At 35.5% G+C, this 141,873-nt stretch overlaps 15 protein-coding genes, 1 long non-coding RNA gene and 1 pseudogene across 22 annotated transcripts in view; 10 read left to right on the forward strand and 7 right to left on the reverse strand.

The window, feature by feature from the left end:
• Window positions 1-7,088: 7,088 nt before the first annotated feature.
• LOC130724013 (phytoene synthase 2, chloroplastic-like) lies at window positions 7,089-10,141 on the forward strand. Its single transcript, XM_057575171.1, has 5 exons — window positions 7,089-7,700; window positions 8,064-8,114; window positions 8,238-8,410; window positions 9,071-9,306; window positions 9,631-10,141. Exons 1-5 carry the CDS (start codon window positions 7,349-7,351, stop codon window positions 9,998-10,000), a joined length of 1,182 nt encoding a protein of 393 aa, XP_057431154.1. The 5' UTR covers window positions 7,089-7,348; the 3' UTR covers window positions 10,001-10,141.
• Window positions 10,142-20,152: 10,011 nt separating this feature from the next.
• LOC130723976 (molybdopterin synthase catalytic subunit-like) lies at window positions 20,153-24,750 on the forward strand. 3 transcript variants are annotated; one of them, XM_057575127.1, is made up of 6 exons: window positions 20,153-20,293; window positions 20,424-20,525; window positions 20,867-20,981; window positions 21,470-21,668; window positions 22,982-23,134; window positions 23,880-24,750. In XM_057575127.1, exon 6 carries the CDS (start codon window positions 23,983-23,985, stop codon window positions 24,553-24,555), a length of 573 nt encoding a protein of 190 aa, XP_057431110.1. In that variant the 5' UTR covers window positions 20,153-20,293; window positions 20,424-20,525; window positions 20,867-20,981; window positions 21,470-21,668; window positions 22,982-23,134; window positions 23,880-23,982; the 3' UTR covers window positions 24,556-24,750. The 3 variants fall into 3 exon arrangements, with proteins under 3 accessions (XP_057431110.1, XP_057431109.1, XP_057431111.1); XM_057575126.1 differs by having other exon boundaries at window positions 20,169-20,525; XM_057575128.1 differs by lacking the exons at window positions 20,153-20,293; window positions 20,424-20,525; window positions 20,867-20,981; window positions 21,470-21,668 and adding exons at window positions 21,695-22,263; window positions 22,364-22,484.
• A 1,389-nt stretch (window positions 24,751-26,139) lies between these two features.
• Window positions 26,140-27,597, forward strand: LOC130726406 (uncharacterized). Its single transcript, XM_057577664.1, has 4 exons — window positions 26,140-26,428; window positions 26,624-26,694; window positions 26,790-26,876; window positions 27,062-27,597. Exons 1-4 carry the CDS (start codon window positions 26,305-26,307, stop codon window positions 27,320-27,322), a joined length of 543 nt encoding a protein of 180 aa, XP_057433647.1. The 5' UTR covers window positions 26,140-26,304; the 3' UTR covers window positions 27,323-27,597.
• Window positions 27,598-30,590: 2,993 nt separating this feature from the next.
• On the forward strand, window positions 30,591-37,278 carry LOC130723967 (hydroxymethylglutaryl-CoA lyase, mitochondrial). Its single transcript, XM_057575116.1, has 9 exons — window positions 30,591-30,766; window positions 32,323-32,517; window positions 32,682-32,889; window positions 33,083-33,262; window positions 33,693-33,773; window positions 33,845-34,008; window positions 35,522-35,658; window positions 36,440-36,555; window positions 36,783-37,278. Exons 2-9 carry the CDS (start codon window positions 32,348-32,350, stop codon window positions 37,029-37,031), a joined length of 1,305 nt encoding a protein of 434 aa, XP_057431099.1. The 5' UTR covers window positions 30,591-30,766; window positions 32,323-32,347; the 3' UTR covers window positions 37,032-37,278.
• Window positions 37,279-52,184: 14,906 nt separating this feature from the next.
• On the forward strand, window positions 52,185-56,339 carry LOC130726349 (uncharacterized). 2 transcript variants are annotated; one of them, XM_057577603.1, is made up of 8 exons: window positions 52,192-52,420; window positions 52,503-52,570; window positions 53,748-53,867; window positions 54,744-54,817; window positions 54,907-54,967; window positions 55,044-55,145; window positions 55,619-55,730; window positions 55,924-56,339. In XM_057577603.1, exons 1-8 carry the CDS (start codon window positions 52,320-52,322, stop codon window positions 56,042-56,044), a joined length of 759 nt encoding a protein of 252 aa, XP_057433586.1. In that variant the 5' UTR covers window positions 52,192-52,319; the 3' UTR covers window positions 56,045-56,339. The 2 variants fall into 2 exon arrangements, with proteins under 2 accessions (XP_057433587.1, XP_057433586.1); XM_057577604.1 differs by lacking the exons at window positions 55,619-55,730; window positions 55,924-56,339 and adding an exon at window positions 55,383-55,612 and having other exon boundaries at window positions 52,185-52,420.
• A 1,677-nt stretch (window positions 56,340-58,016) lies between these two features.
• On the forward strand, window positions 58,017-64,226 carry LOC130726594 (Holliday junction resolvase MOC1, chloroplastic). Its single transcript, XM_057577897.1, has 6 exons — window positions 58,017-58,415; window positions 59,048-59,153; window positions 60,098-60,150; window positions 60,928-61,059; window positions 62,183-62,255; window positions 63,423-64,226. Exons 1-6 carry the CDS (start codon window positions 58,053-58,055, stop codon window positions 63,500-63,502), a joined length of 807 nt encoding a protein of 268 aa, XP_057433880.1. The 5' UTR covers window positions 58,017-58,052; the 3' UTR covers window positions 63,503-64,226.
• A 2,243-nt stretch (window positions 64,227-66,469) lies between these two features.
• On the forward strand, window positions 66,470-69,164 carry LOC130726385 (uncharacterized). 3 transcript variants are annotated; one of them, XM_057577645.1, is made up of 6 exons: window positions 66,470-66,814; window positions 67,368-67,635; window positions 67,772-68,021; window positions 68,232-68,285; window positions 68,380-68,461; window positions 68,626-69,164. In XM_057577645.1, the coding sequence occupies exons 3-6, from the start codon at window positions 67,951-67,953 to the stop codon at window positions 68,836-68,838; spliced, it is 420 nt and encodes a 139-aa protein (XP_057433628.1). In that variant the 5' UTR covers window positions 66,470-66,814; window positions 67,368-67,635; window positions 67,772-67,950; the 3' UTR covers window positions 68,839-69,164. The 3 variants fall into 3 exon arrangements, 2 of the variants coding, with proteins under 2 accessions (XP_057433628.1, XP_057433629.1); XM_057577646.1 differs by having other exon boundaries at window positions 66,477-66,814; window positions 68,820-69,164; XR_009014805.1 differs by lacking the exon at window positions 66,470-66,814 and adding an exon at window positions 66,857-67,252 and having other exon boundaries at window positions 68,820-69,164.
• Window positions 69,165-69,959: 795 nt separating this feature from the next.
• Window positions 69,960-70,484, reverse strand: LOC130725429 (receptor-like protein 43). Its single transcript, XM_057576657.1, has one exon. The coding sequence runs from the start codon at window positions 70,482-70,484 to the stop codon at window positions 69,960-69,962; it is 525 nt and encodes a 174-aa protein (XP_057432640.1).
• A 5,064-nt stretch (window positions 70,485-75,548) lies between these two features.
• On the forward strand, window positions 75,549-76,998 carry LOC130721968 (uncharacterized). Its single transcript, XR_009013733.1, has 2 exons — window positions 75,549-76,641; window positions 76,737-76,998. It is a non-coding gene; the product is annotated as an uncharacterized LOC130721968 (long non-coding RNA).
• Window positions 76,999-94,107: 17,109 nt separating this feature from the next.
• Window positions 94,108-98,749, reverse strand: LOC130723635 (F-box protein At2g26850-like). The gene is made up of 5 exons (XM_057574741.1): window positions 97,043-98,749; window positions 96,814-96,893; window positions 96,332-96,510; window positions 95,886-95,960; window positions 94,108-94,523 (listed from the first exon to the last, which is right to left on the reverse strand). Exons 1-5 carry the CDS (start codon window positions 97,712-97,714, stop codon window positions 94,336-94,338), a joined length of 1,194 nt encoding a protein of 397 aa, XP_057430724.1. The 5' UTR covers window positions 97,715-98,749; the 3' UTR covers window positions 94,108-94,335.
• Window positions 98,750-105,450: 6,701 nt separating this feature from the next.
• On the reverse strand, window positions 105,451-108,782 carry LOC130726115 (putative disease resistance RPP13-like protein 1). The gene is made up of 2 exons (XM_057577346.1): window positions 106,534-108,782; window positions 105,451-106,144 (listed from the first exon to the last, which is right to left on the reverse strand). Exon 1 carries the CDS (start codon window positions 108,457-108,459, stop codon window positions 106,561-106,563), a length of 1,899 nt encoding a protein of 632 aa, XP_057433329.1. The 5' UTR covers window positions 108,460-108,782; the 3' UTR covers window positions 105,451-106,144; window positions 106,534-106,560.
• On the reverse strand, window positions 108,782-110,754 carry LOC130726116 (putative disease resistance RPP13-like protein 1; annotated as a pseudogene). The gene has a single exon (XR_009014714.1). The product of XR_009014714.1 is annotated as a putative disease resistance RPP13-like protein 1 (transcript).
• A 3,401-nt stretch (window positions 110,755-114,155) lies between these two features.
• On the reverse strand, window positions 114,156-115,885 carry LOC130723583 (heat stress transcription factor B-4b-like). Its single transcript, XM_057574690.1, has 2 exons — window positions 115,574-115,885; window positions 114,156-115,052 (listed from the first exon to the last, which is right to left on the reverse strand). The coding sequence occupies exons 1-2, from the start codon at window positions 115,826-115,828 to the stop codon at window positions 114,492-114,494; spliced, it is 816 nt and encodes a 271-aa protein (XP_057430673.1). The 5' UTR covers window positions 115,829-115,885; the 3' UTR covers window positions 114,156-114,491.
• A 4,946-nt stretch (window positions 115,886-120,831) lies between these two features.
• On the reverse strand, window positions 120,832-125,576 carry LOC130724118 (uncharacterized). The gene is made up of 3 exons (XM_057575290.1): window positions 125,304-125,576; window positions 124,132-124,404; window positions 120,832-121,106 (listed from the first exon to the last, which is right to left on the reverse strand). Exons 1-3 carry the CDS (start codon window positions 125,313-125,315, stop codon window positions 121,059-121,061), a joined length of 333 nt encoding a protein of 110 aa, XP_057431273.1. The 5' UTR covers window positions 125,316-125,576; the 3' UTR covers window positions 120,832-121,058.
• A 2,940-nt stretch (window positions 125,577-128,516) lies between these two features.
• Window positions 128,517-134,987, forward strand: LOC130725430 (uncharacterized). The gene is made up of 11 exons (XM_057576659.1): window positions 128,517-128,633; window positions 128,729-129,265; window positions 129,456-130,646; window positions 130,762-131,086; window positions 131,203-131,458; window positions 131,550-131,766; window positions 131,875-132,227; window positions 132,325-132,834; window positions 133,032-134,115; window positions 134,204-134,557; window positions 134,922-134,987. The coding sequence occupies exons 1-11, from the start codon at window positions 128,517-128,519 to the stop codon at window positions 134,985-134,987; spliced, it is 5,010 nt and encodes a 1,669-aa protein (XP_057432642.1).
• A 1,247-nt stretch (window positions 134,988-136,234) lies between these two features.
• On the forward strand, window positions 136,235-138,805 carry LOC130725870 (flavonoid 3',5'-hydroxylase 1-like). The gene is made up of 3 exons (XM_057577060.1): window positions 136,235-136,317; window positions 136,624-137,452; window positions 137,874-138,805. The coding sequence occupies exons 1-3, from the start codon at window positions 136,235-136,237 to the stop codon at window positions 138,534-138,536; spliced, it is 1,575 nt and encodes a 524-aa protein (XP_057433043.1). The 3' UTR covers window positions 138,537-138,805.
• A 472-nt stretch (window positions 138,806-139,277) lies between these two features.
• LOC130725869 (calcium-dependent protein kinase 17-like) overlaps window positions 139,278-141,873 on the reverse strand; it is a 3,747-nt gene continuing 1,151 nt past the window's right edge. Inside the window, exons 2-8 of the mRNA XM_057577059.1 lie at window positions 141,270-141,413; window positions 140,961-141,113; window positions 140,755-140,870; window positions 140,481-140,648; window positions 140,271-140,398; window positions 140,041-140,140; window positions 139,278-139,792 (exon numbers count right to left, since the gene is read on the reverse strand). Coding sequence (XP_057433042.1) covers window positions 139,694-139,792; window positions 140,041-140,140; window positions 140,271-140,398; window positions 140,481-140,648; window positions 140,755-140,870; window positions 140,961-141,113; window positions 141,270-141,413 — 908 coding nt within the window. The 3' untranslated portion in view covers window positions 139,278-139,693. The remainder of the gene's footprint in view (window positions 139,793-140,040; window positions 140,141-140,270; window positions 140,399-140,480; window positions 140,649-140,754; window positions 140,871-140,960; window positions 141,114-141,269; window positions 141,414-141,873) is intronic.

A 141,873-nucleotide genomic window follows, 5' to 3' on the forward strand; every position in this document is an offset into this window, starting at 1 on the left:
AACCATTGCATGAACTTCCTTGATGAACACATGTGATATTTTGAAGCTATTTGCCATGATGATAATTCTGGACTTTTGGAGGGTTGAAATCCAGTGTTGGTATGACTTTTGGGTGATAATAGCAACAGTGAAGAAATCTATGCAGCCAAGAAAGGTAAATAGTTAACATATTGATGGTTTTTCTTTTAGCATTATCATTTTAAGTTTATTATTCTTAACTGATGACTGAGGATCATAAGGTTCTGGTTATGCAAGGATGTTGATGCTAGCTTGTTGTTGCTGTTGTTGATTTGAGAAAGTGTTGATCTACTTTCTTGGGAAGTCACAAGGTAGTTTCCTAATATTGGTGCAGCTTCTTTTTTGTCCTTTAATGATCACTGAATCTGTTTTTAATATAACAAACAAAGATGTATGCTCATTTTCATCTCTCTTGTGTAGATGAATGAACAAGAATGTTGTCATGTGAAGGTTTTGGGCTACTTCCTATTTTATGTTTTGTTGTCATGTGAAGGTAGAAAAATTGAAATTATTTAGTTATGGTACTGAAGGAATTTAATAAGGATATCGTACTCATATTTGTTTACCTTGTGTGTAGATGAAACTAGGAAAGGTGATGATATATGACAATGGCTGTTTAAAAACTTGAAGAGGAGATGATGCAATGGTGTTTATATTTGACAGTGGCTTATAGCCCTTTTATTGTTTAGTTATCTTAATGTACTATTTGAACTCAATCATGTAATATTTCTAACTTGTTGCACTCTGTTGCATACTTGCATTCAACACTTTTATGGTACTTCAAGAGTAAATGCAATGATGCATTATTCATGTTTATTTGTGGTTGCACAAGTCTTTGAATTTTTTAATTACAGATGAATGTGGTTTTATATGATTAAAATCGTGAAAATCATGTAGAAATATTATTTGATTTTTTTTATGAGCAGAAATATCATTTGATAATTTGGGTCTTTCAAGTATTTTTTTGTTTTCAAAAATGACTGAATGTTTGTTTACATAAAAAAACAGCCAGGCCCAAAAAAAATATAAAAAAATAGTCAGGCCAAAAAAAAAACATGCAGACCACTTCCTTAGCCCAACCCGCTCCAATAGCCCAACCCGCTCCAACCCACCCGCTGACCCGTTCTAACCGTGTTAACCCAACCCGAGTTACCCGAAATAGCAATAGGGCGGAAATGGGCCCAAATAATGTCTTCTCGGTTTCAGTCATTTTGGGCTAATTGGACCCGTAACCGACCGAACCCGACCCGTGCTCAGCCTTAATTAGAGTCGTAACCATCGGCTCTGATACAAGTTGTTATAGTGTAAGAGGGTATACTTAAAGGTTATAGCATGAGAATGACATAGTTATATATGGATATATTTTTATAACACAATTGGATGATGAGTAAAGCAAATTAGTAAATGACAACACATCTTTCACCAAAAACCTCAAGGAAATGTGTGTGTGCGCGAGTCATTTCACTTATAAAATATTGAACACTCTCATTTTTATCCACCGAGAGACTTATTTATTTATTTATTTATTTATTTATTATTCACACTTGAAGAGTTCTCAACATGACGACCCTAGTTAAAGGTCATGGTGCGACTATATGATGTGACAACTCATTATATTAGAAAGAAATGCGGTGTGCGCCCCATTGATGTTGACGTACAAGTGTGAATGAAAGAAGTCTCATATGGAATGAAAGAAGTCTCATATTGATGTAATCATAAGAGTTGAGCAGTTTATAAGTGGAATGACCACTTAGATATGAGCTCTCATCCCCACATGTCATGCTTGTATGCACTAACAATGTTATTAGACTCGATGATGAAACTTAATGTTAGAAACTGGGTATGATAATCCTGGAAAACTTGAAAGAATCGTGTTCGTAAACTTTCCGAACAAAGAATTTCGACCCTATTCTTGCCTGGGTTCACGAAATCCTTGTTGGGATAATTCTTCAAGAACAATCTGCTTCAGGCAAATGAGAACAGACTAGGAATGTAGAGAGATTTCGGTTTTTGTTTTTCTGTATTCTGAAACTGAGGCCAGATGACTCCTTATAAGGAGTTTGTTTTAGAAACCGTTTTTTGGTTAATAAAACAGAATGACTTTTCGAAAAATTTCGAACGGGGCGCTGCCCCGCACCCCGCCCGCTGACCTGGGGGTCCCGCTCCTTGGAACCCCGCAATCTAATCGCGGTCAATTATGCGTTGGCTCAACAAGCGTGCACTCCGCACTACCCTAACTCGTTTCCGAGCTTAACGCATAATCGCATCGGCCTACAATAAATCACATTACTACTAAAATCCATTGATGATACTAAAATCACCAACAAATCCCCCCCATTTTAGTGTAATCCTTGATCTACTCAGTATATATATAATAATATATACAAATGTATAACACACAGATATAACAATCAAACAAATGCATAAATGAAAATGTCTTGCGATTGAATTTTCATCTTAGTACAAATACACATTCCAAATACTCGAGAATCGGGGTGTCATAACGATTGAACTCGTCAACCCATTTGAATATCTGAAGATATCGTACACATATGTTTCTACAACACTCTACTATTCATACTTGACACTTTACAAGCCATGTGTCCTTATCCATTAATAAGCATATAGGAAGCCAAGTCCAAGATTCTTGAAGCGGCAAAACTTCATGCTCACATAGGTGATCCTTTTAATCTTGCACCTGCATTTGCAATTTTTCAAAGAACCATTAAGAAGATATACTTCAACCTAGCCATCACTTGCAGGTCCGAGCACATACCTTGGGAAGATAAACACAAATGCTCCAATCTCTAACTATGATCTTTCCACATTGAATTCTGCTTCTAACGTTGTATTAGAAGGGAATTGGGTATACCATAGCTAGTAGATTTAGATGGACTTTAATCCCATCCCAATTACCGACTTCTTCACTAAGTCTCTAGCTAACCCCTTCGTCAAGTGATCAGCTAAGTTTTGTTGCGACCGAACAAACTCAATGGATATCACCCCATTCATGATTAAATCCCTAATCATACTATGTCTAACACCCAAGTGTCTAGACTTTCCATTGTATATTTGACTATAAGCTTTAGCCAATGTGGCAGCACTATCACAACGGATAGAAATTGGTGATATCGGTTTAGGCCATATTGGAATCTCATATACCAAGTTTCTTAGCCATTCCGCTTCTTTACCAGCAGCAGCTAATGCTACAAACTAAGATTCCATTGTAGAACTAGTTATACATGTTTGCTTTTTGGAAGCCCATGAGATGGCACCTCCCCCAAGCAAAAACACCCATCCACTTGTAGAGGATGAATCTTCAACATTATTTATCCAACTAGCATCCGAATAACCCTCTAACACCGAAGGAAATCCCACATATGACAATCCATAATTCATAGTACCCTTCAAGTACTTGAATACCCTAGTTATCGCATGCCAATGATGTCTACTAGGATTACTAGTAAATCCGCTCAACTTTCCAACTGCATAAGCAATATCCGGTCTAGTGCTAATCATAGCATACATCAAAGAGCCTATAGCTCTTGAATATTCGAGCTGATCCACAGGTTTACCTGTATTTGGCATAAGTTTTTCACTCGGATCCATGGGAGTACTAACCGGAGAAGAAATTTCATGATTAAACTTCTTGAGTATTTTCTCAATGTAATGAGATTGCGTAATTACAATCCCCTTATTCTCCCGTTTAATCTTAATACCAAGAATAACGTCCGCTTCTCCCATATCCTTCATGGAGAACTTTGATGACAAAAATTCTTCGTCTTATCAACTTGATTTTGGTCGGTGCCAAAGATCAACATGTCATCAACATATAGACAAATGATAACTCCTTTACCAGATGTATCAAATTTGCTATATACACATTTGTCAGCTTGGTTCAGAATGAAACCACTAGACAAAACAACCTCATCAAACTTTTGATGCCACTGCTTCGGAGCTTGTTTCAGCCCATACAACGACTTAACTAGCTTACACACCTTATGCTCATTACCAGGCATTACAAATCCTTCAGGTTGCTTCATATACACTTCTTCTTCCAAATCACCATTCAAGAATGCAGTTTTGACATTCATTTGATGAATCACTAGATTGTGAATAGTCGCTAAAGCAATCAACAATCTAATAGTGGTGATACGAGCAACTGGAGCATAGGTATCAAAGTAATCAATTCCTTCCTTTTGTCTAAAGCCTTGGATAACCAATCTAGCTTTAAACTTATCAATTGTACCATCGACTTTCATCTTCCTTTTGAAGATCCATTTGCAACCCAATGGTTTGCAACCTGGTGGTAAATCAGATAATACCTAAGTATTATTTTCCATGATAGAACCAATCTCTTCATCAATTGCTTCTTTCCAAAAAGCAGAATCTCGAGATTTCACAGCTTCATCATACATTCTTGGATCCTCCTCTATACTATAGCAATAATAGTATTGATTATCAATCTGATCCTTTGATCCTTCAACTAGATATAATTGAAAATCAGACCCATAAGATTTAGGTTTTCTAGCTCTTTTGATTTTACGAGGTTCGAATGTCTCACTTGGTACATCATTTGAATGATCATCCTTTAGATATTCATCCGAATTTGGTATAGAGTGCTTTGGTCTAGGTATAGAAGAGAAACAATTCTCATCAAATATGGCATCTCTCGATTTTATAACTGTGTTAATAGCAAATCGAGTCATTAGGTTCTATAACATAAAACCTATAAGCCTTGGAATGCTCAGCATATCCAACAAAGATGCAAGCTACACCCTTTTCACCCAAAGTTTTCCTTTTAGGGTCCGGGAGTCTAACCACGACCCTGCAACCCCAAACACGTAGAAATGTTAAATTGGGTCGTTTCTTATACCAAAGTTCATATGGGGTAGTCTTGTTCCTTTTAGTAGGAACCCTATTTAACAAATAGCAAGCCGTTAACATGGCTTCTCCCCAAAACCCTTCACTCAAACTAGAGTAAGATAACATGGCATTCACCATTTCTTTAAGAACTCTATTTTTCCTTTCACCCACACCATTTTGTTGAGGTGTATAAGGTGCCGTAGTCTCATGAATGATTCCTACGGATTGGAAAAATACAGGATCATAATATTCACCACCTCTATCCGTACGTAATGTTTTCAACTCATTCTGTTGCAATTCAACTTCAGTTTTATAAATTCTGAATTTATCTAAGGCTTCGTCCTTAGCATGCAACAAATAAACATAGTAGAATCTGGATGCATCATCTATGAAAGTGACAAGATACTTTTTATGCCCTAATGATGGAGTAGCATGCAAATCACATAGATCACTATGTATCAATTCAAGTATGACAGATTTCCTTGTTATACTTTTAAAAGGTTGCCTAGTGATCTTTGTTAACATGCAAGTTTTACACTTTTCTACATTTCCATCAAAAACATGAATTAAATCATCTTTAGCCATTTCAAGCATTCTTTTATAATGTACATGTCCTAGACGAGCATGCCATAAAGATGATTTAATAACATTCGAATTGGACATACATACAGAACCAGAATCATTAGGAACTCCATTCAAATTCATCATGAACATACCATTATTATAATATCCAAATCCTACAAACACACCAGACTTCGATAAAACATATTTATCGGATTCATACACTTGCTTGTATCCAAGCTTATTCAATACAGGACCAGAAATTAAGTTCTTACGTAGTTTAGGAACATATAAAACATTAAACAAAGTAATAGTCTTTCCAGAACTGAATTCTAACACCACGCTTCCTTTGCCTTCAACAGGATCAAAGTGATGATCTCCCATGTAGAGTACAGATCCATCTTCCACTGGAACAAAAGTCTTGAACCAGAAACGATCCTTGCAAACATGTGTTGTGGCGCCAGAATCAATCCACCACGCGATAGCATCATCCTGCACATAAAATGCTTCAGAAATTAGTGAAACCGAATGTTTAATAAAACTATTCAAATCACAAATTGATTTTTGACCTTGGTTTTGGGATTGGTCCTTAGACCCTTTTCTCGAACCACTTGCATTCGCGTTGTCGTGCTTTTTGCCTGAACGACAATCCCTCTTGAAGTGGCCTGTTTTTCCACACTTCCAACATTCCACGTAAAGCCAATCGTGCGAAGACCCTAGTTAAAGGTCATAGTGCGACCATGATATGACAACTCATTGTATTAGAAAGAAATGCGATGTGTGACTCGTTAATGTTGAGTTACAATAACGATAATGATATCAAGAATGTGAATGATGTATTCCGCTTGAGGGGGTAAATATAAATAAATAAATAAATAACATGCATGTGGAGTGACGGTTTTCTTATAGTACTACTTCAGAAAGTTCAATGTTATTTTTTTTTATAGATTATCAAAATAGTATGTGAGTGGTTTAGGAAGTATGGTGTTTCTTTGACTAATTAGTTTTAACCTTGAGTTGTTACTTCAAGCTAAACTTCAAGGGTTAACCAAACAAAGAAACCTTCAAAAGGTTTATCACAAAAGTATTTATCCATACGTTAATTTGAAATAAACTGAAAATATGTTATAATCAAGTTTAAACTTCTATTCATAAATTAATTTGAACACCTTATGAAAAAAACTTAAAATAGCTTACAAGTAGACTATAAACTAAATAAACAAGCTTTTCCAAACATTTATATAAGTGGTTATCAAATAAGCTAGTACAAAAGACATCAAACTATAATTTAACCTTGATGATTCCACAGTACATAAATCGAATCAACATTTAACTGTCCATATTTACATACATAGTAACTCTACACATAAATTTAGATGTGTGGAGATGGCAAGTACACATATCAAACTTTACAACTCTACATTGACTGCAAGTAGTGATCAGTTAACAAGTCATTCTCAAACACATTCAACCAAATGCTAGTGTACACATTACAAACAAACCAAAAGATTGGACCACAAGCACACACCCCTCAGAAAAGTAAGAGAGAGAGAAAAAGAGAGTTGCAATAAAGACAAGCAACTTGTGTCAAGTTCAGGATTGCTAGACCACACTGTCCATACATTTAATGTGTTAGCTAAGGTTACAGCTGAGCATATTCCTCAAGTAGATATGAGCCTTTTACATGTGTGATAACCCTTCCAATCACATTCCTCTCTATATCCTCACCTCACACTGAGAAAGCCTTAAGACTAGTAATTAGTTGCCTCTCAAAAAGCATCAGTTTTTCTCAACTCAATTTCTCACTTTTCTTTCTTCCTTAGTGGTCTGCACTCTCCACTTTTTGAGCCATTCAAAATCAAAGCTTCCCCAGAAGCAAGGAGGAAGGTGTTCTGTGCCTGAGATGTCTGGTGTTCTTCTTTGGGTGAATTGTGGAACCAAAGGGAACTCCATCTCCTTGCTAGGCCTTGGAGGCAGAGGAAGCAGAAGCCAGAGGAGGTATAGACTGTGCAGTGGCATCAGCTTTGCAAGCTTCTCCAGTGCAGTTGCAGAGCCTTCAAGATCCTCAGAGGAGAGGGTCTATGAAGTGGTGCTGAAGCAAGCAGCACTGGTCAAGGAGCAGAAAAGAGATACAAAGAGAAAATTGAATTTGGATAAGCCCATTGAAGATGATTTCACCAATAAGGATCTGTTGAGTGGTGCTTATGATAGGTGTGGTGAAGTTTGTGCTGAGTATGCCAAGACATTTTATCTGGGTACACACTCTTTTTCTCTTCTCTTTTCACTGTCTCTTGTTCCAACTTCCAATGATTTTAAGTGCATTTTTAAGTTCATTATTATATCAGTTCCATATTAGTTAATTGCTTTAAACTAATACCTTCACACTTTTCAGTTCTCTTCCTTTTTGGTTGGTTCTAGAGGAATATTTAATTAAGATAATAGAGGGATCTCTTTTTACTCACCTTTGCTCATTGCATCATGCCTAAATAATGTGTTCATTTTGTTGCAAAATGTTACTTCAGTTGTTTAATAATTGACTTTTTTGGAGACTATCCTTTATTGGTTTCTTAGCATATGTTGTTGTTAATTTGATTGGTTCCTTCAATTGTGAATCTCAGGGACACAATTGATGACAGAAGAGCGCAGAAAAGCCATCTGGGCCATTTATGGTATGTGCAATTAGTATTAATATATGACCCTCAAATGGCCTTCCATAACAGCTCCTCTAATGAGGGTTGTGGTGTTTTTTTCTTATTTTGTTTTTGAAACTGATTACTCTTTGTGCATTGCAGTGTGGTGCAGAAGAACAGATGAGTTGGTGGATGGCCCTAACTCTCCACACATCACCCCCAAGGCCTTGGACAGGTGGGAGCAAAGATTAAGTGATGTTTTTGAAGGCCGTCCTTATGACATGTATGATGCTGCCCTTTCAGATACAGTTACAAAGTACCCCGTTGATATACAGGTAAACCTCATGCTCTTAACTGGAGTCTGAAACTAAACCTTCTAGCATTCCTTGTTTGATATAATAAGGTGATGGTGCTCAAAGCCACACACATGTGAGGACATTGTCTTAAAACATGAGCTCTTGAGATAAAAAACCTTGAATGGAATTCATACGGAGAAGTCTTAAATTGACTAGAGACAAGACATTTACATCAATCCGTACCTCTAAGCTTGCTTTTGGGTAGAGCTAACCCAAACTCGAATCGTAATATACTAATATTGTATTAGAGTCTATCATATATCTGTTTATTGGTCCACATATAAATGGGTCAACCAGAGATATCCAATCCTGCAAACTTCACACTTCATACGTCCAAGCGTGTGAGGGGTTTGTGTGGAGAGGTTCCAGATTAATTATAGATAAGGTCAAATAAGTCCTTATTAAGGGTAGAGTAATCCTCACCTTTTAACTTCGTTTTTCGGGTACAGCTAGGTCTACCCGAGGAATTCAGATGTTGTAATGACTGTGTTGCCCAACAAGACCAGTGTTTGAACTATGAGACAGTGAAATTAGTGTACTTAATATTCAACTATATAAAAATTATTTAGCGACAATAGAGGGTTCACATTTTTTATGTGCTAAACTGATCCTATTTTACATTGAACTGTCTGTGAATAGCCTTTCAAGGACATGATCGAAGGGATGAGGTTGGACCTGAGAAAGTCAAGATACAATAACTTTGATGAACTCTACCTTTACTGCTACTATGTTGCCGGGACTGTGGGCCTTATGAGTGTTCCAGTAATGGGGATAGCACCAGAATCAAAGGCTTCCGCAGAGAGTGTCTACAATGCTGCATTGGCACTTGGCATTGCAAATCAACTCACCAACATTCTCAGAGACGTTGGAGAAGAGTAAGTTTCCTTAAATACAACAACAGTGCCATTTTAGCAAAGTTACAAGTACACCTTGTAATATATATAAATTTGACTCTTAAACTTCACACTTAAACCCAATTCCAAAAAAAGAACTAAAAAACTGATGGAAATTATATTAAACTTGACTTAGGATAGCATTGAATTTCAATTGCCTATATAATTTGAGACAGAATCAGGAGGAAATTATATTAAACTTCTCATGAGATTGTTATAGTAGCCTTGTAAAACTATGACTTGTATGAAAAACATTTCATCAAGATTATGCTTCATCTAATTACTTCTTCTTGTTGAACATTATAGTGCTAGAAGAGGAAGGGTATATCTTCCACAAGATGAATTGGCAAAAGCTGGCCTATCAGATGAAGACATTTTCAGTGGGAGAGTTACCGACAAGTGGCGAAATTTCATGAAGGGCCAAATAAGGAGAGCAAGGATGTTTTTTGATGAGGCGGAGAAGGGAGTTTCAGAGCTCAGCTCAGCTAGCAGGTGGCCAGTGTGGGCATCTCTTTTGTTGTATAGGCAGATATTAGATTCTATTGAAGCTAATGACTACAATAACTTCACCAAAAGGGCTTATGTAGGAAAAGCTAAGAAGCTCTTATCACTACCTGCTGCTTATGGAAGAGCAATTCTAGGCCCACAAATGTTGACCAAAATGGTTGCAAGGTGAATATGATATTGTGCCCATAAGAATCAAACAGGCTTGGTTTGAGCTTGTAAGTTCTGTTCAGCAGAATGTATTAATGTGTATATTTTGTAGTCTAATTGTATACATCTCAAGTGAGCAATATTGAAGAGAAATTATTGATTATTAGTTGGCAAGTAAATATTGATCCTGTTCTTCCCATTGCTCTCGCTTCTTGTAGGATACACATGCAACATATAGTAATTAAATGTTGCCCACATTGCAATTCTATAACTAGTTACTAGATTGTGTTGGGGATCTGGGGAGCGTGACACCAGAAAGCAGGGCACATGTGATAGTCAGTCCACTGGGTCAGCTCGCCCAACTACAAAAAGGCCCAAGAGAGAGAGAAAAAAAAAAAAACTCATTTGGATGCAAAACTTGTTCCAATTTCACCGACGGTTTGGGTCGTTACTAAAATGGCAGAATTTGAAAATGAACAAGTTACTGCCCTTTTACCCGGCCGTCGGTAAAAAAAAATTTGCCCAAAGATTGGAACGTCCGTAAAAGATTATAGGTAAATCATTTTTTTATAGACAAATGTTAGTTGTTATAAATGTTAGTAAATTAATCCCTCATTCGGGTTCGAACTCGGGACCTGTCACCCTTCATTCTACCTCACCCTTATGCTCACATTTTCACTTCAGTCAAGTGGCCTAGTCTACATTGCGACAACAAACAATTTATCAAGTGTTTTCCGTTTGGTTTCTCGTGAGCGCCCATCTTTTTGGTCCACATTTGAACTTGTCCATATATATGGCAGATTACAAAGAGTCATCAATTGATTGTGCAAATAAACTGCCTTGGTGAACTGAATGGACAAATCCATTGCTAATTCTCAAGAAACGATAGAAGGAATTGGGAGAGGCTGCCGTAAATCCCTAATTTTCTCCATGTTATGGACTACTTTCTCACCTTTCAATAACTCAACCTAATATAGGGGCATAATGGTCATCTAAATCTGAATAATGACTATTTCTAATTTCTATTCTGAAATTGTAAACTAAATAATGTAATAGTTGAAAAAAAAATTCAAACAATATATCTATGTTAAAAATAATATAATATTTTGAAAATAAATACAACATCAATTGCTAGATCAACTAACAATGTAACATAGTATAGGCACTTTGTTGCTCAAGCTTCATATGCTTCTCCTGTGAAATTTTTCAGACCGAGTTTGCATGGCCAGTGTTCTGGGTTCTTCTTCAACCATTGTTGCGTCCTATGCATTCAGGAATGAACCTCAACTTTGCAGTAAATTCTCAGGAAATGCGCACTCCACCGTGTGGCTTTCTTTCATTCTCTTCTTTACGTGTTTTTTTATTTCTTTCTGTAGTCGTAGGTAGATAATGTGAAGCTTAGCTTTAACTGAATTGAAATGGTTGCCTATACTGTGTTACTTGATCTAGCAATTGATCCTCCCATGTTTTTTTTTTATAGGAAAAGCATAATATATTGAATAGAAGTACAAGGGGTACTTCAAACCCAATACAAAAGAGAGAGAGGAAAAGAGATAAGCAACAGAAATATGATGTTCAAGATCACAGCCCATCTAAAAATAATCTAAGAGCCCCACCCACACCTTGAAGGGAGATTATAGATAGTATGTCTCATTAAAACCTTATCAGGATAAAACCCCCTTGGGAAAACCTGATAAGGAAAAAGAGTACAAATTAACTATAATCAAGGAAACCCTCCAAAGACAACAAACAAAAGGAGCAAGAAAGAAGATAAACCCAGACTACAAATCCAATCCAAAGCTGCCCAAAAAATGCCAGCAACCAAACGCCTCCATCAAACAAATAAATATAGGTACTATCAACTGCTACCTTGCCACCAAACCCGCTCATCAGATATCATCAAGGCAAGATAGTGGGTTGTTTGTCCATTCATATTGACCATGAAGAAAATTCATAGTTTTGTACCTCATCCACTCCCAAGCTCTCATCCTTGCCACCTCAAAAACAGACCCTGGAACGAAAGCACCATCATTAAAATTTTTTTCATTCCTGCCCTTCCAGACATGCCATATCACTGCCAACCACACAGTAAAAAGACCAGCTTTTTTCGACGAGGGCCACAGCTCCGAGAACTGCATAAAGTGATCTTTTACTGTCGCAGGAGATACGAAGCACACTCCAAGCCAATCCAGAACCCTCGACCAAACTTGTTGGACGCAAGTGCAAGACAAAAATAAGTGGGTTACAGTTTCTTCATGGTCACCACACAAGGAGCAAAGAGGATCAGAAATTGGTATGTTTCTTCGCAACAAGTTATCCCGAGTTGGAAGCCGATTTAACAAAATCCCCCATCCCACTGATAGAATATTAGAAGGCGCGCCAATCCTCCACAACAGCTTAAAACAAGGCTCTTCCCGTTCCACATCAGAAACAAAAAGAGAATCAAAAGCAGATTTTACAGTATATATCCCGTCCCTTTCTCTAACCCACCACCAAGCATCTTTCCTTCCTCTAATTAGCCTATAAGACGAGATAATTCTCATCATTGTATCAAGATCAGAAGCATTTTGACCTGCCACCATTTCAGTCCAAATAAAATCCCACATCCATTTGTCATCAACCCATTTTCCCACATTCAGAAGAGACATACCTTTTTGTTCAGAAATATGAAAAAGATTAGGAAAATGATCTTTAAAATTGCCCATGCCATGCCAATTATCTTCCCAGAATTGAGTCTTGTCTCCCTCGCCTAGTCTCCAACTCAACCCATTCACGAACCACAAACCAGCAGGTTCAACAACACAAGACTTCAATAAGTCCTTCCACCACGCAGATGCCCTTGAATTATGGCCCTTCCCATATTTTGCAAGCAAAACTCTGCACCACAGTTGATCATGCTCATGAAGCAACCTCCAGCGCCACTTGCCAAGTAATGCAACATTGAAGCAATCCAAGTCACGCACGCCTAGTCCTCCTTCAATTTTTGGTCTACATATATTTGCCCAACTAACCCAAGAAATCTTCTTTTCCATCTCAGCTCCACCCCAAAGAAATTTCATCATGATTTGATTACATTTCTTAAGGACTCCTTTAGGCAACCTGAAAAAAGAAATATAATACAAGGGCAGAGCTGTTAGCACACTTTTAATCAAGCACAACCTTCCTCCAAAGGAAAGTTGCTTTCCCTTCCAAAAAGACAAGCGCTTCCTCAACTTTGCTAAGACAGGTTCCCAGGTTGACATCCGACGAGGGCTTCCCCCTATTGGCAGCCCAAGGTACACAAAGGGGAGAGTCATTACACGACAGTGAAGCAAGGCCGCATAGCGATCAGTAGCATCCTCCTGTAAACAGACACCAGCCAGCTTACTTTTGTGAAAATTTACCTTCATGCCAGAAGTCAGCTCGAAGCATCTCAACACACATTTTAAAACAAGCACATTTTGGACACACGCTTTGCCAATGAATAGCGCATCATCCGCAAACTGCAATAATGACAATTCCACTAGCTCCTCCTTACCAACCCTGAAAGGCAAAAAATTATTTGACGCTATTGCCTGTCTTAGGATTCCATTCAGACCTTCTGCCACAACTAGAAATAGAAAAGGGGCAAGTGGGTCACCCTGGCGCACCCCTTTCTCCATTTTGAATTCAGAAGTTGGACTTCCATTCACAAGAACAAAAATAAAAGAAGAGTCCAGACAACCCACAACCCAACTCACCCACTTCTCACAGAAATTAAGCCTCCTCAACATATAGATCAGAAAGTTCCACCTGATGGAATCAAAAGCTTTCTCAAAATCCACCTTAAAAATTATTCTTGGAGCTTTTTTGAGCTTAGCTTCATGAACTACTTCATTTGCAATCAGAACGTTGTCCAGCATACTCCTCCCGCCCAAGAAAGCAAATTGATTGTCAGCTATCACCTTAGGGAGAACCTGCTTTATCCTTGCTGCCAGAATTTTAGTGACCACCTTATACAGACATCCAACCAAGGATATGGGCCTAAAGTCATTAAGGCTTTGGGGAGAATCTAATTTAGGAATCAATGCTATAAAAGAGGAATTTGTGCCCCTAGGCCACATACCTGATTCATGGAATTCATCCAGCATCTTCTTCAAATCATCTTTTAGCAGAGACCAATACTCCTTAATAAATTTGAAGTTGTACCCATCTGGCCCAGGACTTTTGTTTCCATCACACTCCCAAACGGCCTCTTTGATCTCCACCATCTCAAATTTAGCTGTCAGATAATTATTATCCCTTTCTGAGATACTATTAAAAGGAACCCCATCAAGATTGGGGCAAGCCACATCTGCCTCCTTGAACCTCGATTCAAAAAACCTCTTAATCTCAGCCTTAACCACGCCAGGATCTTCCTCCCACCTCCCATTAATATTCAGCCCCTTCAAGGAATTCGTCCTACGCCTCCAATTAACCATACCATGAAAAAAGCTTGTGTTTGCATCGCCTTCCCTAAGCCACTTCACCCGCGATTTTTGACATAAAAGTGATTCATGAAGATTTCCAACTCGCCACAGTTCCTCTAGTAAAACAGTCCTTTCCAATAATTCAGCATCTGACAACTGTTGACTTTCTGCTTTTTGATCCAGCAAATTGATTCTCGTGGTCACCTCTTTCTTTTTTACAATCAGATCTCCAAACACCTCTAAATTCCATTTTTTCAACAGGACTTTTAATTTTTTCAACTTCTCCTTGAGGATAACAGCACTCACACCATGAGCCACCAAGCCACCCCAACTATCTTCCACAAATTTTCGGAACCTAACATCCTTATGCCAACAATTTAATACCCGGAATGGTTTGGGTCCCCATTCCTGATTGACATCCTTCAAAAGAACAGGACAGTGATCCGAAAAATCACGATCCAGAACCTGCTGTACACTATGAGGCCACTGCTCCAACCAATCCAAGGAAACTAAAAAACGATCAAGCCTACTCATGGAAGAGCCATTCGGTCTGTACCATGTAAATTTTTTCCCCACCAAAGGCACATCTACCAGCTCCATTGAATTAATAAATTCATTGAATAACACAGAGTCTCTTCTAAGCTGAGAGGACTCTGCCATCACCCCTCTCCGCTCACTGGTCTGCCTAACAGCACTAAAATCCCCCAAAACGCACCATCGACTCACTGCACTTCTTCGCCTCCAGTCCTCTAGCTCTTCCCACAACTGTTTTTTCTCATCAAAACTGCAGGGAGCGTACACATTTACGATCATACAACCCTCCTCATGATCTTCCCACTTTCCAATTAAGCTGATCCACCTTGCGTTGCATAAGTAATTTTCAACAGAAAAGCAAGCCTTCCTCCAAATACACAACAACCCTCCTCCTCTGTTAACGGCAGGAGAGAAAACCCACCCAACTTCCTCCTTTCCCCATAACTCATGGCAGTCAGTAAGATTAACAGTAGATGCCTTGGTTTCTTGGAAGCAAACCAAATCAACCTTCTCCCTCTGTATAACAGTTCGAATCGATCTCTGTTTTGCAGCACTCCCAAGCCCTCTTAAATTGTAACTTAGAATCTTCATAAGGACACCAAATTGAAATCCCCACCACTCTGCATAGCATCTCTTCTAGCCCCGGCTTCATCCCTTGCCTCCATAGCTATCAAACGACTTATGATCTCCTCTTCATCTCCTTCAAATCGGAGACCCAACACCTTTCCAAGCTCCCACATCACCCTAGCCTCTCTATCCCTGTGCCTTAACCAGAAAGTACTGGTGCTACTTCTAGACTCAGACACAAGAGCAGAGTTGCTAAGTGAACACATCGAGCTGCTAGCTTCAAGCCTAGGCTCTGGGTTGTTAAGGCAGAGTCTAGATCCCACTGACCTGATGCCGTGCAAAATTGAAGGCACAGATGAAGCTCTTGACATACTCTCTCCATGTGCTTCCCTTGTGAAGTCGCGATCACCGATTGAGCCTTCCACCGCAGTGCAATTTCTGCTTTCAACTTCTTGATCTGCCAACGATGTGTTTTCCATCGCATCTTTGGTTCCATCGCTCCTTGGAAACCCATTAAACACCTTAGAGTTGCCTTTATCTAATGGAGCGACACCAAGGGGAGAAAGATCAGATGATAACTCGGATTGTGGCAAGCCCAAGGGATTAAATAAAGTCGGGCCCGACCCAAATACCAGAACATTTCCAACCGGCCCATTCTGAGGAAGCATATTTTCAATTGTTCTAGCTGGGCCCACCTCTTGACCATTAAGTAAATCAAGATCCACTTCAGCATTACCGTTACTGCTGGCCACCTTCTCACTGTTACTATCTAATCCATTTTGAATATTTATGCAATGATTATTTGTTCTTCCCACCACACCCATTAACTGCTCATTAAACTCTACGTGTTTTCCCAACTCCTGATGAAAATTTGGCGGTTGAATTATTGGGTCATCAATGTTCTCATCCACATACCCGAGATCATTACCCACTTCCCCAAATTGGTCACCACCGCCACCTCCCCCTCCATCGGTGCTTGCCGGCGGCGAACCAATTCGAAATTCGTCCCAGCCCGAGTCGCCTGACTCCTCTGAGGAACTATCACAGCTCCTGCTACATCCTTGACATGCTCCAACACACGCTAATTCCTCCATAAGTCTAATATTAAACGTAATTCCATTTATCTCCATCCTGTAATGCAGGAAGACTGGCTCCATACTTGCAGTTCGCATGCAAAGCCTTGCACCATCAACCTTGGTAAAACTAGTAGTTTCTCCTGCCACTGCAATGAGCTCCCCCACCTCCTTCGTCACCTCCTGGAAAAAAAGAGTGTTCCAAAGATGCAACGGAATCCCCTCACACCGAAGCCAAATGATTCTTCGCTCAGGCACCAAATTTGGGCTCCAAGGTTGGATTGATTCAAAAGTCTCACTCAACCAACCCTCGGCCTTCTTCAAAATTTCAATCACCTTCGCCCCCTCTTCCCCCGTTAAGAGCATTAAGTCATCCCCCATATATCTGGCTCTCACACAATGTAAACCTTCAAGTATAAACATTTCCTGGATTGAATTTACCGCAGCAACATTCTTCAGCTTCCCAACAACACTGTTTACCAGCCATGAGTCCACCTGTTCCTCAATCTGAACAATACGCGGCTTCTCTCCTTGGCACTCAACAGTCTTAGGAGATCTGTCTTGCTTAGGTTGGGCAGGAACAGAATGCACCCCCTCAAGTGCCTCTCGGTATGACTTATTTCCTGACCCTCCTGGAGGACCAGTCTGTCTGTCCATTGGCCGGGATGTTGCAAAGTGCTGAGACCGCCTCCCCATGCCTGAGCTCACACGCTGCTGCTGACTGATATCTCTCACCTCTTGGGTTTTCGCCTCCTTGCTAAACCTTGGTAAATTGACATGGATCTTAGTACTACCTATAATGATATTATCGAGTCTCCTTTCCATCAATTTGGTGTCAGCCACATCCCAGAATCGCACAAAACCAAAGCGTTTACCAGCTTTATTTCGTTTCTCTGGTATAACCACCTCCTTGACCCGCCCATAATTCCTAAAGGCTCCCCACATTGCTGCCGCATCAAAGTTATTTGGGAAATGAGAAAAGAAATATGTGGTGACACTCTTACTCCTTCTTCCGGTGACAAGATGCCATCCCTCTTCCAAACACGTATCCCCTCTTCCCCCATACTCCTGTCTTCTACCCAAGCAGCCTTTTCGACTCCCTAAACTCTCTCCTTCTCTCTCTAACATCATCCTTTGATATGCGCCCCGCTGATGATTTTCGATATCCTCCCATGTGATCCTGAATCCTGATCACTACTATTTTCAAAGCACTGACTTTAAGCTTGTTTGTATTAGCTTTTTTTCCTATTAGAACCAATTCTTATGCACGGAAGTTAGTCAAGTTACTCATGCATGTTTGCAAATCCTTCCACAATTGATTCTGAAGTCAAAGCAAATTTTAAGGAGAAACTTCTGCGAGTAGCTTTTGGGTGTAAAAGTTGATTCTGTCTTAATTTATTAAAGTCAATTTTGGCTTTGTCTTGTGGTCGTAGTGGGGGTGATATGAGTAAATGCCTTCAACAATCAATGTGTTTGTTCGTCCTAATAAATGAGACTGGACTTACTTAGGCATGTTATCTCAGGTTAGATCCCAAATTCACTCTTATAGAAAAAGTACTATTGAATGGAGTCTTCTTCACCTTGATGTTTGATGACCCCAATTGCGAAGATTAATCTCTTATTTTCATGGTGGGAATAGTTTGAGATCAAATGAAAAGGTTTTGGCGAATTGGTTGTAAGTTAGTACTAAGTGGCTAACGCCCATTGGTCCAACCGTCCAATTGACAAGGATCCTGGATCCTTTGAGCAATGTCTTAATTTCGAGTTTTGTGAATAGATAAAATGGGTGCTAGAAAGCTTCACACGACCCGAATTAATCAGGGTCTAATGTGACTTCTAGACAATGAGGGTGTAAGACCAAAAAAAGTTTGAACTTGGTGTTCTTGTGAATCAACTTATTTTGAGAAAATAAATAATTTTTTTGTACAGTTCCTAACATTTTTTGTAAATAAAAATTAAAAAATATTATTCCCCTATTAAGTATTAAGTGACTCATTAGCATCCTTGTTGAAATTAAATTTTGTTGCGTAGAGAACACCCATTCTTCAACTACCTTTGCAATTCCCACCGCCACCATGATATGTGGTCCGTTTAGGAAAGCCATACTTCTTGATTATGGTATGAACCACTTAAGTGCACATACTTGGTCTTGTTGATACCACTTTAAAATTGGTAGATGATATTCACCTTGCCTAAACCACTGACATGTTCTTTTAGTAAAACTGAATGCAATATCTGGCCAAACTTGTTTTGACTATAAATAAGCCATATGTTTCCGCGTTATATTCTAGGTGATCTTATCATTTTGATGTTGTATACTTCAATTATGTTGCACACCCTGGTTACATAACTCAATGCAAAAATCAACTTGTAGTGAAAGTTTCGACTAGAGTTGGGCTTGACTTTGATACAGAGAGAAACTGTAGTCTTATTTTCTTCAATTTTCATTGTTTTGATACATTTCTGTAGTTATGAAAATCCATGTTCCTTATTGCCATTGCATCACAACATTTGGTTCTCTTCTCCCCCTTTTAGGCTATGTTTGGCATGTCATTTCAGCTAGCTTATAGCTTATTTGACTAGCTTAAAGCTTATTTGACTAGCTTAAAAGCTCTATAAAAGTGTTTGGTGAAGGAGCTTATTTAAGTAGCTTAAAGCTTTAAGCTATAAGCTAACTCAGGTAGCTTATAGCTTAAAGCTTATAGCTTATGAAATATATTCTCCTTTTTATCCTTATTATTTTATTAAAATTCCACCTTTAGTCTTATATTTTTTTTACTAAACTTATTTACTTATCAGCTATCACACTTGTCTCTAATGTACACTATTCAGGCACACAAATAATTACTACTTTAGAATAAAATAAATAATTTTATATTACAAATTACAAATTATTTGTTTTATTCTATTTAATTTAATAAAAATATAGAAATAAAATAAGTAAAAATTAATATTATATTTTTAAGATGATAAATAACTTGAGTGAAACTAAAATATTTATAATAATTTTAATATTAATATCACTATAGGTATTAATGTGAAAATAAAGTAACGTTAAATATAAAAAGAATTATACAAGTACGTCCTTTTATGTCATTTTACAATTTCAGTTTGTTCAACAGCTAGTTTTACCAAACACTTTTGTTCTAATTACGTAGCTTTTCAGCTTTCAGCTATCAGCTATCAGCTAGTTTATCAGCTTTCAGCTTCCAGCTAGCTTTTCAGCTATCAGCTAGCTTTTCAGCTTTCAGCTAGCTTATTAGCTAGGCATGCCAAACATAGCCTTAACCTCTTGGTTTGTTGTTATTCGATCTTATTCCAGCATATATGTCCTAGTGTAAAGTACCGATTCAACTCTTCAGTTGGAGATTGAAGCTATGTACTAGACAGTAATTCCAATAATCATATTGTACCTTTTGATAAAGTGTATTCTTTCGTTTTTCTGCTGTTGCACTGGGCTCATATCTTTGCTGGCCCATTTACTTGTCGGTAATAACTGTTTATATGACTGTTGAGTGTTGACTACCTGTGCGTATTTGTTTTTAATTAAAGGTGTTCAGTTAAAGTTTCACAGAAAGCTTAGATGAACTCATATATCATATTGACTCAGAATGCACTGGATCCAACCTTAGCATAACTGTAGTTGGAGCTTCTGGAGACCTTGCCAAAAAGAAGATTTTTCCTGCTCTTTTTTATGAAGATTGTCTACCAGAGGTTCAACTTGCCACAGTATTCAGTGTCGTTTTGCAGTGATGCTTTAACATTGGTGAAATGATTTGTCTTAAATGATTTAAATATTCGTGAATATGACGTTTGAGGCTCTATTCTTGTAATCATTGAGCAGAACTTCCTGGTGTTTGGATTTGCTCGGACCAAAATGACCAGTGAAGAATTAAGGAACATGATTAGCACTTAGCAGGACTTTAACATGCCGAATCGATAAGAGGTAATTTTTATTTTAGGAATGCTATTTGGTATGAAACTATTTGTACGAAAGTTCATGCTGAGTTAGTAAGATGTACTTGTTAATGTAGCAGTGCTATTTAAAATCTGTATGAAAGTTGTAACAAATCTTGGTTAGAGAGGAAAGAATAAGGTTTGAAAAGTAAGTAATTTGACTAAATGCAACAAAACTCTATTATCCTGCTTTATCGTTAGTCATTGCTAACACAAATTCATATCACTTTAGCATTTTTCATGTTATTAGTATGATGTAAAACCTTACCTTCTACTTTTCCTACATTTACTTTCTATTTGTAGATCTTTATACATATTTTGTACCTTCAGGGCAAACTGTGAAGATAAAATGGATCTGTTCTTAAGAAGATGCTTTTACCATTCTGGTCTATACAATTCTGAGGACAGCTTTTCAGATTAGGATTGCAAGATGAAGGAGAAAGAGGTAGTATATCTATGATGTTTTACTTTATTTTCGTCCTCCACTGAGCTCCCTTTACTCATGCATCAGTAAATGAAAAAAGAAATAAATTTGAAAGATATTTTATCTGATCTTATTTTTTATTTGATTCTTAAATTTAAAACACTGAGATAACCCTAAACATGAATCTCCTCAGATAGGCCGCATAACAATCACCAGTCAGTTAGTAGCTTCCAAAAATTCAATATTCCGTTGAAACATAATGCTGGGTTTTGGAGATCTTTTCTCTCTTTAGAATTGGATGCAAAAACCTCTAGACCAGATGGTGGTGATTTGAAAATTTAAAATGTGATGTGCAAAAGGGTTCTATTTTCGAAAAAAATAATCTTAAGACTTTTTTATTTTCCATAACTAAATCTATCATACAATCTAAGATTAAACTTTTCATGGTAACTTTGTGCTTAAGCATTCATCTTTATACTAAATTTTGACATATCTGACTGCTCTCCTAGGGTGGAAAACCTTCAAACAGGTTGTTTTATTTGTCAATACCTCCAAACATATTTGTGGATGTGGTAAGATGTGCTAGCCTTAAAGCTTCTTCAAAGAATGGCTGGACAAGGGTTATTGTTGAAAAGCCATTTGGTCGTGACTCGGAATCGAGCTAACAAGATGTTTGAAGCGGTACCTCACTGAAGATCAAATATTCAGGTGCAGTTAGTTCTGTTTTACTTTGACAAGCTAGAGATGAAAATCTGGACTCATTAAGTTTTTTTTAGGATTGACTAGGACTGTTCATGGTTCGGTTCTTTGCTTGAACCAAACCGAACCGAACCTGAACCAAAATTTTGGTTCGAGAGAACCGATCCGAAACGATATAATATGGTTCGAACCGAACCGAACCGGTTTTAAATTTCGGTTAACCAATTCAGTAAAATATGCATATTTATAGATGGTTCGAACCGAACCGAACCGATATACTATGGTTCGAACCGAACCGAACCTGAACTGGTAGTTGATATTTTGGTTCGGTTACCGAACCGGTTTTTCAATTTAGGTTCGAGTTTGGTTCGGTTCTTAAAAGTTCGGTTCTTAAATGGTTCGGTTTTCGGTTTGGTTCTTGGTTAGTTTCGGTTCTCAGAGAACCATGAACAGTCCTTGACCATTACTTGGGTAAGGAGCTCGTGGAAAATCTATCTGTGCTTCGCTTTTCAAATCTTGTTTTTGAGCCTCTATGGTCCCGGACTTACATTCGCAATGTACAACTAATATTTTCTGAAGATTTTGGGACAGAGGGCAGAGGAGGGTGAGTCATGATTAGTAAAATGTTTCTTGATGGTATTGCATATAATGATACAAATGATAATTCACACAACTAATCAGACTGTCTTTATACTTTTCTTTAGTTATTTTGATAACTACGGAATCATTCGCGATATAATGCAAAATCATATTCTGCAAATACTAGCGTTGTTTGCGATGGAAACACCTGTCAGCTTAGATGCTGAGGACATTAGAAATGAAAAGGTATATACCTTATTAATAATGTTATATTACTGCTTTAAGTAGTTCTCCTAAATTTCCTATAATCTTATGGAAAGATTTCATCCAACATCATTATGTTCAGTGATTACTGAGAATGATCTCAACTCAGGTTAAGGTTCTGAGATCAATGAGACCACTGCAGCTTGAAAATGTTGTTACCCGTCAATATAAGGGTCACAGCAAAGGTGGTAAACAGGGGCGGACCCACGTTGAACTGAGGGGTTTCAACTGAACCCCCTGAAAAAAAAAATTCCTACTTACCCTCTAGAGTGATTTTTTTTTGAACCCCTGAAATTTGAAAATTGCACCTAGGTCCCAGTCAACACTCAGTCACTTAGGAATTGTGTATATCATATATGAAGGGAATTGAGTTTAGTTTATTTAGCATAAGCTTGTTGTCCTGATGTAGGAATTGAGTTATAAGCTTGTTGTCTTGCTTTTCCTTTTGCTGAATTTAGTTTGTGTATATGAAATTGAAGTGAAATTAGACTGGGAAATAAGCTTGTTGTCTTGGTTTGAGATTGGAAATTTGGAATGTGAAGGGAAATGAATTCATCCATCAGATGATCAGAACCCAACTCCCTCTTTCCCATCACCAGTCAACTCAACACTCTTTGCTCTGCTGAACGCGGGTAATTGCTCATTCCTTTGCTTTTCTTTGTTTCTGTTTTCTCATTCTCGAGTGTTCTTTGTTTTTCCTTTTTTTAAGGTTTGTAATTTTTAAGGTTGTTGCTTATAAGTTATATGTTCTTACTTTGCTCAACTGTAGTGTGAATCTCCAACCACTGTTAATTTCAACTGTCTGGTACCTGAGTGAATCTATACTGATTTTTTGGGGGTTGGAATTTGAACAATGTTTTTTCTGTTTTGTTTTCTCCCCATTGAATTAGGAGGAAATTTCACCAATTTATCATCAGATTCTAATTTTTCAATTCCTAGTAATTAAATTAAACCCCTTTTGGGGATGTTTTTCATGAGATGTGGGGTTCTTTGATTTTGTTTTTTAAACTGTATTAGTGGGTGAATTGGTCTTTCTTGTTATGAAAATCTCTGCTGAACCATGAAACAGTTTGTGGCTCTGCTCTTTGGTAAATGATGTATAGTTAAACAAAGGAAACTTGAATTATCATCTGGTGAAATTTATGAATGCAGTACCTAGTAAATGGGAGCATTTTCATAAATTCTTGTATTGAAATGTTATCTACATTTTCATGTTGACAAATCATGATATGCTAAGCATCAAATTAAGCTGAAAGCTTCCCTGGGTTGACCCTTTTGTTCTAGTTTGCTTTTTGGTATTTTATATTACCGAGTATTTCATGAGCTTCATCATGCCTTGTGCTTGTGCAACTCTAAGAGGCTATAATGAATTTGCAGGATGGACTAATAGGCTTGTCTATTTAATCTTTGAGGGAAGAAAAAGCTCTGATAACACCAGATTTTTGTTCCATCAGCATATTATCTGAACATCTGGCAGAAAATGGCTGCAGAAGATGATAAGAATCTTGTTGAAATCTTGGAAACCCCAAATCCCATAGATGTTGGCAAGTATATGAATTATGTCAGTGCCCCGCAAGCTGGTGCGATAGCTACATTTTCAGGCACGACACGCGACACCTTTGAAGGCAAAGCAGTCTTGGAGTTGAGATATGAAGCTTATGTTCCCATGGCGATTCGTTGTATCAATTCTGTCTGTTCATCTGCGAGAGCATCCTGGAATCTGCATTCCATTGCTGTTGCTCATCGCCTAGGCACGGTACCTGTAGGAGAAACGAGTGTCTTCATTGCAGTCTCATCTGTCCACAGGGCTGATGCACTAGAGGCATGCAAATATTTGATAGATGAGCTAAAAGCAACAGTTCCTATTTGGAAAAAGGAGGTGTATTCAAATGGAGAGGTTTGGAAGGAGAATTCTGAATTCCTGGACAGGAGGTCAGAGCTTGGTAACAAGGATGTAGCTTGCAGTGGGGAAAAGGCAGAAGTTAAAGACCATAGCAAAAAGCGCTGCTGTGGGACTAAGGTTCGGGTTGATAATGAAGGTAGCCATGACTAATTTCAATGCCAGGGATCAGAGATACTAGATACCAGCTGGTGATTGCAGTTATTTAACATCAGTTTAAAGATTACCTCTCTCTTCCACCATTCCCTTTTCTTTGATGTTATTAAGATTGTATTTAAACTTAGAAGGCAATAACCTTGCCTATTTCTTGAGATATAATGTCATCAATGTTGCTCTTATACTTTTCTCCCTGCTTCTCAGCAACTTAAGAAAAGTAGCGAATTTTCTAAAGATGGTCGGGGAAAGATAGGAAGGGAGAAAGCTAAGAGAATACAGTATACATGCAATGGTCCCGATATTGTTGAGATAACAAAATAACCAATCCTGTCCAGTTTAGTTTTATTGTGAACAAAATGACAACAACATTTAGCATGGTTTTTTATACCAGTTGAGTGCAATTTGGATGCATTTTTACCTCAATTTATAAGAAAATGAGTGTAGTACTTGTAAAGATGCTTGCACCACTTTTCACATTCCAAACATCTCATCAAACTCTACTCTTGATTCCTGAGTACTGGCAGAATGCCCTCAATATGTGCCTAGCAATTCAAAACTTTAATCTCACACTTTAGAAAGAACATGCAAACAAAAGCTAATAGATTCATGAAAGTTGTGCTCTAACTAAAATGCACCAGACAATTGTAACAACTAATCATTGTATATGGGATAGATTTGAATCTGTTCTTGCAGACTGCATTGAACGATATTTAGCTGGATTCTGAGAGCATCAGCATTGCGACCGGGGCAACATATTTTCAAGAGTTTGGCACAATCCCTGCAGCATAAACAAAGATTACTTATCGTCAGACAACAGCACTGATTAAAAATCTAAATGTATTTAAATCACAGTAGCTTTAGCAACTAATTAATGCATTCCCCACAACATAGTCACACTTGAAAAATCATACAACCAGCTATAAGAATTTTACCTTTTTTATCTTTGAGAGTAGAAGTAGAGACTATGATATATCGAACAAGACACATAAGGTCTGGGAGAGGTATACTCAGGATTGTTTTCTCCATGACCAGAAAATGTTCTCTAACACAGGCATAATCTGATTCTGACAAGAATATGAAGTCATCAGCCTGCATATTTGAAAAGTCATATCATAATTTGACATGGTTTATATTTTACTTTACAACAAGCAAAACCAATTCATATATTAGTTTAAATTTTACTTTACCACAAACATGAATTGAATCAATCCGTTGTGTTGACATTTCTCTTGTCACTTTTTTTTTTTACTTTTTATATCTCTTTTCATATTATACCATTTGTTGTATTTCACTATTGTTTTTCACTTCTTCTTCTCTTCCTACTTATATATGCATGTTTCTTTTTTTGCTGCATCGGAAAACTTTATGTTTGTAAAGTTTTAAATATATATTTTTTAATTTATCATGTCTAAAATTTACTTGGATCAAGTAATATTATACTAAGATCTTTAAAATTAAAATAAAAAAATCGAAAATTCAGGTGACCTAGTTTTATGTGAGTAACAAAAAATTAAATAATATGAAAATATTTTATTTGGATTTTTAAAAAAGGGAAGAAAAACTATAGCCTTATTTAGATTCATCGTGTGCCAAACCAACCCTAATCCTTTTCCACTCCTCATCCATCGTGCCAAACCCTAATTTCAATTTCAATCTCAATCCATCGTTGCTATCTGCACTCTTCCATTATTCAACACACTGACACAGCCACAGGTAGCAAGGTTTCCTATCGCTTCATCCACAGTAATGGGAAAGATGTTCGACAAAAAGAAGAAACTAGCTCACGGACATGGACCTCCCAAAGAAGATTCCAACATGCTGGAACAACAAATGGACATTAGGTCCATCATGAAAGATGTCCAAAATTTCAGTAATTCCCATTCCTTGAATGTTTTTGTTAATTCCCATGCGTTGAATGATGTCAAATTAGTATAAGATACTCATAGCATGTTCAGATTCAGCTGCTAATTGATGTATTTCCTTCACTTTGCTTTCTGTTGTTAATCACACTTCGGATATACCTTAAGTGATGCGATTTTTCTGATTTTGCATATTCATTGTTTAGGCTACTCGCATATGGCATGGAAAGAGCGCAAGAAAATTGAAAATAACAAGGTTGTTTCTCTTGGTGGGAAGGTCAGGACTATCCTTGATGTTCTCTTTTCTATATCATGTAAATATAGTATTTTACCAGGATGCTGATGACACAAATTTCATTTTCCCATATGTAGCCCCCTAAGAATCAGAGATTACCTTTAAGTGTGGCACGGCCGATGATGAAGAAGCAAAAGGAGAGGGAGCAGAAAATGCTCCAAGAGGTGAGTAATTGTTAATAGCATCCCATTATAACTTCTCTTTCCACACAATTCATTTTGGCACTAGGAAACTACTTACACAAGCTTCTCCTTAAAACTAATTTTGACTTTAGAATCAATTATACAAGAATTTCCAATCATTACTTAATCTCGTTATTATACTTATCTGTCTCACTTCTGGCTTTTAGAATATGATTCTTGGACGATTTGGGGGGAAGCTTGGTGGTAGCAATAAAAAATCAGTTGGGAAGCACAAGCCTGAGAACAGGGGTCTGAAGGCAAGTGAAGGGCGTTTTAGAAATGGCATACTCGACGTGAAGCATTTGTTAAACTCAGCAGGACCATCAAAAAACCATGATACTAGTAGAACCAGTATGTTTAACTCAGGGAACATGAAAGGAGGTGGGATGAAACATGGTAAAAAAGGTGCTGGTAAGAACCGGCACTGAGTGCATCATTGTGGATAGTGTTTTAGGAAAATAGAGATGAGTCATTTGTCATTGTGTAAGACCTTTATCATAGCATGTTTGCAAGCTTTTCTTCTTCAGAATCAATTTTGACACCAGAATCTATTCACATAAGCTTTTCTCTGTAATTGATTTAACTTTAGAATCAATTATAGAAGAATTTCAAAAAATGCTCTAAATATAGCATGATCTTTACAGTGTTCAACTGTCATCTGATGTAAACATATTTAATGGTAACAAGTCAAATTTTGAGGCCACTTGTGCAGTTGTATTCTTGCTACCACTCTCCACTCTCCCCTGTTATTTACAGCCATAACCATGAACAGTCAAAATCCTGTGTTTACCTTTTTAAATACAACTTGGATTCTGAATTTCAGGTGTTTGCCACATAGATGTGCTCACTCTGCACATCGGTAAGGAAGGCGGTGTTGAATGTTGATTGAACAGTAGTCGTAACCATTAGACATTGGTCCATAATCTCTACCTTGTCAATAATCTCTACTTTGTCGTGAAAATTAAAAAGCGAAATTGTTAGTTCCCACCTCGTTGTGGTAATGGTGAGTAGTAGCCGTAACTCCTAACCATTAGAAGGATGTCAATGATGAATTAGTGAATGTGTGCAACAAGTATTGGTGTTGAGATGGATATTTAGAAACCTTTATGTTGATCTGTGTATAACTGAGTGTTGGAGGAGTTAAAGTATGTAAAACTCCCTCATTTTTATTTTGACCTTGGAGTTGTAGGATGTAGGAAAACGATGGTTTGGCAGCAGTAGTAGATGAAGGAAGAGAAGAGAAAGATGGAATCAACAATGTGATAGTTGAGTATAAAGAATTTGGTGAGGACATTAGTGCTCCAAATAGTGATGTTGGAAACAGTATGCCTGCATTTTTCTAGCAAAGCTATTGAGATATTGTGAGAGATGGCATAACAATATTGTAATTGCTCTGGACACACCTTTTTTTTTTGGGTCAAATGCTCTAGACACGCTTAAGTACTTAACTAATATCCCTGAAGGGACTTCAAAAATTAGAGTTGAATGAACGTTCTTAGATTCTGGACTAGCATACTGAATAACGACCAAAGTATAGTCATTGTACACTTCTAATTCATTGTATTTCTAATACTCGTAGGCAATATGGGACATGTTCCAAGATGTTTCTACCTCCATCTTCACTCATCATCGTAGGCAATATAAGCCTTATTCCAAGATTTTTCCTTCCAAATTCCAATCAAGTGAATCAACCTCATACAAGAACTCATAAAATAAAGTAGGCAATTTTACAAGGCAAGTCAAATGTAACAAAGACTTCAAATCAACCGTCATAGCAACTCAAGCTATATTTTATAGACAATCTTTTCTCCCACCTGGTGACCCTCGTGACCAAGCAAAGGGGGGAAATGATGCAATATTTCAACAATACAACACTACATGTGCAAAGGGAAATAGTTTGCTAAAAACATGTCATGGTCAATATTTCAGGGGCCATATATGTGGCACTAGCACCACTCCCATAGAATCCATGTTAAAAGGCAACCTTAATAAATACTATTATTTAAATTTGTTGCGTAAAATAAGACAAAATGAAATTATTCCAATATACACGATGCAGAATAAAGGATGATATAAGTCAAATTTTGAGCCGCATACCTTACTTTCAGAAGATTAATGGAGGAAAATAAAACAAAAACAAAAATCAAAGGTAGAAGCCAAAAATCTTGGCTTGGTTCACAGTATTACATCCTACAGTGACTCTTCCTCAACCACATTTATCTGAGTGGGATGCTTCCAAATACTTTCAACCAAGTGCATGTTTAGAAGGTTTTCTTCAAGTATTGGGTCTTCTACCTCTACCACATAGGAAGAGATTTCAGAGATATTTCATGCATGCACTACACTGAGTGTGGGCCATTATTGTGTGGACGAGACTCCATGGCATGCCAGGAATGCATTCATATTTATATATGAGAGATTCTGTATATTTTTTGAAAGGGACGATAATTTTAATGACATTGTAAGAGAGCATAAATGAGAGATGAAGACTTACAAATAACTCTAAGTCTCTAACCGATCCAAATTTCATTTATAGAACCACAAGTGTTTCCATAAACACGACAAATGTTTGAACCCCTTAGCAACATGGTTAAGGAACTTACTTATCTGCCAATTTTTCCGGTTAAATACATTTTTATAGTAGAATATAAATTCAATAAATTCGACCTTTGAATTATTCAGTAGATTAAGAGAATATAAAAACTCATTGATACTAACTATTTATCTGAAATATTTTATACATATTAAATAACCATCATGTTAGCATTGATTTGTTAAATTTACAAATAACATATGTTGGCTCAGTTGGTAAAGACAGACCACTTCCTCTTAAAATGTTGTGTGTTTGATTCTCGCAGTCGATGTGGTGACAATGTTAGTAGACAGTTTGTAAGAGCATCTATAAGTAAATTGTTTCTGGAGAGATGTCCTAGCTCGAATCACCTAAACTTTTAGTGATTTTTTTTTTGGTTAATTTACATTCTACAAAATTTGATATGCAAAAAATATTGAGAAGACATTGTTCCTACAATAAGTGGATCCATCTAAAGTTAAAAAAAAAAGAACTCCAGGTACAAAATACTTTCAAAAAAATAAAAAAAAATCACACGTTTTAGGAAAAAGCATTTTAAATCCTAAATTTAAATTCCCTCTATTTTTTATTATTTAGAATTGAATTGTAAGCAAAAATTGAAAGGTTGGAAAACGAGGATGACTAAATACCGAACACATAGCATAGTCACAAACTAGTAGCCAACCACCTCTCTCTTTCCCTCTCATTCATTCTGGCGCGTGCGTGCATCTTCTGCAATCAACAACTACCAAATTACTCACCTCAGGTCAATTCAATTCAACTTCAAGCCACCACTCACTTTTTTTTTTCTTTTTAACAAATACGCTAGTTAATTAATTAATTTAATTTTTTTTATAAACATCCGGTACCCGGTCACCCTTTGAATGACGCAAAATTCGAGATTTAGTCACGATTAAGGCTCTTTATCCATCTCCCAGAGTGTATTGTGTGGGGATCGAATTTGAGAGGTCTTCCCACATACTTAGCCCGCGTTGCCAATTGAACTGTGAGTAATTAATTTAATAATAAAAAATAAAATGGAAATAAAATAATGACCCCTACATTGTTGAACCACTTCCACACCAACCAAACCAAGTTTCAACTTTTTATTTAATAAACAACCAACTAACTCTTCCTCACGCTACCTTTCTCACCTTCTTCTTCTCCTTCTTCTTCCTCATACTCTGTTCTTTCGTAAATATACCAAATCCAATTTCCCCCAATTTCTAGGGTTTCGTTGAAACCCTAACTACCTCTTGCATTCCCGCCAAAATTACCTTCTCATTTTGATTTCTTTCAGGTCTGTCTTCTTTTCCCAATTCTCAATTTTCCTGTATTTTTGCTGAACAGAATGATCCCAAAAAATTAAAAAATCAATGATTGGCTATGGTTGATTGATTGCTTTTAATTATGAGTTCTGGATTGTGTGTTCATTCATTCAATTCAATTTTCTTTCTTTCTTACAATTAAGTTCAAGTGTCCAACCTTAAGCTGATTTTTCATGTTGTTGCTGGTTGATTATGTGGTTATTGCTCACTTGGGAGTAAATTGTGGATGTGGTTATATGAGGAGTTGAATTGTAGTCTTTGTTTGACATGTTAAACCAAAGGATCTTAATTACAATTTCAAGGTGTAACAATGGTAACTTAAGAATCTGACTCACTGTATAATGTGGTTTAATGGTCTCAAGTAGACAATGCTTAGGGTTTATTGAATTTTTTCTTAAAAGTTAGTTCGATACTTCGATTTAACTCTTGCATTTGCTTTGCACATGATAATGCTTATTGGGGAGCTTAAGAACTCTGACTTAGCTGAGGTTATAGGTTTAAAGAAATTTCTGTTTCAAACTTTCAGCTGTGTTCCTCATTTCTGAATTTAAGGATTTTTATTTTTTTTTCTGTCTCTGAGGGTACAGTGACATTGGCTGTTAACTTGTAAATGTTTGATGGTTTGATAAACTTCTTTTTTCTTGTTTAGATTTTCCTTTTTTTTTAAAAGAGTTTGGATACGTATTTTTGTAGATGGAACTTGTTTTCATATATTTGAGTGTACATGATTCACTTGTAAAGCAAGCAACAATTATGAATAGTTCAGAGATATATAATTCTTATGCACATGAGGCCCTATATCTTGAAACATTAGACGTTGTGACTTTGAGTCGATGGCCATGGTTAAAGTCTTGAAAGGGAGAAATGTCTTGAACAGACAAAGGATCAAGTCCAGTGACTTGAAAGATATGAGTATCAGTTTCATTTGCAGATACCTTTGTGACTTGGGCTATCCTTATTTGAGTAAACAAAGATTAGGAGGCAGAGATTTTGGGATGAAAATCACTTCACGTTTGCTTGTTACAACAAAAATATGTGGAAGCAGAAAGTGGTGGGCAACTTATAGCCCATCCTATTGAAGAAAAATTAGTTCAAGAAGATTTTCCATCCTGCCTAGCAACACGGAATTAAAATCAAAATCCTTTATGTTTGACTCCATTTTCTCTCCCCTCCTCATTTTCCACCTCTCAAATATGTATAACCTAAACCAAAGCCAGCTGAATGTGTTGCTGTTTTCTTTATTAACCTATTGAATTTTGCTTAAATCCCAGTTATTTAACTATCTTTTACATCATCAGTAGTTAGTGAAATCTATAAAGGCAAAATTTATCTTGCAATTTTAGCTTATACCACCTGCTTATGCATCAAGTAGTAAACCAGAAGTATTACTTGTCAATATATTTCACTGTATGAAGATGCATAGAGTAGTCACATGATGTGCTGATGAAAAGATTATAGTGAAAAATGATAGAAAGAATTTTAAATAAATTCCAGATGCACAGTACTTATTCTCAACATCTTTTACCAGTTTCCTTTTACCCATCGACTTCACTATGTCAAGCTTGGAGGAGCCACTTGGCCTTGACAAGTTGCCAAGCATGAGTACCATAGATAGAATCCAGAGGTTCTCATCTGGTGCTTGCTGCCGTCCCAGTGTAGATAATTTGGGTATGGGAAACTGCTTTATTGATGGAAGAAGCTGCAGTACATCTAACAGCTGCAAGTGAGTTGATTTTCCAATTTATTGCAAGTTGACACTTCTGCATTTATTTATTTTTCATTGAACTTCTTTTTGTCCTACTTTACATTGCATTGGCTTCTGTCACATGTTTTTTAATCAATTATCTCCCACATCTATAACTAACCTTAAGGCTATCTTTCATGCAGTGAAGATAATGAAGAGTACACAGCAGAGACATTCCCTTGGAAAAGGCAAACCAGGAACGGGTCTAGAGGTGATTCTTCAAGTCAAAAGACTATGACCATCAGGAGGAACTCAATGAAATCTGGAATGATTGATAATTCATTGCACACCCCTGGTTACCAGTATAGTCCAAAGCACAATAACAAAGAAACACAAGATATGGCATATAAGGTAACGTAATGACTGCATTACTTTCTTTTCACAATTTTTTTTCACAGCTTTTAAATTAGTTATTCACGTGGTGCATCTTTTTGTGTCTCCAAAGTTTTTATATTACAAATTTTAAGCTTTCTCTTGTTGGTTGATTTCATCATATTTCTTTGGCCTGTAAGTCACATTTAAAATTTTTATTTGGGCAATGCAGTTTATGAATGGTATGCCAAAGTTTGTAAAGATAGTTGAAGTTGGTCCAAGGGATGGCTTACAAAATGAGAAGAACATTGTACCGACATCTGTAAAGATTGAATTGATTCATAGACTAGCATCTTCTGGTTTATCTGTTATTGAGGCTACTAGTTTTGTATCTCCCAAGTGGGTCCCACAGGTATTATGGCTTTACCATATTCATTTAGTTGATATTGATATTATGAATGATTGACATGTTAAACTTTCTTCAAGGAATATTTACATGATATTAGTTATCAATTCCCTTAAAAAAAAGTTAAATGTCATTTTCTGTTCTATAAACTGAACTAGTTGATTTTCTTCAAAATAATTCCCCTGCTTTCTATTTGTGCTTGAGACAAATGAATATTTATATTTTCACCCTTTTCTTTTCGTCCAAATTAATTCCCCACAAAACCACTCATTCTAAACGACCCTACCCACTTGGTGCACAGTTTTAGTCTACCTGTCCATTTTTTAAGATTTGATGACAACTACAGTTGTTATCCTTTCTTAATCTTAACCAACTTGTTTCCTGTGTGATTTGAGATTTACCTGCTTGAATTTCATTCTATCTCTTTATGTTTCAGTTGGCTGATGCAAAGGATGTAATGCAAGCAGTTAAAAACCTGGGAGGCATCAGATTGCCAGTTCTGACCCCTAATTTAAAGGTGCAAATGTCTAAAAAAACTATAAATGTTGCAGATTTTACATTCAGATATCTCATATGTTTCATTTATAGGGTTTTGAAGCTGCTATAGCTGCTGGTGCTAGAGAAATAGCTGTTTTTGCAGCAGCCTCTGAATCTTTCTCAAAATCAAACATCAATTGTAGTATTGAAGAGAGCCTTGCTCGCTATCGAGCTGTCACAAGTGCTGCTAAAGAGCTCTCAATTCCTGTTCGAGGGTATGTCTTTTGTTTTTTCCTTCATTATTCTAAGCATCCATGAAATACTCTTCACTTCAGTATATTTGCAAGTTTGCGTTTAAGCCAGACTGGAAATTCCAATAGATTTTGATTTCGATATTTTGTACAGGATTTCCCTGCAATTTCTCCTTTGTTTTAGGGTAGAACCTGTAAATTAATTGAACAAGTTATCTTCAATTGATGGATTTTCTACATGTTCTGTTCTGGGGAAGCAATATTTTTGTATTGTAACGGTTTTTTTCATTGTGAAACCTAGCTGAACTTATTTACTTATATATTGCTGACTCTAATCTGTACTTGAAGCATGGATTACACATAATCATCATTTTATCATTTTCTGAAGTTTCAATTTCATCATTAAGAATGACTGCAGTGATTGAGTGCAACTTTAAGCTAAGAGTAGACCTAGAAATGGTTTTATATCTTCAACAGTTACCATAGTTGAGATCCCTGGTCCTTATCAGTCAATTAAAAAGTATGTAATCAGCTTTTTATACCCTTCTCCATTGTATTTTATTACTTTTCAAACCAGTGCAAGAACCGATACAGATGTTCAACCATGGGAAGTTTAAAAAGAGAAATTTTAATTATATACATTTTAACTTAAACATTTCAAATATGATAAACCTATTGACTAAAGTATTACCAATACGTATAAAACAATCAATAATATTTATGAAATTTTCTTTATGCCATACATTAAATAGTTTTTACAATTTATAGAAAGATATATTGTTAGCTGAAAAAGCAGTTTTTTTTGTAACGATTAGAAGTCAACTAATAGAAACAACATAGTTTAATCAAAGGTGAAAAAAATGTTATAAGCTGTTCTTGCATACTATTCACTCAATTATTTAGTTTTTGTTTATTCTTGTTCCCCGTCTTTCTTAAGTCTTAACAATTGAATGCCAAACAAAATCTAAAATTTGTTCAATATTAAATACTCTGTATAAGTGATAAGTTATCTATTTTATTAGAAGACTTCGTAAAACTTATATTTTATTTACAAGGGTAGGGAAACTGGAGAGTTATACTCAGTTACTTACACTCATGTGCACACATTGTTGGAGACGTGCACGAGGACTAGAGATGTTGTATAATTTTATTGATTTGAGGGAAAATTTTCTTGCTTCACTGTGATTGGTGATGATGTTGCGATTGGAACATTTTTTTTCCTTCCTAACCTTTATTCCCATTGCTGTACCATTTGATCCTAGATTACACGAAATATTTTTCAATATCAGTCTAAAGATCTATATTTGTATTGTTTTATTTTTTTTTTTACTTTTTTTAGACAGTTACTTTAAACTAAGTTAATTTTTAGTATCAGTGAAGACTCTTCATGGTATTGTTTGTAAGGAAACCAGGTCAAGCCGTCAAGGTCTGACTGTTAGACAAGTGAAAGTGCCAGACATTGTAAATTTTAGGAAAGAGAAATTCGGCTTCCCTTGATCTCTTCTGCTTATCAGTTCTCTTTATTGAAATTTCATAGGTATGTATCATGTGTCGCTGGATGCCCAGTGGAAGGACCAGTCCCTCCTTCACAAGTGGCTTATGTGGCTAAAGAATTATATGATATGGGTTGCTTTGAAATCTCCCTTGGTGACACAATTGGAGTCGGCACACCAGGTAATGAGTTAGATGACATTATATTTTATAAAAAATAAGGGCAGATTTGGTTTGAGAAAACATTAATTTGTTTTTATTTCTTATTTTCACTAATAGTTATAAAAATGTCGCTTTATTTTACAAATTTCTGCTTTCAAATATTTGTATAAAAATGGTGAAAACAACATATATTTTATTTTCTCCTTTTCCTGTACAAGTATTTGAAAGTAGAAAACAAAGTGAAAATAAGGTAGTATTTTTTTAATTATCATTGAAAATTGGAAATCAAAACTGAAAACATTTTCTCAAATCAAATAGGCCCTCAGCTATCCATGTTTGATCCAACACTGATCTAGTGAAGTACTGTCCTTTTGTGATATAGACAAGTTGCTCTATTCTTGTGTAGGTTTTTCCAAATGCAAGCATGATAATTTAGGGTTCTTTATTCTTCAGTGCTCCTTTGTTTTTTTATTCTAATTAACCAACTTCAAATGTAAGGAAGATTCAAATCTTGGTTGATAATCTACAAGAATTTGCTTTAAAGATATTCGTCCACTTTTGTAGTATAGCGCTCGGCAATATCTCATAATTGTTTGACATATTTTCTTAATTTTCATCACCACATCTTTCGCTGAACCTCATATTTGACTGCTGATATTTGTCCCCATTTGTTTCCTAATGCTTTACAGCAAAGCATTAAGTGTCAAATCTTGGAAATATTGGGGGATAAATGTCAAACTTTGTTCTTTACCTCTTAACCATGAATTTCTCACTGAGAATTTGCTATTTCTGTTGTGATTAGGAACTGTAGTTCCAATGCTTTTGGCAGTAATGGCTGTTGTACCGATAGATAAACTTGCCGTCCACTTCCATGACACATACGGGCAATCCCTTCCAAATATTCTTGTGTCTCTCCAAGTAAGTCAACAAGCCACATCTTGAAGTTTTTATTTGTTTGTCCATTCATGCATACAATTTATTGAGCTTGCCTCTTTTAGACATGCAACTGAACCACCATTGTACAATTACAAGCAATGGAAATTCTTCACCATCCATGAACACCTTTTTTCGATAGAACAGGGCCTGCATTTTATCTCTTGGCTGTCACAGTTATTAATGGACATCATTAATTTGTATATGTACAGATGGGGATTAGTGCAGTGGATTCTTCAGTCTCTGGTCTAGGTGGCTGTCCATATGCTAAGGGAGCTTCAGGAAATGTAGCTACTGAAGATGTTGTGTACATGCTGAATGGGCTTGGTGTGAAGACAAATGTTGATCTGGGAAAGCTCTTGTCAGCCGGGGACTTCATCAGCAAGCATCTGGGCCGCCCATCTGGCTCAAAGACTGCCGTCGCCTTAGGCCGAGTCACATCTGATGCTTCCAAGATATGATAATGTATTGTACCATAAAAATATATATAAATAGGTGCTTCAAGCAATGACAGGTCATTCTATATGTATATTTCTTTTCTTTTCTTTTTTTCCTTTTTCTGCATAATTATATGAGAGGAATAAATTGCCCACTCCTGTGGATGAGTTGGGAAGAGAGATGTAATGGCTGTAATCTGCCAATAGCAATATCAATAGCAAGTGCAAGCTTCTCATTTGAATTAAAGCTTGCAATTTTTTCCTTGTTTCAGCCATCGTGCATTTGTTGTATAATGTATATCTGTTTGGCTATACGCATGACTAGTTTAACTCTTAACCTAAACAGAACAGAGGAAATAATGTTCACACTTAACTAAACTTTATTTACCTGCATTTTGAGGGTTATGGGGAATGGCGATTAAGAAATTTTATCATTTTGCAGGGTTATCCTGTCCAACTACCATCGTTTCTGCTTTTCATTAATTCATATGCAATGTAAAGTGGTTGTCCAGCTAGTTGGACGCAATGTTTAAGCATGACTGCTATCAGTGTTTGGATTCACTATTAAATATTCTAAAATCACTTCTCCACCCTTAAAAGCTATTTTTAACAGCTTCTCCAAAATCATTTCTCTCTCTAATGTGAAAATCTACCCATTTTCTAAACACTACAAAAGCAATGTAGTTTGGTCATGTTTGAGCCTTTTAATGTGATTCTAATATGTTCAACTGCAGAACATTTGTTGCTGGAAAATCTAGTTTTGTTGCATATTTTATGGAAAAATTCTTAAACCAAGCATTTACTTTGCAATACTTTTGCATGCATGTTTGGATTAAAGTTTGTTCAGCTCCAACTTATGGTGCATAGTTATCAATGTGATAATGCAATTGCAACTTTTTCTGGAAGGAACAATTTTTCAGTTTAGCTTTCTACCAGAAAAACAAACCCTCAGACAATCAATTTATAGGCTTGTTGCTTCATTAACCTGCATTGAAACTCTAATTAACAGAGAATCGAACATATACTTAGCTCTTAGAAATTTGTCTTTAATCATGGTGTTTTATTCATATGGAACCGAAATCATGATATTGTGTTTAATTACTTTATTAAATCTTACATTGTCTAGAGATATGTCTAATGATGTACTTATAAGTTATAAATGACATGACAATCCGATTTTTCTCTGTTTTCCCCCTATAATGCCATGAAGTTATACTCGTAGAAGTAGAAGAAAAGGATAGTATGAGAATGAGAATAAGCCTAAAATTAAAAGCTTTGATAACCTTTCAGTAGAAGCATTTGAACCGTGGCTTTGACCAGTAGAAAAAGGCACCAAAAGCATACACCAAAGTAAGAAAGAGACATTGATTATTTTGCTTGTGCAACAATTTAATTCCTGGCCTTAATGATGGCCCTTGTGTAATGAACGAATTGTCTCACTCCTTTTTTTTCAATCTGCTTGTAATTCACAGTCAAAAGATCAAAGCTTTTTAACACCCTCAGAAAATGATCGCCTAGCTCCCTTCACAACCTCAACTTTGATGGTGGTGGGTGTCCCTCATCATGATACAAGTTTACCTTTGATAATGCCACCATAATTAAAGCTTTGTGACTTGTGAGTGTTATACAGATGTAGTAATTTATATGACATGCATGGTAAGTATATTGAATTGAGACATAAATGCATATGCATGACGATATTTTGTTTCAAAATCTGCATTGTATTTAATAGGATGTGACATAATCACACAATGACCCAATTTGAGACTCACTTTCCCAAAAGAACGTGACACCTTAACAGGCACACATATGATACATCTCCTCCATTAATGTTGAATTTACTGCACCTGCTTCTTTTATACAACAAATTCATTTGTGCCAGTTGTGAATAACCATTTAGCTGTGTTGTGTACCTTATTAAAGTGGGGAACATATCTTTTGGTATAAAAAAATTAGGGCGAGAATATGATGCATCAATCCAAGATAGAAAAAATTGTTAGACTCAAAAAAAACATAGATTAGATTTACATTTACATCGTCCTAAATGAACAAATTCAGCCTCAAATCTACAACCTCAACCTCTCAGATACAAGACCATGGTTACTATGCCAACAAAATTAACAATAAAATGTCAACCTTGCTAGTTTGTTCCCATTTTTAATAGTTACTTATTCCTCACATCCTTGCCACTACAGGTAAATGATTAAATGAAGATGCTTGTTACAAAAATTCATGTCTCTACTTTAAAAAAAGTTAATAAATAAACAAAATAAGAGGCAATTTTGAAGGAAAAAAGTATGTAATCTACAAAAGTAGATTTCTCAAAATATTCTACCAAGGTTTTGGGGTCAAAATCTAAGAGGGCCCTTCCATGAGATGGGGCGACAATAAAATAAAAAAGTTTCCACAACCTAAAGGTATGAGCTTTTTTTCCCTTATGTAAAGTGAATAAAGACAACATGATTCATTGTTAGAAAAAGATCCATGAATTCACTGTCCTCATTTTGATGGCCTATTTATCAAATCCCCACATGTTTGACCAATTTCTTTTTTTATTGTTCTTCATCTGAACTTTATAACTGACAGAGAAGCACTATATTTTGTTCAATAAATGTGCAGTTATCTTGTCACTTAAGAAGTAGGAACAAAGCTCGACGCTAGAATAGGACTAATATAGCCAGGGATAGCATAGAATATACAGTAGATGCACCAAACGAAAAGGGTAATCAAAGATGATCAGACATGAAATTAACTTTCCGATTAACACTACTTTATTTACTCCGAGCAACAATGTATTTACAATATGGGAAATGAGAAATGTTAATATACTCTTTTTTTATAACAACAATAAAGAAAAAAGACAGAAAAAACTACGGTTTTAAGAAAGTCACACCGAGCGCATCTGCCTGCAAGATGGGTATAGCCTCAGGTAAAGGAGAGCTCCAAACATTGAAAGCACTCGCATTGGTTATGCTCTTTTGGATACCATCTTCGACACATTATTTATTATTTATATGATTTATTTATTTTTAACATATAAACACGTTTTTTTAAATGTGATTAATTTACAAGACCTAATGGTGACTTTTAAAAAAATAAACTATTTGATTTGTGGATTCACCAATCTATTGCCTTGGCACTTTGATGATTCGCCTCACAAAATTTGATTTGTGTGTTTGTGAGTTGAGTTTTGAAGTGGAGTGAAAGAAAAGGGGAGGCTTATGAAAAATTCTTCCATTGTTTTGGAGAGTTTAAAAAGGGAAATGACTTGATGTATTTATAAAACTCCTCTAAGACCCTTCAAAACTCTCTTATTTATATATTTTAGTATTTTTGAATTTGAAACTTCCAAACAAGGGAGAAGCTTAACCCCCCCCCCTCTAAAAACTCTCAAACACACCCTTAGAGATCAAAACTTGTGAGGCTAAGATAGAGTCCATTTGAATTTCAGGTTCAGTTTTTATTAAGTAGGTTAATTAAGGGAGGAAAAAGTACAAAATCAATGATAAAGGCTAAGAAAAGCATAAAGGCTTCATAGCCAACATTTAGAGTAAGACTACATAATACATTGACTACATAATACTTTTGTTCTGCACAAAGTATAATAGGTTGTATGATTTGGATATGGATTAAAATAGGATAGCATGAAATAAAATGTGGTAGAATCCATTATATACATTTCTCTGTTCACTTCTAATGTGAGAGAAAGGGTACTTGAAATAATGATATTCTTTTTTTTTTATAACATAAGGGAGCCAAAGCCTATGATATTTTTATTCTATTCTATTTGGTTTCACATCATTCTACATGGTCTACTTTATTAAATGTTCCACTTTCCAGCAAATATCCACATAAAACCTGTTCGAATTCATAGCAGCATGCATCACCCTGATCTCCCAACAGATGCAAGAAATATCCCTCCTTTCCCTTTCTCTGGTCCATAGTTGTTTCCCAAGTAAAAAAGGGGCTCTGAAATCTGCATCCAAACAATCTCTGCACAATATTTATTTTGCATTAAAGCACTGAACCCTATGCATATTGACTCACACCTCACCTCTAATTGACTATCCTCATAATTTTCAGAGCACAGACATCAAGGTTACCACCACATCCAATTAAAAAACAGACATTCCCCACACAACTCTAGCCAAAACTGCCATTCAGTGCCAAAAGGAGGAAAAAGGAAACCACATTTCACCTTTCTCTGAGTTTTCTTTCTTTGGTTTTTGCTTGGTTAACCCCCTTTTGAATCAGATCCAAAAAGAACCTTGCTTTCTTTTTGTTCTTTATGCATGATCTGTTTGTTCTGTTCATTGAGACAATGAGACTGATGGGTTGGGCTTATTACTTCTCTCTCCTACTCTTGGTTCTGTTTCTGTTCCAATGCCAAAGCTCCTCCACTACTGCACATGGTTCTGTGAAATTTCAAAACTTTGAAACTGGGTCTATGTCAAAGCTTGGTCCTACTCAAGGTAAAGAAGGCTTGAGACAGAACACAGGTGAAGGAGGTAATGAAGATGTTTTTGGTGATGAGAAAAGGAAAATCTACACTGGTCCTAATCCTTTGCATAACAGATAAGTGGACAATTATTCAGAGGTTGACCTTTTATGTACATAGTTTTCTTCCTACTCTCTCATCAGCTTTTTGGGAGTTTTCAGTTCCACTTCTTTACATGTTCTTTCCTCCTTCTTTCTTCATTTTGTTGTTGATTTTTTATAACTTTCTTCAGATGTATTGTGCATTAGAATGTTGCTTTTTGTGACAAGTAACAACCCAAGATCAATTAACAATTTTGACTTCTGAGCAATTTGTTTGGATTAATGTTTAATCACAATGCTATCTTTAATTTGCAATAAATGGGAAGATATGACAGAACTGAAGAGATGTATCATTCCTTGTTGTAGTGACTGTTTGTCTAATCTCTTTTGTCAATTTTTTTTAAACAAAATTTCCCTGCATTCATATATGAAATTTCAATTTATGAAAGAACTAGTTCCCTCTTGAGTTTACAATGTTACATGCCAAGGCAAGGTAAGGTTAGAGGTGAAGTGGTTTGGTAAGGATTCATAATTAGGAATGTATTAGTTGAACAATGGTGCTTACATGAAAATCTTGTAGCATGTTGGCTCTTTCAGAGTTTCAGTCTTTCTTGTTATGATGATGGAATTAATCTCGTATATTCGTGAACCAACAAAATAAAAGTCAACTTCAATGGTTGTTCGAATCGGTTATCCGTACTCCAACAAATCGGATGATTGATAAAGGGAAATGGCTTGTTCACACATATACACCCTCTAGAGAGGGATGAGAAGAGAATAGAAAAGAAAAAATTGAGAGACATCAGACATGATGTGTACTGTGATAAGAAAAGTGAAGAGGAATAAATAAGAGAAAACAAGTTGAAATAAGATAGAAAAATGTAGAGTGTGAACGTACCGATGTGGACACTAATGTTTTCTTTACACTTTATTTTAGTGGAAAATAGGTGGAGGAGAAGATAGATAGAAATAAAAATAAAAGGAAAATATGAGATGTGATATGTATTATTATAGAAAAAGATGAAAGAGAAATAAACAAAATTTCCGTTAAAAAAAAAAGAAACAAAATTTAGTGAAAATAAAGTGAAAAAATATGAGTGTGAATAGATCATTACTCCCCCCGTTCCTAAATAACTAATACTATTTTGGTTCTTTTTTTGTTTCTATTTAACTGATACTTTTACAATTCCAAGAGAGCATTAATTCTACTTTATCAATTTGCCATTTATTTATTGGTGGTAGGAAAATTAAAAATGTAAAATTGATAAGAGAGATAAAAGGTATAATAGGAAGTTAGATAGTAATTTTAGTAAAACAAGAATATTAATTGCTACTTCTTAATACTTGTGCAACAACCTTAAAGTATCAGTTACTCCCTCCGGTCCTATTTATAAGCATGAAAGAGAAGAAAAATCTTGGTCCTTTTTATAAGAATCAAATGAAAGTTTGAGCTATATTAATTATTTTTTTCCAATGATGCCCTTATTAATTCTAACTTGTAAAATGTGTCTCATTAATTATTATTTCTCTTTCCCACTTTCCAACACTAATAATAAAGGGTAATTTTGGAAGTTTATTTTGATTCAAGACATATTTAATGCATTTTATCTAGTTTAACTACATTTCTTAAACTATGTGAATTTTTTTTTTGCTGCTTATAAATAGGACCGGAGGGAGTATATAGGAACGGAGGAAGCACTTTTTATTTAAGAATTTGCTAATTGAGGGAATGAGAGGGTAGAGATTTTAATTTTTATGAAATGGAGGGGAAGGGTGAAGAGAGGTTTTAATTCTTAGGGAGTAGTTATTTGGACCCCACATCCATTTGAACGCACCCTTTAAAGTGCAAAAACACTTAAATGTCATTACTTACGCACTTTCAAAGTGCGACCATAACGCACTTTAGATGTGCGTCCATAACGCATTTTGAAAAGTGCGTAGGTAACGCACTTTCAAAACACTTTCAAAATGCTATCGAAAATTGGAAATGAGGTACGAATAGATGTCAGGGGTCCGAATAACAATTACCTAATTTTGTTAAGATGTCGGGGGTATAGATGCCAGGAAAACCAGCACCCGCGGGCCCCAACCCGAAATTTCGGGCGAAACACGATTTTTTTGGGTTTGAGTTTCACACGAATTTTAAAACCTGTTTGGGTTCGGGTGTGAGATTGATTAAACTCGCACCCCAACTCAAACTCGAAGTCTTATGCATGTAAATACCGGGCCTTATTTATATTATTAAAGTTACTAAGTAGGGTTTTCTTTAACGTAAAAAATATTCATAAATTGTGTTGTTTATCAGCTTATGTTCATGAACTATATTTTCCCCTTTGTATTAGAAAGATGATGAGGTTTAATCAACTTATGTTCATGTTATTCTCTTACGTATATGTTGTTTCTGGGTCGGGTTTTTGGATTTTTCGCGGGTTCGGTGCTCACATTAGATTTTGGATTTGGGTTCGGGTAATCCGAAACCCAGGGATTTGAATTTAACTTTTGCACTCATATTGAGTTGGAGTTTGAGTTTGGGTTTAAGTGTTAAGTTTGGGTTCGGGTGTGAGAATGGTTAAACCCGTACCTACGAGGCCCGTTGCTAACCCTAGCTGGGAGGAAATTGGAGGACAAAAATTTCTTCTTGTTTATATTAATTTAATTTATAATAATATAAATAAGATAAGACCACATAATTTAATTTACAATATAAATAAGAAAAAATTCCATCAACTAATATTTTTTTTTTAGGGAATCAACTAATATAAAAAGAACGTAAAAAAAACTAATATAAAAAGAACTCTATTTAATTTTTAATACTGATATCAATAAAGAAGAGTTGTTTTCACTCTACCTTATTTTTCTAAAGATCTCATATTGTTTTAAAAATAAAAATAAAAATCCAATTTTTTAAAGATCTTATCTTTTTTTAAATGAAAATCTTATTCCATCTTGTTTTTAAAAGTAACATAGTCTAACTAAGTTTTTAACATATTCTGTAGTGATTTTAAATATTAAAAATTGTATTTGATAGGATATTTTTCTTTTTTATTATATACGAATTTTTTTTCGAACGTATATATAAGAAATAAATTTAATATCGATATTAAGAAAGGAGACTTATTTTTACTATACCTTTATTATTTTAAAGATCTTTTCTTGAACAAAATCAATTTTTTAAAGATATCACCTCTGTTAACGATGCCATCTTGTTTTTAAATAAAAATCCAATTCCATCTTGTTTTTAAAAATAACACAATCTACTTAAATTTTTAACATATTTTTATCTTGTGATTTTAAATATTAAAAATTGTATCCGAAGTTTATATATTTGATATGATATTAAGAGGTTGTGGTAAACCCAATCTCTATCATTCTTCCTGTCTAATGGCTGCACTTTGTGGTGTATAGCACCTCTCATTCTGGAATTGAGTGTTGTGTTCCACATGGTAGGCCATTTTCTCCTCTTGATCCAATTTTGTTTTCAATTTTTGCAATATGTTGTTATGATCATCATAATAATTTCAATTTTTTTAATACACACATAGGGTCGACCAAAACCAAATAAAATAGAGAAGAGGACCAAGCACCAATGCCTTCCTCCCACCCAACCTTACCCTTGGCTTCTTTGGGCCCGATTGGTGGCCAGGACAAGATAGGATAGGACAGGATAATAATCATATCATGTTGTTATATGTTGTTTGTTGCGCCAGCAGGATAGGATAACACTATCCTGTCTCCTATCCTATCCTGTCAATCATGTGTAAAAGTTATCCTGAGGGGAGAGCTAGGATAGAACAGGATAGGATACCAGTTATATATTTTATTTCAGTATCATAACTCCAAATTAATTTATTTTAATATTATATAATTAATAATAATATTAATTAATAAATGTAAAATATTAATTTAACTAAAATAAAAAATAAATAAAATTATTATTCATAAATAGTAAAATAGACTACTCACTTACAAATACTAATTTATTAATAATAATAGACTAATTTAATATTTCCATCTCCTACTATTTAAAAATTATTTATCTACTTATATAATAATTTAAATATAAAATATTTTTGAAATAATAATATTTTTAATTTAGTTAATTTTTATTGTTTATCACGTGTCACAACTAAGTGAAAACCATTGATTACAAATATTGATTTTTTAATAGTAATAGATTAATTTTTTATTTTCATCTCCTATTATTTAAAACTACTTATCTACTTGTATAATAATTTATAATTAAAACATAAAGTACTTTTGAAATAATAATATTCTTAATTTAGTTAATTTTTATTGTTAATTATCACGTGTCACAACTAAGTGAAAACCAATTGGTTAACTGCATAATTTTATTTGAAATATAGGTTATCTTCAAAAAAAAAAGAGACTAATTAATAAAATTTAAATTAATTTTATTTATTTTAAAATATAGACGCATTCATGAAAATGTAAATGAATTAAATTTAATAGAATGATCAATTTTAAATATATTTTTTATTCAAATATAAATCTGATACATTTTTCCTTACCATATCTTGTCTTTATCATGTGCACCTCAAACACAGGATATGATAAGAGTCTATCCTGCTCTTATCCTATCCTGTTGCTATCCTGTTCACATATCATATCCTATCATATCCTATCCTGACCACCAAACGGGCCCTTTATTTCAATCGCGGCGACAACGCAAACTACAAGCAATACAAGCAGCATACCTTTTGCAGTATATCAGATCCTAACAAAACCTACATAAGAAGTATTCCAGAGTTGGCGGATACAAGTCTATTGACTGTACAATATGGTTGGTGCCTTTTGCGTAAATATATGAGGATATCTGCGGTTTCCAATATATTTTTTTGGAATCCTTCTAACCTCGAGAAAATAAACCTCCCAAACTTAAACCAATTTTTGGGAATTACTAATTGCATTTTTTCGTGTTCTCCGACTGCAACGGATCAAATTTGCTTCATATTTTTATTCTCATACCACGTTGGTCGAGATCAGAAAATACTATTCTGTAAACTTGGAGATTGTCAATGGTCTGAAGTGGAATATTCCGAGGACAGCGGTGAATTGCACGATCTAGTTAACCCGGTTTACTGTAATGGTTGCTTGTATGCAAAGTCCTATTATTCAGGTGTTCTAGGGGTAATAAAGAAGCTCGAACCAAGTGGCTTTGAAATAAACAGTGCACATGTTTTCTTGCCGCCTCCTCCAAATACTTCCTTCAAGCGTAGAAGTTGGTTGTTAGAATCTAACAACGAATTATATTATATTCAAATTACTTTTGAAGGTGATGTTATTATTTTTGTTACGGTTCACAAATTAGATTTTTCTCATATGAGGTGGGAAAAGGTAAAAAGCATGCTAGACAAAGTGTTCTTCTTATCAAACGATGGTTTACCTTTTGCTTGTCAAGCAATTCATCCTGAAACTGAAGGAGGACGTATTTATTTTACCTTGAAGAACAAAAAGTTTGTTCACATATACAACATTGAAGACAATAGTCATATGATTTGTCACGCTTTCTCTAATTTACCAACAGAATTGTCCAGCTCATTCTGGTTTAAACCAGATCTAAGGTATGAAGTTTTCCAATTGATTTTCATAGACTTCAGAATTGATTTGAATTGACATGTCGAAACAATATTATATTCATGTTGTGTAGGATGACATTTTCACTCCAAGAAGAAAGAGAAAAAACACAAACTAGAGGGGAGAAAAGTAGTCTTATAGTCCATTCAGATAAGACAAGGGATATAGCTACTAACTCTTGTGCATTTCCTTTTGAAGAACTGAATTTTGACATAATCGGAGAGGTTGCAAGATGTCTTAATGTACTAGATTATATGCATTTCCGAGCTACTAACAACTTCTTCCGTTTAAGAGCACCACCACTTCAATGGAGGTCACTTTCTTACCCTTCGATGTCAAGTTTTGATGATCTTTCACTCTCTCCCTTATTTGTTTTCTTTGAGAAAGAAAATATCTTAACCTTTGTGCATCCAAAGCATGAGATCAAGTATAAATATAGCATTAATTTGCCCGAAGATATTCAAGGAGATTGTGAAATTTGCTACTCAAAAGATGGCTGGCTATTACTGGCGGTAGACACAACTTCTAACATGTTCTTCAATCCCTTTACAAGAGAAGTGAAACAACTCGCGTATGGACCTGCGCCAGAACAAAAAGTAAGGAATACAAAGTGTGTAGGAATTTCACATCCCCCAACCTCTACAGAATGTGTAGTAGTTGAACTCCATAAAGATTTATTCAACAATTCAGATTCAGATTCAGATTCATGTGACATGATAGTATACACCACTTGCATTGAGAAGGAGAACTGGGAAGAATCTGAATTTGAAAACTTTAACTTTTGTCTTTCCAAGATCAGCCCTTGTTTTCATAATGAAGTATTCTATTGTCTTAGCGGCAAAGGAAAGTTGGGAATTCTTCAAGAAGTAGTAGAAGAAGACAAAATTTGGAAAGAATGTGAGAAGCCTGACGCTCCATGCATCGACTACTACAGGTGCTTTCTAGTAGAATGCAATGGTAGTCTCATGACGGTATTTGAAGGTGCTTTTGAAAACTGGGTTCAAGTTTTCAAGTTGGATAAATCTGAAATGATATGGACTAGAGTTGAAAATCTTGAAAATCATATGATTTTCGTTGGTGATCAATCATTTTCTGCGGTGGCCAACTTTCCTGGAATGGAAAATAAAATATATTTTCCAAGATTTTATCGCCAAAATATTGTATTTTATTCATTAGAAACCAAAAACTACCATACATTTGGAAGTTCTGACCTGGTGAATTTTCATTGTATGAAAGAACTATTTAACAGTAGTTGGATTCAGCCAAGGTGGCGAGTGCTATAATAAGTTGGACAAGTTCAACAATTTATTTGGAATACAATAATTATTTTCAATTATCATTTGAAAATCCTGTTGAATAGATCTATAAATATGCTTATTTAGAAAATGAAGAAACTAAAAATATTATGAAGAATTTTTTTTTTATATAAATACTTTTTACGGAGAATATAGAAATACTTTGTTTACATGTATACAAATCATTTTAAATATCTCTATTTTTAGATTTTACGTAAATTTATAATAAAGTTTAAACTCATTTTTTCGAAAAATATGTCTCAAAATATCATACTAATTTAAATTATACTATGATCCATAAAAATTTATGGTACATGGATTTCAAATGAAACTGGTTATCGTATAGTACTCATTTAATTTCTTGCCAAAACACGGTCTAAATTTATACCTCCTTTGTTGGTTCATTATTTTATGGTGTCAACTATGGCGCATTACTTTAATAAGTGATGATTAGTATTTTCCGATGTATCATAAAGAGTAAAATACACTCACCTCCCTCAAGATTTGTAAGAATGACACTCCACCCCATTCTTTTTTTAAATCTACACTTCACCCCATTTTTTATAAAGGAAAAATTTAGTGACGAAAACAAATTCGTCACTAATAAAAAATAATTACTAATTAGTTAAAATTTAAATAAGTTTAATGCATATACACTATCATACATTAATTTATGAAAATAATTTTACTGAATTAAATTTAAAAAAACAATCCACTCTGTCTGTTAAGTCCACGTCCCATCTGTCTCCAAATTATATTTCTCACCACAAACGGTCACCACCAAGCCTTTGCTCCCTTTAACACGACGGCCACTGTCCCAGACTGTGAAACCCCATGGCACCACCATGCATCAAAGTTTTGTTGCGACCTGAACCACAGAACGTGAATCGCACATTCCCAAAGCTACCTGTTCAACTACTTCTTGTGAACTTCACCCCCTTTAAGTTGCGAGCGAACGCTCTGTTGGTTTAAGATGTCGTTGGATTTTGTTAAAAACGGTGCTCCACCGCATCGTTGGGTTCTAATAACCTCTGATCCACTTCATATTTCTTAATTTTGTTTCTCTATTTTCTTCACCCATTTGTCTTGCTTTTTGGGTCTACAATCCAATTTTCAAAATTTGAGGTATAAAGAGATTATTTTTATTAAAATTGAATTATTACCAAATATGAAAACACAAGCATGTTTCCCTATGTTCGAGATATGGTTTGTATACCGGTCGGGTGTGCTATTGCAGAATTTGCATTGTGAATTTATGGAGGAAGACCGCGATTGAGAGAATGAGGAGGACTGTGATGTTTTCATTTTTAAATTTATTTGATTATATTGAAAATATTTTTTGAAATTATTGATTAACAATTTAAATAATAACTAATTATTAATGAAGAATATTTTTCGTCACTAAATTTGCATCTATATAAAATGGGGTGGGGTGTAGATTTTAGACAAGAATGGGGTGGAGTGTAATTCTAACAAACCTTGAGAGGGGTGAGTGTACTTTACTCTATCATAAAAATAAGTGATGATGAGTGCATCACAGAACATTGACATAGTTACAATAATTAAATCATTTTAAATTTTCAATCCATGCAATCACCCTTCTTCTTCCTTCCTCCCTTTCTTCTCCACGACAATGTCGAGTAGCCCAACACTCTTACCATCGTTGCGCCGCCCATAGGCACCTTCAGAGATGACGATTGCATCAACATACGTGAAAAATGGTTATCACAAACCCGACCCAATGTAACTCGGGTTCACTCGGGTTATCACAAACCCGCTAGTAGTTGAGCGGTTGTGGCTTCACTCGGGTTCTTGCGGTGCCAGCTCTTGGGATTGCAAAGGATAGACTTGTATCCAAGAGCTGAAAAAGGACATCCCCAATGGAGGTCCCAAATGCGACGGACACGACTGACTACCAATTTCCTTGCAATTAGTTCTCCTTCATAGAGAGGAAGTTTTTCGACACGTACCTCCTTATCTTTGAAACATGGTGTTCTTGATGCAGCTCACATCGGTATTCTAACATAAAAAGTACATAAAACTCGTATTAAATGCATTTGAGACATCACAAGAAGCTTGTTGAGCATTATTGTTGTTGTTCACAACAACCTTCTTCTTATCCAAAACCAAATTTCAAGAGAACACTACATACATCACTAAATCGGGCTTCTCATCTCTCCATTCTCCACCTCCTTCTATATCAATTGTATGGTCAATTTTCTACGCCGCGTCCTGATCATCAGAATAATTGTTACCACCGATGTCATTGCCCTTCTTATAACATCTAATTCTGCCTTGCTTCTCATGGAACAAGATTGGTGACGAGTGCTCCCTTATAATTTATTTAGTAGAATTTAATAGTGGAAAGATAATTGAAATGTAGATGTGACACATAAGAAAACATGTTGATGTGCAACGTTGATCTTAATATGTTGATGTGCAAAGTTGATCTTAAAAAAAAACTACTACTAAAGTTTCAACGCTACAAGGAGAAATTCAAAAATTATATATTATAAATAGATTATATTATACGGAGACATTTCCATAACACTATCGATCGCTTCCCTTATACTTTCCACTAAATTTATGCCCTGACCATATTACCTTATAGAGAAATGATAGATAATTGAATTGAGAAATTACATACATAATGGGCAGGTTGTAGTTTCATATGAAAGACAAACTTGTTTATGATTTATGCGAATTTAATTAGTGATTTACAATTTAGCTTTCATTTTGGGTGGAAAATGAGGATTGCTGAAAAGATAAAGATAGAAATAGTAATTTTGTGATGAAAGAGGATAACTCAGTTGACAACGTAGACTAAGTGTGTGGGAAGAACTCTCGGGTTCTATCCCTACATAATACACTTTAGAAGATGAATAATGAAGCTTAACTGTGACTAAATCTCGAATCTGACGACATCTAAAGGGTGACCGGTACCGAATGTAGATAAAAAAAAAGTACTAATTTTGTAAAAAAGTGACAATATAAAGTATAAACTTGGTCATATATTCTTAAAATTTACTTCCAACGACGTCGTATGAACACACCACTCGTAAACCTTTACCTAGGGGTGTACAAGACCCGGTCCAAGCCTTTAGGGCCAGGTTGAATCCGGCCCGATCATTAAAAGAGACCGGGTTTGGGTTGATCTTTGAGTTACCCGACGACAGGTAGTGTCGGGTTCGGGTTGACACTCGGGTCACCCGGCCCGTCCCACATATATATTTTATAAAATTTTAATTTGTTATAGTGATTAAAATGTGATACATGGTGCTCAAATTTATCTTACCATGTAGATGAGATTAAAATGTTTAACATCTACCTTATGAATTAAATAAACGTTGGTCAAACTATGTACACTTTCATGCTTTAACAAGAGAAAATCATGTGTGCGTATTATGCATATGTGAGACAAGTGAAGAAATAATCAAACAAAATGTAAACATCTCAAGTGCAATAGATTATGAAAGAATTGGATCCTTTCAAGTTATTTCTTCTAAAAAAATAGTTCCAACTTATAACTCTTTTAGTATGTTATTATCTTTAAATTTTACAATTAGTATCAAATAGTCTTAAACTTATTGTCCCTCGGGTCAACCCGGTCCCGTCCTACATAGACCCGTCCTAAATTGGACCCGCATAATGTCGGGTTGCTTCGAGTCTAGGGACGGGTTAGGGTCTATGAATTGACCCGATCAACATTTAGGGCCGGATTAGGGTTAACCAAAACCCGTCCCAACCCGTCCCTGTACACCCCTACCTTTACCACCTTCGTAATCATGCTGTCTCTCCTCGCAAAACCTTCACCATTTCGAACAGAACAGAACCGCCGTCAAAGGAATCGAAACGACGGCGTGTCCTTCACCAAGCGTGGAACATGGAGGAAAGTGGAAACCAAGTTCCAGTGCTGCAGCACCAACGTGAAGAGGATGAAGAAGAAATCGTTTGTTTGGATGAATCGTTCTTCATCAATGACAAGTGAGTAACTCCACTTCTTCTCTCTAACAACTCGTTCTCACTGACCCAGTTGTAACAATGGAGTTTTTGTTGAATTTTGTAGTTACCAGCTGACGAAATTCTCGTTTGGATCTCAAGATATTCAGCTCTACTGTCTGCGTTCTGCTTCCAGTGAGTTTTCTTTTCTTTTTATCAGATGATTGTTATACATACCAGTTAATGTGTAATTAGAAACTAATTACTAGCTTAATTACCAGCAATCATCATAGTTAAAATTCTTCATCTGGGCATATATACTAATACAAATATTTATATTCTAACTTAAGTACTTAACTTCGAAATTCTAGTAAATATAATTGGCATTGCTATCCATTTACTGTCCTGATTCCACAAGGAATTAAAATTTGCTTCAAATTTGATTTGTGGTTGTGGCCTTTGGCCAAGTTTAAATGTGATAAGCTTAAATATTTCTTGACTAGTTAACGTCCCACATTGACAAAAGATATGACAAAAAAAGTCCTTATATAGGGTAGAGCAACCCTCACCTCTAAGCTAGCTTTTGGGGTAGACGTAGGCCTAACTTGAATTTGAGATTGTATTAGAGCTTATCATAAATTTGTTTATTCGATACCACCACCCACATATGGGCCCCCCGCAGATGTTCAATCCTACAAATTCCATGCTCGAGATGTCTAGCTCTGAGTGTGAGAGAATGTGTTAAGGTTCCACATTGACTAGAGATATGGCCAAAGTAGTCCTTATATAGGGTAGAGCAATAGTCACTCCTAAGCTATCTTTTGGGATAGAGTTAGGCCTAATCCACATTCTAGTTAAAGCCATTATTCACTTGATGGACCTAGGTTCTGAGCAAAAAAACAAATTCATGGTTTTTTATCAATGGAAGACTATAAACTCGGTCACGCTTTTTATCTGCTTGAAGAGTTCTCTTGATCTGACAATATACTAGACAGGGCTTGGCAGAGCCCAGTTCTAACTGCTTCGGGGTTCCGAGTTTTTTCTGCATTATAATCACATATAGCATTTGAAAATATATCTAGCGAAGCGACCCTTCACACCACCATTCTTTGGAAAGATGGCAACTTGAGTGTGGATGGGTTTGCTGTTTAGGATTCAATCTTCAAAGAGAATGACAATTGGAAAATTTAGATTAAAACACTGTTTAAAAAAACAGGAGTCGAATATGATATTACATTGCATAACTGAAATTGGGGTCTTTGAAGATTTGAATAAACAGGATTTGATAAACTTTTGTTTTTCTTTAAATTGGCGTCTTTTTTTTTCTGTATATTCTCTATATTCAGGCAATACTAATTATCTTTTGGATCAGCTGATTTTGATTTGACAGGGCAACTGGTATGGCCCGGAGCAATGGTGCTGAATGATTTTCTTTCCAAAAATCCGGAGATGCTTAAGGATTGCACTGTCATTGAATTAGGATCTGGCGTTGGTATGTTTAGATTCTTTTCTTTGTAGGAGAAGCACCGCATCTTTAAAATGTTCCGAGTATTATGAAATTGAAGGAGGATTAACTTGTGCATTCATACATTCCCAAGATCACCTTGGCTGAGGAAATGAATTGCTTATCTTTGAAGTTAGATTATTTTCTTCAAACATACTACTGAGCACCTAACCTGCTAGTTAGATTCACGTGTTGTCATATGATTGTACGATATACTATTTTTTACATGCTGCTTCAATCTCAATCACAGCCACCACCTCATTTTGGAGTTTGGGTGGGACCTGGGATGGGAAGGTTTGATCATGAAAGTGGTTAGATTGGATTGGGCGATCTCACCGTGCTGGCCAAGCTACCCATTTCTGAAGATAAAACCCAAGCTCATCCAAACTCTTCTCATCTACTATCATTCATGGGAGCCCTCTCCTGAAACCATGGGCTATGTCTAGACACGGGTGAGCTTCGACTTGTGGGCTCTTCCGGTTATGGTAATAGCTAAGATTTAAGAGGCTTTGATTCTTTGACCTCTAGTGGTGTGCTTCAGGTCTTCAATGTCATTCAATCTACTTCTGCTTCCAGTTCAGAGGCTTGCTGGTTTATGGTTTGCTGCTCGTCCAGTTTGTGTGCTCGGGTCATTTATGGGCTTCATTCTGTATTTTGATTATATTCATTTGAAGATGTCATCGTGTAGTCTTAGGTTTTGTATAATGTTGTATATGAGGTAGGATTGTATTATGATCTCATGTTTTACATGTCCCCCACAACCCCACCTCAGTAGAATCTCAATCCTGATTGCATGGATACCTATCCTTATTTTGAGAAACGTTATATTTTGGTGCTAAGAGTAGTTCGTCCTTTGAATCACAGGTATTACTGGAATACTTTGCAGCAGATTCTGCCATAAAGTTGTGTTGACAGATCATAATGAAGAAGTGATCAAGGTAGGGTTACGAAAAATTTGTTCCTATGATACATGTTAACATATCCTTGATTATCTGCTATATAGGCTGATTATAATATCTCTTCTCAGATCATAAAGAAAAATATAGAGCTGCATTCATGTCCTGAAAATATTAGTCCTACTTGTCATGGTGAGTAAAAGGCATACAGAAAGAATGGGAGACACATGTTTTGATGTGCTGAATTTTACATTTAATATATTTCCAGGATTAGCAGCAGAGAAGCTAGAATGGGGGAACACCGATCAGATCAATGAAATTTTGCTAAAATATCCTGGAGGTTTCGACGTCATTCTCGGAGCTGATATTTATATCCTGCTGTGATTTCTTCTTGCTCAAAATATCCATGTTTTGCTCGTGTTGGATGTCAACAAAAATTGTCATAGCTTTACTAGAACTAATTTCAATTGTTTGCTGAAATGAATTAGAGGTTCAAATACAGAAAATTTTCTGTCATATTAAAACACGTGCATGTCATCACGGTTTTTTAGTAGTATTTAATTTTCACTGAAGACAATTTGATTTCAGAAACCTTGACAATTCATAAGCTTTCAGCAGTCAAGCATCCCTATGCTGTTTGATAGTGTTGGAGGTCAACAAAATTGTCATAGCTTTAGCGTAACTAATTTCAGTTGTTTGCTGAAATGAATTAGAGGTTCAAATGAGAAGTTGCAAAGTTTCTGTCATATTAAAACACTTGCATTTCATCACGGTTTTTTAATAGTATTACTATTTCATTTTCACTGAAGACAAATTGATTTCAGAAACCTTGACATTTCATAAGCTTTCAGCAGTCAAGCATCCCTATGCTGTTTGATAGTGTTAAACAGCTGCTGGAGGTTAGAGAGGGCAGAAAATGCAAATTCATACTATCCTATATATCACGAGCTAAGACGTATGTAAGCTAGATTTTTATTCTTCTATTTGTGATTTTTTCTTCTTGATTTAGTGGATATTATGTATTACTTTTCTGTTTGATTGACGACATAGTCATCTCAGAGATTGATACATTTGACTGGTCTAAACTATGTAGTATACTAGTATCAGATAGCCCTGTTCCCACTTAACAGGAATTTTGTCCCCTGCAGCATGGATTCAATGATTATTTCTGAAGCTTCTAAGCTTAGGATGCAGATGAAAGAATTGCCTGGAACTCGGTGTATTATTGGGAACCATGAAGGAGTCATCTTTCAAGTTACCCTTGAGTAGAAATTTTACATATAGTTTGAGGTTTTCAGAAACATGTCATATGCAACCAGAACTGATTTTGGATGAGCACAAGCTGTTATATTTATTCCAATTGAAAGCTACTCAATCGTCCCTCTGCCAATCTTCTCAGACAACATGTGTTGATGGCTTAGGAAACCCATGGGTTTGATGTTGGAATATGTAGAATATGCTAGAAAGAGAACCTATCTTGTAAAATGTAATTCTCTATTTGAAAGGATACATTACATAACCTACAACGCAAAATTTTCAAAACAATTTGATTGGATTGACTGCAGTCTAGCTTACAAAAACATAGTTCATTTGGAACAGAAGGAGGAATGAGGATTTCATTTTGTCTACCATAAAATATGATAACAGATGTGCTTTTTCAAGGAATTGATTGATTTGTGCAGCCAATATGGAGAAAAAGAAGGCAACCAAAGCACATAAATGCATGACGCCTGGACACCACACATAATAAGATCCACAATAGATGGAAGGAATCCAAAATCATATGAAGTTGCTCAAAAAAAAAATCTCACATAATAATATCCACAATAGATGGAGGGAATCCAAAATCATATTTTTTTATAGGCAAATAATTGTATTTAAAGGAGTACAGGGGTACTCCAATCCTTTAATACAACAAACAAAGCAAAAATATATAAGGAAAGCAAGGTACAAGGAAAAGGAACGAGGTACCATTGCACCTAAAAAACAAGCCTAGAGGCTTAAGTCTCGACACCCTCTCCCTACCCTGTCAAACGATGCCCATCTGGAACATCCAGCAGCACAAAAACGCGTCTAAACCCCCTCACACAACAAGCACTACAATGCCAATACAAGAAATTCCAGGAAGGAAAGTCCCAACTGCAATCCAAACTAAAAAAGAGCCCCATTATAGTGACAAAATGCACATGCCTGGAATCCAAAATTATATAAAGTTGCTTAAAAAATATCCAAGTTAATTGTATCATAAGCTTTCTTCAAGTTAATCTCGAAGGCCATTGAGCCATCTCCTTTCTTGTGACTATGAAAAGTATTCATTACTTCTATGCCAGAATAATATTATCCTTAGTGCCTCTCTCCGGAATGAAACTTTCCATAAGAGGCCCCACTAGATCATTAAGTAGAGGTCTGAATCTGTTGACCAGTACTTATACCTTAGTAATAATTTTGTAAGCAACATTGTAGGGACTAATAGGCCTTAGGCCCTAGACATCATCTGATACAAATCCTTGCCTAGAACATGCCGATTCTACTTATAAAAAGGATGGTTGTGACTCCTTACCCTAGGTGTTGCACACTAACGATTCAAAGGATGAGTGTGTAGTCCATGCAACCTAAAAATGAAAGGGTCGAGCATTCTTGCCATCACAGCAACATGGCACCTGATTAGAAGAGGAGAGTGATCAGAATAAATGCAAGACATATGCTTAATGTGCGCCTTAAAAAAAGCAATCGTCACTCAACATCCCCCATACCTCTATCCAACCCCTTTACTACTATACGAATCCCAATGTTCTTCTTTTCCCATGTAAACTTTGAGCCGGTTGCCCCAAATCAAGGATACTACACGCATCCATCATATCCATCCAACATCTTCATAGCACAAAGTTCGTGTTATAATTCCGCCACACACATCAAAAAGGAGTGTAAATCTCATTATAATCCTCAATTGCAGGTCATTGATTAGAAATGCAACATATGAGAGTAGTAAGATGCGCGCCACAACTCTTCCAATCTGCTTGGATTTGAAATGACATGTAGAACATATCCATTTCCGACCTCTATGATTGATAACCAAGGGTTGACCGTGGATATGTTTGTAATTGTAGTTCTCATTAAATGTAAATTTGTAACTTACTTTATGTGAGTCATATTCAAAATTTTATCAATAAATCAATTGTACATTTTAACAATAAATTGTTTTTTTTTTTCACTCTGACTAAAATGAAATATAGTTCAATTTAATCCTTTTGTTCCCTCCTTATTCTTGTTTGTGTTGATGGAATCCCTGCAATTCAAACCAGAGTTCCCCCAAAATCAGTTGCATTTCATGAACAAACTCCATCCCAATCTCAATCTCAATCTCAAACCCACCACCATTTCCTTCATTCACATCAGGGCCTTCTGTGCTTCTTCATCTTCTCCAATCCAAACCAAAGTTCGGCGCAAGGTTAAGGCTTCTGAATCTGATGCTCAACTCAAGGAGAATTGGTTGGCTTCACTCTCTTACCCGAATCGTTTGAATGAAGAGCAGGACCTGACCCGCAAAAACGATGCCTCCGAATGGATCCTCGGAATCGACCCGGATGTCTCTGGTGCTGTGGCGCTGTTGAAAACCCATGATTCTGTTTGCTCACCTCAGGTACTGAGATGGTACTTGCACTGTTCTGGATGAGCATGAAGTGTTAGTGTTGTGTTTATTTATTTAGCTGTTTTGGCATTGAAGGGTTGTGGTTTCCTCCAATTCGGCATAAATGTAGATGATTGTGGCTTCATATTTGTCATGTTTTGCACTATGTGTCTTGTTATGCTGATAAGGATATGAAGGATTAAGAATACTAATAGTAGAAGATCTGCTTTTTGTAGTCAAAATTCCGAGAGGTTGCTCTGCATTTAAGTGGTAATTACAAGAATGCATAATCATCTATCTTTCTTATTGGGATTAGAAGTCATATTTTAACTACCATACAAGGAGCCTAAATGGTTGATCTTTTTGTATTATTATAATGGAGAAAGAAACAGGAAATTGTAGTCTACTCATTCCTTTAATAAGCATCTTCTTATGAATTATGGAGAGTAATTGAATAAGGACTGATGATTGTTGTTGTTGTATGCTGTGTTGCTCTTGGATTTCTTCATACCTGAGTTGGTTTGGCATTAGATCCTCAAAGGTTCCTTGATTTTCATGTGAACAGCTATTGTTGATTTTGTTCAAAATTTTATCTCCAGAATGAAAAAGGATGTGATTATACCATTTTATTCCAACATATGCAGGTATTTGACTCTCCTCATGTGCAAATACTTGTTGGCAAAAGAACACGGAGACGTTTAGATGCCAAGTCTGTCGTTGAGTTGGTTCGCAGTTTTGATGCTCCACTTGGTATACTATGTTTATCTTTATCTCTACATAAATGTGCGAAACATTTTTCTAGCCCCTTTCTGGGCTCTGTATTTCAACTAAGAATTAATTTTATATTTACGCTAGTGGTTGGAAATTGGAGATGAATCATTGGAGGATTTTTTCCAATTGTCCTTTCTGTCATTTTGTTAAGTTGTTAGTCTTCGTGCTAAAATTCTTGTCTTCTTGGCTTCTCTTGTTTCTTTCTATCCAAGACTATTTTAGCATGTTGAGACTGTAAATATGATATATTATGATACTGCGAGTCTGTAAGTATGATATGTTGAGACAATTCTACTGACTTGATTTCTGTAAGCATCTTAGTCTAATTGTATACGTCTATTTAATATTCTATTGAAATTTTCTGTGACGCAAAATGTGGTTTTAAAGGAAATTTTCAACGGACAGAAAGTAGTTAAGTAAATAAACAAAATCATGGAAATAGATAATATTTGGAGTCACTGTATGATCTTGCATTGTTAAGCAAAAGTTAATGTTGTATTTACTACTTTCCACTTGACAGTCATAAGTTTTTATTAAATCTAATGTAAATGGCACACATTATTTACTTTTGAAAAGTAATATTGATAATTCCATTTACATTATAGGTTTGCTAAACGTAAAGATTAATAACTTCATCCATATGAATATGACATGTAGATAGTACTAATGGAAAAGTATCTATTTTTGTTATTTCATACTTCCTTGGCCTGTCCTATCACATTTCTCAATCTGCTAGTTTGTGAGTTAGTATTTCTGTGATACATGATGCTTATTCTTTTCCATCTTTGGTAAAGTAATTTAAGTGCCCTAGTAATAATTCCTCTTTTGCTATATCAATACTTGAATCATTTTTTGCTTTTTCATATTGAAGGTTGACACTTTTTATGGTTGGCTATTTGCAAATTGATTCTTGATTTCATTAGGAACCACAGCATATATAGAGCAGTCACTCCCTTTTCCACAAGATGGGAAGCAGGTTGGTATTCTTGATGCAACCAGTAGATATTTTGGAGTTCTGGAAAGACTTCAATATTTTGCTGTCTGTTGATGTGGTAACTCATTGCTTTCTGAAACACCCATTCATACTAATGAGTGGGTCTCTTGGTCTTGACATAATTCTCATGATTTTCTATAACTTCTTTGTTAAAAAAGAAACTCTTCCTTAAGAGTCTGAATATAAGTTGCTTTACATTTCAGTTTGACTAAAACATGTTCCTTAAGGAGCTATATAAATCATTCTATTGCTCAAACCTTCAATGTATTGAAATTAGAGTGTGATAATTGTATTATTTGGTATGGGCACTGAGACGGTGTATAAAGTTGACATATGTTGGGAATGCTGGAGTATTAGTTATTGTGATGTACTAGCTGCCAGTACTATTTACTTAATAAGATGAATACTCTATTGCTTTTCTGAAAGAAACCCAGTTTTAAGGAGGAAAGATGAACAGCCTTTTCATAGTTAAAGTTTTTGTCACGGGATATCTGATGTTTGCCAAGATAGGTGGTAATCAAGTTTAGGAAACTTTATATGCTAATTATGACTGCAATTGGGATATGGAAATTGGCAATCGTGAATATTTAATGTTTAAACTTGGAGATTTTGTATTTGATCTCTCTAAAGAAATGCATGTAATTTGCTTCATCCTATAATCTATTTTCAGTTTTGATATTTATATCATATTTCTAATTTACATCTATTAACATTTACAGAACAATTTATTAATATTTTCCGTCATCTTTTGCATTCAAGGGCTGGTGGAGTGGAGGATTTGGGTATGGGCTATGGATTGGGATCTTAGTTGCTTCAGGGTTTTCAGTTGTTCCAGTGCCATCTTTTACTTGGAAAGCAAAATTTGAACTTTCTGGAAGCAGGATTTCAAAGGTTGGTTGGTGTGGTTCTAACTTAACATGTCAGAGTGGAGTTTTCTAATTACCATATGCTTTTTATCTTCAAAGTTTCTGTATGATTTTTGAAAATTAGGGAGGACCAGCAAACATTATGTTAGTTCTCTATTAACAGAAATAGTAGATTTTTCATATTCTGAGACAATTGAGAAAAACTGCTAGAACAAAATATTGCTGACAGGACTATGTTTTCCTTCCCCCATGGCCTGCAACTATTATACCCTCACCCTTGGAGACATAAATATGCTGCGTCCTTTGGTTTTCTTCTTCTATTACATTAAGTTCAAACCTTTATGTTGTTGTCTCTTCGCCATCTTTCATGAAACAAACACTGCATTGGCCTAGAATGTGAATATGTTTTCATCCTGCACAAATTCCTGAATGAAAACAAGTTATTTTGCCTGAGTTCACTGTGCTTACCTATGGTGTATTTAAAAATGTCTATACGTATAGTGCTACAATGTTGTCTTTTATTGTAGTTGCAATGCCATGTATCTATACTACTGTCAGAGTTGTGATTGAAAGTTTATCTTGGCAAGTCAATGGATTCCCCTGTTGCATGTTATGAACCATAATAAATTTATAACACTTCAATGGGTCTATGCAAAAGCTAAACATGTCGTTGTATTCAATAGACAGGGATCACTTTGATGTCAAAGAGATATACATGTTTTTCTTTTCGTGGTGCTGCTGAAATCTCTTCAATTTTTTCCTAGTTAATCAATTTTGAACCTCCAATATGCATATTTGGTGCTCACAGGTGACTTATTTGACCTTCTAGTGCTCACTTGTGGGCCAAAATTGTTTGAACACCTTGCTTGAGAAAATTCACAATTGTTTGACACCATATATGCAATAATTTATTTAATAATCATGTCGGAAGCAGCACTGTAATTTTTTTTATAAGAAATAGCAATGCAAATTTTCCTCTGAAGTTAACTTTATTATGTTTAGAAATAAACTCATTGAATTCTACCTCAGGAGTCAGGTTTCATGATTCTCCATTCTCTGTGCATTCGGCTATGTTCGTTCTCCATGGATATTTTAATCTTGTTGGTACTCTTTTGTTAATAATAGCTATTGGATTTTTTATACTACAGGATGATAGCAGGAGAGTTGCAGCCACATTATTTCCATCAGTTAGTTCCCTATTACTTAGGAAAAAAGATCACGGTACTTATTTCTTTTCAGTCCATTATTTAGCTAACTTTGCTGGTTGTTGATATTAAATTTTCAAATTCTATTACTTAGGTCTTGAATACTAGGGGTGCACATGGGTTGGGTTGGATGGATTTATAGGCTAATCATGATCCGAACCAATTACAATTGTTTGGGTTGGATTGGGTTGGATTTCACGAGTTTTCACCCTCGGACCCGAACCAACCCAATCCGACGATCTTCGGGTTGGTTCGGATGGGTTAATTGGATCACTATATTAAAATAATAATAAATATGAAATATTGAAAGAAATATTAAAACTTCAAAAAAAAAATTAGAAAAAATTGGTAAATAGGTTATGGTACAAAATAACATAAAAAAGACAAAACATTGTACTAAATAGCATGAAATAGTATTTCATAAATGACATATTGCCAAATACCATGAAAACAACTGCGGCAATGAAATCAAGTTAATCAATACGACAATGTCATGACACTTAGAATTTATTTGTCTCCATTCTCCAACATGCCAAATAAAATTGAAACAAAAAGTGAAGAATGTGAAAAGTGAAATAAAATAAGGGGTTTAGAATTTTACATGTATGTTAGGTAAAATTATTAAAAATATATATTAAATAATATATTATTATTGTATGTTTGGATTTCGGGTTGGGTTGGGTGAATTATTCTTAAATCCGGTATCCGATCCGAAGTTGATTGGATTGTAATAAAATCCGTCCGATTGACCCATTAGCCCAATCCAACCCGCATTTTTATCATTGGATTGGGTTAGTTCAGGCGGGTTCATTGGATCTACCCGACCCATGTGCACCCCTATTGAATAGGTTCCTTGGGTGCGCAATTTTCTATTTTTGGAGGTGAATCATGTAGAATACAAACCAAAGAAAGTATATTTTGTTTTGGAACTTATTAATGTTAGTACTTAGTAGCTACTCCCTGTCATAAAGCAATGTCATTTGATGCTTTGTAGTCATTAACTTGAAGAAAGTTATCAAATACCCACTTTATGCAAAAGCTTAAGTTAATGGATGATTGATCTTTTGCCAATTGTGTGTGTGTAGCTGGGTAAATTATTATTGAATATTGTAACCCCTTAGTTACACTTTCAATATATATGATTCTGTTATGCATACAAGTTAATACATTTGTAATGTTGTAGGAAGAGCTGAGGCTTTACTGATTGCTGCATATGGCAAAGACCAAAAGAAGAATAGCTTGGAAGGAACCTTGTCACACTAACTTTGACAAATTGGAAACTTCAATTTTTTATATATTTTTGACCTTCACTCCCGCCCTACTTCTCCCTTTCTTTCCCTCCTGTCCATTAATTTAACTACCAATTTGTAATTGTCCCAAATACTGTTGAACTATATTTCAGTGTATATATTAACTTGCTTTTTGTCAATGTTGTTTTCTTGATCTTGCGGGTTTTCACTACCGGGAAAGGTCTGTTTTCTTGTTGGGTTTGTTGTGTCTTGATAGGATTCCTTTCTGTACCGAATGGAGGCTTCTTCCCAATGGTTGGCTAGTGCTCGTTTTGGTTATTGGTTCTAGGTGTTGTTTGTTGGGCTTGAAGCCTGCGTTCATGCTGGTAGGGTTTTTGTTGGGTGAGATCTTGTCTAGCGAAGGGTTGTTAATGACGGATAGCGTAACGTAGCGGCAAGCCCAAAAAACGCTATTTCGAACGCTATTGCGGCAAATAGTGGACAATAGCGGCAAATATCAGTGAAAAGTGGAGTAGCGGTGAAACCCAGAGCGCTACGCTATAACTCTATTGCAAGCTTGGTCTAGCGATCAATGGTTCTTTAGGACTGTTTGCTTCTTGGTCGTTTTATCTTTCATGGTTTGTTTTTGTCGGATCTGCATTGTAAACCGTGGCTTGTTGGAGTTTTGTACTTGACAATAAAGATTGTGCCTATATCAATATAAATCATTTTCCCTTTGAAAAAAAAACATTTCCAAATTGATATTTATTATTGAAAAAATTAATCAATTTTACGTCAGAATTTATTATCTCGCAGTTCAATTTAACAACTTTTTAAATGATTTATATTTAAACATTTCAATCCATATTTATTATTTAAATGAATTTGTTATCTTGTTTGAACAACTTTTTCACGTTACACATACAAAGTTTTTCCCATCACACAAATTTCCACTCCACTTTAGTATAGTAAAAATACTATAATATATAATATATGGATCGATCTCTCTCCCTCTGATAAACGGTTTATTAAGAATTGAAAATTAGAGATTAATTTCTATGCACCGACGGTGTAAATAAGTTTTACACCATTATTCAATCACATCCCTCCATTTTGTTAGCTTACAATTAATTTTGAATTTAAGAATATTTAAAAATAGGAAATGGAAGGTTGTGATTGAATGATGGTGTAAAACTTTTTACACCGTCGGTGCATAGAAATTAATCTCTTGAAAATTATATATGAAATTTTAAAATGCTTTTATGACACGTGTAAGGCTAATTCATTTAAATATTGTGACTCTATACCTATGAAAAACGAAGTTCAAAGTGAATTCAATTAGCTTTATACCATGTAAATGCATGTACATTTCACTGGAACACTTTTAATTCCTGCATGAACTTTTCAAGACTAATAATAGCAATTTTGGTTCTAACAATAAGTATAAGACGAATGCATATTCTACTCATTTTACATATTAATTTGTCGATCTATTCAACTTAAAATATTTAAAACCTTTCAATCCCATCATTTGTATAAAGAAATGGAGATTGTTTTTGATGTTGTTGGAAACTAAAGTGTCGAAAAAGAAAGAAATGGATAAACTGAGACGAAATGGACGTGACATGAGAGCGTGAGACTTAAGATTCAGACACGCTGCACGTCGGCACGTGACTGATCAGTTAGTCACTCATATATGACCTATCATTTGATTACTACCACTAATATAGAGAATCTAGGAATTTTTATAAATGAAAAAGTTTATACTACCCTCTACCGTATAACTTTGGTTCAATTAAGTGAAAATAAAATTCATAGGAAATAAAAATGAATTAAATCCTAAAATAAATTTAGCTTACACATATATATATACACATAGACACTATGTTTTACCGTTGATAAAGTAATATGTAAACTAGATCATTCTACAATAACATTATTGCGCCGCCCATGAAAAAGTTTATACTACCCTTCTTCTTCCTTCTACCCTTCTCTACGACAGTGTCGAGCAGCCCAACACTCTCACGATCGTTGCGCCGCCCATGCCTACCCTCAGAGATGAGAACCATCATCACATGTGGGTTGCATCACCATACATGAAAAATGGTCATCACAAACCCCAATGTAACTTATTGACACGCAACTAGCAGTTGTGGCTTCACTTGGGTTCTTGCAGTGCCAGCTCTTAGGATTGCAAAGGATAGACTTGTACTCAAGAGTTGAAAACGGACATCCCCAACGGAGATCCTAAATGCGACGGACACAACTGACTTGTGCATGGTTTGGTGGTCCCAAGCTTTTATGTCACATGTTCCACTCACACCACTTCTCGCCGGCGACACCGGCGTGGGCGTCGAGGCGCTAGTGGCGGCTTGTAGACAGCACGGCACTTGAGCACTTAAAAACGACGCAACAACAACCGCAACGCGGTTGCCGTAACGTCCGTTTGTTTTGCTCGTTTTCAAATTTAAATTTTGCAACTGTTCACGAAGGGTCGCAATTGTTCACATATCTATTAGTGCAATCAAAAGAACTTTAAGACAAGTGTGTATATATAATATATTGGGTGCATGATGAAGGATATAAGTGTCACCTTAGAAGAAAACAAACACTACTCAACAATAGCAAAGTGAAACATAAGCCATTCCCACTAAAGTTCAGAAATAATCATAACACTACTCAACAATAGCAACTTCCTGAGAGCTGATTATGTCCTAAATCAATGAAATCCATATTAGGGTATGTACCAAATGCATTGGTAATGTCACCACTTAAAAGATTGTTTCCAAGCAGGAATCTACTTCCAGTGCAGTTTCTCAGGCTTTCTGTGATGAGACCAAAGGAATCTTCTAACTTAAGTTTCAAGGTTTTGTTACTGTTCACCAAGTGCCATTTTTTTTTGTTACAACTGAGTTTGTTTTTTGGGCTGGCTCTTTCATGGGCTGCTTTATGATCCATGGATACTATCTTTTTAAGTAGGTGTTAGTACAAAAAAATTAGGTTTAGTAGCAGACTAGCAGCATGAAGGTTCAAACCAGATTTCAACCTTATTCATTGAATCAATGGTAACAACATTCGAAACCTGCTAGCAGTGTTGCTTCATGGGGGGAAGTTATTTGCCTTTGGAAGTAGGGTTAGCAGCTAGCAGCTCCCTTGATTACCATCCTCATTCATCCCCCTACTTCGCTGAGACTCTGTTATACCTATTTTGCTCCAGCTCACTCTGCACCGATGTAGGAGGTTCGACGTCCCACCGGCCAGCTGTTGTCTTGTTGTTGCATCGAAGGTCGATCCCTAAGGAGGTGATCTGCTGCCTATCCTCCTGCAACTGTTCCTATAATCAATGGTACTTTCCACCTTCAACCATCTTCTTCTATATTTCTTTGATGCTTTATAGTCTGTTTGGCCCTTCTCTACCCCATATGCTATCATCTATCAGCTACAATATATTTTCTTGGTCATTTACAGTTGTAATTACAGTTGTAATTTGGCTGGCCACAGCTTGCAGTTCTGGTCTATAAATATAACTGCTCATACTTTGATCAGTTCATACTTTGATCAGTTCACTGTTGTTGTGTGTAGTTTGTTATTATTGTGTGAATTTGAGTCTACTGTCCTGTTCTTATTGAGAAATATGAGTTCCCGTGTCAACCCCATTAATACTCTTTGTACAGGAAAGAGATTCCTGAAAATTAGGAGTAGGGTTATCAGGATGTGGGATATATGCCCTGTGAACGACCCATTGAATCCATTTGCTATCCATATTGTATTAATTGATGCTGAGGTTGAGTCTTAACCATATATATCAAGCTCACAAGCAATTTTTTTGAATGTTAGTAGTCATCGGTTTGTGTTTTGTGATATTTAGGGGCTTATTTTGATTTTTTTGCTAATGATAGGGCAACAAAATTGAGGCCAGTGCTCGGAAGGAATTTATATCTAAGTTCAGATCAGAGCTGCGGGAAGGAAAGGTCTACAGGATATCTAACTTCATAGTTGTGTCCAATAGTGGTAATTACATGGCTACTGGCCACGAATGCAAGCTGGTTTTCAATGAAAAAACACAGTCCATACTGGAGGAAACGCCTTCCATTCCACTGAATGCATTTTCATTCAAGAATTCTGAGGAGATATTAGCAACTGGTGGTGAATCCGACTACCTAATTGGTAAGAACATATCTCACACATCCATAATCTAATTAAATTGGTTTGTTCATTGTTAATTGTTAATAATTGAATAATTGAATTTCCAAATGGCCTATTCTGAATTTTTTACTAATTATAGTGAATGATTGTTTGACAGATATCATTGGCTTAGTCACAAATGCCTATCATTTGCAATGACCATTAACAAAAGTCAAGGGCAAAGTTTATCTCATGTGGGTGTATATTTGCCGAAGCCTGTTTTTACACATGGTCAGCTATATGTTGCTGTTTCTAAGGTGAAGTCAAAGGATGGGCTAAAGATTCTAATCAGTAGCGATGGTACTAGCACACCCGGTGCCACTAAGAACATTGTCTATAAAGAGGTGTTCCAAAAAATATATAGCTAGGTATGCTGGTTAATAATTATGTATCTTTATAAAGAGGAGATCTCTCATTTCTTTGCTTGTCAATTCAATTTCTTGAAATTCATGAATTGGTACTTTCTATTTGTACTTCCAGTTCAATCACAATTTTATTCACCTCCATACATGACTTAAATTTCATTACGGAATGTATTTTCCAGAGTAGTAATCTAACATTCTTTTGCCTCATTATAGTGCTCAATGTGCATCATACTTGCTTCCCAAGCGAGCTCTTTACAATATGTCAAGGTAATTGATTTTGTTTTTGTTCTTCAAAACTTCCAGCATGACTTACATTACATGGTTTGTTTGTCTGATATATCTATCTTTTTTTCCCTTCTAGATACACATGCTGTGCTGGTTACATGCCCTGCAGCAAAAGGTGTGGAGAAAGTAAATGTCCTGAATTTTGCTTTTGCACTGAGGTATAGAAATTCATATTTTTTCCCCTTTCTTGATATACCTGATATTGGTAGATTTTATTGTGTGGGTATTTTTGTGGTAGATCATTCCTCCCCATGAGTCAGGTTTGGGCTGTGATGCTTTAGCCATTGCATGATTTTAGCTGAATTGTATACTGGGATTTCAGGAAATAATTGTTGAGGACATAAAATATGGGCAGGGTAGGAACATAGTTAGCGATAGCACCATCGCGCAGCGTAGCGGACCCCTGAAATTGAGTGATTTACTAGCGTTTTTGCCCTTTCTCTATATGGCTACTGTTATTTTTCTTAGTTTATATTATATATTTGTTAAGGTTAAGTTCATCTTTCATATTTGCAGGAAACTGAAGCAGAATTGAAATTGAAAAAATGTTCGGGAATTGGCCAAGGTAGAGTTAAATGCAGCCTTAGCAAATGTGAAGGCAGCCCAAATTGAAAATGTAAAATGTCAAAATGTGAATTATTATACACGATTTTCAGTACAGTGGCATTAAGGTTGTGGTGGGTCCAACCTGATTTGAAAAATGTAAAATGTAAAAATGTGAATTTCTTATCCTCAATTTGTTGTATATGTACTTGGTTTGCCTCTTCAAAAGAAGAATCAGACCACTACAACTTTCCTTATGGTTGTGCTGAATTTGAACTGCGTATTATTTTGTCAATGGAAAGATTTGTTTTCCTTGCATCATTATGTGTTTCTGGGCAACTATACCATGGCGGCTTTGACATTATTGAGTAACTGCTTGGTTATACAAACATAGCTTTCTAACTTCTAAGTATTGATCAATGAACATGCATGTTAAAAAGATTAGGTATAATGAGGTTTCGTGACATTTTTTTTGTTGCCAATAAACGAACTAATAATTTTTTTTGTTGCCAATAAACGAACTATTAAGACATGTTTATCAAAATAATCATGTTCGAAAAGAAATCCCGGTACCCTTCGTGCAACGCATGGGTATAATCCTAGTTATTCAAATTGGCCCAAGGATATAAGGTTCCCTCCCCTAGGTATTCCTGAGGGGAGATTTCCAGAGAAACTGTTGTTGGCAAAGCTTAGATTTGTTAGAAAGTTTAGCCCAAAATCTTCAGGAATACTTCCTGAGAAATTGTTCAAATAAAGATGCATGATTTTGATGTTTTCAAAATGAGTTATTGATGAAGGCAAAGGTCCTGAAAGATGGTTGTCACTTAATTTCAGCTCTTCTAAGTTTTCCAAATCACGTATTTCAGGAGGAAGGGCTCCGCTTAGTTACTTTCAAAAAAAGGGCTCTGCTTAGTTGGTTTGAGTCCAGGGCTAATGTGATGAGCTTGTTTAACTGTCCAATGGTTGATGGGATGGAACCATTGAAGAGGTTGTTGAAGATAATTGATGCTTGATAAGTTTCCAATATCCTGAGGTATTGGTCCAGAAAACTGATTTTCAAAAAGGTATAGATGAGTCAGATTATGAAGAACCAATCCGAGGGGGAAGTTTTCCTCACATGTCATTGAACTGGAGTTGCAAAGAGAAGAGTTCAGGCCAACTTGATAGAAGAGATGGATAAATCTCTCCAGATAACTGGTTAGAAGAGAGTCCAAACTCTCTGATCCTTGTTAATGAAGCCATAGAAAGAGGCAAGGAACCTGTCAAGCTATTTACTGACATGTCAACAAATTTAAGGTTGGTGCAGAAGCTTATACCAGCTAGGATGCTGGAGTTTAGGCCTGGCATCTTCACGTTCAATGTCTGGAGCACAGTGAGGTTTCCAATTGATGATGGTATTGGGCCTTGGAAGTCATTTTGATGCAACTCAAGCACCTCAAGGTGTGACAAATGACCAATCTCATCTGGTATAGTACCATTCAGATTGTTTAGTCCAAGTTTTAGCTGTTTGAGGTTTAAAATATTCTTGATTTCCTCAGGAAACCATGAGTACTCAGATAAAGGTGGCTGTCCTAAAACAGCTAAAGGTGGCTGTCCTCCTTGCTGCATCCCTTTCTCTGGGCCAATTTGGAAGCACATACAGTCCAATAAAGAAAAAAGTAGAATCCAAATCAGAATAACAGAAACACAGAATTCCACATGAATACAAACATAAATGGCGGAATTCATGTTTTGTATATAACATGGATCATATGCATATACAAATACACAAAGTTTTTATCGAAGCACGTGTTCTGAGGAACATGAGCAAACAATTTTATGAGCATGTTGTGAGCAAAAGTGCAGCAAGTGACATGCATTGCAAAGTGAAAAGGTTGATGATTAATCAAAAGCATGAGGTGCTTTAACCACTCAACTTCGTTCCTCTTCTCGCCGATTAATAGAATCCTTACATGATCTAATAGATTATTATATAAACAGCAAGAGTAAGTAAAATATTGAGCAATTTAATGCCCCCCAATAGATGGATTACCTTCAAAGAAAGATAATCATTGTTAACTCAAATATGCCAATCCTTTCCTTCTTGAAAGAGCCATTGGAAAACCCAAATGCTACTAAGAGCAAAGCAGCTAATGATCTTGCTCAAATGGCTTGTATAAAAGTTTCCTATAAAATTAAGACTACGCACTTTTACTGTTATATGTATGAAAGCTAGCCAAATGGAGTATATAAAATGACAGCAATTGTAAGTATAACAGAGGTTTATCATAATATAAGCTACACCTGAAAGTTTGACATTGATGCAAAATAGCAATGAATGACTTGATGACACTATTGAAAGGAGAGCTTTTCAATTTCCTATTTTAGCTCTCATATGCATATCAATTCAAATAGAGAACAAATTGGGCATCAAAGGCTAGCAATCAAAGGCTCATCTTGATAGTGTAACTATATGAACATTTTTCTTGGTATAATTAATTTAGGCAGTGACTATTTGCGCCTCCTATTTTGCTAAGTGCGGCATCCCCAAAACTGAAAAAAGACCAAAATACCCTTTAGTAATTTAAATTAAAAAAAAACTACCTTATCTTTCCCTACAAACCCTCCCCCCTCTTTCAACCGTATAACCCCTCTTCCTCTCCAACCCAATTTCAAAATTTTCAACCCTCACAAAATCAAGTCTCTCAAACCCACATTAACCATGGGAGGTTGTATTCTGTGTCTTCATTCAGTCCCTCGATTTGATTCTGTCATGGGAGGATGTTTCGTGACTTGCCCGCACTTTAAACTGCGGACAGGTTTTATGACTACCGCATGTTTAAGTGCGGTTAGCCTGCGGATAGTCAATTTTTTTTAATTCTCTCTGAATTCTCTTTGAATTTGCCTTCCGTAGTTTAAACTGCGGAACTATTATTCCAACACATCACGTTCCGCACTTTTAAGTGCGGAAAAATCAATTTTATTTAGGTAGCAGTACCAGACCTTAACACGATTGAAATGACTAAGTTTTTCACTTCCGCTAACAAGTTAGCGGAAGGTATAAATTTCACACTTCCGCACTTATGTTAGCGGGAGCATGTAATTTGTTTCACTACCGCATGTTTAAGTGCGGGACTAACCAGTTACGTCGGAAAGTCGCGAAATCGCGATGAAAGCTAAAAAAAGCTGAAAAAAAGCTCAAAAAAAGGTAAAAACTTACATGGGTAAGCTTCTATTCTTGACTTGAGATCACCCAAAAGAAGTTGGGAGTGGAGGATTAAGAGGAGGATGAGGAGGAAGAAAGAGATGGTGTGTGGGAAGTAAAAATAAAATATTACCTTTTTATGTTTTTTTTACTAAGGGCATTGTTGGAATTTTTAAAAAAAGAGATGGCGGACTTAGCAAAACAGGGAGGCGCAAATAGTCTCTGCCATTAATTTATCAGGCACTCGTATCTAAGATTAGTCTGTATGTTCAAACCTGAAAAACAAAAAAGCATATATGTTTTTAGGAAGGAAGGGGATGCTTGCGATTGTTAAAGGTGGTCTTTGTTGGTGTTGGGAAACAACAGAGCTGAAGAAAAATAAAACACAATCACAACACAAGAAAATTACGTGGAAACTTCAAAACCGAAGAAAAAACCACGACCGTTGTCTAAACCGACAACCAGAGAAATATCACTATGTGAAAATTGTTACAACACATAGACTTCTCTCACTCTCACCCCAATGCCCCAGTACAACCACACTCTCACAAAGCAAATATTAAACTAAGTCAGATATAAGCTTAAAGTGCTACTGACTGGTGCATCTAAAAACAAAGAACCTAGGTCCAATATATAGCCTTGGTCTCCCCCTTGTTTCACCACACTAAGCGATGTGAGACTTCTCCAATAGCTAATTTTTAACCTCCTTCTTTATTTTAGAAACTTGGGCAATGTGGGACTTGGCAATCAACCCCAACAATCTCCCCCTTGATTGTAAGAGTTACACATCTTCCGCTTGCATTGTCTATACCGACAATCATACTCCACCATAAAAGAGTGCACTTTACTTGGAAACAAACCATCCCAAGAATTCTTCACATGGAACTAAACCATTCCAAGAATTTCCACATGTCGAAACCTTGCTGAAATTTTATGGTGCAACTCCCATGTTGGCTTCCAGGAAGTTCTTCAGCCATCGACATCTTTCACCACACACCCTGCATCAATGCCAACCAATGCCCATGTGCTATTTCTGAATCCGCTAGCAATAACTTGTCCTTTTCCATGGTATAGCGGAAATACCATAAGAACAAACTTTATCTTCTAGATGAGATCACCATCATCTCCTAGAACAAGGGAGACATTGCTAGCACTTACCTCAGAGTCTTTTTCAGATACTGCTCCACCTGGACAATTTCTCTTCACATGCCCAGACTTTCCACACTTCCAGCACACCAGATTCTTTGCAAGGATCTTCTTCCCATTAGCCCCACCTCCAGTTAGCAATATTGAGCTTGTTGAAGTGCTTTCATCATTTTTCATTCTCCTTTCTTCCGAAATAATTTTAGTTGCAACTTCTTCAAAACTCAAACTTTCCTTCCCATACATCAAAACAAGTTTCAGGTGAACATAGGAAGATGGAAGAGACAAAATAAGCCTTAACGCTTTATCTTCATCAACAATCTCTACTTTGAAAGATTCCAGCTCGGAGATGATATTATTCAAAGTACTAAGATGATCAGATATTTTCGTACCTTCATCCATGCGTAGATTGTGGAATTGCTCTTTTAGCAACAACCGATTTGAGATGCCATTTGCCTGATATAACCCTTCAAGCTTCTCCCAGAGCTCCTTGGCTGATGACAAATTCTGCACATTTGCAAGAACATTCTTTTGCAAACACAGACGAATTGCACTTGCAGCCCTCAAATCTAGTTCCTCCCACTTGTCGGCCTCCATGTTGGAAGTGTTTCCTTTCAGCGCCTTGTGTAATCCTGATTGTATCAGCACATCCTTGACTTGTACTTTCCACAAGCCAAAGTTGATTCTTCCATCAAACTTCTCTATGTCAAACTTCATAGCGCTCGAGTAAGACATAGCTGCTGCAAACTTCTTCTTCAGCACCTCCACAATATCACACTTCTTTTCTGGTGTGGAAGATCAGATAATTCTGCAACCACAGAGCGTACTAAGAATTGTGATATCTAATAGAACCGAAGCTCTTGATACCACTGTTGGGAAACAACAGAGCTGAAGAAAAATAAAACACAATCACAACACAAGAAAATTACGTGGAAACTCCAAAACCGGAGAAAAAACCACGATCGTTGTCTAAACCGACAACCAGAGAAATATCACTATGTGAAAATTGTTACAACACATAGACTTCTCTCACTCTCAACCCAATGCCCCAGTACAACCACACTCTCACAAAGCAAATATTAAACTAAGTCAGATATAAGCTTAAAGTGCTACTGACTGGTGCATCTAAAAACAAAGAACCTAGGTCCAATATATAGCCTTGGTCTCCCCCTTGTTTCACCACACTAAGCGATGTGGGACTTCTCCAATAGCTAATTTTTAACCTCCTTCTTTATTTTAGAAACTTGGGCAATGTGGGACTTGACAATCAACCCCAACAGTTGGTTCTCCGGTGAATGAAAATCGATTGAGTTTTTATAGCAACCATGGTGACCGACCAATTTACAGATATTCAAGCTCAGATAGAGGGGCAATTATGGTGCAAATCCTAATAGGAAGGAGATCAAGCAACTGCCCTTCGCAATCTTCTAGTACAAATCGGTAGTAGCAAATCTTCATCTGAATCTCCGGAAGATAATTACGACTGTGGAAGATTTTGATTTTGGCAGCTGTTGATTCCAGGGAAGATCGTTCTTGTGTGACGAGGTGGTCCAGCGGGCGATGAGGCTAGAGATGGTGGAGGGCTCGACGGAGGAGCCAGCTTTCCAAACCGGTGCAGTCTGCGAGTAATTGGTTTATCTTATCACATCATCTATGTATTTCTTTATATTTTTTTTATCCTACTCGTGTGGTTTGTTTTGTTTAAAAAGAGAGAAGAGACAATAAGTAGATAAAAATATGTGAGAAATATAGTAGGTTTTAAGTTTATTTGTCATAATAAGAAGAGAAGAAAAAAAATGAAGTGATTTGACTTCTCACTTTCTTTGTTTAGTTGAATGGAGAGTGTAATTGAAACTTTAATATATTAAGGGATAAATATGACAATGGTCCCAGAACTATGAACAGAAGTTGGTTTTGGTCCTTCACCGGCGTAACTTCCGGAAATAGTCCCTTCTATGCGGTGAACCACCGTGCCAAAAATGGTCATACCAAAGCGGAGGGACAATTTCCCGAAAGTTAGGTCTGCGATGAACCAAAACCAGCTTTCGCTCATAGTTCAAGGATCATTTTCATATTCATCTCATATATTAATTTTGTGTAAAAACACATTGTTATATGTTACAAAATGCATGTTAAAGAAATGTAAGAATGGAGTGATAAATGATAACGCTAGTGCTAGCCACTTTGGAAGAGCGAGAGAACTGACATTGACATTGACGGGTTGCAAAACACAGGCGCCACGCGCATAACAAATTCTGTGTTGTCTTGTATGCTTATTGCTATCGAAAGCGATTCAAAGACCTGCCTCACTGATATCATGCCCCCTCACTCTTTATGCACACATTCTCTATAAAAAAAGTATAAAAAGTTTGTTTTGTCATTTGTGTGTGGGTGGGTCCATTAAATGTGGAGAGAAAGAAAGAAGTTTGAGAATATATATACTCATCAAACACACAGCCACAGAGAGTACTAGTTCATTAATGGTGAAAAAAATCTTTGAAAGTGTTGACGTCGGACATAGTAGTCCATATCTATGTTTGACCGTTAGTCCCTAGGACGGAAAAGTGACCTGGTCACTTAAATTGACACATGGCTGATCCACGTGGCAGCCATGTAATATATAATAATAATAAATATTAAAAAAAAAAACTAACCCTAAATTACTCTTCATCATCTCACCGTCTTCATCATCTCATCAACACCACACCAGAACCAACATGAATCAGCACCACCATCTCCCTTCGCCGTCAAGCCCGATCATTCCACCATCGCTTCCCCTCCATCCAAATCGCACCACCACTGTATCTCCCCTCCTCCTGGATCACGCCGCGTAGCCACTACCTCTCCCTGGCCTAATCGCGCCGCCACCTTCATCACCACGACCTTAATCGCGCTCAGCCACCCCCTCTCTTCCCAAATCAATCCCCTTCACCACCGATCTGAAGTTTTTCTCACCAAACACTGAAAACTCAACAGATCAGGTGCGGTATTCTGATTTCATCACATCGGTTTCCTCTTCATGAAATCGACTAGGAGGTGAGATCCAGTAAGGATTTCGACCTAGCGGCATGATGTATCGGATCTGGTACAGGTGCAAGCTTGTTGGTTTCTGGGGATTTCTGGGTATTTTGAAGTTGTTGGTTGTTGAAGGTCTGCTCCTCCATTCTTTGGATCTGGTACAGAAGAAAGATCACGAGTTGAAGAGAGGGTTAGGGTTTGTTATATTGTTCTAGTACAGAAGAAATACCCAGAAGTGACTCCTTTCTCTTTCTGCGGTTTGGATCTCCATTTTATGCTAAAGTTTGGAACTTTGGAACTCTGAATATGGATTGCCCTTGGTGTTTTTGGTCTCTGTGCTGCGTTAAGCTATTTGAAGATAACTTTGATAGGGGGCTACTTGGGCATATGAGTTTGGCTCACAATCAATGGTTTGAGGATCTTAATCCTCCTCGTCAGATGCTAGTGGAGGTAGTGACTGATGGTTTATAAAATTTTAAAATTGTTTGTCCTTAATATATTTTCATGATAAATCTTTAATTTGTTTGTTTGGTTACTCTTGACAGATGCTTTGTGAGGAACGGGGTTTCTTTCTGGAAATGGGTTTAGTTTTTGTTAGATGGTGGGTGCATTTTTCTGGGTTATGAAGATGGATGATAGTGCAATTGGGGTTTCATCTTGTGTTATATTCTGGTTTGGATTTGAGATGAAAGTTTCATCTGGGTTTGGGTTTTGTGTTTCACGTTGAAAGATCTTGCTCTTTCATGGACAAGAATATCATAAAACCATTCAAAGTTTCATCTTTAAATAATGCATACATGTTAATCAGGGCACTTCCAACAAATGGATAATCTTCAAATCCCGCTTTCATGATATAAGAATGGACCTGTTTTCCTATATCAAGTGCTTTTATTTCTGCACAAGCCTGAGTAACACTAATTAAGGTGAATTGACTAGCTTTTGATTATAGAAGCATATCACCAAAGATCCCCATATAATAGTAGTCCAAGAAAATTCATTTCGTATTTTCTGGGTTCAACTATTGATTGAAACTTACCAGTGTTGTATAATGGCTTGTACCAGTTTGAATGAAAAAGTTAATTCATTTCGTATTTTGTGGGCTGAAGATGAAGATGGAGAGGATAATGATGGCTATGAAAGTTCATGTTGCTGAGAAGAAAGAAAGAAAGAGGATGGATTCAGGATAATTGTTTGATTTTTTTTTTTAGGTTTTTTTTAAATATTTTTTAATTGATTTTTTTCAACCTTAGGGACTAAATTGATAATGTCGGGGACCAAATTGAAACCCACGTGACACATAACTTGACACATGGACATTTTCTGTCCCAAGGACTAACGGTCAAACATAGATAGGGACTACAATGACCGACGTCAACACTTTTAGGGATTTTTTAATGCTGGAGAAGCTGATGAATATGAAGATGAAGAACATAGATGAAGAGAAATTCAGGAACTATTTAATTTGCATTTTATTTATTAAAATATGTAAATAATTAGGAAATCTTAATTTTATTTTAATTTAATGAGAAAAGAAAAAAATCCAGCGAGGCTCATTAATTGACGTGGCAAGGTTCACATCAGTTGGTGGAGCTCCGGCGTTGACCCAACCGGCCGGAAGGACCAAAACCAATCGTTTTGCCAAAAACTGGGGACCAATCCCCACCTTTACTCCGGCGATGGACTAAAGCCATATTTATGACAAAGGTTGGGGACCAAAAACTGGATTAAGCCTTAATATAATGCACTAAAAATATGTAAGTATTTGTGCAAGTTTTGGATGCCAACAACTTATTGGAGTAGTCTTTTTTAAAAAACTTATTGCAGTAGTAGTCACATTGAAATAATCAGGGTGATCCGATCCGACAAAGTCCAATTAAATTATTATGTGCGTGTTTAAATTTAGGTGAAAAACAATGAGAAATTAATATTATAATAGACAACCTCAAAAACTAAGAAATTTACTGTTATTTTAGCTCTAACATGACATATATTATTGACTTGAACTATGACAAGGGTTAAAATGGAAAATCTTGATTTGGTTATACAGCTAGAAATGAGTTTGGGATGAAAGCTAAGTGTTTACGTGAAAAATAAGCAAATACTTTTTTTTAATATAAACATACATATTTTTTGGTCAAAATATAAACATACAATTAAAAGAGCAATTTAGGGACTTGGATAAAGATCCTTTTGGGCTCTTTAAATTCATTGGTTTTCTAGGTGTCTTTTCTTATGCATTTTCAAAGCCCAAAACAAGCTTGTGTAGTGACCAAAAAGAAAATGAATTCAGGATTCAAGATAAAGTTGTCTTTTAGTGGTCTAATCAGACTCAACTGCACGAGTTCAATCAACATTAAAGAAGAACAAACAAGTTACATACGAGTAAACCAGAGAATTGTTTAATCGTTGCGGTGGAATGTTACTGCTCATTAACACCACACCGATCTATATTGATTAACTAACTCTCCAAGGATTCCGGAAGTGTATACTTTCACATCAATAGAATGCTAATCACAAGACAAGCAAGATACATGGTGATTGAACGTACTTGACCAAATCCACCAACATGTAAAACATGCTTAAGATATTTTATAAATGAAAAAGAGGGAACAACACGTGAAAAGATCACCTATCCAAGCAATTAATCATACAAATCTCCATTTGTCTATTTATCCTTGGTCTTTTATCTGCTAAGATATTTTATAAATGAAAAAGTTTTTTTGGTTACAATTTATGAACAACTTTAGTTAAATAAAATGAAAATAAAATTCATTGGAAACGGAAATGGATTAAATCTAAAAATCAATTTAGCTTACATACATATGTTATCTTAAAAGATTTTATAATAAAAAAATTAATTACCATTATAAGATAAATGTAATAGAATATCATAAAACCATTCAAAGTTTCATCTTTAAATAATGCATACATGTTAATCAGGGCACTTCCAACAAATGGATAATCTTCAAATCCCGCTTTCATGATATAAGAATGGACCTGTTTTCCTATATCAAGTGCTTTTATTTCTGCACAAGCCTGAGTAACACTAATTAAGGTGAATTGACTAGCTTTTGATTATAGAAGCATATCACCAAAGATCCCCATATAATAGTAGTCCAAGAAAATTCATTTCGTATTTTCTGGGTTCAGCTATTGATTGAAACTTACCAGTGTTGTATAATGGCTTGTACCAGTTTGAATGAAAAAGTTAATTCATTTCGTATTTTGTGGGCTGAAGATGAAGATGGGGAGGATAATGATGGCTATGAAGGTTCATGTTGCTGAGAAGAAAGAAAGAAAGAGGATGGATTCAGGATAATTGTTTGATTTTTTTTTTTAGGTTTTTTTTAAATATTTTTTAATTGATTTTTTTCAACCTTAGGGACTAAATTGATAATGTCGGGGACCAAATTGAAACCCACGTGACACATAACTTGACACATGGACATTTTCTGTCCCAAGGACTAACGGTCAAACATAGATAGGGACTACAATGACCGACGTCAACACTTTTAGGGATTTTTTAATGCTGGAGAAGCTGATGAATATGAAGATGAAGAACATAGATGAAGAGAAATTCAGGAACTATTTAATTTGTATTTTATTTATTAAAATATGTAAATAATTAGGAAGTCTTAATTTTATTTTAATTTAATGAGAAAAGAAACAAATCCAGCGAGGCTCATTAATTGACGTGGCAAGGTTCACATCAGTTGGCGGAGCTCCGGCGTTGACCCAACCGGCCGGAAGGACCAAAACCAATCGTTTTGCCAAAAACTGGGGACCAATCCCCACCTTTACTCCGGCGATGGACTAAAGCCATATTTATGACAAAGGTTGGGGACCAAAAACTGGATTAAGCCTTAATATATTGCACTAAAAATATGTAAGTATTTGTGCAAGTTTTGGATGTCAACAACTTATTGGAGTAGTCTTTTTTAAAAAACTTATTGCAGTAGTAGTCACATTGAAATAATCAGGGTGATCCGATCCGACAAAGTCCAATTAAATTATTATGTGCGTGTTTAAATTTAGGTGAAAAACAATGAGAAATTAATATTATAATAGACAACCTCAAAAACTAAGAAATTTACTGTTATTTTAGCTCTAACATGACATATATTATTGACTTGAACTATGACAAGGGTTAAAATGGAAAATCTTGATTTGGTTATACAGCTAGAAATGAGTTTGGGATGAAAGCTAAGTGTTTACGTGAAAAATAAGCAAATACTTTTTTTTAATATAAACATACATATTTTTTGGTCAAAATATAAACATACAATTAAAAGAGCAATTTAGGGACTTGGATAAAGATCCTTTTGGGCTCTTTAAATTCATTGGTTTTCTTGGTGTCTTTTCTTATGCATTTTCAAAGCCCAAAACAAGCTTGTGTAGTGACCAAAAAGAAAATGAATTCAGAATTCAAGATAAAGTTGTCTTTTAGTGGTCTAATCAGACTCAACTGCACGAGTTCAATCAACATTAAAGAAGAACAAACAAGTTACATACGAGTAAACCAGAGAATTGTTTAATCGTTGCGGTGGAATGTTACTGCTCATTAACACCACACCGATCTATATTGATTAACTAACTCTCCAAGGATTCCGGAAGTGTATACTTTCACATCAATAGAATGCTAATCACAAGACAAGCAAGATACATGGTGATTGAACGTACTTGACCAAATCCACCAACATGTAAAACATGCTTAAGATATTTTATAAATGAAAAAGAGGGAACAACACGTGAAAAGATCACCTATCCAAGCAATTAATCATACAAATCTCCATTTGTCTATTTATCCTTGGTCTTTTATCTGCTAAGATATTTTATAAATGAAAAAGTTTTTTTGGTTACAATTTATGAACAACTTTAGTTAAATAAAATGAAAATAAAATTCATTGGAAACGGAAATGGATTAAATCTAAAAATCAATTTAGCTTACTACATATGTTATCTTAAAAGATTTTATAATAAAAATTAATTACCATTATAAGATAAATGTAATAGGTTACACTTGATAGCCAAAAGACTACTAGCATTGAAGAACTATAGATGACTAAGGTTATTTTGAGAGTGGTTTAGAACTAATTAAATTCAATGAAGTAAAATATCCAAATTAACAAACATCAAGTAAACATAGCAAAAAAAAACAAAATATAGATCCATCTAGTAAATGTAGCCAGAAAATCCATACCAAGCTATAGATCCATCAGGTAAACGTAGCAATAAAATCCAAACAAAGCTATAGATCCATCCGGTAAACGTAGCAAGAAAATCCAAACAAAGCTATAGACAATCTAGTAAACGTAGCAAGAAAATCCAAATGAAGCTAAGTAAGTAAACAAAGCTCAGTAAGTAAACAATACTACATAAGTCCATGTAACGATCATATACGTCATCCTGCACTCCATCCATATATGTCATCTATCATCAGCCATATGCATGAGTAGCTAGAGAGTACCTGGAAAAAGTTATAAGAATTATAATTTTAAGTTGACTTTTTATTACTTAAATAAAGCCAACATAAAATATTTTAAAAATAAAATAGTCAAACTAATACATAAGTAATACCCATTCAAGAAGCCCTTTTTACAGTTTATTCACTAACATAAGTATTTTCTTAATTAAAAGTGGTGGTGTTTGAGTAGCATTTTCTAAAACAACACATGCATATCACTAGATTATTTATTTCATCACTGATCAGTTTATATCACTAGTATATTTCCATTTCCATTTTCTTGCAAATTAAACGTAATAGCGTTTCTCTCCGGCTTTTTTTTTATAAGCCAAAGAATATATTGAAATGAAGCACAAGGGGTACTTCAACCCAATACAGAAAAGAGGAAAAAGAGAGTACAACTAAAATACAATTGACAAACCTACTTGAAAATAAAATAGCACAGGATAAACGTCCAAGAGGACCCCCAAAATAAAAGACATACTAATACAGATAGACACAATACAACCATGAAGTAGTCCAGCTCAATCAACCCCATATTTAGCAAGGAGCATCCAAGATTCATGTGCACAGAAAGCTACCAAGAAGTCAGAGACATGGAATATGTGACACCTCGCTAGCCAAATCCCATGATAATGAAGGTCTGATAAGGAATACATTACCCATGTCCCAATAATCATAAGAATAGTACCCTTGACTGATATAAAATGCTACCACCCAACTCTGCCATCCAGACCATGTTGCTATAGCTCGTAGTGCCATTCTTCTCATCCAAGTGACAAAATACACATGGCCGGATTTTGGACACCGTACGTTTTAACTTTTGATCATCAGGATTCAGGAAATCAACGGACGAGGATTTCTCTGCAACACAGCATCTCTCACCGACTCTCTCTCTAGCTCTCACCCCTCCCTTTCTCTTCTCTCACATCACCTCGCTTGCTCTCTAATCATCGCGCGACTCTCTTTCTCTCTCACATTGCCTCGCTTTCTCTCTCAACACCGCGCACAACTCTCTTTCTCTCACATCGCCTCGCTTTCTCTCTCATCACCGCGTGCGACTCTCTCTCTCTCTCATTGCCTCCCTTTCTCTCTGATCACATCGCGCGCGACTCTCTTTCTCACCTCGCTTTCTCTCTCATCGCTGCACGACTCTCTTTCTCTCACATCGCCTAGCTTTCTCTCATCACCGCGCGAGACTCTCTTGAGCAAATGAACGGAAAAATCAGAAAATCGCTTACCTAAGCTAACGATGAGCTTGTACGCAACCTCTCCTCAAAACTTGAGTCGCCCAGATGAGCCCACAGACCGGGCAGATTCTGACCGGCGGTGGTTGCACGATAGGTTGGGGATGGTTCGCCGCCGCCTTCCTGGCCCTCGCCTCCGCTGCTTGATCCTCATTCCTTTGACGGCATCGCTGTGCTCGCGCAGTCGTCAGGTAGCGACGGTCACAACCGGGCCAAATACAGTCGATGTAAACCGGGAGCGCGTCACCAAGAGCTCGACCGCCGAGTTGCGTGTTGCAACGGCGCGCCTTCGCGGAACCAGTGCTCGACATCTGCAAAGGAACGGAGAGAGATCGAATGTCAGAGGTGAAATAAACGGAGACAAAACAAGCGAGAGTCTGACGAATTGCTACCGTGGGAAATGGGAATGGAAATCGCACAGAGCAGAGCAGAGAGGGATAGGAAAGTGCTGAGTGAGACAGTTAGAGAGAGTGCTGCTCTATGGGGACAGTTAAAGGGTGAGATGAAGGTCTGCTCCTCCATTCTTTGGATCTAGTACATAAGAAAGATCACGATTTGAAGAGAGGGTTAGGTTTGTTCTTTGGTTCTAGTATAGAAGAAATACCCAGAAGTGACTCCTTTCTCTTTCTGCGGTTTGGATCTCCATTTTATGCTAAAGTTTGGAACTTTGGAACTCTGAATATGGATTGCCCTTGGTGTTTTTGGTCTCTGTGATGCGTCAAGCTCTTTGAAGATAACTTTGACAGGGGGCTACTTGGGCATATGAGTTTGGCTCACAATCAATGGTTTGAGGATCTTAATCCTCCTCGTCAGATGCTAGTGGAGGTAGTGACTGATGGTTTATAAAATTTTAAAATTGTTTGTCCTTAATATATTTTCATGATAAATCTTTAATTTGTTTGTTTGGTTACTCTTGACAGATGCTTTGTGAGGAACGAGGTTTCTTTCTGGAAATGGGTTTAGTTTTTGTTAGATGGTGGGTGCATTTTTCTGGGTTATGAAGATGGATGATAGTGCAATTGGGGTTTCATCTTGTGTTCAATTCTGGTTTGGATTTGAGATGAAAATTTCATCTGGGTTTGGGTTTTGTGTTTCACGTTGAAAGATCTTGCTCTTTCATGGACAAGAATATCATGAAAGCATTCAAAGTTTCATCTTTAAATAACGCATACATGTTAATCAGGGCACTTCTAACAAATGGATAATCTTCAAATTCCGCTTTCATGATATAAGAATGGACCTGTTTTCCTATATCAAGTGCTTTTATTTCTGCCCAAGCCTGAGTAACACTAATTAAGGTGAATTGACTAGCTTTTGAATATAGAATCATATCACCAAAGATCCCCATATAATAGTAGTCCAAGAAAATTCATTTCGTATTTTCTGGGTTCAGCTATTGATTGAAACTTACCAGTGTTGTGTAATGGCTTGTACCAGTTTGAATGAAAAAGTTAATTAATTTCGTATTTTGTGGGCTGAAGATGAAGATGGAGAGGATAATGATGGCTATGAAGGTTCATGTTGCTGGGAAGAAAGAAAGAAAGAGGATGGATTCAGGATAATTGCTTGATATTTTTTTTTTAGTTTTTTTTAGGTTTTTTTAAAATATTTTTTAATTGATTTTTTTCAACCTTAGGGACTAAATTGATAATGTCGGGAACCAAATTGAAACCCACGTGGCACATAACTTGACACATGGGCATTTTCTGTCCCAAAAACTAACGACCAAACATAGATAGGGACTACTATGACCGACGTCAACACTTTCAGGGATTTTTTTCACTATTAATGATTTCTAGGGACTACTATGAACGGCGCCTACTTTCTTAGGGACCAAAATGGTGATTCACTCTAATTCATTCCATTTGTTTTTCCCATTGTCCCGGAATCACATCATTAAATTCAATGTTTTTTAGGGGCAAATTCAATGTTTAGTTACATGCATTATCTTTTTTTTTTCTTTTTTATAAAATAGTTACTTGCATTATCTATGACTAACTTGCATTATCTATTTGGTTTAATTTCTATGCAATGGTGGTGTAAATTTTTTTTACACCGTCAACCAATTAGATTTTAAGGATGTGAGAAAATCTCTCTTTTTATTTAATTTCATTAATTGACGTGACACATCCTTAAAATCTGATTGGTTAACGGTGTAAAAAAACTTTACACCGTCGGTGCAACATCCTTTTTCTCACATCCTTAAAATATGACGTGAGATGTTAGATGCATGACTAATCTCTTTTCCTTACAATACTCACTAGTCATTAATGATATATTAACAAAAATTCTACAGCTAGCTGTATGTTCAAATCTAAAATTTTAGCTCATACTAGTTATGTTACATATGAATTATCCACTTAGGTTTTATTTGGTTCGAAAAAAAAGGAAAGAATGGAAAGGAAAAGGAAAGAAAAAAAGAGGAAAGTGGACTAGTTTTGTAGGTTTGTTTGATTTAAAAGAAAGGAAAGGAAAAAATGAGCGAAAAATGTGTATATATGAAATGAATTAAATAACTTGAGTTGAATATATTTTGTATAGTAAAAAATATATTTTATATTTGAACATAAATTAAACCGTATATGAAAGCCAACAATCAAAATAGATATTACCCAAGTTGCGAAAGAAGAAAAGAGATGCTATAAGCTTAGCACTGTTTCGATCTGTTATTTAATTTATTTGGAAATGCTTCTGATTGCGCAACAGTCATTTAAATTAAAATTAGGCGCATTCCACATTTGCCTTCTTCAACAAGAGGAAAACATTTTACGGTGGGGCACACTAAAATGCATCCCTTCCTTCCTTTGCTTCTTCAAACCAAATGACAGAAAACATACATTTTTATTCATTTTCCCTCTTTCTCCTTTTCTTTCCTCCATACCAAACGACACCTTAAAAAAACATAATTTATTTTTATATGTGTTCACTTAAATTTTTTAAAGTGAATTAATTGATTTTTTTCAAATAATATCTTTGTGAGATCAATACATACGAAGAGATTGGTGGGGCGCCGTTCTTGGTGAAGGCAACAGCGATGACGGACGACCTCAACCTTGCATGGAATTGAGGTCATTGTCAAGCCATTTGTGAAACGCATTACAAGAACCTAGTTGATGCTCTTGAGCATGCGGATGATGTGAATCTTCATACGAATAGTGGTGCAACAAATTTTGGAACTGTTGCCTCGTACCTAGAGGTGAGTGTAGTTTGGATTCCCCAAGAAAATTGTGTGGCGGATCGACTTGCTAGGAAAGGGGCTTGTAGCCCACCGGCTGCCATTAGGTCTCAATTTAAAGTTCGCTTTAGGGCACACTTACAGTTGGGCCGGCCCTGCAGGAAAAACCCCCTTGAAAAAACCTGGTGAAGGAAAAAGAGTACATGAATTCAGTAATCAATATGAAATCTCCAAGGAGGACTATACGAAAAAACACATAGGATAAAATATCAAAATTCTCGCTGTCTAAAAGAGGTGCCTTCAAACCATTGTAGCATTCAAAAAATGATGCCTTCACATCCAAACTTTTGAATTATATCTAACATAAGAGGGCTCAAACTTTTGAAAAGCGTGTGTTTGATTCTGTTCTCATTCAACTCAAGTTAATGGAGCTCAATTGCTTCTATAATATTTCTTGCCTGGAAAGCATGATTTGCCTTCTCAGACATGTTAACCAATTGAAATCAGAAAATCAAATATTCCGAAAGACAACAAAACTTTACACATTTTGTATTTGCTATGCTTACTAATACTACACAAGTATTTACAAACTAAGTCTATCTCCCATCAAAAAAGCACGCTAAGAGCAGCTAGAATATGTCTTAAACTTAATTACCTGAGTATTGTAAGAGCCACAAAATCCACATTTGTGATACAACCTGACTTAACAGACAAGAAATTTACAATTTGGTCTAGGGCTGTTTCACCCTAGACACTTCCTCTTCCCTTTACGTTCTTCAAAGTCATTATTTGAAACTCTTAGAAAGCTAGAAGAATCAACTATTAATTCAATACCACCACAGATATTAAACCCCATCCATTTTCAGTTATTTTTGTGTGTAGTAGAAGCTCCCATTATAGCCTACCCAACTAGAGCTACATTTTTAATTTGTTGGTATGATAACATATCAAGTTAACAACAATTTGGCTACTCGATCATCTTAATTACATAAATTTGGGGCTAACATGATTCTATACTTTCTTAACACCACCTTTGACTAGTCAGCTTTTTCATATACATACATAAGGCTTAAATATGTTGGAGACCCCTCTAAAATAGAGCTACTTTGGTTTAGGCCCCTACAAAATATTTTTTTGGGAATACATCCCTATTTGGAAAATAGTATGGAGGGATAATCCCTCGCCGTTACAAGAATCGTTAGTTTTCTAACAGAGATCGACGTGACAGCCACATCATCAGGTCATGTCATCAATGTTGCCAAGTAAGCACATGAGCAAAAGTTTAAAATATACAATTGAGACAAATTTCTTTCAGACTCGTAAGATTAGTGAAAAAATGTTATTTAGTGAAAAAATATACAAGATATAAACCATAAATTCTTTTTTCCGACTCGTAAGATTAGTGAAAAATGTTATTTAAGGTAAAAAATATATCAAAAATCTAAAAATTGAAAAAATGAGAAATAAATTTTCAAAATCATTAACATAACTCAATAAATTTTAATATTCAGGTATATAAATTAGTTTAATCTTTATTTTCTTCGGGATGTATATTGCTGATAAAACATTTTAAATTATGTATCAAAATTTTGTTTTGCCCCCTTGCAATTTTTCTCCAAGTTCCGCCACTGAGCACATGAGCAAATGTTTAAAATAAGAAAATATGTAACCAGGATTCCAACACAAGACCTGCAACTTAAATTAAAGAAACCTTACCACAAGACCTGTGATCGAATCCTGGTTAATTTTTTTTTTTAATTTAAACTTTTGCTCATGTGCTTACTTGGCAACGTTAATGATGTGGCCTGATGATGTGGCTACCACGTCATCCTCTATTAGAAAACTAACAATTCTTGTAACGGTGGAGAGCTTATCCCTCCATATTATTTTCCAAATAGGGGTGTATTCCCAAAAAAATATTTTATAGGGGCCTAAACCAAAGTATGCATATTTTAGAGGGACCTCCAACATATTTAAACCACATACATAATAATGAAACAAAAATAGATTTCTATGCAAATGCAACCGCACCTCGACTCTCTCTCTCTCTCAGGCTTTCTCACCGGCGGCCCCTCTCTCTCACCTTACCGCTCTTTCTCACCGGCCCCTCTATCTCACCTCGCCTTTCTCTCTCACCGCTCTTACTGATCTCACCCCCTCTCACCTCGCAACTCTTTCTCCCACTTCTCTCTGATAACCTCGAGTACTCTTTCTTACACCTCACCACTCACCTCGCCCTCTTTCTCACACCTCGATTCTCCTTCTCTCACCTCGATCGCCTCTCTTTCTCTCACCGCGAGTCTCTCATCAACCATTCGCAGCAAAATGAGAGTAATAGAGAAAATCGTACCTGCAGATAACGATGTTCCTAAGTGCATCGTTTCTTGAGAGCACTAGTAGCCTAGATGAGTCCACAGATGGGGCACACTCTGGCCGGCGGTGGTTGCGCGGTCGCTTTGCGACGGTTCGCCGCCGCATCCCTGGGCGTGGCCTTCGCTGCCGCTGCTTGGTGCTCGTGCCTGGCACGACACTTCTCAGCTCGCTCCGCAGCAACGTAGCAACGTCCACAACCATTCCAAGCGCAGTGGAAGTAGACCAGCAGTGCTTCCCCAAGAGCACGGTCGTCGCGTCGCGTGTTGTGGCGGCACCTCTTTGAGGATCCTGTACTCCGTCGGTTCGCCATCTGCGACCATAACAGAGAGAAAATATTAGAGGAAAAACCAGAATTAGACAAGGGAGGGAGAGTGATTAGACAAGCGAGATAGAGAGAGGGTGTTGCTCAGGGGAATGCTACCTTCGTCGAAATTGTAGTGGTTCAGTGAAGTGACAGAGAGAGTGTGATGAAAAGATGAAAAATGTGTTTTCTCGATGGGATAGTTAACATGGCAAGTGATATATAAATATATAGTAAAATGCACGTGGACACGCGTATTGCGTTGTTTGGGTGCGATTGAGTGAGCGAGTGATTTTGTGAGTGAGGGATGAGTGAATTTATTTGTTAGACAGACCACTTTCTCTTTCAAAATTAGCTTGGTTGCCTTGCATGTAATCATGCAAAATTAGCCATTAATTAAACTTTTCTGACTCTAAAACTTTGCTTTTTGGGATAAATCAGAACTTGATGTTGTGCTAGACAAAGGAAAGACAGTGATTAGACAAGCTAGAGAGAGTGTTGCTCAGGGAAATGCTACCTTCGTCGGAATTGCAGTGGTTCAGTGAAGTGGCATAGAGAGTGTGATGAAAAGATGAAAAACGTGTTTTCTCGATGGGATAGTTGACAGGACAAGTGATATATAAATATATAGTAACATGCAAGGGACACGCGTATTGTGTTGTTTGGGTGAAGGTGTGTGAGAGAGCGTGATTGATATTGTGCGAGTGAGTGAGCGAGTGATTGTGAGTGAGTGATGAGTGAATTTGTTTGTTAGACATACCACTTTTTCTCTCAAAATTAGCTTGGTTGCCTTGCATGTAATCATGCAAAATTAGCCATTAATTAAAACTTTCTTTCTCTAAAACTTTGCTTTTGGGGATAAATCATAACTTGATGTTGTGCTAGATCAGGGAGAGACAGTGATTAGACTAGCGAGATAGAGAGTGTTGCTCAGGGAAATGCTACCTTCTTCAGAATTCCAGTGGTTCAGTGAAGTGACAGAGAGAATGTGATGAAAAGTGTGTTTTCTTGATGGGATAGTTAACAGGGTAAGTGATATATAAATATATAGTAAAATGCAAGGGGACACGCGTATTGCGTTGTTTGGGTGAAGGTGTGTGAGAGAGCGTGATTGATATTGTGCGAGTGAGTGAGCGAGTGATTGTGAGTGAGTGATGAGTGAATTTGTTTGTTAGACAGAGCACTTTTTCTCTCAAAATTAGCTTGGTTGCCTTGCATATAATCATGCAAAATTAGCCATTAATTAAAACTTTCTCTCTCTAAAACTTTGCTTTTAGGGATAAATCATAACTTGATGTTGTGCCAGACAAGGGAGAGACAGTGATTAGACAAGCGAGATAGAGAGTGTTGCTCAGGGAAATGCTACCTTCGCCGGAATTGCAGTGGTTCAGTGAAGTGACAGAGATTGTGTGATGAAAAGTGTGTTTTCTTGATGGGATAGTTAACAGGGTAAGTGATATATAAATATATAGTAAAATGCAAGGGGACACGCGTATTGCGTTGTTTGGGTGAAGGTGTGTGAGAGAGCGTGTTTGATATTGTGCGAGTGAGTGAGCGAGTGATTTTGTGAGTAAGTGATGAGTGAATTTGTTTGTTAGACAGACCACTTTCTCTCTCGAAAGTAGCTTGGTTGCCTTGCATGTAATCATGAAAAATTAGCCATTAATTAAACTTTTCTGTCTCTAAAACTTTGCTTTTGCGGATAAATCATAACTTGATGTTGTGCTCAATGTTCTGAAAACCGGACCGCACCGCTTAATGTACTTTTATTTTGTTATTGTTAGAAAGACTTCATATTTTCATGTTATTAATATTTTTTACTTTTTTAGAATTTTCCATCTTGATTAACTTCAAAACAGTAAGATTACCTTAAAGAAAAAGTTTATGAAAGTTTGAAGAAGGTGTTTTATGGAACTTTATTTTTGAAAAGGTTGATGAAGCTGAAAGTTGATTTTGAAAGACTCGGAGAAGCCCTTTCTTAGAATCTTTTTGAAAGAAATGTTTTTGGATTTTTTTAGATCTTTTGGATTTTGGATAAATGATAAAGAAGTATTTTTTAATTCATATTTAAAAGGGACAAAACAGGGTTTTTTGGTTTTTCATAATTTTTTTTTCTGTTTTTGGTATACTGGCCAGATGGCCCAAAGCCCCAAACCAAATCTACAAGAAAATGTTTTTGTTAGAACACACCAAAAAGGAAAGATCCAAGAGACTTTTTGGGCTAAGATATTTAAGTATTGGTCCCTGATTTTTTCCCCATGTGCTAGTTCTAGTTTGCTGGGTAATTTTCTTATGTTTGGTCAGCCTGTTTAATATGTAGTCTCAGAGGCTCTCAGCAATGATCGAAAAAAAAAAAGCTCACAGCAAATGTACTGTTGATATTTTTGTTCTTTGTAATGAGTAGAGCACGTGTTTCCTATTAATTAAATTTAGCTTATATAAAAATAAAAATACATATATAATTATGTTTATTTAGAAAATGAAGAAAATAAAATTATTTGAACACGTTGGTATTTGTTACCGACGGATTTAAAAAATCATCAGTAGTTTACTAAAATTATTTACATGTACAACAATAGAAAAACACTTCACAAAATGTAATCAGATTCATTTGTAGAAAACACAAACCTTGACGACCCAGCCCGCAAACAAAACCTCATGTTCCACTTGCTTTCGTTCAACCTGAAATGCTTAGAATAAGATTCGGGTGGATGCAAACTGGTTGTTAAGATTCCCACGCCATATAAATAAATTTCTACCACATTCTGATAAACATTTTTTTTATTGCCATACCGCCCATACATGTATACTACTTTGATAAATTAAGATATCATTTTCAGTATAAGAAGTCACTTTCCTCTAAAAAAATATACACATGAATATAATTACTAACTATACAAGTCATGTATTAATAATGTCATTTGTTTTTGTTGTTTCACTTGGAAAATATATTAACAATGTTCTAAACTTAAAAAAGTTCTATACAATTGTAGTCAATTAATCAGTCCTGAATTTTGTACGTAAAAATCTCTTGTAACTTCCGAGTCATGATGCAAATGGTTTTTGTTTTTCTTGTCTCCGGCATTGTTTCCATTCCAAGGTTCAGTCTGCTCGTGTCATATGCCATCCCCATGCTTCGCTCTGAATATTCTTTTTATCAATTTTTCATGTATTTATCTTGTTCCCCTATTTGTCAGGTTGTATGCTAGCTAAGTGTCATAGTCCTTGCTATTTCATCCTAGGGATTTCAATTTTGTAAAGAGTGCTACTGAAAGTACCATTGAATTTACTGGAATAAGTATATTTGCTCTTATATAGGGAGATTAACACACATCAGGTATAACGTAAGTTTCTCAAAAGAAAAATTAACAATGTTCAAAACTTATACACGCTCACATGATGTATCAAATAAGCATGACTCAGTAGTTAGTAATCTCCATGGTGTGTAGGATCTAGTAAATAAAACTTCTTCACAAACTAGCATATTTATACCAAAATAAAAATCAAAATTAAAAACTAATTAAAAAAATATATAAATGAAAATGAGTAAAACAAATAAGAGAAGAGAAGTGAGTTGCAAAGTGATGGCCAAGTTCTCTCTATAGAGGTTATTGATGACTCAAACCGTCAATAACCTTGTTAAAGACAAAGTTCTTAATAGTCTGAGTCGTGGAAGAAACCTCCGGATGGGAGGTATTACTTGTCTACTATTCTTGATGATTGTTTTCGTTTTAGCCATTCTTTTGATTTGTTTTCGGTTGTTTTTGTCGCAGTGATGGCAATGATGTTGCTGATTTTTTAGCCAGGAACGCATCTTCCTATGCTGGGCATGTCTGGATAGAGAAGGTGCCTCCTGAGACCGATCCGTTTGTAACTGCTGATCTTTTGGTGTCTTTTTTTTTATGCTTATCTTTTGGCGTCTTTGCCTCTAGTTTAATTTATTTGCAGAAACTTTTCAAAAAATTAATAGTCTAAGTCGTGGGTAAATAGGCTGTGCAATAATTGCATTAACCTCTTTACCTAATGACACCTTTAACCGTTAGCCAAGGACGTCAATAATCTTTGTCACCAAATGTTCGCGCCACTTGTGCTGTTTCACTAAACCTTTTCGTCACTTATAATTGTTGTAGCCGTCAGTATTATTTTTTTATTTTTTTTCTAAGATGGTGTATGAGGGTGATTTACACACCCCATATAATAATTGATGAAATTAACCTATTAGAGTGAATTTTAGTAGTAATGTGTTAGCATTTTTATGTTTGAAATTATGCGGTTAGGAAAACAACAATATAGGCACATTGCAGCTGATGGTTTCCAGTCACCGACATAAAATTATTGGATCACTGTGTACAATTGCAGCTGATGGTTTCCAATTTCGAAGGCATTATCATGCTTGGATACATTACTCAATTATGATAATGATCTTTAGTACGTATCTTAGAAATACACCAAGGAAGGGGATCATGAGATAAAGGATATGTTTGATTCTTTAGGCAAATTCGTTATAAGGAAATCAAATAGAGACAAAAAAACATCATTAATTAACTTGCCAAGTATAGACAAAATCTTAGTACTTTGAAGAATGAAGAGCTATTCAAAAAAAAAAAAAAAGAATGAAGAGTGATGCTTAATTTTGGTTGGGCTTTGAAGATTGCTTTGGAGGATGACACCATAGCTCCTCATATATAATACAATCCATATTCCCTTCAATTCAGCACCCAAAAAACTCAACACTCCAGCTCTTTACCACGCTTTCTTGTCATTGTATTCCATAAAACTTTGTCATTCCTTGGTCCTTTCATCAATTTCATTGCCTTTGCCAGCCCAAGGTTTTTCTGTCAAACTAGATGGACATTTCTTTTTCAGATGACTCAGTATCATACATGTAATGATCACCATCCCCTTTAGAGCTGTTATTCAAAAAGATAGAGCATGTACCTTTCTTTTGAAATCATGCATTTTGAATGTGGGATTGAAGTTTTATACCTTGTAATTGGATTCTGACATAGAGCATGTACCTTTCTTTTGAAATCTGCATTATAAAATCAATTTCCCCAACAATCTTCTTTCCTGGACCTAAGGATAATTCTTTGATGTAGATTCAAATGAATGAGAAAACAAACCAATTAATGGTATATTGAATCTGAACATACCCAGATGGGCGATTTCAGATTTTTAGGCATTCTTACAGTAAAGCTTCTCAACTTAGTAGGCCATTGTTATCTCTGCTTATAACCTTTTCTAAAACAATAGCCCACAAAGCATATATGGCTAACATTAAATGACACAGAAAATGGCTGATACTAAAGCTGACAATATACATCTAAACCATAAACCTAAGCAAAAAGAAAATTCATAGCCTAAGAGAGTGAGCATCTTCATTCATTAGGATAGAAATGTATATAGCTACGAGAGCAAAAACTACTAATTTAACATAGCTAGATTTTATATGTAGTGGAATAAATATCCTACATCATTTGTGCATAAACAATGAGTAATTTACATCGTTGGAGAACTTGATACGGAAGCGAATCAGCTATTTGATATCATGCTAAGTGGAGAATTTGACCAGATCCAGTGCCTACTAATCCAAGACTTCAGATGGCCAAAGGCGTTTCCAAATGGAAATCTCAGATTCACTCTTAATCTTTCTTATTCCCCCATAAAAGCCATCAGCCTCATTTCCCTCCTCTCTATGGTCTTTCCTACTGACAGTGGTTTGTCTCCATCGCGAGCCAGGAGTGTAGTGATTGAATTCTAGCACCACTGTGTCTGCAACCACACGTTTAGCATCAAATAAACTATGTTAGAATCTCAAGAAGCTCCTTTCACTGATTGGATATAAACATAACCAGGCTAATGCCATGACCATAGTAGTCAAAATCTGGATCATGACTTGAGAAGGGGGTATTAGCCGTGAATCGCATAATTATAAGATTTAGCACATTTCGTCTATATGCATATAAAATAGCATAAATGTAAGGGGGGGGAAACACTTTCTGGTGTGATTACGGTACGATTATGCCACAATTAAGTCAGAAAACAATTACATGTGATTTTTATCATCAGGGCATCATTAATCGCAGTCCTTCACCATCATTTTATTAGTGCTACGAGTTTTAATGTTGAAATCCTTTGTAATTTTACAGTTTTAATCTATGAATGATATGTTGACGACATGTGAAAGACATAAAGAACAAAATTTTATCTAAGAGCACATGTTTGTTAAAATTCATTCCACAAAGAAGTTCAAAGATGAAAATTGGCCTTCTCAACACAAGACAAGGAACAGAATATTCTATATCATTTTTTTTACTGAGGCAAGACTTAAACATTAGTGAGTCTTCCCTGTTAGGTCAAGTGGCAATAGCTTCAGAACTATTTTTGACTATTAATCCTACTTCTGTCTCCATTGTTATTGCAGTGAAGGGAATGAGAAATAAAATGTTCATTTCTAGGTACCATAGAAGGATGTTGTGGGTCATTCTGGCTATAATTAAAAAGATCAGAAAAATGAAAATTGTTTGGAAGCTCAAAATAGCCATGTTATTCCTCCACATAACAAAAAAGATTCCTACTAGAATTGAAACTCAGTCTATAAAAGAAACTGATTTCTTTAGCATAGTTGGCCATAAATGTATCCACTGAGACACAACTTATCAATATGTTGGTGGAAATGATGACATAGTGACAATGAAATGTCTTGGGGACCAATAAAATAGCATAGCAGGTGGTCCAAGTAGAGATATATAATAGAATCCAGGAAGAGAGCCAAACTCTGTGATCTGGTCTGGTTGTCAAAGTGAACTGTACATGCATGTCAATATTTTCACTTTATAACTCCCACAATACAAATAAAAATATTATTGGTTGGTTATAAAACAGGAAACTTCATGCTTCACTCAACTTTGTCATAAAAATTTCTAGGCATTATATTAAGTTGTGTTTAAAAAGCATATTTTATTTTGATCCCACAACCACTTCTTCAACAAATCACCAAGTCGAATCCTTTCATTGATCCACTAACCACACACAGCGACATAACTGGATTAAATGTTTGATAAAATCCAGAACCAAAAAAGTAATGATAGATAGTAATAACAATCATCCTATATAAAATTTGAATTAACTCACCATTACTATGACAGCGGCAATAATTTTCATCTCCATTGCAGGACTCCAAGTGGCCCACAACACCATACCACCAACCTGCCATAAAGTTGCATCTCGTCATGCAGCAATTCATTTTAGGTTAATACAGTTCTAGTGGTCATTTTCTTAATCAAGTTATAAGAGATTAAGTGTACAAGAACATGAAGATTATACAAAAATATATTTTCAAGTATCAGAATAATGGAAATGGATAATTAAGATTTGAAGGTTAATCATTTTGCAATGGAAGACTAAAAGTAGATACAATTGCCCCTTTTGTTGGCTCTCTGTAGAGATATAGATATGGTCCTGCAGTATGTGTATGTAGCCATTCATTTTTAAGTTTGTTAAAATTCAGTGGCTCTTTTGTGGACACCCTTACTAGCCAAAGTAATTAGCAGGACGAAAGAATGGAGAAAGGAACAAACCATAAGGAAATTCTTTATTTCTCCTCCACTGAATCTCTATGTGATCACCCGGATGCAAATCATGTAAACAGCCAGAGATATGAAGATCATGAGGCGAGGTATCAACAGGAGGTGCTCTTATCCTTTCCCATGGGATGCCACACTCTCTAGCATCTGTCCTTCTTCCATGCGGAGGATATCTGTAATAGGCAATAATTAGGCCATCTGATCTAAGTTTTATTTTATTTTCTTCCTATATTTTCCCTAAAAACTCTTCAAATTGTTAACCAAATCTCTAACCAATGTGAACATGTATACAGAAAGACTCTCCATGTATTAACACCACACAACTAAGTATGTGTGTTGAACTGACATATTTGGCTTTTAAAGACAGTTATTCTAACTGAACAAAGTTGTTGGATTGAGAAAAAGCATATTCACATCACATCTAATGGATAAACAAACAAGAACATATACGATCACCTAGAATCATGTCCAATTACCTGGCTTGGAAGGTATCGGTTCGTGAATCATAGCTCACCTCAGCATCATAGCAAGATAACATGAATCCAACATGACCATTCTACACCACCAACAGCAAAAATGTAACTTGTGGGAAATCACAATCCACTGAATTCCATTGAAATTCAAGCAACTGGTTTTATCTTTGAGGGCAGTAATGTAGATATAAATAAATTTTCGATAAAAAAGCACAAAAGGGTTCATAGATACCTCACGGTTATAGACCTGACCAGGAAACCAGAAATTGCCTGTCTCAAGAGCAAGATACCAGCTCATGACAGAATCAACAGGTGAAAAACTCCCCTGCTTGCTTCTGACATTTGGATCACCCTTTAATTTCATCCATGGAAAAGGCCAACGAAGAGAAAGAAATCTCATCAAGCCTCTCTGCTTCCCATGTTTAAGACCCCCAACATTCCTTGTTGAAGCAACATGCCATTTCCACTCCCTGTATGCAGCTGGACCAATAACTTTACCCCATTTCTGCTTCATGTGCCTCTCCCACAGGTGATCACTCACACAACTCTCCCTCAAGGAACGGCAAACGCCAGCCATTTGACACAGTGCAGAGGGAGGTAGCCTCTCAAGAATGCACTCCAAGGCCAGGTCAGGCAAGTCCAACACTGACAAGTCCTGGCTGTCTTCTTGATCATCATTCTCTACTCTTGAGCTCAGACTCTTCTTCATAAGAGACATTCTTGAAGGAATTTGACAATGAAAACCAAGCCAAGGGAGATTCCAAAACAACTTGGAGACTGACAACTCTTGACAAAACAAAAGGGAAAGCAACCTCATCTCAGTTGCCCATGATGGGAGTGGTTTGAGAAGAAGAGACTTTAAAAACAGGAAGAAGGAGAAGCAAGTAATGAAGTAAAGTAACATTAGAATATGTGGAAATCTTTTACGTGTCAAATATGAATTTGGCAATTTGGATAAGAGAGCAAAGACTATTCAGTGGAGAAGCCAATTGTGGAAAGGCAATGGCTTAAAAAAATGAAAAACTCCTCACTATATAATCCCAAATGGAAGCAAATTTGGAATATTCAGACACCTTTCAAGGATGGGGTTTTAATTGGTTCAAAGAAAGCTCACCAAAAACCCAATGGTGGGCCTCCTCAAACCAAATTTTGATCAGAATAAATATGGTTGACAAGCAAGCACACCGACGAACTGGGGTGAAACTAGCCTTGACTTGAAGGCTTGAACCACTGTTATGTTTTATATGCAACAAAGGAAAAAAGATTTAACTTTAGAAACAGTTTTCTTCTTCTTATTGGCTTCCCATAACAAAAAGGAGCTCAACCGTACAGACAAGGTAACCAGCTGTCATTCAATGATAGATTCAATATGCAGCAATGGGTCCTATGATGGTGTTGAACCTAGGGACCAAAAGATGGTGGGGGCACCAAAATCTGATACCAGGTTTTCTGACACCTGGAAAATAGAATTGGCAATACAAGAAGGGAAAAAAATTGATTAAGATAAGTCTAGATGCAAAGACCCATATCACAAGAATCTCTTTTTCTCTTGTGTAAATGAATAATGAATTTGGTTAAGGGGATAATTTGTGAACAGAAAAGATCTATGGTAGTTGCAGTTGAAGCAGTGATAGGTCCACCACCCTTAGGATCAGGTAAAGCAATGGAAACAAGCCCAAAGGGACAACAATCCTTGGGAAGATGCACCTACAGAGAGGTAGATTATATAAAAGGGAATGGTGATGAATGTTGAAGGGTGGTGGGTGGTGTGGTAGGTCCTCTCTCACCACCACCTCCAACAAATTCTTCACCACACCTCAACTATGCTCTCTAATCAAAGTTTCAATGAATTCCCAGATTAAATTGCACCACTTTGTTGTCGTTGGGGCAATTTCACAAACAGTTAATGGACAATGTATGAAAAGGAAGAGAGGAAATAGTAGTAATTTATGTAACAAAAAAACAATGGGCGGCTAAGGTTAAAATAAGATTTGTGTGTATATATTTGGAATGAATTGTCCAAAATCTAAATATTGAATATTTCAGTTCTTCCATCATGTTACAATATTTATCTTCAATATTTAAATGTAGAGACTAAAATAATACAGAATAAGATCCCAAAATGTAACGAAGGGGAGAGCATCCCAAGAGCAGTTGCATCTTGTTGTAGGTTGGAAGGAAGGGCCAACAATCAATCTGCTACAAGGGTCCCCATCACTAACTCTATTTGTTGATACATTGAACTTGTGCCACATTTTACATGCCATCATAGTTATCAGACTAGCTGGGGCTGGTTCTATAGTGTCACATTTTACATGACGAGGTACATGTGACCCCAATTTAGTGCAATTTTCTACCACTACCAGTGATTCGAAAGTTTTTTTTATTTAAATTGATTTGAAAGTTAAATTTGGTTTGATTTATTTACATTTTATTTCTTCTATTTCACTTTCACTCTCTTTTACTTTCAACTAGATATTATACCCGTGCGTTGCACGGGTTTATTTACAATATTTTTTAATATTGTATGAAAATTATTATAGTGTACTTATATAAATAATAAATATTAAAATATTTCTCCAATATAAATATAACAAAAAAATTATTGTGTTTAGACATCTAAATAGATGGTATTAGAGTTTTTTTTTTGGTGGATTAAATTACTTGCATTAGAGTTTTCTTTATGTAAATAAAGTATATTACTGAAATTTAATAAATTTTTTTGAAAAGGAAAATATTATTAATAACATAAGAAAACATGAGAAAATATTTTTACTACTATGTAATGGATCAAAAAAACATATTTGAAATTATTTTTCAAATAATACACACATGCAGTATATTTAATAGTAAATATCTTATAGAGACATTTATTTAATTTTAAAACTATTTTTCTAGATTGTTCATTAATAAATTTTATCTTTACTATTATTTAATATAAATTATTAATATTTTTTACATATAAACATATTTCTTAATGTTTTTCTCTCAATTTATGATTGATAGTTAATATTCTAACTAATTTTAAGTACTACGCAATAAGTTGTTCTTTTGTATAAAAAAACGAAAAGTTGACAATTAATAGTTAATAATAAAGTTAATAAAATAAAATATTCATCAATAATTTATTACTATCATTATTCAAAAAAAAATCACAAGTAAATTAAAATTTATTTTTAAAATAACATAAAACTACATTATAGTTAATTTAAACAACGTGCATAATCATTTCAGATTTTAAAAGTAATTTACAAAATATATATTTACAAAAATCATTCAACCATTAACTAATTTCAATATTTAACATGTTTATTTTATTTAAAATATATTAATTTGTGCTATTTTTGTATCTTTTCATTTTTTTCAACCTTATGTCGATAATTAATCGAAATGAAAATAAAAATTTAATTAATCTTGCCAGTAATGTAGAACCCAAGTCCAATATTCTTTTATATAGATATATATAAATAATTTATTAAGATGATATCTAACTTTAGTACTTAATTTTTTATTTATATGTAAAATGTAGTAATGAGTTTTATTAGTTAATTTATAAAATTCATCAACTTATGATTAATAATTAAGAATTTGAATTTTTTTTACAATCAGTTATAAATGTAAAATTTATTTTACTATATATTTTTATTAATGTAAAGGTAGTCAATTTAAATTATTATTATTATTATTCAAAATTTGTCCTCAAGTTATAATTAATATTTTAAAATTTAATCAATATTAAAAATTATTTTAAAATATGGGTAATTGGAAAGTTTTTTTTTTAATTTGTAAATTGAAATGGTTAACAATTATTAGTTAATATAATGAACAATAAAGTAGATGTAGTTATTTTTTTAGTTTTGTAATTTATTATCTAATGTATTTAATACAAATGTAAGGTAATCAATGTAAAAAAGTTCAAGTCTCCTTTACATATATATATATATAGATTTCTCCCTTCTTTTCATATCACACCACCTCATGAGTGCATGTGAACATAGAGTTATTCTAAAGTTATTTTTAGGAAAAAACTTCATAATTTGTTTGACAAATTTTGGGTGGAGTGAGATAGGTGAGATAGAACTTGGGGAGAGGAGGCCCTCCACCCTCGTTTGGTAGCTTCTCACCGGGGAGAAGAGAGAAACAAATTATAGGTTTTAAACACTTTCTAGTGTTTTCACAAAACGCGAAGAAATTAGGCCAAGGGAGCATATTTTTTTATTCTTTCTCTATTATGACCTTAAAAGTAAATCAGAAAAATCAATTATGACCGCTATAGTTATTTACTTTATAAACAATTTTTTTTTTGCTATAAAAAGTATTTTTCTCTCTCTTCTCCACCTCATATTTTTTCTTTTCTTTCTCTTCTATCTCTATTATATAAAAAAAAATATAAAATCTACTATATTTTTCACATTTTTTTCTCTACTCATCTTCCATCTTCTTTTTTTCTATCTTCTCTTTTTCTCTCAACCAAACAAAGCATTTATATAGACGAACATTAGCACGCACTTTAACACTCTATTTGCATAAGTGCAAATAAGTGGAAAGAAAAGGGAAGGATGAATTATGGAAAGAAAAGTGAGTGCATATTTGTTTTAGCATTAGAGCCGACACAAATATGATTTCACATATTTCAAGCACTAACGGAGAAGTTAGAATTTGTCACGTTAAGTTTAAAGTTGATAAAAAAAAATGTTAGATTTTAATACATTAACTTCAATGTGGATCCACATTGAGTTCATATTGCAGCAAATCTCATCTTGGGGAAGGGGTTGTCAAATCTCTACTAGCCAATTTGTTACTTAACTTGAGCTGGAATTAGAAGTTTGTTATTGTAAATAGTTGGTTAGTTAGTTTTCTCTATGATTAGTTAGCTTTCCCTCCTAATTCTGTCACTGCTCTCATTGCTTAAATATTATACAGTTGTCATTCAATCAATGAGAATCATATCACAATTTCCATTCACACTATTTTATTTCCGTAACAAAGACAAATGAAATATTATATACTATTGAAAAAAAAAATTGTATACTGAACATATCTGGATATTCCTATTGGGCCATCAAGATTTTGTGACCAATTCCATTAATAGTAATCCAATATATGGTGGCAAAAATGACCACAAGCCAAAAAATGTTAGAACAAAGAATCACATTTTTGAAGCAAAGCCATAAATTAATTAATAGGAATAAAGTGACACAATAAAATATTATTCTATTCTTCAAGAGAATGTAATTAGGCAAACCAAAATTTCAGAACATTTTGAAAAAGTTAGCTACTTTTTTTCCTTTTCTGTTTTCTTCACTTAAAAACTTTGGTTGTTGTCCTTTGAAAGTGGTCAATGTCAATGATAGGAGCTGAAGAGGAAAACTGAAAACCATTCATCTGTTCAGTATCAGTGGTGGATAAGCCTATCTAATCTGTTAGCACAAAGATTATAAGAAGAAGAAAAAGGAAAAACTTTATCTTTGGTCTGTTAAATGGGCAACGTGGCTCAAAGAAGACATGTGGGAAGAATGGCCCCATTAATGGAGATTGAATTTTAGTAGAAAAAAGGTGGTTCACTAGGGATAGGATGTGTCCATTTTTAAAAGGTGGGGTTTTGGGTGGGTTTGTGATAGTACCAATAATGTTGGATTAGAATTTTGATTAGCCAATTAAAAATTGGATAAAGATGCATTGTGTTGGAGGTGTTGCCATTTTAGCATCATGGCACTTGTGAGTGAGCCCTTGGAATCTTATCTAGATGCATATGGGTTATTTGACAAAAGGCCAATTTGATTTTTCTTGACTGGCCATTGACACATCCTCATTTGGGGAAGGTAGTTTTTCTTTTGGTTTATGGTTTTCTTTGTCCTCTTTGTCTTTATCCATGGTTTCTGGAGCAAATGACACAAGCAGGCTTTTCATTTCTTCATTTTGATTATGAAATACAATTAGAAAGCATGTTTGGTACATTACTTTTTTTTTTTGAAACTGGTACATTCTCTCTGGCTACTTTGAGATTTGAACTATCCAATGGTGTTTGTCCCGCTAGGTGTGATGAACATTTCACCAACTAACTACTTTTATATACTCTCATTAAATCTTTTATCTTACTGACACCCAATTTTTTTTCTTTTCTTAATTCTATCTTATTTTCTTAGTTTTATATATTCACACTCATTTTCTTTTTAATCTCATTTACACTAATCATTTTTTTCTTATTTCTATTATTTTTATTGGTTTTCTTAAGTTTGTATCATGTTCTATCACATCATTTATCATATTTTATTTCTCTCTCTTCTATTAATATAACTCATTTTTTTTATGTGCGAATAAAATGAGTGTGAATGAATACATCATTTCCTCCTACCAAACCCCACCCCTTTTAAAAAAAAATTCACATAAAATTCTCACTCTTTCTTCTTTGTTTTTTTTTGACAAAATGTTCTCAATCTCTTTCGGTTTTAAACAATGACCTAAATTTATGTTTTGATATATTCTTACTTCTTTTTCTTTTACATCTTAAATTTATCATGTTTCTTTTATTGTTTCTTTTTTTTTTCTCATCATTATAATCATATCTCTCACTTTTCTTTTTTATATATATTATTTTCTTTCTCGAAAGGTGGAGCTACAAGTCCCACGACACAAGAGCGGAATTCTCTAAAAAGCCGACGGTCGCCGGTGGCCAAGAGGGCCCACTTGGAGACTAGAGATTTCAACAGGAAATGCAAACGTTGCTTAAAGCTGACCGATAAGCGAAAGAGAATCAACTAGTTTAGTTCTCATATGAGTAGGCATATAAATAATAGGGAATACTCTAACCCTGGGAACCGGGGCCTAGCCAAAGTCCAGGGTGGCTCAAAGTTCGGTCAAGTCTAAAGGTGGAATTCCGTAAAGGGTTAGAGAATGAAATTGAAACGGTGAAACACTGAAACTGAAACGTCAAACGGCTGAAGGAGGGAAGCACCGAAACATGAAGACTGAAGACGACTTGAGTCACCCACCGCCGCTGCTTCAACCGCGCGTCTGCGCCCCTGGCCGCCGGCGCCTATGCTTGTATGCTTCCTTTTGCTTCTGCAGTTCTGCTTCGTTTTTCTTTTTGCTTCAAGGTACTGTTTTGGCTTATTGCTTTGCGCCTCTGCCTCTTATGTTATTGCTAATTGCTATGTTCAGGGTTAGCATTGATAGCAATTGAGAATAATTTGTTGGAGAATATACAATATGAAGACTTGATTGAAAATTTTGCTTCAAAAAATGTTAGGAGAGAGGCTTTTTTTAAGTAGTTAATTTGTTTTGGATAATATTGATTAGAATATGACGTTTTGTTTATGTTAGTCACATATTTTTGAAGTTGTTGATGCTATTTACAATTTAAATAGACAATGTTCTTTAAAAAAAATTATTAGGGGTCCATTTTTATTATTTGCTCAGCGCCTCTAAAATGTCGGGACCGTCTAACTGTCAGTATTGGCCCATTAAGTTGGTCTTGTTAAATTTTTGGCAACACCCACTTATATTTTCGAAAGTAACGTCCACTTATTTAAAGAAGCGTAGTTTGACCAAAAAAACGTCCACTTATTTAAAGAAGCGTAGTTTGACCAAAAAAAAAAGAAGCGTAGTTGGTAAATATTTTGAGATGGGTTATTGTTAAATATTCTGTTGGGTGTTAGCTAATTACACACCCTAAAGTTTCTGCATAGATGATGATATATGTGTGTAAATGAAAGCTTGGATTCTTGTAGGCAAGATGATTCATGACCTGTATACGAGAAAGGAAAACATAGATGATTGATAACATGTTACAAAACTAGCTAGATGCTAATAACTCAAGAATTCAATGTGTTTTGAGCACTGCCAAAAACCATCTAATAACAACATAGCCAAAAAAAATGATAACTGTTTAAAATTTTGACCAATTCAATTTCTCACAACCCTAATATAAGAATAAGGGCTAATAATTTGCAGCAGGAAGTTACTGAGAAAATATCTACAAATGATCCATGTTGACAAGTTAAGCATTCATGGATTAATTCATTTTATTTTTTTGTGCTTTGAGAAAAACACAAAAGAAAACTAAAGCAAATAATAGAATCCCTTAGAGCATCTCCAATGCTAGTTCTTAGTTCTTACAGTAGTTCTTAACACTATTCATGTGGGCCCGTACTGCCACATGTGCTTAAGCAACTATTTGCAGATTTTGCTCCAACCATGAGTTCTTAGTTCGTAGTTCTTAGCACTATTTATCCGATGACACAATACCATTATATTAATATTTTTTATTTTCATATAATTTTGATTTAAATTAAAATGCTAATTCAATACTTAAATTAAATGAATGAGAGAAAAAATTAATTGTTTATGCTAAGAACTCAAAAAGTAAAACATCTTATATAAGAACCTAGCTAGTTCTTATTTTTAAGAACTAAGAACTCCACGTCATCTCCTTCAGTGGTTAAGAACTCAGTTCTTAGTTCTTAACTCAAAAACTAGAAGAAGATTCTGAGTGTATGTCAAATGGTGCACATTCCAACCTCTTGCTAACATTTGATTAATATCACTCAGAGTCATAAAGTAAGCATTATAATTCAGATCAGCTTCCATTTGAAGAGAGTGAATAAACTCTTCACAATTCAGATCCTTTCAAGGCCCTGCAACATCCTATTTGTACTTGCTTTCATCATTCAAGCAAGTCAAATAGTCCTGTAACTAAAGAGCTATGATATCACTCTGATGGGAAATTTAACGCAATAACAACAATAACTCAAACAGAGCAATATGCAAGATAATAATTTCCTCAACTTGCAAGAATCAGTGAGGAGCAATGACAAATAATTGCAGTAACTAAAAATCACAAATAAAGGGACATCAAGATTTTAATGTGGAAAAACATTCCCAATGTGAGAAGTAAAAAACCACGGGCACAAGCCAGTCAATCAAGTTCCAGTATGATCAAAATAAGGGTACAGGAGAGTCTCAAATCACAGCACAAATCGTGTTCAGCAACTAGCAAAAGAACAAGGCAACAAGCATGAAACAGAGAACTAAGAATATCAGAAAAAATCATAAATCACTGTTGCTGTTCGAGCCCTTTTTCTCCCATTTCAGACGACTTCTCACTAATCCACCCGTCCAGATTGAAGAACCAGAAGTTATGAACCTGCTTTCCAAATTTCAGCCCAATTCGATGGTGAATGAAGGCGCATCCGCAAATCTACCTATCTCCACCAAAGTAAGTGAGACATATGGACTTAACATATTTGGACCGTTCTCCATGTAGGAAGGAGTCCAAAAAACCCAACAAGGATCTCCTCCATCCACAAAGCTACTAAATCCCATTCCCATACAACTAGTTAGCATGATGCAAAAAAAAAACTACCATCAGTATTAAGTTTAATGAAATCCACAAAGAATTCAATATACAATACAATTATACTCCAATTAAAATTATTGAGATGTTTCGTTTGAAGAGATTGTTCATGAAACATCAGCACAGAGCACATGTCTATGTAGATGAAGTCTAATAATGAGGGCCTCTGTTCCATGGCATTAGTTTCAACTGTGAAAATGATGCTTCATAAAGGACATCAGAACATAGCACAATATTTCTATGTAGATGATGTCTGATTAACATAATGTAATTGTTCACGACATGCGAAAAAGGATAAAAATGTATTGATTTGAAATAACAGTAAGATTATATATACTATAGTTTCTCAAAATAATTGAAGCGCTTACCTTTGGGCTTTGGATGATTCCTCTTCATTAAATGATAACTTCTTCATTGATCTGTATGGCTGGAATTCGAGCAATCTTAGACCAGTGTTCCCCCTTCTGACTTTGATACCTTGCTTCTAGTAAAGGACATTTTTCAATACTCAACAATTCAAGAGAGGACGGCAGCTGATCTTCCGGCAACGACTCAAGCTTCGGGCAATCGCTGATGTAAAGCCTTTTAAGAGAAGTGAGATATTGAAGCCCTTGTCCTCCTTCCAGGAACCTTAAACCGCGAAACTTTCGTAGTTCTAATTCCTCAAGAGAAGTGGGCAGTGAAAGCTTCTTGGGAAGGTTGTTCACAAGTTCTTCATCCCCAAAACCATGTAGCAATAGAAATGATAGGGAAGTGAGTCGTTGGAATGGGAAACCTGACTCAAGTTTGAACATCAATGATAGGACCACAGAGTCAACCACAAGGCTTTTTATTTTGGAAGACAAATAGATTGGGGAAAATGAAGCTAGCTCCCCAAGCACATTAAGCCACAAGTATTCAAGGGCAGGTAGATCAATCTGTTCTGGTAGTGACTTAAGTTTCCCACAACCAATGACACAAAACAAGAATAAGTTAGGAGCGACACCTCCTGGTTGAGTAGAAATTGCTTCCAAGGTGGGACAATGTTGGATCTTAAGACGTTGAAGGGCAGGGAAACAACCAAATGGAAAGGACGACATGGAATGACAACTGTTTGTGATGGTCAGAGCTTGAAGTGATGTGTATTTGTGTAGTGTTTCAAGAGATAAAAATTGTAGCTTCACACAGTTATGAATTTTAAGTGAGCGTAATGAAGTTGGCAAACCATCATCTGGGAAGGAAATATCATATGAGATATTGTAAAGGGTCAGGAGTTGAAGACAATTGGCGCCAGCTATCATTCTAGTCAAAGAAGGCACCAACTTGTGACACCTTCTAACAATTAACTCTTCAATTGATGTCTTCCATTGCAGACAAGTTGATTTTTCTTCCTCCAACATCTCGCACTCTTTGATATCGACATACCTCAGTGAAGGTAGACATTTGGGCAGGCTTCCTCGCAGCTTAGGGCAATTGAATATATTCAAACGCCTAAGACAAGGAAAAGCAAAATTGCCACCAATGTCTGACAGATCTTCATATGGTAGCCATTCCTGCCACTCGGGCATGTCTCCAAATTCCAAACTCTCCAATGAAGGAAATGGCTGAAATATTGTTGGAGAGAAGCTTCCATTGCTGCAGTAGAACTCATGACCTATTTTCGTCACCATTCCCATCTTTATGATGAAGAGCTTCTTAAGAGAAGGTAGTTGTCCAAATGGTGGGAGTGATAAGCAATAGTTGCAGTTACTTATTCTCAGCACTACAATATTTGAAAATGAAGAATCTCCTACCCAATTTGGAAAGCTAGTGCCACCATAGTATCTGATGCAAAGTTCCTTTAAACTCATTGATGGTTGCAGATTCTCAAGTACATCTTTCTCAATTTGTGAATCTTCTGGATCACTGCCCCATTGAAGTGTAAGCTCTTCAATCTGCCCTTTGTTCATTAAATTGGCATGAACTGCATCCATGGGGTCAACAACATTTTGCAACTGTTGAATAGAAAGCTTACCCTGCAAATAGGGAAAGTTTGATAACTCTGCAATACTTAATCCATCTTCTTTTCTGCCAATAACAAAAACAGTCAAAGTGCGGAGCTCTTGCAATCTGCATATTTGTGCTGGCATCTCCACCAAATTAGTGTCACTGAGATCAAGGTGGCGTAAACTGACTAGATTTCCTATCTTCGCTGGCAGATGAGTAAGACATTCACAGTTTGATAATATCAAAGTCTGCAAATTGTAAAGCTTGAAGATTGAATCAGGTAAACATTTGATGGAAGTATTGGAAAGGTTTAGATACCGCAAACGCATCACATTGCCAATTGAATCGGGCAGCTGAGAGATATTTATGTAATGAGACAAGGACAATGCTCTCAAACAACTTAGTTTTGGCAATAAATCATGTGACACCTTTTTGGTTATGTATTCTCGTTGTTTATATGGATTTTGTGGTAGAAAGGTCCGCAAACACTTCAGCTCGTAAAAGCCCTCAAATATTTTAGAAGTAGCATGGTATTCACTGAGAAATGTCAAATGACGAACATTTGGTGGGATTTCAATGCCTTCAACATAGCAAGAACTTTTTCCAGACACAAGTCGAGCTGTTAGAACCAGATGTTTTATTGATGATAAACCCTAATTCCCAAACTGAGAATCAGGGCAGAGTACAAGAGAAAGAGTCCACACTCAATCTCAAGAGAGTCCACACCCTCTTCCTAGGCCCCAAAACCCAAAATGAACTAAAAGATCCCCCTAACTCTCTAATGTCTGTTATTTATAGGCTACATGCCTCAATAACATTCTAACTAACTCACTAAGTATAACTAACTAACTAACTAACCCCTAACCTTGAGTTCCTATCACGAGCTAAATCGTAAATGAGGTCATGCATACGAAACTTTTCCTCTGCATCAAAAACTTCTTTTTGGATTAAGGATCTGGATAACAACTCATTAAAGCAGTCCTCACCTGCTAGTTACATCGCTTTCCCTGCATGAGATTGTTGTAGAAAGCCTTCAGCCATCCATAACAAAATCATTTCCTTCCTATCTAACAAATGTTGTTTTGGAAAGATTGAGCAATAGGCAAAACAACTTTTCAGATGTGCTGGAAGATGAAGATAACTTATGTGCAAAGCTGGTAAAACATCAGCATGTGCCCATAAACTGCTGTTCAGAATTCTGTTCCATTCCCCTGGATCAACATTTGATCGCAGAAGACCTCCCAATGTTTTAGCAGCTATTGGAAGGCCACCACATTTTCTTGCTATTTTCCTTCCAATTTCTTCGAGAATTGGAAAGTTGTCATAACCATCATGGCTAAATGCATGTTTGGCAAGTATGCACCAACAATTTTCATCTGTTAGTGTTTCCAACTCACAAATGGGAAAGGTGTGTGTGATCTGTGCAACTCTTGGTTCTCGAGTTGTCACGATGATCCTACTTCCCTCTTTCCCACAGCTAAAAGGAGTTAGGAGGCTATGCCAATCATTATACTTCTTATTCCACAGATCATCCAACACAAGCAAAAACTTCTTATCTTCTAAGTTATTCCTTAATTCAACACGGAGATTATCAAGGTTAGTACTATCACAAGTTTTTTTGGTGATAGACTCAAGAAGATTCTTGGTTACCCTGAAAACATCAAAATCATCAGATACCCATGCCCAAGCTTTTAAATCAAAATGGTTTTGGACTTCAGGATCATTGTAAAGGAGTTGAGCAAGGGTTGTTTTGCCTAACCCTCCCATCCCTAATATTGTGACCACTCCTACATTTTTAGACTTTGCATCATCATCTGATAGAAGCATACTCAATAGCTTCTCTTTGTCATCCCCTCTAGCAACCACAACAGTTTCAACCAATGAATCTGTTTTCCTTCCGAAAGAGACTCTCCTAGTGATATTTTGCAGATTAAGAATAGCTATATGATTCACAAAATGTTGTAGCCTTCCAGATATTGCTTCAAGCTTGGAATTCATGCTCCTATAGAATTGATTAAAGGGAGAAGAAAGGAACGATCTGACCTGGATAGTAAAGTTTTGAGAATCACCTACAGCTTCCACCTTGCATCTCAAAGATTCAGTGTTGATTTCATCCAATAAATCCTCAGCATCCAAGACAGCATCTTTGAGCTCATCAAGCCATTCTTTCACTGCAGGATCAGTGATCTGCTTCTCCTCTGCATCATTGAGGACAGCATTAAGTGCCAACAACTTTATCTTTAACTCATCCAAGAGAGAAACATTCAACTTTCTGTTGGCAAAGAAATCTCGAAACTCCTTGGACGTTATCTTATCCAATAATATCTCCACAGAAGCAGAGATAAGTGCCTCTCCCACCATAGCTAAGGCCATTTCTTCTCTGAATTGTTTCAGAACTCAAAATTTCAAGGTGAATACTGATAGAGATGCAGAACTTTGGTTGTGCGGATTTAATTTTTATAATGCTCAAGTCATTGTTGTATTTCTGAGCAATTTTTTCTCTCCATAAATAATTACATATTGACTGACTATAAGCTTATGGTCATCCTTTTATCAATAGTCAATCCTTATGAATTAAAAAAAACATATCTTCAAATTGTGCCAGAACATGGATGATGGAAGCTCTCGATTAAGCACGCGAGGTAGTTGCAAATTGTGATAGTATAATATATAATCTTTAAGCCAGCTAAATGTTTTAATTTTATACTTGGGGAGGAGGGATCTGATCACTTTTGGGCGGCTTTGACATTACCTTGCGGACGACCCTACTACTTGGCGTGTCCTTATCTAGCGAGTCATCTCACATATGGCTAGTCATCGGTCATGACTCTTTAATCTTATGGACGGTCTTATACCATTTATGCATTTCTCACATCATGTTGGTCATTCATGTATTATTTATGTCATGTGGGTGTTTTACGTGTTTTATAAACTTATGTGGCCCCGGCACCCCGCTCCCGTTTATGTACGGATTATGTTTGTATGAGTTATTTAGCACCAAGGTCTTACTCCATATATTTAGGGTACCACAGGAAGCCCCAAATAAATCTGTGAAGTAGACACCGCTAGTGGCCACACCCTTTTTCTCCTGATTTTCTATGTTAGTGACGGAAAATAAATTCGTCACAAAATCCAAGCATATAATATATGTTTTCCGTCACAAAAAATAATTCGTCGCTAACGTTTTGGCGACCGCGGAAAACGTACCACTCAAAACTCCGTCGCTAAATCATTTCCCATCATTCACTAGGATTATGACGGATTAAACTTCGTCGCAAACTTATTCTGTCGCTAAATACTTTACGAAGGAAAACTTCTCTCCCTACATTCCGTCACTATTTTTATTTACATTATATGCTAGGGTTTTGTGACGGAGTTTTTTCCGTCACTAAGGAAGAAATATAAAATGCAATTTATACTAATTTGGTGATTAAAAAAATGTTTCACTACTTTAGTAATTATTTATATAAACTACACTATTACGAAAAACCCATGAACACTTTTTTCTTAGGACGAAAGTTGACTTACCAAAAGGTTGGTTACAGTTTGCATAGCAAGTAGTACCCTTATTCATTTGGTTAGCCATAAGCTTTGCTGGAAACTTTGGTTGCTTAAACTTAGAGCTGTCAATATGGGTTCCAACCCGCGGGCCAGCTTGACGGGTTGGCTAAATGAGTCGGGTTGGGTTGGTTAAATTCCAGCTCGAAAAGAACTTGGGTTAGTGCAACCCGGCTCGTTTAACCCGCGGGTCAGACGGGCCAACCCGCGGGTCAAGCGAGCCAACCCGTCGGGTCAGAGTTATTTTTCATTAAAAAAATTATTTTATTTCTCTTTAATTCCAGGTTAGTTTTATGGATTAATTTTAGATAGAAAAATGGAAATTTTAATTTCTTTTAATTTGAGTCAATTTTTTATGTTTTATTTATTGTTATTATATTATTTATCTCATTTTAAATGTGACAGTAAAATAATTGTGTTCTTAAATCCTGTAAACTAAGTTCTTTTTCTATATTTCAAATGTGAGATAAAAATAATTGCGTTGATAAACCTTTTTTTTATCAATTGATACCAATTTCTATAAGTATTTTTTGGAAATTATTTTTTATAACATTTTAAATAATTTCTAATTTAATTTCTCAATTTTTTATATTTATTTCACTCAACCCGCGAGCCAGCCCGCCAACCCGCGAGCTTGTAGCGAGCCGGGTTGGGTTCATATTTTCCTGGCTCGTTAAGACCCCGGGTTTTCAACCCAACTCATACGGGCTGACCCATATGGGCCGGGTTGGCCCGTATTGAGAGCTCTACTTAAACTTAAGTAAGGGATGTTCCTTGCTGGAGCAAAGCATTGTTTAGGGTAGTTTATGATTAAAAATATTTTTACTCTCATTCATCAACAGATTGATACAATAGCTTTTTTTTTAAAGCAGATTGATAGTTAAAAGAAGAGGAAAAGAAATTAATTTACGGAATTGTTGTAAAAAAGCAGTCATTATAAAAATAGCTGTTGTAAAAAGTAGCACCCTATGTGTACATAAATCAATTCTCTATTTCCCATTCGCCAAAAAAACTCATCTCCTCTCATTGTGCAATATTGTCTCCTTCTCTATCAAATTCTGTAATCTTCTCTCAAATTGCCTCACATTTGAATCATCCATATAATGGATCCAAACAATTTACCCAAATTTGATACAACTTTTAATGAAATCGAAGATGATCTACTTGATGACAACACGGAAGAAGAATACATGACGTTAGTACTCTAGAGGCAGCAACAAGCTGACAGTATTGTTAGGTACAAAGCGAAGAAGAACAATGATTGAATTATCTCGTGAAGAAGGACACAGTCGATTGCTAAGTAACTACTTCTCTGAAAACTCTGTATAAACAAAAACTCAATCCCAACAAAGATTGCGAATGTGAAAACACGTGTTCCTTTGGATTGTAGAAGCCTTGGCAATTATCATGAGTATTTTCAGATGAGGATTGGTGTAGTTGTTAGAAGGAGTGATGGCAGAGAAATTCATGACAAATTGATTTTACAATCCCAATGAGTTCATTTTGCCAATAAACATTCTTTACCTCCCTCCCCTTTTCAGGGCTTTTTTTTCATTGGTTTTCTTTTTTATGCTTTTGAGAGTAACCGAAAGTAAAAATAGATGCATAAAGATTCCATATATGAGGGATCGGTCAAACTAAACGCATGAAACGATTGCCCAATCACATCCTGCAATATGCCTCAGTCAGATATGACAAATGTGCACCCATCTCTTAAAGAGCAATGCTATATAGTACGAGAGTGCACGTACGAAGAATGCACGAGAGTAATTTTGTGGAGAGTAATTTTGTGGCGGTTTTAAACCGCCTAAAACCGCCACAAAATTACAACTGCAAAAAAAAAAGCAAACCTACTATTTCTGGCGGTTCAAAACCGCCACAAAATTACAACTGTCAAAATAAAAAGAAAAGTTACGGTTTCTGGCGGTTTCTAACCGCCGGTTTCTAACCGCCAGAAAATGCTTCGTGCGTGGTGCACGAGCCCCAAGGTCGTGCCCCACAGCATTTTCCTCTCTTAAAATGTTTTATTCCATAAATTTATGTTTTGTTCAATTTATGTTTTATTCTGGCGGGGAATGAAATGCATTTCCATGAATTGATAATTAGCAATCAGAACCTCATATTTAGATTTAGTACATTAATTACAATGTGACTAAAGATAATTAGTCCATAAGCACTAATTTAATTTTTGGTTGTTCTGAAAATTGTTGATGAGTTTTATCCTTGAAAATACAAGTTTTTAGATGTTAAGCAGCCCTGAAATGAATGTTATTTCTTTTTATGGTTGTGCATTTTGCAAAGAGGATTGTTGGCCTCATTAACAATACAGATGCACTCAAAATTGCTTGAGGTTTGCTATCATGTTTCTTTTTGCATATATGCTTTCTGTGTCTTATTCTAGGCTTTACAGTTAAACATGTGATACCATGATATGGAAAAAGAAAAAGGTAATAAGATTTACAAACTATAATATAATTTACAACTCCAACAATAAGATTGCAAAAAGGGAATACCAAAATCTAATGAAAACATCAACCAGCGCTATACATGACTAAAAAGATTCTGCTCAAGTTACCACCAAACGCATAGATCAACTAGTACCAGAAATGAATGCACCTGCACGCGTTAAATATCTGGTAGAAAAAGCTAATCATACCTAGCTCGAACATGATTAACTCCCTAGAAGATCCTTGTCTTTTTAAACAAAAGAGATTCTACTCAATAAAAACAGTCAGGGCAATCTAAATGCAAGCTAATAAACCTCATGAGACACCCTTTCAATACATTTGTCCATCAATTTATGTTATCTGAGTGCAATCTTTTTTTTTCCAATTAATGGAACCCCAAAGAGCTTCACAGAACTGTTTGATTCCTCATTACAACTTATCAAAGACTTCTTTATGATACATCTTTTCATATTTCTTAGTCCCACATCTGTTCGAGAATCAGGCAACATATCCAAATCCACCAGCCTTGGGAAAGCACTACTGCTTCTTTGGTCAAAGGGTGTTGTTGGTTTTAAATGGTTTTGGATGAAATATATAATGTCATTGTACAGATTCTTCATTTGACTGAGTTCTGATAAGAGCATAAAGTTCTTTTTTCTTAGTCTCTGGTTGTCCTCAGAAAGTTCTGTTAAAATATCTGTGCTTAATTTAGGAGATGGTAATAATGGAGGGTCAGGCCAACAGAGACTTTCATGATCTTGCTGAAGAATCTGTGGTGGTTGAACAAGGTGGAGTTGGTGATGGTGCTGATGATTATGTGTTCTTCTCCTGTGGATTTCACATAACAGGTGCCTAGCTCCTTTTCTGAAGAACTCATTTGCAAACTCCCACCTATCTGCAACTAACTTCTTGAAACCCTGCACACATGTTGTTTTACTAATCTTAGAGAATCTATGAAGCCAAAGTAGTACTATTATATATTACCAAACAACATAATGCAATCAGATAGCTAAGTAACCATATAAGTTGGTCATATAGGTCAATGAAATATAACAAATGACTATTAGAATGGACATCCAATATTCTTTAGCTTCTAAGTGGAAGCAATATTTAGTCAATTTGGTCATGGAAAAATCAAACTTAAACCACTACAATTAATTCTAAAACCAAAATCAATTATGGGAAGAAGCTTTTGTGATAGCATGCATGCTTGGATCAATTCTAAAACCTAGAAGGTACTCCCAAAGCTCATCCCCATAATTATTTAAACTTCAGAATCAAATATAGGAGAGTTTCCAAACATGCACGTTGCTTCTATGTGTCCGAATTGATTATGAGCAATAATAAGCTGATGCAGACATGTTATTAATGAGGTGAAAAAGAAACAATGATGGAGAGTAGAGAGTAGAGAAGTGTATAAGGAGGTAAGGATCCTGACATAGGTGTTGAGTTGCCTAACAAAGCTTGAGAAGTTGTTATGTTTGAAATAGTTGGGAAGAAGATCTCTAGCAAACTCAGGGGGCCTCCACACAACAAATGTGATGTGATCTTCACCCCAAGACACAATGTGGTCAGTGAGAGGGTCATCAACAAGCTGGTATGTCTTTGTCAGGAAAGGTGCAGGCACTGACTTCTGAGACTCCAAACTGAAAACCATATTCTCCTCACACATGTCTAATGCTGTGAAAGCCATATTGCTCAACCAAAGAGTGTTGATTCTTGTGAAGTTGTTATACTACTCTTCACTCACTACACCAGCAATTTTAAAGCCCCCTTAACACACACACACTCTTATTATATTATAAATTTATCATTATACAACTTTATGAAATAGATATGACCATGTCACTTTGACAAGTAGTGCTGATATCTGCAAATAAAATACAAAACTTTCTCTGACAAGTGTTTTCCTTTTTCTGAGAAATTAGAGTGTTACTTTATTTTCGCACAAGCAAATAACATGGTTTGACTAACTTATATATTTTGAGTTTCTGCATAAATTTTGGTAAGGAAGTGAGGGTTATAATTAATACACTTATGTTAATTTCATTCTTCTACCTAAAATGTAATATTAAATTAATACTTCAGATTGATAACCCCTAACTATGATTTGCTTGCCCTCTCTCTTACCTATCTAGTGTACTAATTTCAAGAAGCATATGACCATGTCAGTGGAAACAAATGGTTTTTCTAGAATTAGTCTAATAAGTGTTGGGACATGAGATGTTTAAAACAAATGAAATTTTCATATTGAGCTGTAAGAGTAATTAACACAAGTGAATTGGACACATCATCTTTTACTCAAAACTTCCCATTGGGTGTAAAATTTATCTCACTTATAAACTGTTCAACAATTTCTTTTCTTTAGATGTGGATATTTTACTCACACTTGATATCCGAATAATAAGATCCGAAGAACTATTAATTAAATACTGTTGATTATCCTCTGGAAAGAGGGGAGCTACTAATTTAACTTTTTTTACACCAATTCATGCAGAGCTCTTGTGGATGTAATCACAATTTTGTCCCTGCTCAATGCTTTTCATGTGCAATTGGCAAAGAAAAATGGCTATATAAAGCAGCTTTCTATCCTGTCAGCCCTGAAGAAGGGCAATTTAGTAAGCAAAACTGAGCTAAACCATTCAATTTGAGTTTGTTATTTATTTACAGATTCAGAGATCTCTCAAATTCCTAGGCATGCAATCAAATTGAAAAAAAATGTTTCAGATTTATATTATCCTGCAAGAGACTTGTTTAACTTTCTTCTTCTGTCATATGGAACTGAAACTTGGAAGGTTGTGATTCCTCCAAAAAAAAAAATTAGAAAGTTTGAACTTTTATGCATGTGCTTGGCCCACTATATTATCAGTGTCAGATATTGTTCAATTTGTTGGTCCCTCTTCTCTACTCTCAACCCTGCGTTACCTGGAAACTGCTACCAAGATAAAGCACAAATTCTTAATGGGAAAAAGATATTTGTAAATCCTGAGTACCACAAATTGCAGGTTATGGCAGTTTTAAAGTGGCATAAACTGAGGTTTTGAAAACATACACGCAATTTGTGAAGGTTTAAAACTGACAGAATTACATTTTCTGTTTTTTATAACTTTGCATTAACCGTCACAAAATGCGTATGTCACTTTGGTGTCCAGATTTCATATGTTCGTCTAGGGCGACCGTTACAATAGCAAGGGTCATTGCAGGGTTTCGATGGCAAGGATCAAAATTTTAAATCTTTAGGAATATGGTTGCTTACTTCAACATTGTCTTGTACACATAAAAGTAAAGATAAGATAAAAAGAAAATAGTGTTGTACATAAATATAACTTTAAATGCACAAATTCTTAATGAGTATCTAGTTACAAGGCCAGAACATTCTCACCTTCATTCATTTTTATACAATCCAAGGCATTCCCGTGACCTATAGAGATGCTAAAAGAATTAGCTGCTTCTTGGTCTCAAGGAAGGAATATTGTATTAACAATACACTGCATATATTAATATTGTTATAAGTGGACCTTCTGTCATACAAGTAAGTAAGGTATAGTAGATCTCTTTTCTCAAAGTTGCCTACTTAATTACAGGGAAAATAAAGAGGAAATGATGTGATCTCATGCACAACCTTCTAGCTCTAGATTCCATTGTTGAAGGGGTCAATTCATCATTCTCCATACATAATCTCTTTCTTCTTTCCCACTGGAGTTTATATCAGCAATTGCATATATAGAGATAATATATATAGATAAGCCTTTTGTGTTGTAGAATATATGTAATAATAAATGGGGTTTTGAGTGATGTTTCTACATTAATAAAGTAATGTCTATCATATGTGCCACAATTTCAGCAAACTTTTAATAGGACTACCTAATCAGTGCTAAGGCTGCCCAACAAAAACAGTTACATGAAAAATTCACTGCCTCTAATCACCTAAATGATGAACACTCACATGCAAAAGATAATGTAGCAAAACTTTAACAAAGTGAATTTTATACTCTTTAAAGTTTAAAGTAATGGATTTGCTTTTTGGATTTCTATATCATTACCTCTTATGAATTTGTCTGGCTTGTCTGGTCAAGAAGATCACACTCTTTAATTTCTTTTCTACGGTCCCATGCATCAAATAAGCAAATATTTAACAGGACCCGCTTTTCACAATATTATTTGTTAATTACAATTCTCGTCACAATAATACATAGTACACATTTATTTATACGTCCTATATTGCAGGAATTAGAATTGAGTATATATAAAGTATGTTACTTTTTTAGTTTTTTTATCGTGTATGATTTTGTCTGTTTCATTCTCCTTTGTTCCACCTTTTCATGGAACCTAAGTGTTTTGTTTCAGGAACCTCATGTCATGTTCGGTTCCATCTTAACAAGTTTTATTTTGAAAAACATATCATTCAAATAGTTTTTTGTTGGGAAATAATCTGTTGGGGAAGATGCTGCAACTCTTGGATTGATGAATATCTTGATGACGGAAGCACTTGAAGATTCAAAGCGTGCATAAGCACTAACCTTTAGGTTCAATTCGCCCCCACCAATTAATATGTATTGGATGCAAATGAGAAAACCGGCGAATTCCCTTCAGGATACTTTGAATTCCTTGATGTGGTTTGCACTAACACACCAAGTGTATCTTTGATAATAGTTTACAGAAGTATGATTCCCACACTTCACTCATGCATTAGTGAAGTTAAGGATGATTTAGCATATAGTAAATGGAGGAGAAATTGACCAAAAGGAAGTCCAATTTCGTGCATCAGAATTATATATTTTTCTGCCAAAGTATCTCTTTATATAGAGATATAAACATCCCTTGGTGAAGAGATATATCTCTTAATAAAAGGTTTCTCAAAAACCGAGATATATAATTAATGTTTCAATAATGTTACCAACTATCACGTTGGTTCATCTGGCAGCGCGTCCCTTAGGCAATACAAGTCACGCCTTGCGGGTTCAAATCCCAGGGACGTGACGTTTTGCTTAAATTTTGAATTTAAGTTCAAATTAATGGACAAAAAGGTAACTGCCAGGGTTCGAACCCATACAACACAGGCTTCAGAGGATGATACATTTCCACTAGACTAGCTCATTGTATAAGTATATCCTCGAAGATTAATTTATATATAGCAATATATATTTCCAAGTTTATATATTTTGGAAATATGTCTCACATTTTTTTCCTTTCTAAAAAAAACTGTTTTTAAATACATAAAATTAAAAGTACAATCAAACAAGCCCACAAATACGGGTCGTCGTTTGAGCAAGTGGCGGAGCCACGTTGGCCCTGCCAAAGGTTCTATAAAAAATTATATATACACATAACGGTGCATATAATGTCAAACCGCCTTGGTCTAATGGATTAGTTTTACTCATGTTAACAGCATGTCTAGGGTTCAATCCCATGTGAACCCGTTTTTTAGATGATATTTTGAAGCGTATTTCTGGTATCTGTTCTACCATTTACTCACACCAAGGAGAGCTTGGACACCACATCTTAACCCAAAATCTTAAGGCATTAAAAAGTACATACACTTACGCAACTTGGCAACTCAAACCATCTCTTTCAATCTTTGAACTTTTATATTCTAAACAACTTTTTATCTTCATAAGCATTTATAACTCACATATTCTTATGTCATTGAAAACTAACTTTAATTACAATTAAGGTATTGAAGGCTCAATGAGCAATAAGTTTTATCTTCTCATATTTTTTAACTCACTTTTCTCATAGCATTGAAAGCAGACGTTACTCACAATTAAGTAGCACATTCTTCAACAATGGATTCATGCACAAATTTGAGAGTTCAATAGTCCCTTCGTCCCTTATTATAAGTCATTTTCTTAAAGATTTTTTTGTACCAAATTATAAGTAACTTTACAATTTCTATGAAGCATTGATTATTTCTTTCCATATCTACCCTTATGCTTAATGCTTTGCATTAAAAGAATTATATTTTCTACTTTTCAAAATATTTTTTTGTTTCCAAGACCACTATCATCTAGAGATAGTTGAATATTAATAAGGGGAGAGAATTTTTAATGAGGAAAATTCAGGAAAATTATTAAAAACAACTACAAATTTATTGCTGCTAACTACTTTTAACTATTTTTTTTAATCTAAGAGAATTGGGTAAAAGTGACTTATAATATGGGACAGAGGGAGTACCTTAGAAAAATGGAATATCTAGAAAATGTTAGAAATAACAAATCCATGTAAGTCTTTCTCATGGTGGATAGTAAATAAGGTTGTATTTTTACACCACTAATTATCTACTAGACTATGAAAAATATTTCTTAACCATGAGGTCGATGTTCAATCTTTGCCAATGAAAGAGATTAATTACTACTATCGACATTGGATACCAAGGCTCACCAAAAATATAAGAAAAATCTGCTATAACCAATATTGCTCTCTGTGTTCTTCTACATCGTTACAATTACAATATAATGAACTCATTTTGTTTTAAATAATTATGATCTTACTCTGCTTAATTACTTATTTTATATTTTCAAACAAATAATATATAATATTTACTAAAATTTATAAAATATTCACTTACACCGCGCGATAAGTCTAGTTCATAATGCAAGTCACACTACACTAGCTGTGAGGGAAGGAGAAGAAAAGTACTGGATTTTTTCCATAATATCCATAATTGCAGTAAACATTAGCATTAGTATTATGCAATATTTCTCAATGTTTTCGTTTACAGGTCAATGTGAAATGGTTGATATAACACATTTTAACGGATTTTTCAAAATCAATGGGAATTTAAATAGGGATGACATTAATATACAGGACACTCAAATAATGACTGGTCAGGTTTCTTTTGAACTTGTCTCATGTTTACAAGCTGTAGATTCCTAGTATGACTATGATTTCAAAATCAAATATTGAATTTGATTCTTATCATATCAAGGCCTAATACAGCAACTCATGCAAGTCAGAACCCTGCTTCTCCCCTGCAAGATCATAAACAACAAACAGATTAAAAAATGTTAGAAAATGGTATAACCATTCTAAACGATGTGTTTGCAAATATGTTCCTTCAACTTTCAGTTCATGCCGATTAATCCTTAACCTTTACTTTATATAACAGACATTTGTATTAACTTGGGGGTTAAGCACTTGTTACTAATGTTATATCCTTTATTTTTTTCAGGAAAAGAGTATACAGCCATCCAAAATAGTGTGCTTTTCATATAGGAATTTCAATCATTCAAGATGTGAGAGTCAATTTAAATGGTAAAGTAAGTCATCGCAGTCGTTGATTGAAAATTCAACGGTTGTAATTGTGATCACATATTTGCATGTGTATAATGCATTATAGTGTTATTTAAATCTCAATCATTGATTTCTCAATTAGCAGTTTGATAACTTATCTTACATTCTAAAATGAGTTTTTCACTTTAGAAGAGCCGGATACTATAATTAAACCCTTTAATTTCACTTCACCAATCATCAAATAATCCTTAAATTCTATTCTTACAATTGGTCTTTTTTTTCATCATTAGTAACTTAATTGACTCAAGCATACTCTAGAGTTTTCAGTTACCGTTACGTATGATCAAAATTGTCATCTTTTTTTTTTATGAAAAAATAAAATGTGGTATGGGTAAATGTCATTTTGAAAAAAACGAAATAAAGATTAAAGACTATGTGGTATGGGTAGTGTTGCAGCCCCGTGAAAAATGGTTCATTTAACATAAGGTATTGGGGGAGTAAAAAGGAAGGTCTGTTTGTTAGTTTTCCAAAAAAATCAAAAACTTGGATTTTTATTGTTTCCTAACAAACAAAACCTATTCTTGCATTTCTTACTAGAAGTTTGTCGTACTATATAGCATTGTGAATACAATATTTAGGCCCCGTTTGGAAAAACAGCTTAATTAAGCACTTATGGTCATAAGCGCTTATAACATAAGCGCTTATTCATAAGCTATTTTTGAAAATTTATTGAAATAAATTAAAAATAAGCTGTATATAAGCATAAGCTGTTTTTCATAAGCTATCCTGAGTAGCTTATGAAAATAAGCTGAAAATAGCTTATGGCAGGTCATAAGCTGTTTGCATAAGCCCTCCCAAACACTGGCATAAGAGCTTATGCTGTCAGATAAGCTCAAATAAGCTCTTCCAAACTGGGCCTTAATGCATTTTAGGTGAGTGTTAAACTAGTTTTAGCTCATTTTTCAAGTTTTACTTAAATTTTGAAGGTTGGATTCTTTGAGAAAAGACATAGATTGAAGAATTGTACTCACATTAGTTAAGAATGTGTCACTTGAAGAAAATATAAGAGATGTATCATTGCAAGGACAATGTGGGGCTAAAGGGGTCAACTATGTTGACTTCGTAATTTATTTGAATTACTGTGCACAAAACACGAAAAGATGCGACTAATGTCATGTGGCATCGGGAAGGGAAACCGTCGGAGCACGACTCAACTTCCTCCATAGTGCAGGTAATGCAATTTCCACATGACGCGGGTAAGGAACGCACAAGCTCGAAGCCAAATGCAGTCACTCGTAAGTTGGTAACATACACAAATTCAGTCTGACCAGAAACCCCAACAATAGTGCCTCGCGGAGGCAAAATTGTTCATGGAGAATCTACACCCACTCACTTAAGACAACGCATGAGTTTAGAGAATCGCTCTATTTCTTAGTAAACCAGAGCAATTCGCCTCGATCGTCGCTATGGTCTAAAGACTATATACTTGGCCGAGTTACAACATTCATTAACCATCGCTCAACGCAATTGCTAGAGTTGGAGACTACACTATTTCAGCATATAGTTCAAAATTATATATCAAGGTCAAGTTACAACGTACCTTGACCATCACTCAACACAATGGCCAAAGACTACTTTTTCGGCACAAGTTCCAAGACCATATAACTGAACTGACCATCGTCCAACGCGATGACCAGAGCTAAGGGATTCTTGTTTCAGGATATGGTCCAAGACATATACCAAGGTTGAGTTATGTCATGAAGCAACCTCACCATGCACAACATACATAGTATTTCCTGATATCCCAATCAATCAACATGTGGACCAAAGACCGTGAACCCAACCCAAATTACAACTTGGGTTTACCCTAACTCTCTCTTGACTCTCATCATGTTACCCACATGCTGACTTTCACTAAGCTATTACTTAAATGCACATGTCGGTCGGGATTTCCGACTTAGATCCGCCGACCTATGTCCTATGAAATCACTACTTTTAATGTTCGTTTAAACCACTCTTCCGAACACATTTCTCACTCGAATTCCCCAAGGTCAACGACCCAATGCCCAATACCAAGCACTATGTTCAAGGACGAGAAAAGCAGGTGGCAGAGCATGGATCCACCAAACAACGTTGACGAGACCTAAGACGCTCTGAACTTTTTGTATATGGCGAAGAACCAAATGGACTAGGATATAACAATCTAACTTAACCCTAGTTGTAATATTAACTTGCTAACTTGGGCATCATAGTGTCTTCACTGGTACCACCGGCTGGGGACATCACACTCATGAAGAAGGACATCTACAAAAGGCGGAGTACCACACTATCTACAACGCGTCTGAAGAGTTAGTTCAACATAGAGTAATTGACCGGACTTTGTCCGATCACCATCTAAAGTTTTAGCTTTCTCTTGGCAAGTTGCTAAGCCAAGCCTTTCAAAAGAAATATTTTGGCAATGGTGCTAGATCAAGGATATGTCTCTTTTCTAATTATGTACTAGAAGAAATCACAGTTTGGGAAGAAATCAAAATCATATGAAGTTATAATAGAAAGGTTAGCTTATGCTATTATGCATTGTTGCCTTTGATAACACTGCACCTAACATTGATCCATGTGCGTTGATCAAGGGGGCATGGACCAAAATTAGGTGGAGTAGCTGCTCAAAGAGATTGGAAGCCAAAACCCAATAAGAAAATTTAACTAGCAAGAACAAAAATGATCATATAAATGAAATAGTATTATCTAAGATCATGGTCTTACCATGACAGGAGGATCTTCATGAGGACGAGCATGAGCATGAGCACGAGGATGAGCATGAGCATGAGGAGGAGGTCCATGGCGATAATTGGCGTTATTAGTAGCAACCTTCTGATCATTCCCAGTGCTGAGACGCTTGACTTCAGCTAAATCTGTTTTCTGATTCTTCTTGTTAGCACGAGCTTGGTTGAACACCATGGAGTAGTCTGTAGGCACACCTTGAGCCTTATGTTCCCACCCTCCAAATTGAGGCACAGACATCTTAGCAGGTTTTTTCTGCAGCATATCATAATCTAAGTCAGTATATTTCCTCTTTGCTACCTTCCCAAAATGCAAATACAGAGAGCATAGATAGTCATATAAGTGGAAGTGGAACCCCTTAACTTGTATATTGGTCAATATCCCCTTTGATCAACGCATATTATAACCAATACAAGTTAAGGGGTTCCAATAAAGGCACATAAAAATAAGAGTGTTCATCACTCACATTGGCCTTGTATTGGTTAATACCCCCATTGATCAACGCACATTAACCAATACAAGCCCAAGGCTCCAAATTGGAAGCATTGGAAAACAAGATTAAAGAAAGAAAAAAACACATGATTTGGTTAGCTAGAAAAACTAGCATGTGACATACAAACTGGGAATTCATTCCCTTTGATGTATAAAGTATGATTTCATGTTCATCAATCGGGTGATTAAATCTATAAATTGTCTATAATATACTACATGACAACATGGTCATATATAAGATGAAAGTGGAGAGAAACCTTGCTGCATCAAGAAAAAAATGGTTAGATATTCAGTACAGATAAAAATAAAAATAAAGATCAAAATTAGCATGAAATTGGAGAGAAGCGTGCACTTAATTTTTAGTTGAAAAATCAAAGTTAAAAGGAGACAACAGAATCCTGAATGAACAAACCAAAGGTCTTTAATTTCCTGACCAAATTGCACAAATTATATTTTAACGCTGCCATGGCCAACAACATTATTAATTTTCTTTTCTTAATATGAAACCATTACTTTCTAACGCTGATTAATCATGATTAGTGATCATATCCATTGATCAAAATATGCAGCTTTCAAATGAAACTGCTTCTAAAGATTATTTTGTTCTATCAATTTCTAATCACAAGGGCCAAATATCTCTTTGTATGTAGATTTAGGCTTACCTTTCGATCCATGGTGGATTCAACATGTGATGCTGAACAGGGTAATAGTGAGGTTCAACTAATTAAGATGTTTGCTTTTCAAGATATATTAGGCCTTATTAAAGAGGGTGGTCGTTTAATTTCTTGAACAAAGGGAAACTGGGATAATTCTTGAAAACTTGTCTTTTCAGATCAGTATTCAAGATCCCAGCTTCCAGGAGGCATCAATGGAATCAAGGTATTTGAAGCTTGATGTTTCTTGATTAATTCTAACAAGAGTAAAAGCAGGGCAAAAAATATGGTTGTCCACTTGATAATTTCATTCTGTTATTATATATGAACTGTTGCTGATTGAGCATTCCCAAATTTAGATTAGATATAAGTTCATTTTAGCTGGAAGAAAGAAATTTACACATCATTTTGATCTTTTTATATCACATTCTTTGTCAAAACCAGACTCCTAAACATGTCATTTTATCTTTAGATGACACATTTGGCATCAAAATCCTACACATGAACACACCATATATTTTATCTTTTCACAACACGTTTTACCCCAAAATTTTACACATCATTTTATCTTCTTATATTACTGTCTACATCGTAATTCTACCATCAGTTTTACAAACCAAAACTAAAAAACATTAATGACAGTTGTACTTGACCACTTGCAGCACCAAATTTTGTGGTTGTTTCAGATGACCACAAGATGCTTTTATTTTTTCTTAATCTTTCAGTTGATGGCGGCTAAACCGCCACAAAAGTGGTATCCTGACACCAGCCTAGTTCATATAACACGGTTCAACAAAAAAAGGTAGTCATGCTCTATAATGTTCATTGAAGTAGTTTTCCGATGGATAAAAAAAATGTTCATTGAAGTAATGTGAGACCGAAAAAAATTATGATGGTTAAATCTAATTATATACGATTAAAATTAAAAAGTATGTAATGATTATCATATAACTACTTATAAAATATATATAATTATCGCAATAATACAGATATTATATTATTTATGTTTACTTAAAGGTTTAAAGGTTTTTTAGCATGACCTAAAGTCTAACATTTTTTGGCCGAACAAATTTTATTCTTAACATGTTTTTCATTTAGAGTTTTCTAAATTACCTAAGATGTACCTTGGGTAGAATCAACCTAATATAGGTGGGGTCAATAATATTTTGACATGTGCCTTAGAAAATTTTGGCTCATAATACATGTTAAAATATTATTGAGTCACATCAAACTAGAATGATTTTAACCAATATTTACCTTAGGTGATTTAAACATTCAATTTTTATTATTATACAAACTTCATGCTAGCCTCACCAAATATGAAAGAAAATAGACCTCACAACTCCACTGGTAATAAGAAAAATAATCGGGTTATTTAAATCACTCGTGTGTATGGTTTAACTCATCCTATGTGAACCAGTAGAGTTTAAGATAAGTGGTGGGCTTGGCAGACGCCTAGAGATTAAAGGCAGGAATCGCATCCAAGAAAATCTGAAGTAACTTAAGACATCTCAGCTCTCAGAACACTCGAGCACGATCTCTTGAGGGTTGGGCGAGTCTCTCACAAATGTGGGACCCGCCACAGATACAAGCAAGATAGGAAATAAAGCCTTGGGACTGATCGCGGGTGGGCTCCTAGGCAAGGACAGGATCACCAAAAGAGGACGATCTTGGCTGGGCTGAAGGAATCGCCTGCCTAGGTGTTGGATCTGGGCTTGTTTACATTCTAGTATCCGGAATTAGGCCTCGGATGTGAGGTCCAATTCCCCAAGTTTCTTAGGATTTCAGATCCACAAACTATGAAAGGGGGTCTTTTATTGTACTCATCAGCTTTTTACTCATTTATGACATAGTACACTTTTATTTCATCATATTTCCTTATTTGAGCTCTACTAGGGTTTACTGGAATATTCTCTCGAATATGGTAGGTCCTTGGCACGAAACAAGAGGGTAATGAATTTCTTACTTTTTTCTTTTATTTTCTACTCCCTCCGTTCCTATTTAATTGTCCGGGAAGAGAAGAAACACACATATTAAGGAGTGCAATTAATTTTGTTGGTTTTCATAAAAGTAGTATTTGTTTTTCATTTTTACCCTTTAGATTGCATTTTATCTTTCTTCATTTATTGTTCTGATAAGGGTATTAGTTGTAAAAACATCATTTAATGCTCTCTTGAAACGCTAAATGGACAGTTAAATAAGAACAAATTATTTTTTTCAAAGTGGACAGATAAATAGGAACGGAGGGAGTATAATGATATTATTGGTAAATATCATGTTGATTTAGACAACACACAAAAAAACGTTGAGTAAAAGGGTTGTCACTTACCACATTGGATTATTTAACCTTATTGTAGGTGGACATGTTTGCGAGTTGAAAATTTCATAATTATAAACGTATTTTTTATAAATAATCTTATTGGTCCCTTAAACAAGGTTAACCCCCCGTTATAATGGTTCAATTGAACTCACCAAATTTTATTCCATGCCTTCACTAAGATCACGCAATTTGGGTACCCTTGCATTCATCAATCTTTTTAACCCCAATTTAGATTTCCTGCATTCACCAATCTCCTACATTCATAAAATATAAGTCATATGATCAAAATTAGTTGACTCATATTTTTTCACTAAAATCATACTTTAGATATATCTTACAATTTAAGTCGTTCGATTTAGATCTGACGACTAAGATTCGTTGATTGCGTGAATTTAGGGAATTGTGGACCGTGACGATCCAAATATGTTCAATTGTGTTGCTAACCTTTCATTTTGACATTACAAAATATCTTTCATTTTATAATACTTCGATTGTTTTTTTTAACGATATAAATAATTAAATATGTAAAAAAAAAAGTTCCTGATCTTTATTTAATTGATCAATGTACATTTCATGATATAAAAAGCTCACTTAATTAGCAAAAACTTCTTTCATTACTTGGAAGCACGAGATAGTTTCCATCCAAAAGTCACAGTTATGGAAAAGCTGAACAGTTTAAACTTTTCCCTGCACGTTCTATTAGTGGACAAATACGAGGAGTTTGCAACAAGTTATATAAAGACTTTCTATGTTCCGATGAATAGAACCAAGAAGAGTAGTGTTGGGCAAACAAGAAGACACACCTTTGTTGTTCTGTTCATATTTCAAAAACTCCTAGCATACCAAAACTGCATGTGTGAAGTTTAATACAACACTTTCTATATCTGCATTGCATGAAAATGATGGAAGCAGAGAGTTCAACCAAGAAGAGGCCAAGCTACAATGACTATGGCTTCATGGATTTGATTTTTTCTTGGTCCATTGAAGACATTTTCAATGAAGAACTATACAAGAAAAATGTGAGTACAGTTATTGCTAATTTTTTCATTTTAATTTTTGCTTCAGCTTGACCCTTAATTTTGATCATTATCTCATTAATGATTAACCTTTTCAGGTAGAGAAGATTAAGCTCTCTTTTGATTCCATAGATCACTACCTTGGGTCCTATAAGTACCCTTTGTTGGAAGAAACTAGAACACAACTATATTCAAGTATGGAGATAATGCACCAAGCACCATTTGCTGAAGTAATTGGTCTTCAAATGGCCAAACCAACAGGGAACAAACTCTATGATGTGAAAATTAATAGCTGGCAAAACAGGTTCACGCAACGCAGAGAGCCGTATAAAACGTTGCCCGGAGATGTTCTGATTTTGACTGATTGTAAACCTGAATCTGTGAAAGATTTGCAAAGGTTTGGAGTTATGTGGAACTTTGTGTCTTTTGTGAAGACAAGAGAAGATGCCAGTGAGAGTGATTCTGTTTATTTCAAAATTAGAGCTTCAAAAGATATTGACCCTAAGACATTTAAGCAGAGATCTTTATTTCTGATTTTCTTGACAAATGTAAACTCTAATGGAAGAATCTGGAATGCACTTCACATGACTGGGAATTTGAAGCTAGTCAAGCAAATCTTATGCAACAATGATGAGGTAAGAAATTTTGAAATAGCATCTTAAAGTTATACTCAATGTTGTAATGAAATGCTAATTTTGTGCCAACATACTCATGTTTTAGAGTAGAACATCAACAATATGTTTACACATTGTTTCTATCTTCTTTTTTTTCTCTTATTCTGTTTTGTATTAAAATGATTGTCTTTGAATGTGTTACTGAAAACAGTTCAAGCAAAGTTGCAGTTGCAGTTCACTGGCTGATTCTTTAGGAGATGACTTTTCATATCAAAGGTTAACATCAGAGCTTAATGAATCTCAAAATAAGGCCATTCATTCATGTCTTTCTGGCCTTGATTGCAATCACAACAGCACTGTGAAGCTCATTTGGGGTCCTCCAGGAACTGGAAAGACTAAAACATTGGCTACATTGCTTTTTGCTCTGTTGAAAATGAAGTACAGAGTGCTTGTTTGTGCTCCAACAAATGTCGCCATCAGAGAAGTGGCTTCGCGATTATTGAGGATTGTGAGATACTCAGTCTGTGGCCAATCTGATTTATTATGTTCCCCTGGAGACTTGTTGCTGCTCGGCAACAATGAGAGACTCAACATTGATGAAGATGTTGAGGAAATACATTTGGATTATCGAATGGAACATCTCATGAAATGCTTTGCACCTTTTTCGGGTTGGAGTTCTTCTGTGAAATCAATGATTGATCTTCTTTCCAATTGTGTTTCGCAGTATCACAGATTCGTTGAGAATGAGAGGGATAGGGGAAAGGAGAACACAGTACACATAAAAACTTCAATTTTCAGCATGAGTAAGCCTAAATCATTTCTAGAGTTTGTGAGAGAAAGATTTCTTTCCACTGTATTGCCACTGAAATCCTGCATTTCTATCTTTTGTACACATGTGGCTAGATCTAACCTGTTGGAACATAACTATAGGAACTTAGTGAGCTTAAATGAAGCACTTAAGTCATTTCAAGATGCCTTGTTTGAGATTGAGAATAATCGTCGTTTTGAAGGATTGGAAATGCTTTTCTCTCGTCTTGAAATATCAGATAGAACTTCTCAGCCATATAACGGTCTTTCGTACAAATTGTACAAGAAGAGAAATGAATGTTTATCTGCTTTGGAAACAGCAAGAGATTCACTTGACAGACTCAAGTTGATAAAATCTTTTCATATTGAGTCAATTAGAAAGTTTTGTTTCCAAAACTCATCAATAATATTTTCCACAACTTCTGGTTCATATAAGCTACATTCTGTGGAAATGAAGCCACTGAACCTTTTGGTAATAGATGAAGCTGCTCAACTGAAGGAGTGTGAGTCTGTAATTCCTCTACTACTTCCAGGAATAAGCCGCGCTATTCTTGTTGGTGATGAGTGTCAACTTCCTTCCATGGTTAGGAGTAATGTAAGTAGCTTCTATCATGCATATATCCAGATTTATTTTAATTTAGTGAATTATTCACCTCCAAGCCACTTCTATGGCTAATTTATATTTGGGCATGTTTGTTTTTGTGTGTTAGGTTTCTTCTGAAGCTGGTTTTGGGAGAAGCTTGTTTGAGAGGCTGAGCTTACTGGATCACCCAAAACACCTTCTTAACATGCAACACAGAATGCATCCACAAATCAGCTTATTTCCAAATCAATATTTCTACTCTAACAAAATTCGCGATGCGCCAAATGTTGTGAGTAACTACGGGAAGAGATATCTTCCAGGGCCATTGTTTGGTGCCTATAATTTTATAAATATAATTGGGGGAAGAGAAGAGTTTGATGATGCTGGAAGAAGCTATAAGAATATGGCTGAGGTAGCAGTTGTTGTGACACTACTGAAGAATTTGCATAAAGGTTTTAACAAATTCATAGCTGTAGTCTCTTATGTTATTGTTTTTACTTTTACTGTTCTTTCTGTCTGCATTACTGGACCTTAGATGAAAAAGAAGTAATATTTTTTCTGGTTGCAGAATGGCTTGCCTCCAAGGAGAAACTCTCTATTGGTATAGTGTCACCATATGCGGGGCAAGTTGTTGCTATTCAAGGGAAGCTTGGAAAAATGTATGATAGCCATGTTGGATTTAATGTAAATGTGAAATCCATAGACGGTTATCAAGGTGGTGAGCAAGATGTTATTATCTTATCAACTGTAAGAACCGACATCAAGAGTTATCTTGAGTTTGTCTCCTCTCCCCAGAGAACTAATGTTGCTCTTACAAGAGCAAGGTAGATCTCAAACTGTTAACTTTTTTTTCAGTCTTCCTTTAAAGTAGTATTGTATTAATTGAAAAGCTGTTGCTGGTTTGATAATTTATAGGCATTGTTTGTGGATTTTGGGGAATGAAAGAGCTTTAGCAAATCATGAAAATGTTTGGAAGGATTTGGTTCTTGATTGTAAGAACCGTAAATGTTTCTTTCATGCTGATCAAGTCAGAGAATTGGCAAAAGCTATTTTGGATTCAAAGAAAGAGATGGATCAATATGTTGATTTGCTTGATACAAATAGTGTCCTTTTTAAAGGTGCTAGATGGAAGGTACATAGATCCTGGACTTAACTTGCTCTTTTATTAATTTTTATTCATGATATACTCTACATATGCTAGTCTATACTATAACATTGCCACCTATCTACATATCTGCAGGTCCTTTTTAGTGATAAGTTTCTTAGGTCCTTCAAAAGGATAAGGACAGATAACAGCAAGAACCTTGTTATAAACCTCTTGCAAAGGCTTTCTAATGGTTGGAGACCTAATAGGAAAAGTGTAGACTTGCCTTGTGAAAAATCCTCACAGATTTTGAAACAATTTAAGTCCGAAAGTCGCTATGTTATTTGTTCTATAGAGATAGTTAAAGAGTCAAGGTATATTCAGGTTTTGAAGATATGGGACATTCTGCCTCTAGAGGATATCCAACAATTAGTGAAGCGCCTTGACAATGTATTCACAAGATACACTGATGAATATATCAACAGGAGCAAAGAAAAAGGTTTCGATGGGTAAGTGCTTTCAGTTGCATTAAGTTCAAAAGGTTTGAGCTTTTGCTTTACTAGCCTTAACTGATATGGAGGCTTTGGCTTCTTTGTTTGTGGACAGGATCATAGAGTTTCCTCTGAGCTGGGCATTATCTACAAATATCCAAAAATTTAAGGGTGTCAATGATGAAAATGAGGGAGATTTGAATCCTTCTGAAGATAGAAAAAATGATGAAAAAGTGGAGGAGAGTAGGCTGTTGCTGAAGTACAGCTCCTTTTCACAAGATTACATGCTTTCTGGAAATGATGCTTCAGAGGTTGATCTTCCTCTTGAGGTAACAGATGAACAGCGTGAAATAATTCGCTTCCCTAGAAGTACATTTGTACTTGGTCGCTCTGGAACCGGAAAAACCACTGTTCTAACGACTAAGATGATTCAAAATGAGAAATTGCACCATATGGCACTTGAAGAAGCCTATGGATCCAATTGTTCTGCAAGCGAGTTGAAGGAGGTTGCTGCTGAGACTGAGAGACCAATCTTAAGACAGTTGTTTGTGACATTAAGCCCTGGACTATGTCAAGAGGTCAAATATCATGTTTCTCGTTTGAAAAGGTATGTAGCTTCATCTTCATAAAAGTACTTAATTGTTCCTCTTGTTTTCATTTGATTTTATTTCTACCAAACAAAATAAGTACCTATTTTTCCTCTAGTGTTTTCATTTAGTTATTAAATTTTCTCGTGGATACGTTACACGGGTCCCTTTGCAAAGGAAGCATGTTAGCTGGATGCAGTCCAGTTGATGAAGATATTATTGGTGATGGTGATACATCAATAGATTTTAAGAATATCCCAGATTCTTTCTCTGATGTCCCATCCAATTCATATCCCCTTGTGATAACGTTTCGCAAATTTTTGCTCATGCTTGATGGAACACTAGGCAATTCTTACTTTGAGAGATTTCATAATCGCAAGGGTCGACGGTCAGTTGCATTAGAAAACTTCAAGATGAAAAAGGAAGTGGATTTTGAAAGGTTTGATTCTGTATATTGGCCTCATTTTAATTCTCAGTTGATTAAAAAGTTGGATTCATATGAAGTATTCACCGAAATAATGTCACATATAAAAGGTGGCTCTTCTGAGCATGGCAAGTTAAGCCAAAAGGAGTATTGTAATTTATGTGAAAACCAAGCATCAAGATTGACCATGCAGGCCAGAGAAAGGATATATGATATCTTTCAAAATTATGAGAAAATGAAGATGGAAAATGGTGAATTTGATTTAGCTGATATTGTAATTGATCTACATGGTAGATTGAGAACTGAAAGATACAGGGGTGATGAAATGAACTTTGTGTTTATTGATGAAGTGCAAGATCTCACCATGGCTCAGATTGCATTATTCAAACACATGTGCAGAAATGTGGAAGAGGGTTTTCTTTTTTGTGGAGATACTGCGCAGACTATTGGAAGGGGTATTGATTTTAGATTCCAAGATGTAAGATCCCTCTTCTACAAGAAGTTTCTGTTAGAAATTAAGAGTTGGAATCATGGCAAAAGGCATGTTTCTGATATCTTCATGTTGAGTCAGAACTTCCGCAGTCACGCTGAGGTGCTGAAAGTATCACAAAGTCTCATTGAGCTTCTGTATCACTTTTTTCCGAACTCTGTTGACATGTTGAAAGTGGAGACTAGTTTGGTACATGGAGAAGCCCCAATTGTGGTAGAGTCTAGGCATGGAGAAAATATACTACTAACAATTTTTGGAGGAAGTGGGAGGAATAGTATTCAAGGATTTGGAGCAGATCAAGTAATCTTGGTACGAGATGATTCCACTCGGGAGGAAGCTATGCAAATAGTAGGAAAGAAAGCAATTGTTTTAACCATTTTAGAGTGTAAAGGCCTTGAATTTCAGGTATTGCTAAACTTTGTTGTTTTACTTTGATTTTCTGCATTGTTTTCTTGAAAAATCTTTCTTATGGTACTTCTTTGTCGTTTGTTAGGATGTGTTGCTGTATAATTTTTTTGCCTCTTCACCTTTGAAAAGGCGATGGTGGATAATATATGAGTACATGAAGGAAAAGAATTTGCTAGACTCCGGAACACATGTTAACAGTCGAAGTTTTGTTGATTCCAAGCACAACCTTTTGTGTTCTGAACTCAAGCTACTATATGTTGCCACAACACGTACAAGAAAGAGGTTGTGGATTTGTGAGGATGGAGAAGATTTCTCTGTGCCAATGTTCGACTATTGGAGGAAGAAGAATCTTGTGCAATTTGAAATGCTAGATAGTTCAACAGCAGACAAAATGAAAGTTACAAGCAGTGATGAAGAATGGAGGTCACGGGGAATGAAGGTAATGATTATTCTGACTTAATTCATTTGTTATCACTGCAAAAACTATTAAAACAGTAGCTTTACAAGATTATAAGGGTTCAATTACTGAATAATTTGTTATAATTAGATAGTCTGTTCTTGATAGTATGTTTTGATATGATTTGATTAATGAAGTTGACAATGTTTAATGGGAAAAGGCTTCAATTACTGTGATACTTTCACTGGTAGCTTAATTATGCTTCATCAAAGTGATATCTGTAACATCATTAGCTTTATAAGATTATAAGGGTTTGAGCAATGTGTTGTTAATTGTTATAACTCACTTCATTGTCATTAGTTTTTTTTTCTTCAAATGATGCTATACACTGACTGTTTCTTTGCAGTTGTACTATCAAAATAAAATTGAAATGGCCACTACATGCTTTGAAAGAGTTGGGAATTCTCAATGAGTCAATGGCTTAGAAATGTCTAATGATTTGGGTCCCAGAGAACCAGCATATATCTGATGTTGAATCTTGTGGACGCAAGTGAAGCCCTTGTAGGGAAGATGCATGAAGAGATTGTCAATGTTTTTATGATTCTGGGGGTCTTGAGAGAACCTGTATATGTATGTATGTTCATATGCACTTGATTTTGCAACACATGATTAACTGCATGTTTTGGAATGGACTCATGTCTCAAGCTAAAATCAATTTTGAGAGAAGCTCATTGAAGTAGCTTCCATACATGAAAATTGCTTATGTGAGAATGAGAAATTGATCCAAACATACTATAATATGTCGGTCTAGTTTTGTCTTATGGGACAGTTTTTTTTGCGTATTGTATGTATCTCATGAACTAAACTAAACTGTTAAAAAATGATGGAAATTTCTAAAATAATTTAGACAATTAAAAATCTGTATGTATCACAAACTTTCTAGAGTTATTTAGAAATTGTAGAATTATGTAAAACCATCATGACGATTACGGAAACAAACTACTATCCTAGTTTATAGTAAGGAGTGTTAAAAAGTGATGAAATTTCTAGAATAATTTAGATAATTAAAAATTCATATCTATGACAAACTTTCTAGAATTATTTGAAAATTGTAGAACTATGTAAAACCATCATGACAATTCATTGTCTAAATATATTTACTATATAGACCTGAGTGGGTTAAGTGATGGCTATAAATAGCCTATGCCATATTGAAAATTTGGAACCAAGTGAGAGGAACAATCAATTGTTGTACTACACGGTTCCTTCTTCCAGCTTCTGTCCATCTACATAATTTTCTCTCGTTTACAAACTACTTTATATAACACAACAATATTTCTATTCCCAACCATTTAACTATATCAAATACTAACATGAACCCTGTTAACAACCGCAGCTTAAGTGTGTGCTGATTGTATGTCGCTCCAAAAGCCTATTTCTACCTATAATTACTTAATCAAAACTTCTTTATTATTGTGGAACACGTAAAAATTCTAGAAGATAACAAGTAAACAAAGGGCCTCTATGATTGGTTTACTTAAAGCTTGTATTTTTGCTTATACTCTCTAACAAGTCATGGACTAATAACATATGCACCTAACACTCTGGCCCCCAAAATATTAAAATATGACCATTCCTAACTTGCTATGTTCATTCACCTCTTTATATAAATAGTATAGTTTAGTTGCATATACACCTTGCCATCTTCAATTATACAACATGTCTTTTGATGCTCAGCTTCTCAGGGAAATCAGTGTTGCATTTTTCATCTTCCTCATTTCACACTTCTTCTTTTTTTTTTTGTCGAAGATTCATAATTCATTCAATAAATAGTTGTTTGATGACACTTACAATAGATGTTCATACACTAAATGAAAGGAATTGGGCCATAGTCCAAAACAACTTACAAGATACTTCAAGTACAATTAAGTCCATGACTACTTAGTATATTTAAACAACGTTAGAACTAAGTGAGATTTCAGCAAAACTACTTACAAGACACACCGAAGGAAAGAGGCCCAAAACACAAGCCCAACAGGACATTGATCAGCCAAACCTAAACCTTTGGGTTCTCCAAACCCTAGCCAACCTCAAGAACTGGGCGGCAGAACGGTGTCAATCCTGAGAAGCACTTCCAAGAATTTCGCACCTGGCCCAAGAGGATGGCCAATTCTTGGTGCTCTACCATACTTAGGGAGTATGCCTTATGTCACACTCACAAACATGCCTAAGAAATTTGGGCCCATCATGTTCCTCAAAATGGGCACTTGTGACACAGTTGTTGTCTCAAGCCCAAATTTTGCCCAAGCATTCCTCAAGAATTTAGACCATAATTTTTCAAACAGACCCACCATTGCAGGTGCAACCCATTTGGGCTACAATTCACAAGACCTTGTTTTTGCAAAATATGGGCCCAAGTGGAAGCTCCTTTGGAAACTAACCAACCAACACATGCTTGGAGGGAAGGCCCTTCAGGCTTGGGCCCATGTAAGAGCAAAAGAGGTAAGACACATGGTGAGAGCCATGTGCGATTGTGGGAAACAAGGGAAAACAATAGAGGTTGGTGACTTGTTAAGTTGTGCAATAACAAACATGGTGAGCCAAGTGGTGCTGAGTCATAGAATATTTGAAAACAATGGGGAAGAATCTAAGGAGTTTAAGGACATGGTGGTGGAGTTCATGACAATTTCCGGGGTGAACAACGTTGGTGATTTTGTCCCTTGCATTGGCTGGATGGACTTGCAGGGTGTGGTGGGTAGGATGAAAAGGTTACATAAGAGGTTTGATGTGTTTTTGAGTAAAGTGATTGAGGATCATGTGAAGTCTGGACATGAACGTAAGGGGAAGCCAGATTTTTTAGATGTTGTGATGGCTAATGATGAAGAATGTCCCTCTAAGGAAAGACTCAGTTTGTCCAACATTAAGGCTCTACTATTGGTACCTCTCTTTCTTCCAATTTCCAATCACTTTTTTTTGCCAATTCAAAACGTTCTATAACAATTATGAATTTGAAATTTATAAATTAAAATTACTTGGACATAGCAAATTAAATTAATAGACATAAATTATGATATATCTTGATTCACATAAATTCTCTTATAATTTTCTTCATGAGTTAAAAAGTACCATTTTTTTTTCAAAATTTATCACATAGATATATATCATTTACAATTTTAAATGTTTTATTTCATAAATTTATTTCTCTTAATTTGATTTTGTGTCTACTTTTACTAGGTGTACATACATTTTTCGGCTAAATACTTTTATCATGTCTTTTTAAGTGTTTTACTAGTGTTCTTGTGGACTTTGATTTTCATTATTTGATGTTCTAACTACAAATGTAACTTTTCCTATCAAGAATCTGTTCACTGCTGGCACAGACACATCATCTAGCATCATAGAATGGGCACTAGCTGAAATGTTGAAGAACCAAAACATCCTTATAAGGGCACAGAAAGAGATGGATCAAGTGGTTGGCAGAGAAAGATTGCTTCTTGAATCAGACCTTCCAAAATTGCCATACCTTCAAGCAATCTGCAAAGAAACCTATCGTTTACACCCATCCACACCCCTTAGTGTTCCCAGAGTTTCAACTGAAGCATGTCAAGTCAATGGCTACTACATTCCCAAGAATACAAGGCTAAATGTGAATATTTGGGCCATAGGGAGAGACCCTAATGTGTGGGACAACCCATTAGAGTTCTATCCTGAAAGATTTTTAAGTGGGGATGCAGAAATGATTGATCCTAGTGGTGTTGATTTTGAGTTGATTCCCTTTCGAGCTGGAAGGAGGATTTGTGTAGGGTATAGAATGGCTATTGTGGTGATTGAGTACATTTTGGGCACTTTGGTGCACTCTTTTGATTGGAAGCTACGAAATGGGGTGGAGCTGAACATGGATGAGGCCTTTGGACTTACTTTGCAAAAGGCAGTGCCTTTGTCATCTATGGTTAGCCCTCGGTTGGTCAGCAGATGCTTATGTTTGATTAATAGCATGCTTGAATTAGCTTCTATTTTATAAAAATCAATTCGAGTATTTAGAAGTTACTTACAGAAACTTCTCTCCATAATTAATTTTGGCTTGAGTGTCAATTGTTGAGAGTTTTCAAATGTGCACTAATTGATATGATGCATATGGTTATGAGTTATCTATTTATCTATGCTTTATTACCTTATATCAGTTGCATATATTATCAGAAAAATTTAGGCAATGTAGACAAAGTTTCAAGAAATGAAACCGTTAACTTGTGAAAGATCATATGTGTATGTTTATCATCATTTGCACATATAATTGAGAGTATTTGATTGTATCATGAATCCCCAGCAAGAGATTCTATGTTATATTCCTTTGAAACCCGGTTATCCTTATTGTGATGAAATATAATTTTAGATCAATTTTTCGCTAGTACAGAACAAAACATACTAATAGCATGTTTATATCAGTATCTATTTCTTGAGAATAAAATCTGACACCTACAAGTTATTCACAAAAGCTTATTGCCCAAATTGATTTAACTTTAGAATCAATTGAAGAGAATTTGCCAATCAAAAAATTTGAAGAGGATTTTCAAACATGCCCTAAAGAATTATAATGTGGCAATTCTAGTGTTAACTTCATTAATAGGAGGCTGTCTTGCCTACGAAATTAACAGGTGAAGACCTTCCAAGTTTTGGTACACGGTACACCCTAATTTCAGAATTAATCAACAATTTACAATCCCATATATATCTTAGTTTTTTCTTAACATGAAAGGCCAAGAAATACATGCCAAATTTCCTGTCTGCATTAACATAAATGTACAAATATACTTGTACCTAGCATTTAGAAGGAATTAGTACATAAATAACCACCCTTTTTTTTCATTCCTAATTAAGTGAGCAATATCATTACATGACTTTTGTTACAGTATCTCACAGAAAAGGGGAACTGTAAAAAAAAATGTTAATCAACCAAATATATACCTAGCATATTTTCACATTTCTCAAAGGTTAGTTTGTGTTCTCCCTCCCCCCTCTTGATTCAATGTTTTATTTCCACCATTGACACTCTCAAACCAACAAAACCATTGCAATATACAACATGTACCCCATGATCATTCTTCTCTTCACCCCATCAAAGAAAAACATAGGGCTGAAACAGATGAATCCTTTTCAACATCTTCCCTGTGAGACCCTTCACTAATGTGAAACAAACGAATCACGCCTCTTCTTAGTAAGAGCTTCTGGATTTCCTTTTCTCATCATCGCCGCAAACTCATCATAGTTAATGCGACCATCCTGCAGCACACATGTCACAGATTTCATTGTCATCACTAACCATGGACAAACATCTATATGATCTATATGATAATATGAAAGGAATTTCCACAAGAAATAAACAATGCAACATTAGATTGCATGTTTGTAAAAACGTGTACAATTCATTCTGAAACCAGAATCAATTATATGGAAAAGCTTATGTGATTAGCTTATGGGTTTTAGAATTGATACTGATGAAAGCCAAGTTGATCCAAACATATACTTACATTATCTCCATCAACTTCATGAAGGATTTCCTTGATGTCCCTACCATCATGCATGTTATATTCATGGAGAGCTTGATCTAGTTCTTCAGTAGTAATGAACCTGATTCATTTATATGGTACAAAAATGAGATCAGAAATTTAGAACCTCAACTTATTTTAATAAAGCACCAAGGAGTTGACAAAAGGGTGTTCAGAAAATATATTATCTTGAACCTAGTTGGTTTTCTTACCCGCTGTTATCTTTATCAAAGTATTGGAAGGCAGTGTAAAGATGTTCTTCTCTGTTCATTCTGTTCATGTGCATTGTTGCTGTGATGAACTCGTCGTAATCTATGGTTCCATTGCCATCAGCATCAGCCTGTAATTTGTAGAAGAATGAGAAAATCTATGTGTTTTTGGCTTAGTGGTGTTTTGGCTTTCAGAAATGAAGGATAACTTACAGCTTCCATTAACTGCTTAACTTCTTGCTCTGTTAGCTTGGTCCCCTGTTTTGCAAGCCCCTGCTTTAGCTCTTCAATTGTAATGGTTCCACTGTTGTCAGTGTCCATCCCTCTAAACATTTCCTTCAACCCCATGATTTCTTCTTCTGATAAACAGCCAGCAATGACCTTTTCAAATGTAAATTTAGAGTTAGAATTGCTGGAATGAGTGATTTTATTTAAAGGGTGTGAAAAAGTAAAATATTCATTATAGTTAAGGCAAATCAACAAGTACCCTTAGTGCAACTTTCTTGAATTGGTTCATTGCTCTGAACTGTTTGAGCCTATTGAGCACAGCATTGTCAAGAGGTTTATCTGGTGCTTCTCCATCCTCCATGATCCAAGGATGATCTGTGTTTCAATCATGAAATTGTAAATGAATTCTTCAACCATTTTGTTTTCTTCAAATGAGTTGAAAGTGAGGTAAAAAAAGTCACTTACTGAGAACTTCTTGTGCTGTGAGTCTCTGTTTGGGATCTGAATTTAACATTTTCCTTACAAGATCTTTTGCTGCAGGTGAAATTGAAGGCCATGGGTCGCTTGTGAAGTCAACGTGGCCTTTTAAGATGGCATTGAATATACCATGTTCTGATTCTGTCAAACCAATTCATTGTTTTTTCAGTTAATTTCAAGCTATGCATTAAATTTAGAAGAAAGTATTTGACATAAATAATCATTTATCTTTGTTCTTCAAAACAATTTTCTGTACTAAGAGATTGTTATATGAAAATAACAAGATGAAATATAAACCTGCCCAAAATGGAGGGACACCAGATAGAAGAATGTATAGCATGACACCAACACTCCATATGTCAACTTCTGGCCCATATCTCCTCTTCAAGACCTCAGGTGCAATGTAATATGCACTTCCAACAATGTCTTTGAATGTGTCCCCTGTCAAAAGCATAAATTGGCTATTAAAATTTGCTTCATGTAGCATATGAAGACCCAAGATTCTGTTATATGTAAATGAGTAAATGAACTCTCTTATACCAGAATTAATACAAAAAGAAATTTTTCCATCCCTCCTAAACTTAACCTCTGTCATATTTGACCAGTAAGTGATTCTTTAGTGTAATGAATATGACATATAATATTGAGGTTTGAAATTATCATTTTAGCGATTAACAATGAGATAGTAGAATAATCAAGTGAGTTGCGTAGTGGTTTAACACTTCGTCCTTTAAGTAAGTGGTTGGGGTTCGATTCTCAACACTTGTGAATGGAAAGAACTCATTGATCAGCTGATAGTGGGGCGAGAGATTAGTCTCATAACTATCAGTTGTGGGATACTTTAGTTAACACTGAAAATGAGATAGGGAAATGAGACTTAAGCCCCCTATCCTTATTTGGT

Source organism: Lotus japonicus, chromosome 6, assembly GCF_012489685.1.
Source record: "Lotus japonicus ecotype B-129 chromosome 6, LjGifu_v1.2".
Taxonomy (NCBI): Eukaryota; Viridiplantae; Streptophyta; class Magnoliopsida; order Fabales; family Fabaceae; genus Lotus; species Lotus japonicus.

Excerpts from the sequence above, each read along its gene's own strand:
- LOC130724118 (XM_057575290.1), bottom strand. Across the intron at positions 121,107-124,131 it reads ATGAAGATCCTCCTGTCATG|GGGAGAAGCAGGGTTCTGAC; the intron begins GTAAGACCATGA and ends ATGATCTTGCAG.
- LOC130726385 (XM_057577645.1), top strand. The coding sequence starts at position 67,951 with ATGGTACTAGCACACCCGGTGCCACTAAGAACATTGTCTATAAAGAGG. Across the intron at positions 68,286-68,379 it reads GCTCTTTACAATATGTCAAG|ATACACATGCTGTGCTGGTT; the intron begins GTAATTGATTTT and ends TTTCCCTTCTAG. Across the intron at positions 68,462-68,625 it reads AATTTTGCTTTTGCACTGAG|GAAATAATTGTTGAGGACAT; the intron begins GTATAGAAATTC and ends CTGGGATTTCAG.
- LOC130726349 (XM_057577603.1), top strand. The coding sequence starts at position 52,320 with ATGGAGGAAAGTGGAAACCAAGTTCCAGTGCTGCAGCACCAACGTGAA. Across the intron at positions 52,421-52,502 it reads TCGTTCTTCATCAATGACAA|TTACCAGCTGACGAAATTCT; the intron begins GTGAGTAACTCC and ends TGAATTTTGTAG. Across the intron at positions 55,731-55,923 it reads TATATATCACGAGCTAAGAC|CATGGATTCAATGATTATTT; the intron begins GTATGTAAGCTA and ends TGTCCCCTGCAG.
- LOC130726406 (XM_057577664.1), top strand. The coding sequence starts at position 26,305 with ATGGGAAAGATGTTCGACAAAAAGAAGAAACTAGCTCACGGACATGGA. Across the intron at positions 26,695-26,789 it reads TTGTTTCTCTTGGTGGGAAG|CCCCCTAAGAATCAGAGATT; the intron begins GTCAGGACTATC and ends TCCCATATGTAG. Across the intron at positions 26,877-27,061 it reads AGCAGAAAATGCTCCAAGAG|AATATGATTCTTGGACGATT; the intron begins GTGAGTAATTGT and ends TCTGGCTTTTAG.
- LOC130725870 (XM_057577060.1), top strand. The coding sequence starts at position 136,235 with ATGTCTTTTGATGCTCAGCTTCTCAGGGAAATCAGTGTTGCATTTTTC. Across the intron at positions 136,318-136,623 it reads CACTTCTTCTTTTTTTTTTT|AACGGTGTCAATCCTGAGAA; the intron begins GTCGAAGATTCA and ends ACTGGGCGGCAG. Across the intron at positions 137,453-137,873 it reads ACATTAAGGCTCTACTATTG|AATCTGTTCACTGCTGGCAC; the intron begins GTACCTCTCTTT and ends TTTCCTATCAAG.
- LOC130723583 (XM_057574690.1), bottom strand. The coding sequence starts at position 115,828 with ATGGCTTTCACAGCATTAGACATGTGTGAGGAGAATATGGTTTTCAGT. Across the intron at positions 115,053-115,573 it reads TTAGGCAACTCAACACCTAT|GGTTTCAAGAAGTTAGTTGC; the intron begins GTCAGGATCCTT and ends ACATGTGTGCAG.
- LOC130724013 (XM_057575171.1), top strand. The coding sequence starts at position 7,349 with ATGTCTGGTGTTCTTCTTTGGGTGAATTGTGGAACCAAAGGGAACTCC. Across the intron at positions 8,411-9,070 it reads AGTACCCCGTTGATATACAG|CCTTTCAAGGACATGATCGA; the intron begins GTAAACCTCATG and ends GTCTGTGAATAG. Across the intron at positions 9,307-9,630 it reads CTCAGAGACGTTGGAGAAGA|TGCTAGAAGAGGAAGGGTAT; the intron begins GTAAGTTTCCTT and ends TGAACATTATAG.
- LOC130725429 (XM_057576657.1), bottom strand. The coding sequence starts at position 70,484 with ATGTGCTTCCAAATTGGCCCAGAGAAAGGGATGCAGCAAGGAGGACAG.
- LOC130726115 (XM_057577346.1), bottom strand. The coding sequence starts at position 108,459 with ATGCGTTTGCGGTATCTAAACCTTTCCAATACTTCCATCAAATGTTTA.
- LOC130723976 (XM_057575127.1), top strand. The coding sequence starts at position 23,983 with ATGGCTGCAGAAGATGATAAGAATCTTGTTGAAATCTTGGAAACCCCA.
- LOC130725430 (XM_057576659.1), top strand. The coding sequence starts at position 128,517 with ATGGAAGCAGAGAGTTCAACCAAGAAGAGGCCAAGCTACAATGACTAT. Across the intron at positions 129,266-129,455 it reads TCTTATGCAACAATGATGAG|TTCAAGCAAAGTTGCAGTTG; the intron begins GTAAGAAATTTT and ends TACTGAAAACAG. Across the intron at positions 134,558-134,921 it reads GGAGGTCACGGGGAATGAAG|TTGTACTATCAAAATAAAAT; the intron begins GTAATGATTATT and ends GTTTCTTTGCAG.
- LOC130723635 (XM_057574741.1), bottom strand. The coding sequence starts at position 97,714 with ATGTTACTTTACTTCATTACTTGCTTCTCCTTCTTCCTGTTTTTAAAG. Across the intron at positions 96,894-97,042 it reads GTCAGGTCTATAACCGTGAG|AATGGTCATGTTGGATTCAT; the intron begins GTATCTATGAAC and ends TTGGTGGTGTAG. Across the intron at positions 94,524-95,885 it reads TTGCCGCTGTCATAGTAATG|ACACAGTGGTGCTAGAATTC; the intron begins GTGAGTTAATTC and ends GTGTGGTTGCAG.
- LOC130726594 (XM_057577897.1), top strand. The coding sequence starts at position 58,053 with ATGGAATCCCTGCAATTCAAACCAGAGTTCCCCCAAAATCAGTTGCAT. Across the intron at positions 58,416-59,047 it reads ATTCTGTTTGCTCACCTCAG|GTATTTGACTCTCCTCATGT; the intron begins GTACTGAGATGG and ends CAACATATGCAG. Across the intron at positions 62,256-63,422 it reads ACTTAGGAAAAAAGATCACG|GAAGAGCTGAGGCTTTACTG; the intron begins GTACTTATTTCT and ends GTAATGTTGTAG.
- LOC130723967 (XM_057575116.1), top strand. The coding sequence starts at position 32,348 with ATGTCAAGCTTGGAGGAGCCACTTGGCCTTGACAAGTTGCCAAGCATG. Across the intron at positions 33,263-33,692 it reads CTCCCAAGTGGGTCCCACAG|TTGGCTGATGCAAAGGATGT; the intron begins GTATTATGGCTT and ends TTTATGTTTCAG. Across the intron at positions 36,556-36,782 it reads ATATTCTTGTGTCTCTCCAA|ATGGGGATTAGTGCAGTGGA; the intron begins GTAAGTCAACAA and ends GTATATGTACAG.